Source organism: Triturus cristatus, chromosome 8 (assembly GCF_964204655.1).
Source record: "Triturus cristatus chromosome 8, aTriCri1.1, whole genome shotgun sequence".
Classification (NCBI taxonomy): domain Eukaryota; kingdom Metazoa; phylum Chordata; class Amphibia; order Caudata; family Salamandridae; genus Triturus; species Triturus cristatus.
This window is the reverse complement of record NC_140591.1, coordinates 1596231200-1596375378: the sequence shown is the minus strand read 5'-3', so window position 1 is coordinate 1596375378 and position 144179 is coordinate 1596231200.

The following is a 144179-nucleotide window of genomic DNA, read 5'->3' as shown; positions in this document are numbered from 1 at the left end:
CTAACTCTTCATTACCTGTAGGTAAGTGCCATCAGGCTGATCATCTTGGTGGAAAGCTGGTAGTCCCTTGTAGAGGTAAACAGGAATTAGCTGAGCTGGAATTACTGCATCTAGCAAACTCTCAGTGATATCAAAGTACGCCTCTAACCAAATAAGTCAGTGATACTCTTTATATACTAAACATCCCCAATGCTGCCTTGCCGAAGCCCCAGTCAGGCTGCTATAATTTATGCTATTGTTATAGCTCTGTCACCTAACGGACAATAAAAAAACAACAACATTTGCATAGTGAACTTTATACCTTGAACTTCATGTATAAGTTATTGTGATAGTGTGCCCACAAAGTGGATATGTAAGCAATATAGTTTCATGGAATATTATTGTGCACAAATACGCAAGCAAATGTATGTCAAATTTCATTGCATTCAAGAAAAAAAAGGCAACTTTCAAACGGGATCATGTAAAATGTTCTCTGTTTCTACCTGGCCTATTCTAACCATGTGACACATCCGAGACAGTCCAACTCAGTGCAACTTCACTGGGCTGAAAAGCAGGTTTCTCTGCAGTAGCAAATCCGTTTCAGCGGGTCCTCTATTAAAGGTTATCCAGTCTTGCGAAACTTAACATCAGATACAAACTTTGGCCTTGTCATCTGGAAGATTTTGAGCTCTGAGAAAGGAGATTAAGTCCTAACATATAAATCTTGACCAGGCTGACAAAAGTACTTCCCTGCACACAAAATGTGAACATTTTCCTACCCCTGCCTTTCCCTGCCAGAAACAACAGCTTCATCAGGACCTTGTTCTACAACTCACAGCAAAGTATACTTCATTCTCTGATAACATTTGTTGAAAACACAGCACAGCACTCAGCTCTTTCCAACGCTATGCAACAATCAAAAGATTTGGCTCCAAGTCTAGCATCGCCTGAAAAATGATGTATCTACTTTTCGGATAAGAGTAGGGTAAAAAAAAAGGGATGGCCTGCCTAGCTTCTCTGCAACATAGGTTCTATACAAAAGCCACAGATTTTTCAGTCCATTGGTGTAGCTCAAACAAAGCATTTTTCTTAATGTTCTAGGGGACAGCAGGAATAGCAACAGCCCTACAGCAACATTAAATAAACAACAACAAAAAACATTTTGTCTTTTGGGTGATTACATCCATATCCCCCAGGAAAGCTTGCCATATATTTTAAAGCATTCCTACATGGAGCTGTATGCTTTTCAGCTGGAGTGTAGAGTCCTCTTGTGGTGGGTTATATGGTTGCACTTTGAAGCTTGAAAAATGTTTAAAAAACATTCCTAAGATATATTCATGTTTTTATTTTTAAATAAAAGTTATTACATTCCTGGTAACAATTTCTTTTATTAAACATTTCACCGTGTGAGCTGTTGAAATGTACATTTCATTGTAATTTTTACCAAAGACAATAGATTTGCTTTATAAATGTTGCTATCCTGACCACTTCATAAATACAATAGGTCCACTTTTTATGTTTTGGTGTTCTGATCCTTTGGCAAAGTCAGAGTCAAAATTAAAATAACACTTCTTATATTCAGCTATGCGCGCCTGTGGGAATTTGGGTGATAGGCCTTACATTCAATCCCCCTCTGCCTGCTGCCCATGGCTCAGACACAGAGAGAAGTTTGTGCAGCATTGTAGGTTGAGCACAAGGTCTGGCCCCGCTCCACAAGAGGCAGAGGTCAGTGGATGCCCCCTTATAGGATGGTCGTTCATTTGTTTTCAGGACCAAGTCCTCTAACATTGTAAAGATGGCCCCAACATTTTTGTTCAAGTTTCAGTCAGAAATCAGACTGGTTTGGGTTGGCACACCTGATTTTATGTTTGGAGCACAAAAGCTCCAATATGATATGGGTGTTCCACAAAGCATGGCTAAGAGACCCTTCACAGACAAATGGTTGTGATATATGTATCTTGATTATCAGCTCAGCACACATATGAGGCCTGCAAAAAAACACTTTTCTAACAATACCTCAATGGATTTACACCAATCCAAAGAGAGGCGCATCTGTGAATAAAGTTGTACTATAATGGTATAATTCTGTACAGTTCTTTTTTTCTGTAGCCACCATCATTGGCTTCCTATTGGAATTAAAAGGAGAAATAGAATTTATGTAATCCCCTTTCCAGGCCCCATTATGAAAGATCGGTTTCCCAATTCGGATGAGCTCACTCTGCCATATTGACTACTACCCTCACAAATACCCCCCCAGAAGGCATCCCGCGTTCCGTGGTTCTCTGAGTGGACCTCTATCAGGACTCGGGTGTGGCAACATGTGTTAATTGGGGGAGTCGTACCCATTACTTGCACTAAAAAAACAAGACGGAAAGATGTACAATCCACTTTGTTGTTTTGTGAACATAAGTCTCTCAGCATTTTGAATCTCCACTTACTGCAGTAGTTTTCAGAAAGCAAGCAAGGACTCGGCATATTTGAACAACTGTACATGGCTGTTAGGCATCTGGCGTAAATATTTGAGGGCAGATTTTTCAAGGTTTCAAAAAACAGATTTTTTAGTGCAGAAAGGGATGCCTTCCTGCATCAAAACAAGCATTTTCCTCTTTCTAAGGGGCACATTTACAAGCCCCTATCGCCACAGGAAAGTCACTTTCAGTGATGTTCTTTTGGAGATATGAGCTTCGCCTTATTTACAAGGCAGCGTTAAGCCACTTAATGTGGCTTAACAATACCTTGTAAATAAGGCCCCCTTTCACGCTATACTTAGAGTGAAAGGGGCAGGCAATGGGTGCTGTGGTGGGCGTTCCACTGCAACACCCATTGTTTTTGTTGCAGCCGATATTTACAAGAGCAGCATAAATATGGGGCAGCGCCAAAACTAAGACAAGTGAAAATTGCCATTTTTCCTCGTGTTTGCTGTTTTTATGTGGTGCTGTGTTGTGCAGCACACAGAGAAACAGCAAAAGGCCATTGATTGTTTATGTGCAGGAAGGTGGTCCTTCCTGCACATAAACAATCAATTAAAAAAAAAAACTTTTTGCAATTTGTATGTGTGCTGCATTAAGCAGCACACATAGAAGTTTCAAAATGCCATTTCATATTGTTTATGTGCATGAAGGGACAACTTACTGAACATAAAAAATCTTCCCGGGCAGCTAAAATTAACGCCAGCACAGGGGAAACACAGGACTGCACCGTATCCTTGTAAATACGGTGCAGCCCTGCTTTTTGGAAGTGGCGGAGTGCGGCATTAATCAAAGGTGGCTTACGCCACGCTTCAACACTTCCTAGTAAATATGCCCCTAAGTGTGCTGCAGAGAGGAAGTGAGGATATTTCTTCTTGTTGCACCTTTGATGGGAATGTATCCAATTCTGATGCGTTCCCAGGCCTACCAGCCTTGTATATCTGGGAATATGACAGAATACATGGATTGTTGCGTCGGAACACCCACACTCTCCTATGTACCGCCCCCACCATGCAGTATAATGCAAGGCAGCGACATGCACTGCCATGCTTTACACCAGATTTACCAAGCCACGCAGGGCCACACTGGGTGGAATTGGGGGGCTTGGTAAATCTGAATCTAGGTTTTGCGTCACCCTGTGGTGCCTTGTGTGGCACAACAGTGACGCAAAACGTTGATTAATTCAATCGTTTGATTAATGGCCTCTTGTTCAGACTGCATTCACTGGTCCTATTCAAGCAGATGTGGAACAGAGTTTATTGCTTCCCATTCATTGCTGCTGAAAGGAAGGCACCATAAATCTCCACATTTGCTGAAGTCTTGTTAGAAGACAATCTGTTGCTCACCTGGGAAAGGACAGGCCTTGCTTCTGGGTAATTACAGTAAGGAATTCTCCACCTAGGCAGAAGGCATATCCTTTCTGTTTATCTGAATTTTCAAAGGATGGTACCCATATAAGAAGTATTTTCAACTAAATGACTCCGTGATTGTTAACGACGGTGAATCGGCAGTGCCATCTAGTGGCTCTAAAGAATATTTTCTGTAAATTAGTTCAGTAAATTTAAAAGCTGGTAAAGACTGCTTTATAAACCTCAGCACAGTGGTTCTTTACCAGTGATAGGGAACCCCTGGGCATCTGCGAAGTCTATCCAGGAAGTCCCAGACTAGCTAGAAAATTATATAATATTAACAGATTAAAGAAATGTATATAAATCAAGAATCGAAAAGCAAAATTAACATTTAAAAACGATTCTGTAAATGTGAAAGTATTTGAAATCGGACACAAAGTTGGAGATTTACTAAGATTGTACGCTGTGTTTGCATCACAAAAGTGAAGCAAAGGAGAGTAAAATCTTTTTTTCCAATTTACTTTCTATCACTGAACTTGTTTAGTGCTGCAAATAACGTGAAAGCAATGCAGAGCAGAGCATAGCATTGCATGCCAAAGGAAATACCATGGGTGGTGCATGGGCGTTCCAATGCAACCACCCAAGGTTTCTGAAGCTAAACTCTATTGACTAAGTAAAATAGACAGGGTTTAGCATCAGAAAACTGCGCCCTTTTGAAGTAGGCGCACTGAAGGAGAAATGCTTTTATTTCTCCTTCCTTTTCTGACTTTGTAAGTGTGCTGCACTTTACGGCACACATACAAGAAGGGAAAAGGGTTAAAGTTAGTCTAAGCATGGTATTTTGCGGTGGAAGGCTATCCTTTCAGTACCAAACCTATGCTAGACTCACCGAGACACCCTTTCACTATGACGGAAAGGTGTCTCCGTGACGCACAGCAGCTGATTTCACCGCCGGCCATAAGGGAAAGAGGAGGGGAGTGTCATATTTCTTTAAATGTGGCGCTCTCCTTCTCTCTCCTTTTCACGCATTTACGGCTGCTGCACTGCACTGCATGAATAATTGGTAAATCTTGCCCTAAATATCAAGACCCATATTGCATGCCGTGCTGCACTGCTTGAAAGGGAGGGGGCAGGAATGTGCCATATCTATTATGATATGGTGCAGTTCTGGTCTCTCTTTGCGCGGGTGCACTTTTGTCTGCCTACACCAACACTGGCACCTTTGCACCTTGGTCAAGGGTGCCCGACTTGCAGGTTTTTTTTTATGCAGGAGGGAACACATTACTGCACAAAAACAATCCTTTGAAACGTTTACCTCTTCCTATGTGTGCTGCAGAAAGCATAGGAAATATATATTTCTGTTTGTCACCCTCCCCTGGGAAGGCATTCTGTCACATTCCCAGATCTAGCAGTATTGGCAAATCTGGCAATGCTTCCGAATCCATGGGTGGATGCATGGGACCACTCACACTCCACCCTTGGAACGTCTCCCTGGAGCAAGGTAAAGCCTTGCACTGTCTTGCATTACTCCAGATTTACCAAGCCATGCAGGGCTAAGCCAGGTGGCCTTGCGTGGTTTGGTAAATCTCATTATAGGTTTTGCATCACCCTGCGCCCACTAGCAGTTTGGGAAGGGTGAGCTGATGGCAGACGAAGAGCTAGTGGAATTAGAAGAAAAAGAAGCTGAAACATGAAGGGTGGAGTACTCATTATGCAGTATAAGCCTTTCATGCAAATATTAATGTGCTCCTTTGTATGTGAGAAATTTACCCTAGACTCCATGACATTTGCCTGAATGGTTGTAAATGCTGTATATGACATGTTCATAGATACAGGTGGAGAATACAATTCTTCACCGTGGCTAGTGCAGTTGCTACCCACCTGCCCCTGCGTGGTGTAATTTCTGGTAGTCTGTTCTGTCATGTAGAAGAGCGCTTTGGCTGGTCAGGGGAATAGCGATGTTTAGTGGTCTTGCTATTTTTGACCATACCTCTCACAAGTAGTGTTAAAGGGAGTTACACTCCCACATTATGTGTACAATCTTACATCTATCCGACGGGCATCTCCAATATTTTGCATTAATAGTCAGACCAGTCAAATATAGTCTAGAATGTGCCCAATGCCACCTCTGTAGAATCTTGAAATAGTTACATTTCAATCGGGCTCCTCACAAATACTTGTTGTGTCTTCCTCACTGCATTCTCATACTAGTGTACTGTTCCACTACCTCCAATGGTCAGTGGTGTGGATTAGGAAAACGTGCTCCGCAATGAGTTTGTAAAGGCCAGAGACTGCCCCTTTATATGGGCCTCAGGCAGGTAGGTATGTGAGAATTGGGAATTCTGGAGTATCAGCAGGCCCATACCAAAATATACGACTACGACAGTGTCTGAGTCCTTAGTAGGTCCAGAAACGACTGTGGAGAAGTTGGAAGGCAGTCTGCATATCTGCAAAGGTTTTAGGCCCATCACCAGATAGCAGGTAGTCAATATAGGATATCTCTCTGGTGATAAGGTCAGGCCAGTCCTATTCTGCCCTGACCATGCAAATTGAACCACTGCCCCAGGAGTCTGCTTTTCTATGGATATTGCGATCTGTTTTGAAACTCCTATGGTTTTTTGGCATGCACAGGTTGTTACATAGAGGATGGGATTCATTCATTCTGTATGGTGCATGTCATCAGTATATAACAGGCTAAGCTCTTTACCATTTCCCATGTTTCCATTTTCAATTCGCACATATAATGGGTGTTCAAGAGTAGAGCAGATGCAGTATTGCAGTAGGGGTGGGCGGAATTTGCGAAATCCACTTTCGCAAATTATCGCGAAAATGTTAAAAATTATAGCAAACACGCGGAAATATCGCGAAGATGCGGAAGTTTTTTTCCCGCATGTTCGAGAGATTTTCTGCATGGTTGCGGCTCGCCAATTTACCCATGTGGTTGCTCGCGGGCGCGGCCATCTTGTTTTCAGTTGTCTCGCGGTGCATGATCGTGAGAAGAAAGACGTGATCGCGTGACGCATGACGTCACTGCGGACGCGAACTGTCGCGAGACAGCGCAAATGGCTAAAAACAATACAAAATCTCATGGAGAACGCGACCGGATCAAGAAAACTTGTCGGCGAACGCAGGGATTCAGGTAAGGCGATCGCGCGCACGCGAGAATGTATTATTTTGCAGCGCGAGCAAGAACCAAATTATCGCTAAGCTGCGGAATGCGGAAATTTTGACATTTTCGCGCTTTCCGCGGAACGCGAAAATGTCAAATTATCGCAATTTCCGCGAACGGAACGAAATTTTAGCCCAGGCCTATATTGCAGATGAGATATTTGAAAAGATAACCAATATAATTATATTTGAGACTGACAGAGGCCTCCAGACTTTGGCAATGTATGTAGTTCAGATAGCTTCAGGCCTGATTTCTGTCCCGCTGGAGGAAGGACTTCCACAGCCTGGTTAAAACATGTAGAGGGTGCCCTGGAATACGAAGCAGCAACATGGAGGAAACATAAGTTAATGGAAGCATGACATTCATTTTAAGTATTTGCACTGTACCCCAGAGAGACAGAGTGAGTCAGATCCTTTCGTTAGTATATCGAGACATGTCTGCTATTAGGGGGCTCAGGTTGTCTTGTATCACATCCTGCAGGGCTTTGTTAATACATATCCCTAAGTATTTAAAGTTATAGTCGTAGCAACAGAAAGGGGAATCCCCAAGTGATGACTTATTTGTTGTAGGTGTTAAGAGTATCCCAATTAATCTAGTATCCAGACAATATGGAGGATTTGAGGTTCACTTTCATCAGTGACTCAATGGAGCTCCGTGGCTCTGAGAGTGTCACTAAACATTCAGCATAATGCAAGGTTTTTTTCTCACCTCCTGAAGTTTAGATGCCTTTGATCATGCGGTGGTCTCGAATCACAATGACTAAGGCTTCTAAAGCAATGATGAAGACCAGGGGAAAAAGAGGACACCCCTGTCTGGTTCTTCTGAGAATCTTTGTGGGGGTACAAAGCCATTGCACAACACTGCAGCTGTGAGGTTGGAGTACAACCATTTGACTTTACTAATGAACCCTTCTATAAGATCCACCCACTGCAGCACATGAAACAAGTATTAACATCGAAAAATACAATGTTGATGTACACCATGATATATGTACGTATAATAACAAACTTGCATCACTGTTGTTGAATTCATCCGATATAGCCTCCCTCTCAACCCCGAGTCAGAAGTAGATGGTCAGGCAGGCCTTGCGGGCCTGAAGCAACTTCCCCTTAGACAAATACGCAAACAGGAAAACCCTGATCCATCCCACAGATAGGCAGCAAAACCACACTGGTCTCAGGAGAGTGGCCCCAATAAATCACATTTGGCTGGAGGGGCACACGTTCCCAAAACACCATAATGTCAGGTTGCACACTAAGTTAGGAACACATAGACAATAAGAACACAGCATGCACACTACATGCATTGATCACATGCTCCCCTTAATGGACATCTTTACACATACCAACTGGTCAAACATTGTGTCCACGCAAGGTTGAGACCCACCTGCGCTTCATATCAAACATCCATATTTATGGCACCATGACTAGGACCAGATATCTCCAAAGAATGTACAAATGACTTTATGATGCTTCATGTAACGGAAAAAAGGATGGTGGAATCCAATGTGCTTTGAGACAGTCTTCAGACACCAACTCTGTTGCCTGTTTTCCCAGCCACAGCTTTTAATTAAACAAATTGTTCCTATTTCCCCAAATTCCTCTTGTCTTTCATTTTTTCAAGTTAAATTCACATTTGTGCAACACACGTATCCCCATTCAACCCTGTTGAATGCTTTTTCTGCATTCAGAGCAATAGCCCCTTTTTTGTTTTTATCTTTCCCCATGACATGTGAGAGTAATTCCAGTTGTGATGCGGAAGAGCATGGGGGACAAAACCCATATGGGCAGGTTTATTTATGAGAGTAGGTTTTGGAGCCAGGTTGCTAGCACTTTGGCAAATATTTTGATGTCAATGTTAGCTAGGGAGATTGGCGTAGCTCCAACAATTCAGTGGATCCCTGTTTGGTTTCATTATGAGCGATATACACATAATGTAGGTCTGGAGATGGTGGTGAGTTTGGTTTCATGATTGCAAAGAGCCTGTGCAAGAGGGGCACCATTTTACTTTTGTTAGTTTAATGGAATTCCACAAGGTATCTGTCTGGGCCTAGGGTTTTACATGAAGGCATAGCGTAAATAGTTTGGGCTATTTCCCCTTCCAATAATTCATCATCTAATGTTTGGCCCAAATCTGGGGGTTCCTTTCACAGGGAGAGGTGATTGAAAAAAGTAGTTTTCTGTGTTTGAGAGTTAGTGTTGTCTGATGTATCACGTGACTCTTAGAAGTAGATAAAGGCAGTATGTCAAGTAGGTGTATAACTGCTTCTCCAGATTTATTCTTGATTTATTATAGTTCACAAGTATGGCATATTGTGCTTCCTGCTGTCTGAGCTGATACACAAGAAGTCTTCCAGCCTCCCCCGTTGTTAATAATCAAAATAGCAAAGGAAGAATAAGGCTTTCTCAGGTTGTGCTGAGAGTAAGGAATGGCGATCCTCATTTATGAGGCCCCTTGCACCGCTGGAACGTCACTTTTTGTGATGTTCCGTGGTGCAGGAGCCTGCTCCATATTTACGAGGCAGCACTAAGCCACTTTTTTTGTCTTAATTCTTCCTCATAAATATTGTTCCCTTCAATGCAGTTTTCTGCATGTAAGGGGCGTGCAATGGGTGATGCTGGAGGCGTTCCCAGCAACATCCATGGCTTTTTGACACTGCCCCAGATTTAATTTAAATCGTAAATTGGAGGCAGCGCCATAAACTTACGCCTCCCCAGGGGAGGAGTAAGAGAGGCACAACGAGGAGAAATGTCTTTAATTCTCCTCGTGTTTCCTTTTTCTCTCTGTGCTGCATTCTGCAGCACACATAGAAATAGGAAAAAACCTCTTGTGATGGTTTTTGTGCAGGAATGTTTCCTTCCTGCACAAAAATAATCATCCCCGCAAAGCAGGCAAGCTTGCACCATGGTGCAAAGGTGCCTGCATTGGCGCACAGCAGCCGATTGTGCGCCAGCACAGGGGAATAGGACAGGAATGCGCCATATCTGATATATGCGGCACATTCCTGCTCTTTTCTTTTGCAGCAGAGCAGGGCGGCCTGTGGTGCTGTCCTACGGCAAAACCTCATAATTGAGGCCCTACGTTTGTATTTGACTTTAGATGACTGTAGTGTTAAAATTATAACGTTGACATCAGTTATCTTTTCACTTAACAGTACCTGTTAAACTGTTGCTCTTTTCTTGCATATTGTGATTATCAATCAATTATTTATTTATTTCTAAGAAATAAATCTATATAGAAATATACTCAGAAAATACAATACCGTAAAACCATTCAGAAAATTCATACAGATACATCTCCTATTCATCATACAGCATCATTCAAGACACCTTTATTACCACTTTAAAACCTTCTTTCTATTAACATTTTGCCATTAAGGTACTAGAATTCATTATTTCATAAAATGCTCATTGAAGTAAACTGATACATTTTTCAATCATGCAAAAAAACGACACATTGAGAGGCATCTTTCAAACACCTTCTTTCCAATTATAGACCAATGTTTTCTATTATATTCTATTTTATGCTTAAAAATATGTCACGTTCACTATCACATTATTTCTAAAAGTGCACAACAGAATAAATCCAATACCGTTTTTCTCATGCAGCTTAAAATTATTAATTTTTATAAGAAAGATCAACTTTGCAATGGCCATAACACAATCTAATCTCGTCATTTCCAACAAGGTAGTCTACGCATCCAAACGTGACCTCAGAACATTCCTTAGAAAGAAAGGGGGCATAATTTTTTCCTTACAGCCAAAAATAGTTGACAATCTAACAACATGTGTATTACAGAATATTCCATCTTCAAATTACAAGGACAACAGTCATTGTTATCTAGCACCATCCTTTCAAGATCCCAAATCCTCCAATCTGGGTCTCGCCCGATCCAGAACTGGAATAATTTTTTCAGAATTTGGCCCAGTATGGGAAGGTGCTATCTGTGCCAAGATATTCTATAATATGGCTAACAAAAGCTTTTAAGGTAAGATACAGCTTGTCACAGGTTGAAGAGGGATTTTGATTTTTTTCTCAGAGTGCTCTCTTTAGCTGGTTCCCCATCATTTGATCATCAACATCAGTTACACCAAATGTCATACCATTTTCCATCACTGTAGACATTAGTTCTAAAGGGAGTTTTTTTCAGATCATGTTATATCCTGCAACATAATAATTGATAGTTTGTCCCTGGTAGCATCACACCGGAGGCCATGGACAAAGCGCAGTGCATGGGATTTGAGAATTGCCGTCCAAGATTGAAGATGTAACTCCAGCCTCACTGCCTGAGTCATTGCATTCTTAGGGAGCGATAAAAGTGACTTCAGACAGAGGCCATCCAATAAATCCAAATCAGACCACTACTGAAGATTGAAAACTTCAGCTCTATTGAGGGCTTGCTGGACGAACTTCCCAGTGATAACCTTTATAAGCAGGCCAATGGGAAAACCTCCATACCTCAGAACAAATCTTCTAAGAGCATTTGCTGAGTTTAAAACAGTTGTTATCACCTTTGCAAAATGATTACTCAAAGTCCAACCAAAGGTGATTCCCAAATATTTATATACCTTAACCTGCTGTCAGGTTAAAGAACCACCAAAAACACTTATTTTATTGTCCTCATTCTGCCAAATCTCTTGCTAACGATGTTCTTATAACGGTCACTAATATCTGGAGAAAAGCCATTCCTCACAAGAAAACAGCTGTTTCCTTTTCCATCCTCTTCGTGGGTTTCTCCGAAACAGAGGAAACCAGGACCGACAACTATATTGGCTTAATCATCGGACCCCCTTGATCTCTGACTCCACTCCACCAACAGCATCCATACTTTGCCCTGGCTTTCTGCATCGCATTCTTTATCCAACTGACTTGTAGATATTACGTTTTTTGAATAATCCGTAAAGCATGGTGGACTTCGAGACTTTCATAGCTTACAAATTTTCCGCCTTGCCAAAAGTATTGCATAAAAAATAAACTTGGAAATCACTGTCTTTGTTAATTGCAGCCCTTCTTGATAAAGTTCAAAAAAGATAAGTTTAGAGGTTACCTTAATCTGCTTCTCTGTTACCTACATAATGAACTTACATATCCCAGTCTAGTAACACAGGATCTTCGGACATGCCATGAACATGTGAATATTGTCAGCTGATGGAGAAAAAAATCATCTTGGGCAGACATGTAAGTTTCCGGTAATTCTTGACAACTTGGATGGAGACCAATACACTCTATAAGTAGTAAAAAAGATGATTACACTTAAGCGAGGCTGGTTTCACCACCATACAAGATATGTCAAAAGAAACCTGCCAAACCTTGTTAGGATCTTCTCCCACAAGATCGTCTGCCCATAAATTAGAGATATCTAAAACTAAGTTATCTTCAGTCTCCACCAAAGCCCAGTACCATTGGGAGACTTCCTTTTTAGCTGACCTACTCTCATTGCCTGGTCTATCCATTCATCCTCACCTTCATCTGCCCAGGCCTGTGTATTCCACCAGGAGCTAAGTTAGTAATATTTTAACCTAGTTAGATTTCCTCTAGTTAAATTTCACAGGACCTTCCAACTCACTAGACCCAATGCCGTTTTAAGATCTCCCCAAAGGAGTAAGCCCGCACTTTTAAGAAGAAAACTGAGTTGGTCTCTCCAACATTCAGGGGTTCCCGGTGAATCCCAAATCGGAGTTTGAGACGAATAGTATGGAACACCAAGCTTTTTCCGAAAAAACACCCAAGTTCTCTGGGCTTCCTGCAAGATCTTCAATCTGACTTTTTTTTAAAAAGTTTGGGTCACCATATTCAAAAAGAAAATGGTTCTGCCCTTGCCCCACCACACTTAACATAGCCCCAAAAAGTAGGCCAAGGGGGGACCTATCCACCCTCCTAGTCAACATATGAATATTTTTTAATTGAAATGCGTAACAGTATGCAACCAAATCTGGAAGAGCCAGCCCACCCTGTTCTAACTTCCTTCTCAACTTCTTCCATGATATCCTTGCCCCCTTAGAAGACCAGATAAAACTACCAATCTTCCCCTGAAGCTTTCCTATATCTTCTTTATTAAAGGCAAGGGGTATCGTATTAAAGAAGAAAGTAATTTTAGGAAGGACTACCATTTTAATAAGATTAATCCGACCATAGATGTTTAACTGTAAATTAGACCACTTAACCAATAAACTACCAATCTCTTGACTGAGTTTTTCCAGTTAATCTTATAGATATCTTCCAGCTTCTGTGTTATTGTAATGCCCAAGTAACGCATTTGGGCCTTAGCCCCTATACTTCGCTTTGCCTGATTCCATTCTATAATTTCAGTTTTATCACTATTTACCTTGTAACCCGAGATTAAACCAAAGTTTAGTGCCAAGGCCATTAAATTAGGGATTGCCGCGTCTGGATAAGTGGTGTACAGAACAAGATCATCCGCATACAATGCCACCTTTGCTTCAAACCCAACCGCTTTAACCCCTTCGCTGCCAGGCCTTTTCCCCCTCCTGTGCCAGGCCTTTTTTTGGCTATTTGGGGTAGTGCGCGCTTAGGCCCCTGTAACTTTTTGACCGCATTAGGTAGCCATGCCAAATTTGCGTCCTCTTCTTCCAACATCATGGGGATTCTAAAGGTACTCAGGGTTTGTGGATTCCCCTGGAGGGGTCACAGAAAAGAGCCAAAATACAGCAAAATGTTGGGTTTTTTTGGAAAAATTGGAAAAACGGGCTGCAAATGAAAGCATCTGGGTTTTTCCCTGCAAATGTTATCAAAAAAGGGTTTGTGGGGTAAAAATCACCATTTTTCCCAGTTTTTCGGGGATACTTGACTTTTGTCAGAAACCCAACATTTTTTACGCAGTTTTGGCATTTTTCTGGGACATAGCCTATTTTTGCAATTTTTTGTGCTTTTGACCTCCTTCCAGTTAGTGGCAGAAATGGGTACAAAAGCAAAAGTGGATCCTGGAAAGCTATACATTTTCGAAAAGAAGACAACATTCTGAATTCAGCAAGGGGTCATTTGTGTAGATCCATCAAGGTTTTTTTATAGAAACAAACAGTTAAATGTAGGATAAATTAAAATTTAGTTGAAAAAAACAGCCTTTTGTTTCAACGTTTTCACCTGTAACTTCTTCTAATTATGACAGCTCTTTGAAAGCAATATACCGTTGCATCCGCTGGACATTACTGGTTGTGGGGATATATAGGACTTGTAGGTTCACCAAGAACCCGACGAACCCAGAGCCAAAAACTGAGTAGTAACTTGCAATGGTTTTTTATTATGTACCGGGTATATAGTAATTATTCTGTAAAAAAGTGTACATGGAAAAATCGGTATGAAAGACACCTATGTATTTCTAAAATGGGAACAAAATATAGAGTTTAAAAACAGTAGATTTTTGCACATTTCTGAAATTGGGAATACTCATACTAGCATGAGAATTAACAGTCATTTTTTAGAATGACTTCTTTTTTACACAATATCTTTCATTTGGAAAGCAGAAATGCATGGAAAGTCAATAGATAATACCAGTTCCTTTACAAATCTGAATTACCCTAAGTCTCCCAATAAAAATGGTACCTCACTTGTGTGGGTAGGCATAGTGCCCACGACAGGAAACGGCGCAAAACGCAACGTGGTCACACCACATTTTCACAATGCAAAATTACCCTTTTTTTGCAAAGTGCCTAGCTCTAGTTTTTGAACCCTAGCTCTGCGGGCACCTTGGGAAACCTAGCAAACCTATACATTTTTAAAAACTAGACACCCAGGGGAATCCAGGATGGGGTGACTTGAGTGCCTCCCACCAGGGTCTGTTACCCAGAATCCCTTGCAAACCTAAAAAAATGTCAAAAAAAACAAATTTTCCCCAAATTTCTGTCGTGGAAAGTTCCGGAATCTGCGTGGATCCACAAATTTCCACCCACCCCGCGTTCCCCAAAGTCTTACGAGAAAAATGGTACCTCACTTGTGTGGGTCGGCCTAGTGCCCGCGACAGGAAACGGCACAAAATGCAACCTGGTCACACCTCAATTTCGCAGTGAAAAATGACCCTTTTTTGGAAAAATGACTAGCTGTAGTTTTTGAACCCTAGCTCTGCGGGCACCTTGGGAAACCTAGCAAACCTATACATTTTTGAAAACTAGACACCCAGGGGAATCCAGTATGGGGTGACTTGACTGGCTCCCACCAGGGTCTGTTACCCAGAATCCCTTGCAAACCTAAAAAATTGTCAAAAAAAACACATTTTCCCCACATTTCTGTCGTGGAAAGTTCCGGAATCAGCGTGGATCCACAAATTTCCACCCACCCCGCGTTCCCCAAAGTCTTACAAGAAAAACGGTACCTCACTTGTGTGGGTCGGCCTAGTGCCCGCGACAGGAAACGGCGCAAAACGCAACCTGGTCACACCTCAATTTTGCAGTGAAAAATGACCCTTTTTTGGAAAAATGACTAGCTGTAGTTTTTGAACCCAAGCTCTGCGGGCACCTTGGGAAACCTAGCAAACCTATACATTTTTGAAAACTAGACACCCAGGGGAATCCAGGATGGGGTGACTTGACTGCCTCCCACCAGGGTCTGTTACCCAGAATCCCTTGCAAACCTAAAAAATTGTCAAAAAAAACGCATTTTCCACACATTTCTGTCGTGGAAAGTACCGGAATCTGCGTGGATCCACAAATTTCCACCCACCCCGCGTTCCCCAAAGTCTCATGAGAAAAACGGTACCTCACTTGTGTGGGTCGGCCTAGTGCCCGCGTCAGGAAACGGCGCAAAACGCAACCTGGTCACACCTCAATTTCGCAGTGAAAAATGACCCTTTTTTGGAAAAATGACTAGCTGTAGTTTTTGAACCCTAGCTCTGCGGGCACCTTGGGAAACCTAGCAAACCTATACATTTTTGAAAACTAGACACCCAGGGAAATCCAGGATGGGGTGACTTGACTGGCTCCCACCAGGGTCTGTTACCCAGAATCCCTTGCAAACCTAAAAAATTGTCCAAAAAAACACATTTTCCCCACATTTCTGTCGTGGAAAGTTCCGGAATCTGCGTGGATCCACAAATTTCCACCCACCCCGCGTTCCCCAAAGTCTTACGAGAAAAACGGTACCTCACTTGTGTGGGTCGGCCTAGTGCCCGCGACTGGAAACGGCGCAAAACGCAACCTGGTCACACCTCAATTTCGCAGTGAAAAATGACCCTTTTTTGGAAAAATGACTAGCTGTAGTTTTTGAACCCTAGCTCTGCGGGCACCTTGGGAAACCTAGCAAACCTATACATTTTTGAAAACTAGACACCCAGGGGAATCCAGGATAGGGTGACTTGACTGCCTCCCACCAGGGTCTGTTACCCAGAATCCCTTGCAAACATAAAAAATTGTCCAAAAAACACATTTTCCCCACATGTCTATCGTGGAAAGTTCCGGAATCTGCGTGGATCCACAAATTTCCACCCACCCCGCGTTCCCCAAAGTCTTACGAGAAAAACGGTACCTCACTTGTGTGGGTCGGCCTAGTGCCCGCGACAGGAAACGGCGCAAAACGCAACCTGGTCACACCTCAATTTCGCAGTGAAAAATGACCCTTTTTTGGAAAAATGACTAGCTGTAGTTTTTGAACCCTAGCTCTGCGGGCACCCTGGGAAACCTAGCAAACCTATACATTTTTGAAAACTAGACACCCAAGGGAATCCAGGATGGGGTGACTTGACTGCCTCCCACCAGGGTCTGTTATCCAGAATCCCTTGCAAACCTAAAAAATTGTCCAAAAAAACACATTTTCCCCACATTTCTGTCGTGGAAAGTTCCGGAATCTGCGTGGATCCACAAATTTTAACCCACCCCGCGTTCCCCAAAGTCTTACGAGAAAAACGGTACCTCACTTGTGTGGGTCGGCCTAGTGCCCGCGACAGGAAACGGCGCAAAACGCAACCTGGTCACACCTCAATTTTGCAGTGAAAAATGACCCTTTTTTGGAAAAATGACTAGCTGTAGTTTTTGAACCCTTGCTCTGCGGGCACCTTGGGAAACCTAGCAAACCTATACATTTTTGAAAACTAGACACCCAGGGGAATCCAGGATGGGGTGACTTGACTGCCTCCCACCAGGGTCTGTTACCCAGAATCCCTTGCAAACCTAAACAATTGTCCAAAAAAACACATTTTCCCCACATTTCTGTCGTGGAACGTTCCGGAATCTGCGTGGATCCACAAATTTCCACCCACCCCGCGTTCCCCAAAGTCTTACGAGAAAAACTGTACCTCACATGTGTGGGTCGGCCTAGTGCCCGCGACAGGAAACGGCGCAAAACGCAACCTGGTCACACCTCAATTTTGCAGTGAAAAATGACCCTTTTTTGGAAAAATGACTAGCTGTAGTTTTTGAACCCTAGCTCTGCGGGCACCTTGGGAAACCTAGCAAACCTATACATTTTTAAAAACTAGACACCCAGGGGAATCCAGGATGGGGTGACTTGACTGCCTCCCACCAGGGTCTGTTACCCAGAATCCCTTGCAAACCTAAACAATTGTCCAAAAAAACACATTTTCCCCACATTTCTGTCGTGGAACGTTCCGGAATCTGCGTGGATCCACAAATTTCCACCCACCCCGCGTTCCCCAATGTCTTACGAGAAAAACTGTACCTCACTTGTGTGGGTCGGCCTAGTGCCCGCGACAGGAAACGGCGCAAAACGCAACCTGGTCACACCTCAATTTCGCAGTGAAAAATGACCCTTTTTTGGAAAAATGACTAGCTGTAGTTTTTGAACCCTAGCTCTGCGGGCACCTTGGGAAACCTAGCAAACCTATACATTTTTGAAAACTATACACCCAGGGAAATCCAGGATGGGGTGACTTGACTGGCTCCCACCAGGGTCTGTTACCCAGAATCCCTTGCAAACCTAAAAAATTGTCAAAAAAAACACATTTTCCCCACATTTCTGTCGTGGAAAGTTCCGGAATCTGCGTGGATCCACAAATTTCCACCCACCCCGCGTTCCCTAAAGTCTTACGAGAAAAACGGTACCTCACTTGTGTGGGTCGGCCTAGTGCCCGCGACAGGAAACGGCGCAAAACGCAACCTGGTCACACCTCAATTTTGCAGTGAAAAATGACCCTTTTTTGGAAAAATGACTAGCTGTAGTTTTTGAACCCTAGCTCTGCGGGCACCTTGGGAAACCTAGCAAACCTATACATTTTTGAAAACTAGACACCCAGGGGAATCCAGGATGGGGTGACTTGAGTGCCTCCCACCAGGGTCTGTTACCCAGAATCCCTTGCAAACCTAAAAAATTGTCAAAAAAAACACATTTTCCCCATATTTCTGTCGTGGAAAGTTCCGGAATCTGCGTGGATCCACACATTTTCACCCACCCCGCGTTCCCCGAAAGTCTTACGAGAAAAACGGTACCTCACTTGTGTGGGTCGGCCTAGTGCCCGCGACAGGAAACGGCGCAAAACGCAAACTGGTCACACCTCAATTTCGCGGTGAAAAATGACCCTTTTTTGGAAAAATGACTAGCTGTAGTTTTTGAACCCTAGCTCTGCGGGCACCTTGGGAAACCTAGTAAACCTATACATTTTTGAAAACTAGACACCCAAGGGAATCCAGGATGGGGTAACTTGACTGCCTCCCACCAGGGTCTGTTACCCAGAATCCCTTGCAAACCTAAAAAATTGTCCAAAAAAACACATTTTCCTCACATTTCTGTCGTGGAAAGTTCCGGAATCTGCGTGGATCCACAAATTTCCACCCACCCCGCGTTCCCCAAAGTCTTACGAGAAAAACGGTACCTCACTTGTGTGGGTCGGCCTAGTGTCCGCGACAGGAAACGGCGCAAAACGCAACCTGGTCACACCTCAATTTTGCAGTGAAAAATGACCCTTTTTTGGAAAAATGACTAGCTGTAGTTTTTGAACCCTAGCTCTGCGGGCACCTTGGGAAACCTAGCAAACCTATACATTTTTGAAAACTAGACACCCAGGGGAATCCAGGATGGGGTGACTTGACTGCCTCCCACCAGGGTCTGTTACCCAGAATCCCTTGCAAACCTAAATAATTGTCCAAAAAAACACATTTTCCCCACATTTCTGTCGTGGAAAGTTCCGGAATCTGCGTGGATCCACAAATTTCCACCCACCCCGTGTTCCCCAAAGTCTTACGAGAAAAACGGTACCTCACTTGTGTGGGTCGGCCTAGTGCCCGTGACAGGAAACGGCGCAAAACGCAACCTGGTCACACCTCAATTTCGCAGTGAAAAATGACCCTTTTTTGGAAAAATGACTAGCTGTAGTTTTTTAACCCTAGCTCTGCGGGCACCTTGGGAAACTTAGCAAACCTATACATTTTTGAAAACTATACACCCAGGGGAATCCAGGATGGGTTGACTTGACTGTCTCCCACCAGAGTCTGTTACCCAGAATCCCTTGCAAACCTAAAAAATTGTCCAAAAAAACACATTTTCCCCACATTTCTGTCGTGGAAATTCCGGAATCTGCGTGGATCCACAAATTTCCACCCACCCCGCGTTCCCTAAAGTCTTACGAGAAAAACGGTACCTCACTTGTGTGGGTCGGCCTAGTGCCCGCGACAGGAAACGGCGCAAAACGCAACCTGGTCACACCTCAATTTTGCAGTGAAAAATGACCCTTTTTTGGAAAAATGACTAGCTGTAGTTTTTGAATCCTAGCTCTGCGGGCACCTTGGGAAACCTAGCAAACCTATACATTTTTGAAAACTAGACACCAAGGGGAATCCAGGATGGGGTGACTTGAGTGCCTCCCACCAGGGTCTGTTACCCAGAATCCCTTGCAAACCTAAAAAATTGTCAAAAAAAACACATTTTCCCCACATTTCTGTCGTGGAAAGTTCCGGAATCTGCGTGGATCCACAAATTTCCACCCACCCCGCGTTCCCCAAAGTCTTACGAGAAAAACGGTACCTCACTTGTGTGGGTCGGCCTAGTGCCCGCGACAGGAAACGGCGCAAAACATAGTGAGGTGACATCAAAATTGCCTATCTCAAAACCACCTGGTTTTGAAAGGGGGGTCTCTTGGGTTTTTGGCCCGGTTCACGGCGGCCATCTAGGGAAACCTACCAAACCCATACATTTCTGAAAACTAGACACCCGGGGTCTTCCAGGGAGGTATGGCTTGCGTGGATCCCCCAACGTTTCCTTACCCAGAATCCCCCGCAAACCTCAATTTTAGCTGAAAAAATCACCTTTTTCACACTTTTTTGTGTGGGAAAGTTGTGGCATCACCGGGCTCACTCAAATTTCACACCTCCCAGCGTTCCCCTGGGTCTCCTGGTACAAATGGTGCCTCACTTGTGTGGGAGGCCCAAGTACCCGCGACAGGCAAGGGCCCAAAACTTAGTGATGCGACATCAACATTGCCTATCTCAAAACCACCTGGGTTTGCAAGGGGGGTCTCTTGGGTTTTTGGCCCGGGGCACGGCGGCCATCTAGGGAAACCTACCAAACCCATACATTTCTGAAAACTAGACACCCGGGGGCTTCCAGGGAGGTATGGCTTGCGTGGATCCCCCAACGTTTCCTTACCCAGAATCCCCCGCAAACCTCAATTTTAGCTGAAAAACTCACTTTGTTTTCACTTTTTTGTGTGGGAAAGTTGTGGCATCACCGGGCTCACTCAAATTTCACACCTCCCAGCGTTCCCCTGGGTCTCCCGGTACAAATGGTGCCTCACTTGTGTGGGAGGCCCAAGTACCCGCGACAGGCAAGGGCCCAAAACGTAGTGATGCGACATCAACATTGCCTATCTCAAAACCACCTGGTTTTGCAAGGAGGGTCTCTTGGGTTTTTGGCCCGGGGCATGGCAGCCATCTAGGGAAACCTACCAAACCCATACATTTCTGAAAACTAGACACCCGGGGGCTTCCAGGGAGGTATGGCTTGCGTGGATCCCCCAACGTTTCCTTACCCAGAATCCCCCGCAAACCTCAATTTTAGCTGAAAAAATCACTTTTTTCACACTTTTTTGTGTGGGAAAGTTTTGGCATCACCGGGCTCACTCAAATTTCACACCTCCCAGCGTTCCCCTGGGTCTCCCGGTACAAATGGTGCCTCACTTGTGTGGGAGGCCCAAGTACCCGCGACAGGCAAGGGCCCAAAACGTAGTGATGCGACATCAACATTGCCTATCTCAAAACCACCTGGTTTTGCAAGGAGGGTCTCTTGGGTTTTTGGCCCGGGGCATGGCGGCCATCTAGGGAAACCTACCAAACCCATACATTTCTGAAAACTAGACACCCGGGGGCTTCCAGGGAGGTATGGCTTGCGTGGATCCCCCAACGTTTCCTTACCCAGAATCCCCCGCAAACCTCAATTTTAGCTGAAAAAATCACCTTTTTCACACTTTTTTGTGTGGGAAAGTTGTGGCATCACTGGGCTCACTCAAATTTCACACCTCCCAGCGTTCCCCTGGGTCTCCCGGTAAAAATGGGGCCTCACTTGTGTGGGAGGCCCAAGTACCCGCGACAGGCAAGGGCCCAAAACGTAGTGATGCGACATTTGGGATAGGCAATGTTGATGTCCCATCACTACGTTTTGGGCCCTTGCCTGTCGCGGGTACTTGGGCCTCCCACACAAGTGAGGCACAATTTTTACCGGGAGACCCAGGGGAACGCTGGGAGGTGTGAAATTTGAGTGAGCACGGTGATGCCACAACTTTCCCACACAAAAAAGTTTGAAAAAGGTGATTTTTTCAGCTAAAATTGAGGTTTGCGGGGGATTCTGGGTAAGGAAACGTTGGGGGATCCATGCAAGCCATACCTCCCTGGAAGCCCCCGGGTGTCTAGTTTTCAGAAATGTATGGGTTTGGTAGGTTTCTCTAGATGGCCGCCGTGCCCCGGGCCAAAAACCCAAGAGACTCCCCTTGCAAAACCATGTGGTTTTGAGATATTCAATGTTGATGTCGCATCACTACGTTTTGGGCCCTTGCCTGTCGCGGGTACTTGGACCTCCCACACAAGTGAGGCACCATTTTTACCGGGAGACCCAGGGGAACGCTGGGAGGTGTGAAATTTGAGTGAGCCCGGTGATGCCACAACTTTCCCACACAAAAAAGTGTGAAAAAGGTGAGTTTTTCAGCTAAAATTGAGGTTTGCGGGGGATTCTGGGTAAGGAAACGTTGGGGGATCCAAGCAAGCCATACCTCCCTGGAAGCCCCCGGGTGTCTAGTTTTCAGAAATGTATGGGTTTGGTAGGTTCCCCTAGATGGCCGCCGTGCCCCGGGCCAAAAACCCAAGAGACCCCCCTTGCAAAACCAGGTGGTTTTGAGATAGGCAATGTTGATGTCGCATCACTACGTTTTGGGCCCTTGCCTGTCGCGGGTACTTGGGCCTCCCACACAAGTGAGGCACCATTTTTACCGGGAGACCCAGGGGAACGCTGGGAGGTGTGAAATTTGAGTGAGCCCGGTGATGCCACAACTTTCCCACACAAAAAAGTGTGAAAAAAGTGATTTTTTTCAGCTAAAATTGAGGTTTGCAGGGGATTCTGGGTAAGAAAACGTTGGGGGATCCACGCAAGCCATACTTCCCTGGAAGCCCCCGGGTGTCTAGTTTTCAGAAATGTATGGGTTTGGTAGGTTTGCCTAGATGGCCGCCGAGCACGGGCCAAAAAGACAGTTGACCCCCTTGCAAAACCAGAACGTTTTGACATTGTTTCTACAACGTGAGAATTTCGGCACAATATTGCATGGACAATGTGACAGACATTTTGAGGTTTGCAGGACATTGAGGATAAAAAACCTTTTTGTAATTCACAAGAGAGACATCACCATGAACTCCCATGGGTTTACGACAATATCTACAGTTGGTGGGTTATTTTTACATGGACATGGAACATACACCTTGGCAGAGAAACTAAAAAGACAAAGAATCCTGCACAGCCACCTATTCCTCAAACGCACCCACATACTGGTTGGATTTGGCACGAGGGCGAGTGATGGTTCAGTACATTAAATTTTATTAACAAGAGATTTCACAAAAATGAAATGCACTGTCAATAATTCAATGGAGAAAAAACTGAACCAATGACTCGCAGCTCATGAGCTGTAAAGCCATGACAAGGCACCAACCGCTTTACAGGCCATTCACACATCTTTCATACGTGATACACACAAGACCATTCGCACCATCAGGCACAAAAACAACACATTACAAAATTCACAAAAGGGACAAGGTACACCCTGCTTCAGAAAGGCAAATATTACTGCACAGCCATCTAATCCTCAAGCACACACACATACTGGTTGGATTCGGCACGAGGGTGAGTGATGGTTCAGAATATACAATTGTATTAGCAAGTGATTTCACAAAAATGAAATGCACCGTTAATAATTGAAAGGGCGAGAAACTGAACCATTGACTCACAGCTCGTGAGCTGTAAAGCCACGACAAGGCACCAACCTCTTTACAGGCCATTCATACACCTTTCATACGCGTGAGACATACAAAACCATTCACACCGCCAGCCGCGGGCCCATCACATAACAAAACTCACACCAACACACAGCGCCATTCAAGGGCCCATCACTTTCACACGCCCACATTCCTGACGCAGCAACTACACAAGCAGATGGATTGCGTGGAGTGGCACTCAGCTAGCAGTGTGTGTAGTGACCAGCAGCAAGTCACTACTCACACTCAGCCAGCCGAGCACCAGTCCACACACACCGCTAGCCGAGCACCAGTCCACGCACACCGTTAGCTAAACACCAGTCCACGCACACCGCTAGCCAAGCGCCAGTCCAGGCACACCACCAGCCAATCGCCAATGCACGCACACCGCCAGCCAAGCACCAGTCCACGCACACCGCCAGCCAAGCACCAGTCCACACACACCGCCAGCCAAGCACCAGTCCACGCACACCGCCAGCCAAGCACCAGTCCACGCACACCACCAGCCAAGCACCAGTCCATGCACACCGCCAGCCAAGCACCAGTCCACGCACACTGCCAGCCAAGCACCAGTCCACGCACACCACCAGCCAAGCACCAGTCCATGCACACCGCCAGCCAAGCACCAGTCCACGCACACCGCCAGCCAAGCACCAGTCCACGCACACCACCAGACAAGCACCAGTCCATGCACACCGCCAGCCAAGCACCAGTCCACGTACACCGCCAGCCAAGCACCAGTCCACGCACACCACCAGCCAAGCACCAGTCCATGCACACCGCCAGCCAAGCACCACTCCACGTACACCACCAAAGAAGTGCCAGTCCACACACACTGCCAACACATTTAGGATTTTTTTAGACAAAAATAGAAACACAAACAAATCACAAATAGATAAAAATCTACAAACACAAAATCAGAAACTAAACACATTGCACTAACGGCAACCTTGAAACAGAATCCAATTTTTCAAAGAATACAAACCAATCAGTTAACTTTACCACTCATGAATGCTCCCAAAAATTTTTTTGCGTATGGTACGCTCTAAAACAAGCAGGGACACACAGCCCAGGTTTAGATGGACAGTCGGGGCAATACATACGAATCTCGTTCCGCGTACCTCTTCGCCAACAGACTCTGCATCTCCTAGTGGGAAAATCTTTTGCCGGTGTGGAAGGGATGAAATCAGGAAAGTGGCGATCTTTCAATCGAACCACATCCTCCACTCTCCAAATCTAGGAACACTTGCCTGTTCCACAACAACAAGGCTAGCTATCACAGAGTGCTGAAACTGAAGAAATGTCAACTTTGACGCAGGAGAACACTCCTTGAACACAATAAAAGCATTGAACATTGCTAATTCGAAGAAATGGATGGCCAACTTCTTATACAAAACATAAGCCTTCCGAATAGCAGAGTAAGGTTCCAACCTCTGATCTACTCTGTCGACACCACCCATGTGCTTATTGTAGTCTAGAATGCACACAGGTTTGCACACTTCAGCAACCTGACCCCAAACAGTCACAGGTGAAGTTCTCTCATCATGGATGGTAGTCAGCATGTACACATCCCTCCTGTCCACAAATTTTACAGATAGTAGTTCATCACTACGCAAGGAACTGCACTGCCCCCTCTGAAGTTTTTTGCAAACAAGCTCTTTCGGATAAGCTTTACGGTTAGAGCGGATTGTGCCACATGCAAAAGTGTCCACTTTATACAATTCCTTAAATAATTGCACAGCAGTATAGAAGTTATCAAGGTACAAATGGTGGCCTCTGTTAAACAGTCTCCTAGCAAGATCCCACACAATTTTCTCTGCAACTCCAAAAGTGGACGGACAACCTGGGGGGTCAATAGCAGAATCTCTACCAGTGTACACACGAAAATTAAAAACATATCCTGTCCTACTCTCAGACAACATATACAGCTTAATTCCATAGCGTGCCCTCTTGCTAGGGATGTACTGCCTAAAAACCAAACGGCCCTTGAACAAGACCAAAGACTCATCAATAGATATTTCTTTCCCTGGAGTATAGATCTCAGAAAATCGATCCACAAAGTGATCAAGAACGGGCCGAATCTTAAAAAGACGGTCACAGTCAGGGTGATCTCGTGGCAACGCCATAGAATTATCAACAAAGTGCAGCATACGTAGCAAAAGTAAATACCGATTACGAGTCATAACTGCAGGAAATATGGCAGTTGCCAACAAGGGGCTAGTAGACCAATATGAAGCCAAGGTTGGCTTCCTTACCACACCCATCAATAAAGTCAAACCCAAAAACGTCTTAATCTCTTCCAGATATGTGGGAGTCCACCAGGTAGCTCTAGACTGGGGCCTAAGTTTGTCGCTGTTGTTCCTCAAAAACTGTTCAGCATACAAATTCGTCTGCTCAACAATCTCACCCAAAAATACATCATCCATAAACAACTGAAAAAACTGTATAGGCAAAAAGTTTTCACAATTCACTGTACACCCTGCATCACCGCTAAAGGCAGGCAACACCGGCTGCACCATGTTTGGATCAACCCAAAGTCCAGCACTTCCAGTAGGAAGCCTAGCAGCCTCAGACTGCAATCCAGATGCCTCTTGCACCATCGGCACAGCAGTTTCCTCCTCTAAGACAGGCACTTCATCCGCACTGAGAGTTGCTTCATCCACACCAAGAGTACCTTCATCTGCACTGAGAGTACCTTCATCATCCGATGATTCCATGTTGAGTGAAAACTCACTGCCAGAATCTTCCCCTCCCTTCTCTCCCTCAGACGCACTGTCAGTCTCATAATCATGCTCAGAGGAAGATTCAAGAAGCATACCGACCACCTGTTGAGCAGTCATTCTACGGCTAGCCATATTGCTTACTAATAAAGGTAACTTGTCAAACAAGTCAACAACAACAAACTCTTTGTAAAATAAGTAATAAACAAAAAGCACCTTTATCAAAAACTCAAATATACTCCAAAACAATACCACTCACTTGCCAGAGGCAGCTAAACTACTCACCACCACCAACTCTGTACAGACACAGTATGGATCAACAATATCCCACTAAAAAAGAAAGAGAAAAGCAATTACACATAAGACTATGCAAAACACATCGCAAAGAATTTCATGCTCAAACCACTAACTAAATATGCCGCCATTATGACATCACTTACAAAAAAATTCATTCAGACATTATATTATTACTCATTTGGTGTAAATACAACAACAAAAAATTTCTTACCAACACAATGCAACTACACAAAACTGCAGAACAGCCACCGTCGAAAAGCTTTAGACTAGAATAAAAAGAAGAAAAATAACTTTATTGTAACATATGCATATAATGCTCTAGACCATCACGTACTGCGCAAAATGTATTGCTTGACCCTCCCACTTTCAAAAAGGAAAGATCGATGCCCAATCCTTTACAAGCAACGCGGCGAGAATCTGGAACTGAGCCTCAGCTCCGAACCACCCCCTCCCTCTTCCCAGTCCTTCAAAACTAACCTCAAAGTTCTCCTCCTGCAAAGACACTTCCAAACTTAATTCACACCCTCTCTATTGTGTGAAGGAAGTCTTTACATTATAGGAAATTCTGTTCTCCATGCCCGTAGAAGTGCCTACCCAGTGTGTTCCTGTGTTTTGCGTGTCTGCCATTTATTGCACTTTTATACCTCTACTTGTACTTTGTACTCTTTTGTAAGTTGACACCACTACAGTACACCTGCTTGTGCTAAGACATCAAGCCTTCTAAGGTCCAGTGGGGCCTTCTACGGTGTAGCATGGGAATGTGCTCCCTCAGTACAGTGGTGTGGTGGACTGGTCATGAATGCTGAACCCGGTTCCCCATTTCCAAATTCAACAGCTCCGGTCATAGTGCCACATCCCCACTGAACGCCATACTTGCCCACTGAGAGAAACTCGCACTGCCTTCAGCTATAACCTAATTGTGCCCGCTATAAACACTTGGATGTGGCTCAATTCAAATTATGCACATGATAAGAGTAATACGCTGCCTAAAAATAAAAAAAACACTCCTAGGGAATGCAAAGCATGTGAAATGTAAGCAGAAACAACATGGTTACCTAAACGATCTCTCACTAACTATTCAGAAATCAGCGAGTGGTTTCACCGGAAAAGTTATGGACATGACTAGAGGGCCCTGAAGGGAACCGTTTCACTGTCCATTGCTTACATCCTTACAAAACATAAGCAGTATGGTAGACCACATCCATAAACACAGAACCATGGTGCACATTGTGTTTTCCAATTCACCCATCAACCAGGTACTGCAGTACCTCCAGAAATAGTACACTCTCCCACCCTGGAAACAACAATGCTGTTCAAAGGAAGACGAGAAAACAAAAGTAGCAATACACTGGCAAACTCTGATGCTGGTGTACTTGGATGCAAACGAAATCAATCTGGCCACTTTGCAACCCCTCTGTCTTACTTTATTTCGCATCCCCTGGGAACAACAATGCTGTTCAAAGTTAGATGAGAAAACGAAAGAAGCACTTCACTGGCAAACTCTGATGCTGGTGTACTTGGATGCAAATAAAAACAATCTGGCCACTTGGCAACCCCTCTGTCTTACTTTATTTCGCCCCCCCTGGGAACAACAATACTGTTCAAAGGAAGACGAGAAAACGAAAGTAGCAATACACTGGCAAACTCTGAGGCTGGTGTACTTGGATGCAAATGAAATCAATCTGGCCACTTTGCAACCCCTCTGTCTTACTTTCTTTCGTCCCCCCTTGGTACAACAATGCTGTTAAAAGTTAGACGAGAAAACGAAAGTAGAACTTCACTGGCAAACTCTGATGCTGGTGTACTTGGATGCTAATAAAATCAATCTGGCCACTTTGCAACCCCTCTGTCTTACTTTATTTCGCCCCCCCTGGGAACAACAATACTGTTCAAAGGAAGACAAGAAAACGAAAGAAGCACTTCACTGGCAAACTCTGATGCTGGTGTACTTGGATGCAAATAAAATCAATCTGGCCACTTTGCAACCCCTCTGTCTTACTTTATTTCGCCCCCCCCCCTGGGAACAACAATGCTGCTCAAAGTTAGACGAGAAAACGAAAGTCGCACTGCACTGGCAAACTCTGATGCTGGTGTACTTGGATGCAAATAAAATCAATCTGGCCACTTTGCAACCCCTCTGTCTTACTTTATTTAGCCCCCCCTGGGAACAACAATACTGTTCAAAGGAAGACGAGAAAACGAAAGTAGCACTTCACTGGCAAACTCTGATGCTGGTGTACTTGGAAGCAAATAAAATCAATCTGGCCACTTTGCAACCCCTCTGTCTTACTTTATTTCGCCCCCCCCTGGGAACAACAATGCTGTTCAAAGTTAGACGAGTAAACGAAAGTAGCACTTCACTGGCAAACTCTGATGCTGGTGTACTTGGAAGCAAATAAAATCAATCTGGCCACTTTGCAACCCCTCTGTCTCACTTTATTTCACCCCCCTGGGAACAACAATGCTCTTCAACGTTACACGAGTAAACTAAAGTAGCACTTCACTGGCAAACTCTGTGATGCTGGTGTATTTGCATACTAAAAAAAAAAAACAGGACACTTTGCAACCCCTCTGACTTATTTTGTTTCACCCCCCACCCCCCTGCCAGCACCCACCGATCACAAGATGTAAAATAAATCAATCTGGCCACTTTGCAATCCCTCTGTCTAACTTTATTTTGCCCCCGGGGAACAACAATGCTGTTCAAAGGAAGACCAGAAAACGAAAGTAGCACTACGCTGGAAAACTAAATGATGCTGGTGTATTTGGATGCACATAAAATCAATCTGGCCACTTTGCAACCCCAAAGGCTTACTTTATTTCGCCCGCCACCCCCATCCCACGCTAGCAGCACCCCTAACATAGAAAATGACAAAAAAAACGAAAACAAGCGGTTTTTTTTTTAGCCATTTCACATAAAACCACCTGCGCTTGGACGATCCAAGCGCAGGAACAAAGCGGAGTGTACAAAAAAACATTTCCACCCCCCCAACATTGTGCCCCCACCCTACCTAACCCACCGATGCAATAATACCCCCTCCCCAGCCCCAAAACTGAACTTTACTCTCCGACGCGCAGGAAGCAAATGGCTTCCTGCGCCTCGGAGAGCAAAGGGGAAGCCTCCGGTGACGTCAGCGCGGCTCGCGCGCTGACGTCATTGATGACGCGAGCGGGGGGGGCGGGGGGAGGCAGGGGAAGGTCTTCCCCTGCCTCCCCAGTAAAAAAAAACAAATCGAGGAATCACGGGGGGAGCGCCAGCGCTTCCCCCAAAGGTGGGTCCCATGACGAGATGGTCTCGTCATGGGCACAGCGCGACTGTGCTCCATGACGAGACCATCTCGTCATGGGCACAGAAGGGGTTAAAGGGAAACATAGTGGTATCCATTCTAATCATAGATGCAAGCGGCATAATATATAGATTGAACAAGAGCGGGGAGAGGGGACTCCCCTGTCTAGTACCTCTAGTAATATTAAACCAGTCAGACAACTCACCATTCACCAGCGTCCTAGCTCTGGGTAGATGATAAAGATTTTCCATCTCCTTCACGATTTTCTGTGGAAACCCATTGAATTAAGAACCTCCCAAAGGTACGGCCAATGTACTTGGTCGAACGCCTTTGCAGCTTCCACCGCTATTACTGACAGAGGAAGGTTCTGGACTCAATAGCCCCAAGCATCAAAACAGTAAGCTAATTAAGCTGACTTCCAGGGATGAAACCTCTTTGGTCCTGATGGATAACTCCCTTAATAACCTAGGCGGCCCTCAAGGCTACTATCCCGGAAAAAATCTAATAGTCAGAATTTATAAGTGATATTGACCTATAGGAGTCCACTGATAAAGGATCTTTGTTTGGTTTCAAGATTAGGGATACGGTGGCCTCTGCCCAGGATCGCGGGATAACATCCCCCTCCAAGTATATTTTATTAAATAGGTCTTACAACACTGAAACAATAATATCCAAAAGGTGAGAGTAGACCTCTACTGGGAGGCTATCTGGACCAGCAGCCTTCCCTCTTGCCATCTTCTTAATTTGGGTCCTGACCTCATCCTCCGTAATCTCTGCTTCTAAATGTCTCCTTTGTTCATTAGTTAACAGAGGGAGTTCAATCTTATCCAGCCAGGCTTCTATGCACTCTTTCCTAGGGGAAATATCCTCTCTGTATAGCCTACTCATGTATTTCCGAGCCTCAGAACATATATCTAAATTGTTGCTCAGTAATGCATCAGTCTCCCTATCCCTCAGATTTCGAATTACATTTCTGGCCTTTTGTCTGATTTTACTTTCCAGGCCAGAAGTGAACCACACCTCTCCCCATATGAAAAGTGTTGGAACTTGCTTACTTTCCACCTATCTAATAATCTTATACCCAATTGCCTCTGGTAATACTGCCTTTTACAGAGACACCACCCAAACCCTCCAATGATGCCTTCTTAATGTCCCTTTCCTTAGCCTTAATCTCTTTAATGCGATCCTCATCCCCCTGCTTTAAGACACGCCTCTTAACTACCATTATGGGACTAAATACACCCCTTAAGTAGGCTGTGAAAGTGTCCCAAACTACTTGCATAGCCGCTGTGCCTCCATTAATGTGAAAAAAGACCGCTGTCTTATCTACCATACCTCTAATCTAGTCCTGTCTAAGGTCCACCTTTTCATAGCGGATTTTTGATGGTATCTGAAGGCTAGAAAAACTGCTGAATGGCCTGATAGAATGGCAGGTACATGTTTAACTACTTCAACCCCTTCTGATAACTCTTGATCTACCAGAAAATAATCAATGCCCATGACCATATTTTTTACTATAGAAAGTAAAATCCCTTTCCTCCCCGTCTTACTTTGCCAAATATCAACCAAGTTAAGCACATATATCATATTTTTCAAGATATCAGTTGTTCTGGGAGGACTCACATAAGATACTTTAGAAGTTCTATCTTGAACCATATTTAGAACTATATTGAAGTCCCTCCAAGGATAACTGGGGCAGTGGCCTTCAAAAGGAGCAATGCCAACTTAGACAAAGTTTCTGGGGAATCATTATTAGGACCGTAATAGGTAGTACACATTATCGACATCCCCTGAATCATCAAATTAGCAACCAACCATCTCCCGGAGGAGTCTGATTCATAGATAACCAGCTTAATACCAGTGTTATTCCTAATGATTAATGCAACTCCTCTCGTTCACCCCCTCTGATCCAAACAGATTACTTCATAGACCCAGCGCAACTTATTAAGGAGTGGCCCACACTCCTCCCGCTCCAAATGCATCTCTTGTAACATAATGATCTTCGCGTAGCTATTTTTAAGAAACTCAGTCAACCTAGTCATCTTCTTTCTGGAACTCAGGCCATTAACATTCCATGATAAATATGTGACCAAATCTGAGTTACTCATCTTCAGAGTTCGGACTATCCCTCTCCCACACCACGACCCGCACCGTCACCTCAAGAAAACATTCACTTAATATTACCCGGACGGTAATGTCTTATTGCCAGGTACCAGTAAGGCAGAAATAGGAAATATTTTTCTTTTTTTCCCCATGCTCCCACCACCCAGTGCACCCCCATACCCACCCACCTCAGGCAACCCTAGGCAAAGGCTCCGCCCATTCGTGAGCCCCCAGGTGAAGGAAAAAGATCAAAAACGTAATAGAAAGTATAATACAAAAAGGAAAAGAACCTAAACAGTTACTACAGATTCTAATTAATTTGTTGACTCCATGAATATCTATCAAAATTCAGCATGAAAAAGCTCAGCTACAACTAAACTGCTAAACTGGTCCGTCCATCTGGGCCAAAAAATTGTATACTTTTTCTGGGTTTCTAAAATTATGTATCTTGTTACGCCACATTACTTTCAGCATTGCAGGGAACTTCATCTGAACCAGGGCCCCCTTACTACGTAAGCCATTCATTTTAGAACCATGCTCCCATTGCCTCTGCGCAATTCTTTTACCAATATCTGATCGTACTTGGTAATTAAAATCTTAAAATTTCAAAAGGGGTTCAGAGCACGACCCAGGACTAATTCTTTAAATGAAGATGTGAGGAATTTTACAAAGATTTTTCTAGGAGACTTCCTGGAAGGATTACACTTGAAAGGGTCACTATGAACTCTTTGAACCTCACTCTCCAAGTCAATATCCGGCCTATCCTGTAGCAGTCCCTCCTTCAACATTCTACAGATGAAGCCTTTGATATCACTCTTGTCTAAACCTTCAGGAATGTTAAGGAGTCTCAAGTTATTTTTCCTGGATTATATTCCAGCCTCTCCATATCCTCCTCTAACTGGTTGTTTTTTGCTTTAATATTTGCGATATCCCTTGAATTCTCGGACATGACACCAGCCATGGATTTCACCTCACCTTCCAGCACCAAAGTTCGCTGAGCGGGACCATATCGTTTTCCCTCCAATATTACACACTTCTCCTGAATACCTTTTCGGTTGCCCTCCGAGATCTCAAATTTTACGAGCATGTCCTGCCTAAGGTTGAAATAGTAGATTTTCCACAAAGTTCTCCGAAGACGGGCCCTCTCGGTTCGTGCTCTTAGCCCCAGGCTCGTCAGCATCGCCCTGTAACAAGCCTGTATCCTGTACAATTAGACCATCATCGGGCCCCTGGATATCACCCAACACAAAGTAACAAGTCTCTAACTGTAGAGGCTCCTTTTGGGGGAGAGAGTAGGTTTTCTCACCCCCCCCCCCCCCTGTGCAGCAACATGCTCCATGCTTTTGAAATATGACCTAGGAGTGGGAAGAGGTTTCGAGGGTAGGGGCCCTTCTTTATTTCCACCTCTTAACTTTTACATTCCCTTTAGGCACTTTTTTAATTGGAGATGTTGCCTGGGGCTGTTGTAGAGACAATTATCTTACTTTCCCAGACAACCCCTTTCTTTCTGGTACTGGGCGCAAATGGTATCTATTTCTTCTGTGGGACTAAAGACTCTTCCCCAGAGGAAACATTTCTAATTTTCGCACCCTCCTTGGACGCCTGTGATAAAAAAATCACCTGCAGCCGGCACAGAAGTTTCAGCAGCCACAACTAACTTCGGTGTCTCTTTCGCAGGACTTATAGATTTAAGAAGTACCTGTTTAGTGGGAGCGTTTTCCATCCACCGCTGCTGTGCTGCACACTGAACTGCACACTGCCTAGAAATGTGTCCTTCTCTCCCCACTTTTCTTGTGTCATGCATGTTCAGTTCTGCTTGGGAACAGCATCTCTGGCCGTGTTTAAACTGCGTTTCACTGCCGAGGCTCTCGATCTGCGTGCTCCCCCCTAAATGCAGCCATCCCGTGCTGATTCCACCCGATCCAATGTTGAAACCAGCAGATGCCGTCGCTGCGTGGGACCTCCTCCACCAGGTCGCTGCCCAAAACCAAACCCCTCTGCACTCACCGCAGGATCCTCGAATCGCACCCATGCACCTGTTCAGGTCCTCTCAGTCAGGTAAGCCCATACTCAGGTGGTATTCGGATTTTCATCGTCACCAATTTTACCTTAAAACGCTGTTAAATGTGCACAATTCTTCTCCCTGTTATTTGTTATGTTATGTTATTTGAATTTCTAACGCGCACAGCTACTCCTAGGAGTGTCCCGGCGCGAGCATAGAGAAAACAAAGCATAACCTGACTTTAAACAAAAAGATGAGTCTTTAGCAATTTTTTAAAAACAGCAGGATCTTCCACACAGCGAAGTACCAAGGGAAGCGCATTCCATGCACGGGTCGCATGAACGGCCAAGGAAGCGCCCCCTAATCGACGCCAACCTAAGGGCCGAAGAGCGCAAAATCCTCCCTGGGACATAAAAGGAGAATCGTTTCTGCAAATAGCACGGCCCTAAACCATGCAGTGCCCGATGGGCTATAGTAAGAGATTTAAACACCACTTGCGCCCTTACCGGAAGCCAGTGCAGGGAGCGAAGATAGCCACGCACACTCTCCCTGGGCAGGATCCCACCCAAGAGGCGGGCCGCCGGATTCTGCACCATTTGGAGTTCATTGAGGGAATAAGCTGGAATCCCCACATAGAGTGCATTAGAATAGTTCAAACGGGAGAGAATGAGCCCACGTACCACGGATTCACGTGCGGCCTGAGGAAGAAGCGGAAAAAATTTTCTCAGGACTCTAAGGAGCCCAAAGCAGCAGCCCGCAAGTCTCTTAACTTGACTAGAGAAGGAAAGATTTCCATCAAACCATACTCCAAGATTCTTTGCGATCTGACTGTTGGACAAAGGAGGTGGAAACTCTACTGCCCAGATCATATCTCTAAACCCAGTGGGAAAGTTACCAAACAAAAGAACCTCCAACTTGTCTTCGTTACATTTTAATTGGGCCTTCGCCAGCCACTTGAAGACCGAAGATAGACACGACTGAACGGGGGCCACAGTTGCCACGTTCTTATCCCAGGTGAACAATAGCTGAGTATCGTCAGCATAGGCGATAACCTTAGCCCCCAAACCCTCCGCCAATATAACGAGAGGGGTAAGATAGATATTAAACAAAAGGGGGCTAAGGGATGAACCCTGGGGAACCCCTATGTAGACCCGCTGAGGTGAGGAGGCAGCCGGAGGTAGCCATACTTGCTGAACCCGGCCCTCTAAGAAGGACTTAATCCAACCCCAGGCTGAACCAACAACACCAATCTCCGCCAGTCTGTCTAGCAGTAGAGGATGGGGGACCATATCAAAAGCAGCCGACAGGTCGAGCAGCACTAAGGCTGCTCTCCCGCCGGCATCGAGGCACTCCCGAATCGCTTCTGACACTTCCACCAAAGCTCCTTCCGTACTAAAGGAGGGGCGTAAGCCCGACTGAGCTGGATGTAAAAGCCCCTCCCTCTCCACATACTCCGACAACTGTCTGTTCACTGTCTTCTCACACACCTTAGCAAGGCTAGGGAGGAGAGAGATAGGCCTATAGTTCCCCGGAGTCGAGGGATTAAGGGTGGATTTCTTCAAGAGGGGGAGGATTTTAACCTGCTTCCAAGCACTTGGAACCCTAGCATCACGCAATGAAAGATTAATGATGCAATTGACCTCAGCATTCACCACATCTGCCACTGAAGCCAATAATCTTGCAGAGCAGGGGTCCACCAGAGAGCCAGACTTCAGACCCTTCAGAATTCTCAGCGTACAGGACAGATCAACCGGAGGAAAATTAGCCAAGGAGTGATTAGAAGAAATAACCTCAAAAATGGGAGCACGAGACGCCTCAGATAAAGAAGAACACGCTTGAGCACCAGGTCGTATGAAGCTATCTTGTCTCCTTTGAATTTTATCCAGAAAAAATTTGGATAACATCTCGTACCATGCCGCCGTTGCAGGCAGAGTACTACTCTGAGCTGAAGGGGCCATGAAGCTCTGTACAATGGCAAAAATCTCTTTTGAGTTATTATGGGCCTGGTCGATCTGAGTGGCAAAATACTCCCTTTTAGCAAGGGAGATTGCCTTATAATACATTTTATGGCCCTGCCTGAGCCGACCCTTAGCCACCAGACAGTAATTACTGAGGCGCCAAAAACGCTCCAATATCTTACAGTCCTGCTTCAGACGTGTCAGCTCTGCTGTAAACCAAGGTTTGGAGTGAGACTCCCTAGAACGCCTCCTGGAAGTGGGAATGGTGATGGCAGCCATAGTGCCCAGCAACCAGTTAGAAAAGGCTGCAAGGCTCCCATCCAGGTCCTGCGACAGGGACGGCCTGCTGTCCTCCAATGCCATAGCAAATTTGGCAGGATCAATTTTCTTAAAAGGGGGTTTATGTCAAACTACAGATCTAGAGCTTGGAGAGGCTACTTCCCATGAAAAAAAAGTTATATAATGATCCGACCAAGAGACAGGAAGTGGGTCATTAGCTTTGATATGGAAGTTAGAAAAAATAGGATCAAGAGTATGTCCCCCTTGATGGGTCGCCTGGGTGACCCATTGGGAGAGCTGCGCTAATTGAAAGATATCAAGGAACTCTATTGTGTCCCTAGAATCCTTTTGGTCTAAATGGATATTAAAATCTCCAAGAATCAAATAGTGGGAGAAACGTAGAGCCCGCGCTGATACAGCCTCATCATGGCCTGAAGAAAAGATTTTACCACGCCAGGTGGGCGATAGATCAAAGAACCACCCAATGTAAAGTGAGATGAGAAACAAATACTAAAATCCAGGGCTTCACAGCCACCCCAAATACTATGATCACACTTACAGAGCTCCCACTTCTCTTTAAAAATAACAGCCACCCCACCTCCTCTCCCCTTAGTCCGATCTAATCTACAAATTTTGTACCCCCAGGAATAGCCAATGGAACTATAGGATCAGAGGAGCTATCCAACCAGGTCTCTGTAATAAATAGAAGATCCAGAGAGTTGTCATCCAGTAACTCAAACACATCCAAGTGATGCTTCTTCAAGAAGCGCACGTTTATCAGCGCCGCTGAAATAGTAGGAACCCTCATGGACCTACTTGAGGAGTTTGGCTCAAGACATAAATTAAACCCACAGACCAAGCAAACAAAATCTTGCGTTCCCCCTAGGTTAGGGTAGATCTGGTGGTCACAGCACAATCCCCTTAAGCGTTTAAGCGACTCACTCGGAAAGCACCGGCGAAGAGACCCACTAGGAACCTGCGGAGCAGCATAACTGGCCCCGGCCACCGACGAGACACTGACGAGCGCAGACGGGCTTTCCTTAGGCGCGCCCGCTGCGCTCGTCCACTGCGCGAGCGCGCAGCGTGCATTTAAATAGCTCTGGTGGCCAGAAGACTAGAGAGCGCCCAAGCAAAACAAAATGGCGCCTTTCTCTGGCACACCGGAAGTGAGGAACCCCTGAAAAACGGAGTTATGATAAGACTCGGTCTGTCCCAGATTTTTAATGGCAAACAGAAAATGTGCAAACATGCGTGATTAAAAAGGGATTAAAATAGCATCACACACAGTTAATACAACAATAGCAGCAGAGAAGAGCAGCGTTCAAAGTAAAGTGCAGGTAAAATTTGTCAGACTCTACGCACCAGCGAACGCGCAGCGTGCATTTAAATAGCTCTGGTGGCCAGAAGACTAAAGAGCGCCCGAGCAAAACAAAATGGCGCCTCTCTCTGGCACACTGGAAGTGAGGAACCCCTGAAAAACGAAGTTACGATAAGACTTGGCCTGTCCCAGATATTTAATGGCAAACAGAAAATGTGCAAACATGCACGATTAAAAAGGGATTAAAATAGCATCACACACAGTTAATACAACAATAGCAGCAGAGAAGAGCAGCGTTCAAAGTAAAGTGCAGGTAAATTTTGTCAGACTCTATGCACCTGCGAACGCGCAGCGTGCCTTTAAATAGCTCCGGTGGCCAGATGACTAGAGCGCGCCCAAGCAAAACAAAATGGCGCCTCTCTCTGGCACACCGGAAGTGAGGAACCCCTGATAAAAACGGAGTTACGATAAGACTCGGTCTGTCCCAGATTTTTAATGGCAAACAGAAAATGTGCAAACATGCGTGATTAAAAAGGGATTAAAATAGCATCACACACAGTTAATACAACAATAGCAGCAGAGAAGAGCAGCGTTCAAAGTAAAGTGCAGGTAAAATTTGTCAGACTCTGACAAGCTCTGGGGTTGCTCCCGGGACCCTCGTTAACCTTCCACCATGTTTCCTGGTCACAAGGTCACCAATGTGTGGTTTGGTCTTGGCGCAATGCCCTCCAAAAAAACACTTTTTTTTTTTTGGGAGAAAATCATGTTCTTGGTTTCATCAATGTTGACTACCAAAGAATTTACCACACAATTGTTGTCTAAAGCTTGTAGCTTCCTTTTCAAACCAATAGGTGTCAAATCCATTATGACAAATTCATCAGCATAGGGACATGTTTATAAATAGGTTTGGTTATGGCACCTTGCTGTGTATCAGGGATGCGCCCAGGTCTGGTGACCCACTTAAACGAGGATTTGCAATGCAATAGGTGAGGTTCCGTGAGAATCGTAATGACATTTTGGGTGTGTTCGAATATGGACGAGTTCGGTATCTGCGAACCGCAAATGACGAGTTTAGTGGGTGTACGCGTTTTCGCTACGCTACTATGTATGGTTCGTCTCATTCGTGGGTATGTCCATCTGAACCCTCGGGTTCCATTTTAGATACGGCATCCATTTTGTCTCTTGCCCTCAAGTAGCCAGCGAACGGACACTGTCCGCTTCGTGACCCTGGGATTCCCAAACCTTCGCGGAGAACACGTGTTCCTTTGAGGATGTCTTTATGATGAGGGGGCTGACACTGCAAGGGCAGATGGCTCCGCTCGAGGCTCATCTTGCCGTGCTAGTCTATTGTTTCAGTCGTGCATGCATTAGGCACGGATCCTTTGATCCTGCAATCGTGCTTCCGATATTGATCCCTACACTCTTTTTCAAGCTGTTGTTCATCCTTGTTCTTCCTTTGCATCTGTTTCTGTCCCTTCTCCTAATTCGTTTACAGTCAGAATGGAATGTGCTTAATGTGGGGATAATGTGTTTTTACAGTTGGGAACCGGCAATGTAACTGTAATTATGTTCCGGGTTTCCGAAATATGAATGCGACCCTTTTGAAGTTTACTGTGGGAACTGAGCTGTAACCTTTTGTTCGCCATGTTGTTCAATGACGAAAATGTGTATAAAAGGAGCGATCCACTTTTGCAATTTGAAGCAGTCTCCCAGAACCTACACGTTGTGTACTTCTTGTGATTTCTGCATCCCTGCAGTAAATAAATGCTGATCTTTGACGCCGCCGGAAGTGTCCCGTGTCTCTGTGTTTTGTACGCCAGAACAGGTAACCCACAAAGGTTTCAGGTGTTGTCCCCTGGCACCGCTGGGTCTTAGAATTTCCCAGTCCTTCAGTTGGCGCCCAACGCCGGGCGACATCAGCAGTACCGGTCCAAAGCCCGACGATCGTGAGGAACTTCGTGTGAAAACTCCGAGGGAAGGTGCACCCCGCTTCATCGATCCAGTTGTCGAAATAAGTGGTCCGAAGACTTTTCCCGCGAAGATTCCCGCCTCCTGACGGCTGCGACGGACTGATACCCTGACTGTCGACCTGTTTTGGCGCCTGGCGTAGTCCTTTGTACGGCGAGACGATAGACGGGCCTTCCTGGTGACGCCATTGCTCTTTCAGTTAAGTACTTGTGGGTCGCTCCCAGAGTTCATGGTTTTGTAGTTCCCTTTTGGGATGGTTACTTTGTATTTTTGTAACTTGGTTAAACTTGGTTGTTTGCATGGTTCCATTGCATTTGTGGTTCTTAGTTGTTGGTTCTTAGTTGTTGGGTTTTATTTGACAATTGCAATTGCCAAAAACCGAGGGTCTTGCATTTTTTGCGAGGACATCGTAATTCGATAGCCCTTGAAGTTTGTAAACTCGGTTAGTGTGCACGATGCCTGGCCGTAGTACTTTGTTTAGTCTCCTTAAATGTTGCAGCACGGATTCCCGGCTGGAGGATTCATGTCCGATACCTCCAGTTGGAACTCCAATTTATGAGCTCTATAGTCGCCACGGAGTAGGTCCTATTGTTTATAATGAATATTGGATTCGTTATACTAAAAATGATGGTGTTCTTAGTTGGCCACCACATGGTAGTTTCGAAACTGCAATATTAGATAATCTTGAAGCTAAATTGTTTAAAAAGAAGGCTAGGCCGGCCATGTTTGATTCCTTTCGGTTATGGCGTAAAGAGGCCAAGCAGAAAGAAATCAAACAGATTAAGAAAAATAAAAGAGAAGGTATTATTACGGTAATGCAAAATGCAGCACAGTATCAGCGAGACAAAGACGAGAGGGAACAGGAAGTTTTTGCTAGATTGCAGCATTTGGCGGTGGATAAATGTTATCCGGTTCTACCGTCTAGTTCCGATAAGAAGGGAGAAGAAGCGGTAGAGGATCCATTATTGTCTTATCTATTGAAATCACCACCTCCCTATGCACAGGATACTGTGGTTCCTGTGATTCCTCCTGCTCCTCAACCTGTTGTTCTGGCGGCTGCTGGTCAGCCTGTCGTTCCTCCTGTTTTTCCGAATCCCCTTGTGCCCCAAATTGTCCCTACTCCTTTACCCGCTCTTCTTCCTACTGCTCCTTTGCCTGTATCTCATCAGCCTATTGTTACTACTACTCCTGCTATCTCGACTACAGCTACTGTTTCTACGTTTACTCCTAATGTTGTTGCTCCTGTACTTCTTTCTTCTTCCCCTTCTGTTCGTAGTCGTATACCTAATGCTGTTGCTAATCTTTATTCTCCACTTTCTGGACCAATACTTGGGTCCGATCTTTCTGATATCTCTCAGAGGCGCAGTCAAATTCCTGGTGGTAGAGAATGTGAGACGTTAGTGAAAATGACGCGTAAATGGATTAGGCATCCTGCTAAGTACACTTCGCGCATAGTTTTCGATACGTTTTCTCAGTTTAATGAGCCCACACAAAGATTCGTGTTCGAGGAAATGTGTAAATCCTTGAGAGAAGAGTGGGATAATGATGAGGTAGACAATGTACCGCCCGAGATGACTGAACTTCAGAATCAGTTTTCGAATGGTATGATTGTGGGTGGTAATGTCCGACGCGCTTTAGAGCGTCTGTTATCTTTTCGATCTACAGTACAACCTCGAGCATTGTTTAAGGACGAAACTGAGGAGGGGTTGGCACAACCTGGTCAGTACCCTATGCGAGAAGTTCCCCCAGTGTGGATACCAGGTGATCCTGCTGCTAATCCTGCTGTTCTACCACACTTTCAGAGAGTTTGGATACACCTCCCATGGAAGCGATCGGAAGTTTTGCAGGTGAAGCAAACTTTGCCTGACCCCCGCAAGAATCCGGCAGGTTATTATAAGGAGTTATCCCAATTAGTGGATGCTACTGTTATGAACCTCGCCGATATCGACATGTTGTTCGGTAATGTAGTACCTCAACCGATTTGGGCGAAAATCCGTCAACAGAATCACGTAGCTGAGTTAGGCGGTAAATGGGGTGCTCTTGCGGCGGCTGACGGACGACAAGTTGGTGGGTCTAAACCTGAACAGATCATTGAAGATCTACCCCAGAGGATAATTACACTTATGAAGACGCTTATGCCAGCAGTAAGAGTTAACTGGGATAAACTGTCCGCGTGCAGACAAAAGAAGGGCGAGAGTGTCTCCGATTTCTTTACGAAATTTGAGGAGGCATTCATCGATCATAGTGGTCAAGATATGAGTACTGAGGGAGGTCAGCGACTGTTTGTTGATAAATTTGTATCGAATTTGTTGCCTGAACTAAGCAACAAATTGAAGAATTCTGAAAGTTCGTGGGCCGTTTCTACCACTGCTCAAATATTAGCCACGGCCCAATACTCCGAAAATAGAGAGAAAGAAGAGAGCGAACGAGCAGATAAGAAAACGAAGGATCTCAAAACTAAGGTCCTATTGCAGCAAGCGTATCCTCCGCGCTTGAATCAGAATGATTCGCAACAGCAAAATCGATTGCAATCACAGTCTTCTAGGTCGCAGTCGCGTACTGACTCCTCTACACCACGATCTATGCTGGGGTATAATCAATGCGCATATTGTAGGAATGAGGGCCATCTGAAGTTTAATTGTCCAGTTTTGCGTGACCGGAACAATGGTGTTTCGGCTCGAGGAGGTCGTAGTGGTCCTCAACAAGCATCACGTGGTAGAGGTCGTGGTGTTACTCAGAATCGGAATGAGCGCTTTGCCACTTCATCAGACTCGCAAAATTGCTTTGATCAACGCGATTCATCGTCTGGTAGATCTGCACAGTATCATGTGGACGATTATTATGTCGAGCATGATGTTGATGTTGACGGTAATTACTAGGACAGCCATAGACAAAGAGAGGGAGTAGTATCAGTTCCGGTTGATCAGAGAGGGCCTTACGTCGCAGTTGCCACATTGGGCGTAGTTGAGCCTTTTCTGTTGAACACTGGTGCAGCGAAAAGTTCCATCATGCATTCGAAACTCCCCGGCGCGCCTTTGTCTGGCTTAACGAATGTTTCCGTTGGATTCTCTGGCGCCCCCGTTAGCAATCCAGTTTCTAGCCCTTTGCCCCTTACAATTGGATCTCGTGAGTTAGAAGCTACTTTGATTTTGACTACTGGTTGTGGTGAGAATCTTTTGGGCCTGGATTTGTTAAAACGATTATATGCGACTTTGTACTGTTCTCCTGCGGGAGTGGAGCTTACGTTGGGTCAGAGAGTGGTCTCTCCTATGTATTTGTCAATTGATAAGCTCCCACCGGAATTGAGTTCTCTTCCTGAGTCTTTGTGGGCAACAGGTCCCAATGATGTGGGCCTGCTGGAGATACCACCTTATGTTGTTCAATTGAAATCAAATGTGAAATTACCACGCATTCCCCAGTATCGTATCTCTCTTGATGGAGAACGAGCACTATTAGCGATCATTTACGATTTGATCGATAAAGATGTTATCGAAGAAACTCGGGGTAACGTGTGTAATAGTCCTGTGTTACCTATTTTGAATCGAACTGATCCATCCAAGCCTCCTGTGTATCGTTTTGTTATTGATTTAAGAGAGGTAAATAAAATTGTAATTCCACAGTTTCCCGTGGTGCCTGATATTACAGCTTTGCTGACTCTGATTCCAGCTTCTGCATCATGGTTCTCGGTAATTGATCTGAAGAATGCTTTCTTTAGCATTCCGATTGCTGAGGAAAGCAGAGATCTATTTGGTTTCTCGTTAGGTGGTCGCAGCTTCAGGTTTAAACGCGCACCTCAGGGCTACTGTGAGAGTCCATCGATCTACAGCCAAGCTCTTAAGAGTCAACTTGATGCGTTTGTGTTACCGGATGGTGCGGCCTTGATTCAGTACGTTGATGATCTGTTGGTAGCTGCTGACACTGAACAGATTCGCAAAACTGCTACGGTATCACTGTTACAGCATTTATGCGACTTACATCACAAAGTGTTACCTTCTAAACTACAATATTGTTGTCAAGAAGTAACCTATCTAGGTCACTTATTGTCAAAGGAGGGAAGAAGGTTGACCCCAGAAAGAATTGCAGCGATCGCTCGAATGACTGTGCCAACAACTCAGAGAGATGTGCGTGCCTTTCTAGGTATCACGTCATACTGCAGACAGTGGATTCCGAACTTTTCACTGTTAGCGAAGCCATTGATAGCTCTCACGTGCAAGGATGTTTCGACTCCTTTGCCATGGACGGAAGAATGTCAGAAAAGTTTTTCTGAACTGCGTGATGCGTTGTGTTCGGCTCCTGTGTTAGGTACTCCTGATTACAGTAAACCGTTTACACTATACGTTCACGAGAGAGAAGGTTAAGCGTTGAGTGTTTTGACGCAACAATTTGGTGGTAAGCAGCGTCCATGTGCATATTTTTCCTCGACCTTAGACCCGGTAGCTAGAGCGTTGCTGAGTTGCTTGAGAGCGACAGCGGCAGCTGCGGTGTCTATTCGACAATCCGCAGGTCTGGTCATGGATAATATGCTCACAGTGATGGTTCCGCATGCAGTTGACACTCTCCTGAATCGTACAAAAACTCAACATCTGATGAGTGCAAGGTTGTCCGGTTACGAGTTGACACTTTTGGCAAGTCATATACAGATCAAGCGTTGTAATGTGCTGAATCCGGCGACATTGTTGCCGACTAATATGGAATCAAATGATGTACCACCACATGATTGCTATTTACGAACTGAGGAAGAAACGAAGGGTCGTGTTGACCTGAAAAACACTCCATTGATAGACCCCGATGGCACTTTGTATGTTGATGGTTCATGTTTTAAGTTGCCGAATGGTGATGTGACGACTGCGTATGCTGTAGTGACGTTGAGTACGGTTGTGGAAACTGCGAGATTGAGTCAGAATTCAGCGCAAGCGGCAGAGTTGATTGCGTTGACAAGAGCGTGTGTTTTGTCTAAGGGAAAGCGAGTGAATGTGTTTACCGATAGTCAATATGCGTTTGGCGTTGCACATAGCTTTGGTCGATTATGGAGAGAAAGAGGATTTATGACATCGCATGGTACGAAGATCCAACACGGACAGCTCGTGAACGATCTTTTGGATGCACTTACATTGCCTAAACAGGTGGCAATCATTAAATGTAGTGCGCATCGAAAGGTTACGGATGATGTTGGTCGTGGTAATGCATTTGCGGATGAGGTTGCTAAGGAAACGGCTAAGAATCTTGCGACCCGAATGTATGTTACGAGTTCAGTGAGGTGGCCGACGGAGACTGGTATGTGTGAAGACACTGTTGAGAGCGTGAAAGCAATTCAGAATGAGGCCACTGAAACTGAAAATACCAAGTGGAAAGAAAGCACGGGAAAGTTAGACACGCATGGATGTTGGGTTGACTTGTCGGAATGTCAGAGGTGGATGTTACCGGATGCATATGTGCGAGCCGTTGTGACTATGGCTCACGGTTTGTCACATATTAGCGCGAAAGGTATATGTAAGTTGTTGTCCCCTGTATGGAAGAATGATGGTATTGCTAAATGTGCTGAGAGAGTGGTTAAGAATTGTATGGTATGTTTGATGTATAATCCTGGCAAGGGCACCCCCACTCCACCCGGCCATTTTGCTCCTCCTACATGTCCCTTTGAAGTTATCCAACTGGACTTCATCCATATGGAGAGATGCAATAATTTGAAGTACGTTTTAGTCGTGGTTTGTGCGTTCTCCAGATGGATCGAGGCCTATCCTCTTAAGGATAATACTGCCCTGTCTACAGCGAAAGTCTTACTGAAGGAATACTTTCCTCGGTATGGAATGCCACGGATTGTGTGGTCAGATAACGGAAGTGAGTTTGTGGGAAGTGTGATGCAGAGTGTGTGTAAGGGCCTTGGAATTCGACAAAAATTCCATAGCGCCAATCATCCCCAGGCAGCGGGTTTGGTTGAAGGGTACAATGGTACTCTGAAACTGAAACTTGCGAAGATACAAGCTACGACTGGTCTGTCATGGCCTGATGCCTTGCCTCTGGCTCTCTTATCGACCAGGGCGACTGTGCACTCTCGAGTAGGGCTTAGCCCATATGAGATTGTGTTTGGCCGCCCTGCAAACATTTGGGGAGTCCTGAGGCCTAAGGCCTTTGATAGTCTTGAGTATCCAATGTTAATTGATTATCTTCATGATCTGACTGCTAAACTGAGGTTAATTCATCAACAGGTCTTTGAAGCTTTACCGGCACAGACAGAGGGTCCTGGACATCGGCTCCAACCGGGTGACTGGGTTGTCACACGCAATTTTGGCAGAAAGCGCAACTTGGAGCCGAGATTTGTGGGTCCCTTCCAAGTATTGCTGGCTACAAGGACTGCAGTTCGGTTGGAAGGCAGAAAGAACTGGGTGCATGCCACCCATACCAAAAAGGTTCCGATCCCTTCACCAGCAGATAATTGGGTGAGAACTGGTATTGCGGCAATGGAAACCGAGACCCCTCTATGTTTTGTGCCGTTTAGTGATGCTCAACCTGTAGGAAACAATACATTGCAGCCGGACACATCTGTTGAGTCGTCAGTTTTGGAGAACTCAAGGTCTGAATTGTCATCTGATCGATTGAACACTGTTTCACAATCCGAACGATTATTTGAAGAGCAGACTCGACCTGGAAGAAGTCGATATTTTCTTTGTTCACGTGACAAAGACTAATGACATTTTTTTTGAACTAATATTGTCCTTTATTGTTGCTACGAACATTGAGAACAATTGCATCCTTTACTGACTTTTGAGTTTCCTTCTCATGTGTACCTTTTTACAGCTAAGAGATTTTTATGTTTGTTTAGGAAAACCTATCATCCGGGTTGACCGTAGGGCCGTACGAGTACTTCCTTCTGTTTAGCAGGTTCCTGATACTAGGTCGGTTACTTTTTGTCGATTCCTGGGAACTCCTGGGAATTGATAATCGCTACTCAGAACGGAGTGCGTCAAGAACGTTACTGACGGTTCTTAGAGGATGGCGTTCTCTGAGCTGTTGGAAGTAGAAAGGATGTCGGCGCAAAGATCAAAATTGCATAAGATTGTACGAACAAAATGTTTTCTGTTTCAGGTATTCCTGCTGTTTCTGACTGTTTCTATGTTATTGGTAGGTGGAGTGTATTTTGGAATACAGTCGTTATTGCCTTCCATTTCACCTACTTTTTCTCCTAAACTAAGTTCTATTACCACCGTTTCTCCACATTCCTTTCATCCTCTGCCCCAACATGAACAGGTTAGACGTGCGGAATTCATGAATAACTCCTTCGTTCAACTCCTACATCAGCATCAGTTGGTGATGAACACTACCAACTGTTGGGTGTGTGGGTTAATGCCACATACCATGGATAGGGGTATTCCGTATTTGGTTCTTCCTTACAGCTCCCAGGGGTCAGCTTGAGCATTCCAATCTATGTTCCGTAGTGCACTAGATTCCTACCCCAGTCGAGAGCCACGTTCTGCAAACTTTGGTCCTAGTCCGTACCACAAGCCACAAGCGATAGCGATTGCTGATTTAAATAGAGATATTTTTGATGCCTCGCTTATTCCAGATGAAGAGGTGCAAGCCTATAAAGATCTGAGTGAGGCTGAGTATCGTATGTCAGTGGGTGATAGACAGCTTAAGAGCTCGTCTCCGATATGGATCGTACCCCACCTCGGTAATTTCTGCTTGAACGGTCTTGGTCGAAATCCGAGAGCCCAGCTTGGGAAGAGTGCTTGTACTGAGACGTATGTTCTACCGATGCTCTCTTCCCCTGTTTTCCTGACTGCCAAGGGTACCTATTTCATATGTTATGAACGTGCATATACATGGTTGCCCCGTGACTTCTCGGGTACCTGTTATATTGCGAATCTTTTGCCACCGACTTTTACGGTTGCCTCAGACTATCACAAGACTAGAGTTGTGAGAGGCGTTATTAGCGAAGAGGATACTGCCGGTCAAGAAGCAAGAGATTTCTTTAAGGGTTTCTTGCCGTTTTGGGGACCTATGGTTAATAGTAGGAACCTGAGACAGTTGACCCATGTGGTAGAATCGACTGCTAACATAACTGCAAGTGCTCTTGGTAATTTAACAGCAGAACTTCAGGCGGATAGACTCATGACGTTGCAGAACCGTATGGTTCTAGATGTTGTTCTTGCAGATAGAGGTGGTGTGTGCAAGGTAATCCATTTGAGCTGTTGCATTTTCATTCCTGACAACGCTCCAACTGTTTACCAAGCCATCTCGAAGTTACATAAGATCTCCGAGTCCATACACGTGGACGAAGGTGGTTGGACGCTTCTAGGATGGTTTTGGGGTCTGATATCAACTTGGGGTTGGAAGATTCTGATGATCATAGGGGTTGTTGTAACGTTTCTGTTCACGTGTTGTCTTTGTGTGCAGTGCGGTCCTGCCTTATGTGGCCTCTGTGCTACAACGTGTAAAAGACGGCCATCTGTTACCAAAGAGACATTGATGGATAGAATGATGTTCCAGCAACAACTGAACGATCTGATGAATATCGAAATCGATTCTGATCTCGACTAGTGCTTGCCTACATGAGGGCAAAAGGAGCGTCTGAGGTTCCGTGAGAATCGTAATGACATTTTGGGTGTGTTCGAATATGGACGAGTTCGGTATCTGCGAACCGCAAATGACGAGTTTAGTGGGTGTACGCGTTTTTGCTACGCTACTATGTATGGTTCGTCTCATTCGTGGGTATGTCCATCTGAACCCTCGGGTTCCATTTTAGATACGGCATCCATTTTGTCTCTTGCCCTCAAGTAGCCAGCGAACGGACACTGTCCGCTTCGTGACCCTGGGATTCCCAAACCTTCGCGGAGAACACGTGTTCCTTTGAGGGTGTCTGTATGATGAGGGGGCTGACACTGCAAGGGCAGATGGCTCCGCTCGAGGCTCATCTTGCCGTGCTAGTCTATTGTTTCAGTCGTGCATGCATTAGGCACGGATCCTTTGATCCTGCAATCGTGCTTCCGATATTGATCCCTACACTCTTTTTCAAGCTGTTGTTCATCCTTGTTCTTCCTTTGCATCTGTTTCTGTCCCTTCTCCTAATTCGTTTACAGTCAGAATGGAATGTGCTTAATGTGGGGATAATGTGTTTTTACAGTTGGGAACCGGCAATGTAACTGTAATTATGTTCCAGGTTTCCGAAATATGAATGCGACCCTTTTGAAGTTTACTGTGGGAACTGAGCTGTTACCTTTTGTTCGCCATGTTGTTCAATGACGAAAATGTGTATAAAAGGAGCAATCCACTTTTGCAATTTGAAGCAGTCTCCCAGAACCTACACGTTGTGTACTTCTTGTGATTTCTGTATCCCTGCAGTAAATAAATGCTGATCTTTGACGCCGCCGGAAGTGTCCCGTGTCTCTGTGTTTTGTACGCCAGAACAGGTAACCCACGAAGGTTTCAGGTGTTGTCCCCTGGCACCGCTGGGTCTTAGAATTGCCCAGTCCTTCATAGGTCTCGCATTTGCGAGAGTTTGAGCTATTGGCTTTGTAAATGACATTTTCTTTTGCCCATGTGCTTTTGTTTCAAGTGTTTTGGATTTATGTGGTGTGGAAATATGTGGTTTGGATTTAAATTATCAATTTTAGAATTGTGCTGGGTGGCTTGTTTTGTGTGGCGTGTAGTGTATTTGTGTAGTGGTATTATGCGGCATGGTGAATAGGTAGGCTGAGAGGTGCAGAGAATGGAAAGAACGGAAGACAGAGGGGGATTGGTAGTTTGTACTCAAAGTGGGGTAATGAACTCCAGACAGAGGAGCAAAAAGAGTGTGTGAGAAAGAGAGGGAAAGGGGAGGGCAAATCACTTCATCACAAATGAATATGACCTTACATATTGTAACTGATGCTCACGTAAAGCGTTACAATAGCTTTGGGTGGAGTTTGCTCCACATAAACCTTCATTAGCAATGAGTGGGTTAAAGAGAAGGGGGAGAGACAGTGACGAAAAGTAAAATATAAGGCTAGACAAAAAAAAGGTTTTGATGAAAAACAAGCGTGAAAGCCAAAAGTATTTTCTAGAAGCCCGCCACTGGTGCCGCCTGAAGCCTGGCCTGCCAGATATCAAGGCTGCCTAGTCTTACTCTGACCTGATGTATACCTCTCAGCCTTTTGAAGCAGCTTTGCAAATGAGGCTCTTAAGCCGCATTTAACAAAATAGTGTTTATTTTATGCATGGTCTGTGTCTTGCTTCACACTCTGCAGCCACAAAACTGTGGCCAGGACAAGAAGCAATTTCTAACAGAAATATTACGGTTCATTCACAAAGTGGTGTGGGGGGGGACTTAAGAAAAAAAGGTCTCACCTATACCACAATGACAAGTTCAACTCATGCCCATTCAGGCTTTTGTATTGCCTGAATGGGCATAAGTTGAACTTGTCGTTTAAATGACTCAGTATGATAACTGAGCAAAATATGGACTATGGAATAAACTGGAATCTATAATACATGGATAAGAATAGATTCAGATCTTTAATTGATTTAAATTTACTTAATCACACACATCTCTACAAGATAGAAGCAGTGTGAGAGGGTAGGTTTCACACATTAGAAGGCAATACTCTTATCACTTCTCTTCTAACATATAATATTTCAACCATGTAGAGAATCATCAAAGCTTTTCGGTTAAAAACACAATTTTGCAGTGTTGGCACATAAAGGCTAGGATGTGGATGCAAAAAGCACTTTGGGGCATATTATCAAGCATGGAGTTAAAATTATCGCCGCTTTAGCGGCAGAAAACGGCCACTAAAGCGGCGATAAGGGGCTTGATAATATGCACTTGAGAATTCCAATAGAAGCCCATATTGTCACCAAAACATAGGCTTCTATTGGAACTCTCAAGGGCATATTATCAAGCTTAGTATCGCCGCTTTAGCAGCAGTTTTCTGCTGCTAAAGCGGCGATAATTTTAACTCTGTTTCTTGATAATATGCCCCTTAAGTAGGTAAAGAAGGTGATATCAGTTTTTAGGTTTAAAGAATTAGAGCGAATACAGAATTCCTTAACTACAATGTGCACGATCTACAATGTCGCAGTGAAACCTAGATAAAAAGCATTACTGAGGAATTGTAGCCAGCAGTTTGCATGATCAACTGTACGCCAGTGAAACCCTGAGAGACGACTGTCAATCTTACTTACACGGCTATTTAACAAGCAACACTCATGATGCAGGGGAGGTGCGGGGCAAGCAGCCATGGGTGCACATGAGGGAGCAATCCATTCCCATATGTTACAGATGAACCAGTGAGGGGTGTTAAGAACCAGCGCCAGGACGCTCCTTTCGGAGTGCAAGTCAGCGCTTTATAAATACAACTTTTCATTTCATTTCAAACAAAAGGATCAACAACATAACTTTAAATGTGGTGGGGTTTTGCAATCAAATGCGGAATCTGCCAAGTAAGTGATGAAATGTCCTTTGAGGAGAAAAAGACACCACCTCCATGTATTTCTAGACAACGGGTGTGTAGCTGAACCAGCCTGGAAGCTTGCATGGGATGCTCCATTCATCTGCTGAAAAGGCTGGCGCTGCGGAGCTCGTTATGAGGGAAGGAGGGATGAACTGGGGAAAAAAAATGTTGGTATCAGACTCATTATCTGTGCCGTACTTACTGCTCCCAAAGAGGACTCCAGTGTCTTTTGCATGTGGAAGCCACAGAGGGAGGAGGGTGATTGAGTGGCAGGGAAGCAAGAATTAGGCATGTGGGAGATTGATTTGTGACAGCAAACGCTATGGGCGGAGCAGCAGTGTGTAACAGTTGATGCAGCGGAGTTTACCAGCACGGTTTCACGCACCACAATACTCACCTGGGCCCATACACATTCATACAGTAAGCTAGTAAACCCCCGCTGGGATCAATAAATATACATCTCTCTGCGTGAAAATGTATTTCACTAATTCTTAACAACCCTGTCTCATTTTAGGGGTAATTTCCTCTGGTCAATAGATCTGATAGTAGTTAGAATAGGTCAAGCATAACATTAAACCTTTATTTCAAATGACCACAGACTCAAAAGATTTTTAAAAGTTTATCTGATCAAATATTTGTGAGTCAAATCAAATACATGTTAACACACCATTTCTCGATTAGGAAAGAAATTACAGTTAGCTTAAATCAATTCACAGTTTAGAATTCTTGTGATGACAGCACCTGGAGGGGGAGAAATAGAGAGCAGTAAAAGGACATACTACACAGAATTATATTTACCTAGAATGGTGTGAGGATCTGGACAGCAGAGTCAAAGATTCAGGACAGCTTTAGGACAGGATAGGTGACCTCTTCTCGTGCAACGCCAGCATCGCACCCCTCTCTGGTACTACTCTCTCCGGCTCGGGCTCATCCGGATACCCCTTCCTGGATGTGCCTCCTCGGTTCTGATTCAGTGATTTTCCCTAGTGTTGGTTTCTTCGATCAGCTCACGACATCATGTCATCATAGCATGTGACAGCATCTTGGCATGGCATCTGTGTCTAACTAAATAACCTACCTCTAACTAACTAACCTACCTCTGTTATACTATTTCTTGTGTATGTACCACCCCAAATGTTTCAATCTCGTGAAAACCCATAATTCTGATTGGGCCAGGCAGTGGGGAGAGATCAGCACACAATACTAAACGTAATATTTTTTTTAGTCCTTTGTCTAATTTCCCACCCCTTAACTTTACTTCCCCAAGCTTTATTCCCACCTGCATTTCACATGTGGATCAACACATTTAGGCAACAAATGTTGCTTCTATTTCCTTTTGCAGGTTCAAGAGTTGAGGTTCTCATACACTTCTGGAGTACATGTCCTTGGCCTTTGTCCAATTGTGCCTGGTTGATGCGCACGCACATCAACCAGGCGGGATAGGGATTCAGTCACCCTCCAAGGCCCAAATACGAACTAATGATAAAGTCAAAGAAAAACATGTTAGAATACGAAAATACATGAATTCACTGTATGCCACTTATTCCTACTCTAATCCCATTTACATAGATATATCTTTAGCATTAGCGATTTAGTAGAACTTGCAAGGTTTAATTGTGGCATGGCATGCAAATTAACATGTGAGTTTCAAGCGGGCATATTCTAAGCTATTGCGCAGCTGCAAAGTTTTCCCACCAAGCGACAGAAGATGTCATACTACGTAGATGCAGTAGACGCATGCGCAGAGATTTTCCCGCATTTTGTCAGCTATCTTTAGAGACACTCGGGTTACTGGTTGATAATACACATAGGCAAGCTTCCCTTGTATACGATATACTGAATGTGGTGCAAAATTAATATTCACCGACATATTGATTAGACTACTATTTGTTATTCGAGAGGATTACATACAAGCACGTTTCTTTTATACGAAGCCTTGCTCCATCAATTCCCTCTCTGATGGCATTTTATGCCATCACTAATTTCTATTACTAAATCAGATGCTAACTTTAGCACTCTACCATGTCAATTTCTTCAACTCTTTCATTTCTTCCTTATCCTTTTTGTTTTTCAAACCCCTCATTCTTTTGTAAATATCTCCTTTCATCTCTTCAAGTTGTATTTCATCAAATTTTCTTTTCTTTCCCTTCTCATTCACTTCATACTTCTTTCCTTTCCTGCAACATTTGTGCCAACACATTGCTGTTAATACAAAGTTATACCCATTATTGGCATTATTATTTGACCTAGAATACTTTTACCTATGTTAGAAAACCAACTACTATAGCAGCAAAACTATTGGCTATTTTCTTCCATACACTGTCAAACTCCAGTGGTTTCAATTCTTCTTCCAAATGTGTGATATTGTTAATATATCCTTCAATTTCAATGCTTTTGTCAGGAATATAAGTGCAACAATGTTGCGCTTTCAACATGTTACAAACCCCACCCTCTTTTGCCAATAAGATATTAAGGGCAAGTCAATTTTGCAAAACCATAGATCTGACAGCAACTCATTCTGTATTAATCAACAAGAATCCTCCAGCAGTGTCAGCTGATAACCGATCAACTATTGTAGACAATTGACAGATTTGTCGAGAATTAAGCAGAACTCCCACTGAAGGTATCAATGTACCAAAGATATCACCCACTATTTCCGTAAATCTAGCCCTTTTGTTGCGTGTTAGTCTTCTATCGTCTTCATTGCTTCCAGTCATTCTTTTTTAAGTTCAGAAAGGTTTTATTAGCAAGAATAAAGGTGTCAACATACAGTTCACAATATTAAACTCTTGTCATTACAATTGAAAATGCTAAAATACAGTTATTTGAAATGGACTCATAAATAAAAGATAAAACAAGGGAAACGATATAAATAGGTCATGAGAATTATGAAAATATCAAAACTTAAAAAATAGAGTAAAAAGAAAAACCCTAGAAACATTGAGGGGAGTCAAGGGGGTTTTAGAACTTCTTGTCGAGAAGGTTGCAGCTGGAAAGACCGCTTGGCATTCGTGTCAAGGTATAATGTAAAGGGTGTCCATAAATCCAAGCGTTTCATTGCCATATGTAAGGGATGTACAAAAGCTGTGTCCAACCTGTGATTATGGCAGACAGCATCCCACATGCCTTATAAGACATTTTTGTAAAATCTTTCCAATTTACAGTCATTTGTTGAAATGCAACAGCTAATAACAAATCGATAATCTTAACATCAAGCGTAATATTCTCCCAACACGATGAAAGGCTTCCTAAGAAAACATTAGTAAAAGAAAAAGAAAACTTAGTACCATAAAACGAGTTACCTGCTTCCAAAAATTATGCACAATTGCACAAGAGAAAATCATGTGAAATAAATCAGCATATGGGGAAGTACATGTCCAGCAAACATCAGGTACAGTCTTAATTCGCTTATTGAAAGCATTAGGTGTCAATAAAAGTCTATTATAAACAATAAATAGTGTTTGTGTTATATTGGCTGCTCTAGATGATTTACGAATCTTGGTCCATATCTTATTCCATAAGGACACTGGCCAGGATAACATAACATCTTTTTCCCAAGTCTCTTCTACCTTGGATTTCTGCCTAACAGTATCTTTGCCTTGTAGATAACTGCATATCACGGAAGCTTTAGGTGAAGTTTTTAACAATGTGCAAAGTTGTGAGGTGGAGTTTGAGTTGGTGGAAATAACAGGAGTAGCAGAAACTTGATTGTATGTGTCCGTCACAACTTTTTAAAGTAAATTATATTTATGAAGAGGCAGGCAAGTTGAATAACTGACTGAGTGAAGAAAAGGACAAAAAATATGAGTGTGAATATAGCTGATGGATCCAAATTAATCATTTGTTTCTCCAAGATTTCCAATAAAATGGTTTATTGCGAATAGGTAAGTTCTTATTGTGCCAGATTGTTGAGTTAAGGAAGGAATCTATGGCATTACGAGTAGGGAGAGAAACAGATTCCAGAAGTTTGGAGGTCAATTTAAGTATGGGAGTAGACAAGGTCTGTGGCTTACGTGAAAAGGAGAGGTATTCGTCAAAGGAAAAGGGGGATAAAAAGAGACGCACAATTGTAGTCCAAAGAGGACAATCCTCTATAGACTCCGACAACCTGACGTAAGAGGAATGCTTTCTGATATCTGAAATCGGGAAAGTTAACTCCACCTTCTGTTTTAGGACGAGTTAATTTAAATAAAGACATTCAAGATTTCTTATTATTCCATAGGAAAGAAGAAAGAATAGAATTAATCTTCTTAAAGAATTTAGCAGGAATAGGGACCGGAATATTAGAAATAGTATACAAGAATATAGGTGATAGCATAATCTTTATAGTATCCAAACGACCCCACCAGGATAAGTATGAGGGATGCCATTTAGTGGATAAATCTGAAATTTTTTGGGGCATTTGTTCATGCAAAGTGCTACTGTATCCGAAATTGTAGGGGTAATATATAATCCTAAGTATTTAATGTGGTTAGGTTTCCATTGAAAATTGGAAGCACTAAAATCGGCCTTAAAAGTAAACTTAGTTAAGCGAAGAATCTCGCACTTATCGTTATTCAATTTGTAACCAGAGATGAGAGAAAAGGCTCGCACTTCTGCTAAAAAGGCAGGGACTGAATCATTCGGTTGCGACATAAAAATCAAGATATCATCTGCATAAGCTGCGAGTTTAATGTGGGAGTTGGATGTTTGAAAACCATATAGATTTGGATTTTGGCATAATTTAGAGAGAAAGGGTTCCAAAGCCAAAATGAAGAGGCAAGGGGAGAGAGGACAGCCTTGACGGACTCCTCTGCCCAAATCAAAGAAGGGAGAAAATAAGCCATTGGCGCATACTGCTGCCCATGGATTAGAATAGATAAGGGAAATCAAGGAAATAAGTTTTAGACCAAAACCAAACCACTTGAGGGTATAAAATAGGTAGGCCCACTCAACCCTATCAAATGCTTTTTCGGCATCCAACGCTATCGCCGAAAGTGGTTGTTTTGAATAGGAGGATTTAGAAAAAACATTGATTGTCAGTTATAAATCGACCCTTAACAAATCCAGATTGTTTCTTTCCTAACAGGTCCGGTAAGTAGGAGTTTAGTCGTATAGCTAAAGCGTTAGAGAAAATGTTATAATCAATATTAAACAAGGATATCAGCCTATACTTTTTACAGTGTTTACAGTCCTTGCCTTCCTTGGGGATGAGGCATATGTGTGCTTCGGAGAAGGAACCGGAGGAGTTACCCAATAAGTTAAAAGAATGTATTAAGGAATGGACTTTGGGCATTAAGTGTTTAGAGAAGTGGAGGTAGAATTCGACAGTGAAGCCATCAGGACCAGGCGCTTTATCTTTTTTAAGGTATCGAAGAGCCTTTAATAATTCTTGCTGTGATAAATCTAGCTCAATAGAGGATAAGTCTGAAAGAGTTTGTAGAGTTTGTTGAGGTTTTTGGATGGTAGAGAAAAATTGTGACAAGGAGTGATCAGTGGGTTGTGTTTCAGAAGTGAATAATTATTTATAAAAAAAGGAGAATTCATCTAAAATTTCTACATCTTTGAATTTTAAATTTGATTGTTCATCATATATTGATTCGATGTTTAATTTGTTATGTCTGACTTTTAAATAGTTGGCCAAAATTTTCCCCGCTTTGTTTTTTCCCCCATAAAATTTTGCGCTGGATTTTAATAAGTACAATGAGGCATCTTCAGTGGATGTCTTATTAAATTGCATTTCAGCAATAATGAGAGCTGTCAAACAGTCTTTCGAGTGTGAAGTATAAAAAGAGTGCTCCAGTATCTTAATATCCTGAAGAAGATCCTTAGTAAATTTACGGGTAATCTTTCATTTCTTAGCAACAAACCCAATGATAAAATCTCTTGCAGAAGCTTTAAAAGCATCCCATACAGTTGAGAAAGGCATGGAAGGGGTCTGATTTATCCTAAAAAACTCATCAAAAAAGGCAAAAAAGGAGGCAGTGAAATTTGGATCTAAAAGGAGAGCATTATTAAAACGCCACCTCCTAGGACCTGTAATCTTAGGTAAAATGTCCAAACCAATTGAGACAGGTGCATGGCCTGATGGGGCCAATCTCTGCATGCGTGAGAGTTTGCGAAATGGAATGGGAAACAAAGACAAAATCAAATCTTGATTGGGTATGATCAGAGGGGGAGTAAAAAGTATACTCCCTAGTAGTCGGGTTACAAAGACGCCAGGCATCTAGGAGTTTATACTGAGTAATAGTATGAACAAAGGACTTATGAGGTTTGTTAGGAACAAAGGAGACTTTGGAATTTCTATCAATAAATGGATCAAAAGATTGATTATAGTCCCCAGCTAGAATTAAATTATCTTCCACGCAATGTGAAATTTGTTTAGCTAAGTTAGACCAAAAGAAGGGATCACCACAAGTAGGGGCATAAACATCAAAAAGAGATACTGGAACACCCTTCAATGACAATTTAACATTCAACCATCTACCATCATCATCTGATTTTCGGGATACAAGTGTGAGCAAAAGGGATTTGCGGCATAGTATCATGACACCATTACGTTTACCGTCACCTGGAGAGTAAAAAACTTCACCCACCCAGCCTTTTTTTAATTTCAAGGATTCAACATCTGAGAGATGTGTTTCTTGCAAAAATGCAATATCAGCTCCTAACGTGGCCAAATGTGCCAGAACTCTTTGCCTTTTAATGGGAGAATGTAATCCCCTAACATTCCAGGTAACCAATTTCAATGACATAAGTTGTTAGACACAAAATGAACAAAGAATAAAAAATAAGAGTCCAAGTTATTATGGCAACAGTAAAAAAAGTACGAAAAGATGAAAAGGAAGAGGATAATGGAATCGAAGACAGAATGAAGAAAGGTACATAAGTCTAGAAGCAGAAGCCCAAAATGAAAGTAAGCGATGACTGTATTGTAATAAGAAAAAACAAGTAAGTAGGAAAGAGAAGGACGGAAGGGCACGAAGGGAAAGACGACAAGAGAAGCAGAAAAGAAAGGTGATAACACCCATGAATAGTATCAAAAGAATATCTAGAGAGGGAAAAAGAAGATAAGATGGAAAAAATGAGAGCAAAAAAAGAAATGTATAGGGATAGCACACCTACACATAAAGGAATCAGTGAAACAACATGGAGGGAGGGATGGAGCCACATAGAACAAACGGGACATCCGAGTTCAGTCAACGGAGGACCCGGGCGAAACCACGGCAGAAGGGTGAAGGACCTGTGAAGATGAAGGACAACAAGAATTAAGACAACAAAAAGGAGCGCATTGTGAACACAAGAAGCCGTGAAAACGTATGCAACGTCAAACGCACCACACAATGCAAAAGTTCAAACAACAAGAACAACTAGATTATTAAGCATTATAAGTCACAGAAAGAGAGGAATAAAAACTATAAAGCATGCAAGTGATGCAATTAAAAAATAGAAACATAGTGCATAAAAAGAAAGAGAGAATTTGAGCGAACATGCAACCAAAGAGTAGAGCGATGTGCAACTACAACAAATAAGAAGAGTCAAACTACAAACTGACCCTGCACTCGAGAAATGTAATTCTATTCTCTAACTGGCACAGTACAACTTATTACAATAGAGACATAACAAAGTAACACATTCATTCGGCTTCCCACAGCACATGTATCTAACAATGACGTGAGTCTTGATTGTAGTTTTTTAGTTCGTCCTTTATAGTGAATCAATTATCCTCTTTTTATTAAAATCCTAATACAATTGCTTTGCCAACGCGTTTCATCCCTCTTGGAACTTCTTCAGGGCTAGAAGGCAATTTACAAAACACTATTTACAATATATTACATACAATATATACATACTAAAAACATACAATAAGTAGCTGAACAACACCTAAGTATCATTTTATATAAAACAGTATTCTATTACTGACAATTAAACTTTATACATGATGAGATTCTTAATGCAAGATTAACATAATATTTTACAATTTGAATACATAAAGGGAGGAACACATCTACTCTATACTGAAATATTACATTGATCATATTCAATCTGTAGATAGTATCCTTAATAAATAAAGACAACTAATGTCATTCCACAGTCTCATTATCCATATTGATCTTCACAAGTTCATAAACCATACATCGGATCAGCCATGGATAATCCATAGTTCTAATTCAAGTCACAATATTATCCATATTAGCAAGTCACTTTAATAATTTTATCCATACCTTGTTAACGTGCTGTCTCTGTTGTTGATGATAAGTATGGCTCCAGGCCAATCTTAACAGCAACGCGGGTAAAACACTGTATATCTATAAATAAACACAATTTTTCTTCAACATGGCGCTGTTCTGCATTAGCATATTAATATTAAGATATATATGTTGGAATTTACTATGTACATGCATTGAATCAAAGTTTAATAATTGAAGAAAAATTGTGTTTATTTATAGATATACAGTGTTTTACCCGCGTTGTTGTTAATATTGGCCTGGAGCCGTACTTATCATCAACAACAGAGACAGCAGTTTAATAAGGTATGGATAAAATTATTAAAGTGACTTGCTAATATGGATAATATTGTGACTTGAATTAGAACTATGGACTATCCATAGCTGATCCGATGTATGGTTTATGAACTTGTGAAGATCGATATGGATAATGAGACTGTGGAATGACATTAGTTGTCTTTATTTATTAAGGATACTATCTATAGATAGAATATGATCAATGTAACATTTCTATGCAATATAGAGTAGATGTGTTCCTCCCTTTATGTATTCAAATTGTAAAATATTAGGTACTATACTAAGTGGCTTCCCAGTATGTTAATCTTGCATTAAGAATCCCATCATGTGTAAACATGTATAATGTTTAATTGTCATTAATAGAATACTGTTTTATATAAAATGATACTTAGGTGTTGTTCAGCTACTCATTGTATGTTTTTAGTATGTATATATTGTATATAATATAGTGTAAATAGTGTTTTGTAAATTGCTTTCTAGCCCTGAAGAAGTCCCAAGAGGGATGAAACGTGTTGGCAAAGCAATTGTATGGTGATTTTAATAAAAAGAGGATAATTATTTCACAATAAAGGATGAATTAAAAAACTACAATCAAGACTCACGTCATTGTTAGATACATGTGCTGTGGGAAGCCGAATGAATGTGTATCTTTGTTACGTCTCTATTGTAATAAGTTGTACTATGCCAGTTACAGAATAGAATTACATTTTTCGGGTGCAGGGTCAGTTTGTAGCTTGTTAATGATGGTTTTTAACCACTAAATTGGGATGCATGTGGGTCACATCCCAGACTTGTTGCACCAAGGCTTAATATTAATAGACCAGGCAGACTTGTTAGTGACGTCTGGTGCTAGCCCTTTTAAAAGCTCTGACCCTGATCGTTGGTTAATATAAATTAGAAGAGTCAAGTAATATTCGAAGATGAGGATCCTGCAGAATCCATAGAACTTGGTCCACAGGAGTTAATGAAGCTCTGTAGTCATACAGGATCATCATGTGATGTTGTCCTGTTGTTGTAAGTAACCTTGAAGAGGCAGGTATGAAATAGACCATAGCGAGCTCCCATCGACCTCAAAGCTGGTCTCATATCGAGAAATGCCTTGCGTCTGTTGGCGGTGGCTTTAGCATAGTCCTGTGCAAAAAATAAGGTAGAACCAGACCCAGTAATCCGTTGAGAGGATCTGACGGCTGATAAAACCTTTAACAGATCTGCATACTCCAGAAAGTAAAGAATGACTCCTCTAGGCCGCTGCGTCGATGAAGTGATGGAAGGAGGTCTGCCTAATCTATGAGCTCTTTGTATGTTGAGAGATGTGTTATCTGCCAAATGCAACAATTTGGGAAGGAAAGATTTATAAAAAATTAGAGGATCGGATCCTTCAATTCATTCCGCCAGGTTGTGAATACACAGATTATTTCTCCTATTGCGATTTTCAAGGTCCTCAAGCTGACGCTGAAACACAGAGACATTTGATTGGAGTTGAGAGACATTTGCATCTGTATTTCTGAAAGAAGACACACTCCGTTCGACTGCCGTTACTCTTGTGTCAAGTTGAGACCAGTTATCTGCCAGAGCCTGTAACTTGGTATTGTTTCCTCCATAAAAGGTCGAAAGGCCCTGATTTCTTCCAACAGTAACTCCAGAGAGACAGGTGAGGTCGATTTAGGAGGGGAGGGCGGATTTTGTTTTAGGTGTTTAGTAATAGATTTACCAGGGGGTGCCGTAGAGGGCTCCATATCAGTCCCGGAAGTATGGGACGAAAACAGCAAAGAGTCTTCCAACCTGGAAAATGTAGTGAAAATTCTTGAGTTTTTGACGAAGGTTTGTTTTGGGTTCTGATGTTTAGACAAGCACATTTCAATCTGCCCATCGATCATAGCACTGCCCTAAGTGGCAAACCAAGGGTGGTGAAGACCATAACTGTGAGCGAGATGGAAGAAATCGTAGAAAAAAACGTGATGCCCAAATATTAGTTGAAGTCACAGTAATGAGGAGGGGGATGCATATTATCTCAATGAGGAGTAGTTCTTGAGGAGTCACAAAATGGCCGCTAGAAAAAACTTCCCATCCAATAAAATGCCAGCAAAGAATTGTAAACAGGCAACGCCTCCTTCAATCTTGGGGCACAAAAGAGGAATCTCAGGATGAAACGAGTGTTTGAAAGGGAGCGGAATGAGTTTGAAGCAGAAAACGCCGTGTGCTCATGACGGAGTGGTTCCGTCATGCTGCGGCCGTTGCGGCCGCTCCGTCCATGCGGCGCTGATTCCCCACCTGTGCGGGCGAATAATGCAAGTGGGCGGAGTCGTGACGGAACCACTCCGTCATGAGCACAGCGCGCCCGTGGCTCATGACGGAGTGGTTCCGTCACGAGCATGGCGGCGCCGCGCTCACCCTGAACCCCCCCCAGCGCCGCGGCAAAATTCATGCCGCGGCGAAGGGGTTAACATGATAAACTTTAGGGAATAACATTCCAAAATAGCAACTCCCATACCAATGTTCTGGTAACCTGAAATAGGCTTTGTTTCCTCTTTATAATAAATTCCATAAAATACTGGATCTGTTCCTCCTTTAAGTCGCCATCCCCCGATTACTAAGAAATTATGTTCACATTCACTGGAAGCAATAAATACATTGTTATAGTCTGTTTTTAATCCATGAAGACAGATTTTCCCTTTCTTCTCAAAATCCAGGACCATGGCAGCATGAATCTTGCCAGTGGTCAAAAGCTCAGTCCATTTAGGTATCTGAGGATTCGGTTCAGAGGCCCTTCTTTGGAAATCCTGTCTCCTCTGCTCAACTAAATTCAAAAATATCTTTTTTTCTTCATGTGGTTTCCATGTTAAATTGCACTTGTGTGTATCAGTTATTTCTGTTGTTTTCATTGTTAGTAAATATTCACCTATAACTTGTGACTCTCTAGTGCTAAGAGCGGGGTTCATGCTATTTCGCATAGGAACTTCAGAAAAGATTAAGCTACGTTAAAATAATAATACTGTAATGTTCCGGTTCTATAAAACAAACTAGCTAAAACACTACATGAAATACCATATGTCAAAGGTTAGTGATGATAAGTTACCCCTTCTGCTACTGATGTTGGCAACTTCATGCAAACGTAACAGTCACTAACTTCCATGGTTTCTACATAATGTACTAATAAGTTTGCAAAAACATTTAAATCTGTGTTATTTCTATTCACAGTGTAGTGCAAATCTGACTCATCTGGTTTTTCTAAATCTATTACATCTCCTTTAACGTTAGCCACCTTCTCTTGTGTATTAGTATTATTCTGCTTACTCGTAAACATCAAATAGGGAATGGCCACTGTTAATATCACCCATATAATGAGTACTAAAAATATGCTGCATGTACACATCCTACAACATTTCTTTACACAGCTTCATTTTGGTTTTCCAGCAGCTCTATTATCAGACATTTTGGGACAAGAAGATTTCTCTTCTTAAATTCAAAATTTTGTATGGGGTAACACCTTAAGTGCGCTCTTGCATTCAAGTGTGTCTCACTTCCTCATCAATTTGCTCTGCATTCAATTCTTCATCACTTTCTTCATTTATGTCATGGTTCTCGAAATCTTCGAGAATGACATATGTCCATTCAGGACCCCTGAATTTATTATTCAGTGCTTTCAACCTTGGGCTTCTTCGTTTTGCAGCTTCAGTTGAAGGTCTAGACTGACTGGATATTCCCTTCACTTGGTCAGGTTCTTCACTTATTGTTTTAAGGCAGTATTTCAGTCTTTTAATAATACTAGGCCAATTATCGCCTTTTCTTCTTTCTTAGCGTGCACTGCACTGTCAGCTTCCTCAAGAGATATTTTGTTTTCCTTTATTTGTGGCACAATTTGTTCATCTTCGTCTTCAGATTTCCTCTCTATTTGACCTTGTCCAAGGCTTATCGATTTAGCCTGTTCTACCTGAATGTGTTTGTCAGTCTCAATCTGACCCTGTTCAGGATTTGCTTTGATTTTGTTTTCTTCTTCCTGAACTTATTTTTCTTTGCCTATCTGGTCCTGTTCAGGTCTTTCTGTCTCTTGATTTTCTTATGCCTGAACATTTTGTCTAAAACCTATCTGTCCCTCCTCAGACTCGTGGACGGTGCCTTGATTTTCTTCTGTCTGAGTATATTGCTCTTTCCTTATCTGTTCCTGCTCAGGTTCCCTAATAACTGTATCCCTACTCTCCTGAGCACATTCTTGTACACCTAACTGATCCACACTCTCTTCCTGTCTTTCTAACTTTGTTTGACTTCTGGTTCTTACAATTACTTCAGGTATGTCGACTACTGAGATGCAGTCGTCCTGATAGGTGCTAGGTTGTTCTTGATCAGCTATGTCAGGATCTACTGACGGAGACCCTTCAGCTGCACAACCCTCTGCGGCCCCAACTGCTCGAGTCAGTTGAAGGTCTTCCTCATCAGGAGCTGGCACCCTTTTTGTATGGCTTGCATGAATCCAATTAGGCAAGCCTGCACATTTTACAGCTGTTGAGGTAACCAATATAACCTGATGTGGTTTGTCCCACCTTGGTGCTAGGCACGATTCTCGAGTGTGATTCTTCACAACTACCCAACCACCGGGATTCAGATTATGCGCTTGGCTCAGCTGCCTGTTGACTGCATCTTTTCCAACCTGGTGAGAGATAGAACACACTCAGTCAGCTAACTCTTTGCAATACTCCAAAACCAAAGCATCAGTTATAATCAATAGCTTGTGTCCTAGTATACATGCCTGCCTCATTGCTCTTCCCATGAGTATTTCATGAGGACTTAATAAAGTATTTTTGTCTGGAATACTTCTGAGTCTCATCAGAACAAAAGGTAAAGCATCAGGCCATTCCAGAGGGGTGGATGCACACACTTTCCCAGCCTTGACTTAATTGTGCCATTCAATTGTTCTACCACTCCAGAAGCCTCTGGTCGGTATGCGCAGTGCAGTTTTTGTTCAACTTTGAATGCTTCACAAATTAATCGGTTTATCTCATTATTAAAATGAGACTCTCTATCTGATTCAATCGTTACTGGAAAACCAAATCGCGGGATGAGTTCATGTAATAAAAGTTTGCCCACTGTCAAGCTGTCATTTCTTCGGGCCAGGTATGCCTCTATCCACTTTGAAAACAAGCAAACTATGACAAGTACATATATCAACCCTCGACAGGCAGGTAACTGAATTAAATCTATTTGTAGTCTTACAAAAGGACCTTCTGCTTTTCCAATCCTTCCCATACTGACGACTGTTTTCCTGCCTGGGTTAATTTGTTGACATGTTAAGCATCTTTGCAAAGACTCTCTGCGACATTCCTGAACTTTACGTTAAACCAATCTTGTCTGAAAAGTATAACCATAGCATCTCTGCCTATATGTGTGTCTCCATGATACATCCTAGCCATGGGTGCAAGCACACAGTCTGGCATCACTGGTCTGCCATCATAACAGACCCACACACCATCCTCTGCCCTTCGCTGACATCCTATTTTCACCCACTCTTCTTTTTCTCTCATTTCCACCTCATCTTGTAGATCGTTTACCTCCATCCATGTTCCCAATCCTGCAAGTAGCATAATTTGGCAGCTGATTCCACATGTTTTAACTTTCTGGTTCGATGCAATTTTATGTCTTGCACAGTGCTGTGCAACCTGGTCAGCATATTGGTTAAATGCTGTCACATAGTCATCCCCTGACTGGTGAGCAGCACACTTGACCACTGCCAATTCTTATGGCAATTTTATTGCCTCAATCAAGTATTTCACAACTTATCCATTTTTAATAAGGGTTCCTGAAGAAGTCAACAAATCCCTCTGCATCCCAAGCTGACCAAAGTTGTGCAGAACCCTGTAACCTTACTATCAGTAAAAATGGTTACTTTCCAATTGTTCTCAATTTTGCAAGCTTTAATTAAAGCAATCAATTTAGCTACTTGTGCAGACCTGACTTCTGGAAAATAGGATGCTTCCACTATTCCAGCCAATGTACATACAGAATAAGCAGCACTCAATCCTCCCTCCTCATTACGCATGCATGAGCCATCTACAAATAACTCATGAGCTGCATCCTTCAAGGGTTCTTCCTGTATGTCTGGTCAAGGCTTGGTACTGAGTTCTGTTGCATCTAGACATTCATGTTCGACTTCATCTTTCACCTCTTCTTAGTATGTAGCTAGCAACAAGGCAGCTGGGTTAAGAACAGTACACCTGACTATGGTCACGTTTTCAGCCCCCATGATAATTCTCTCATACTTTGGCAAACGACTAGGAGTAAGATACTGAGTTTGAGATCTTGTCAAAAGAATCACGACTCAATGAGGGACATACACCTTTACAGGGTGTCCCATCACAATTGATTCGCTTTGTTCCAGGCTCACACAGGTTGCGGCTACAGCCTTTATACAACCCGGTAACGCACATGCCACGGGGACTAAAGTAGCAGAAAAATATGCCACAGGTCGTCGCATTAGTCCATGTCTTTGAGTTAGGACTGAGAGTGCACAATTGTCTCTCTCCTAGCAGAACAATGCAAATTCCTTGGAATAATCTGGCATTCCCAGAGCAGGTGCTTCACACAGACAGCTTCGCAATTTCACAAAAGCTCCCTGCCTTCATCATCCCGCTCTAGTGGGTCCTTTGCTCTCTTTTTGGTAATCTGTATCAGGGGTTTAGCCAATTATGAAAACCCTACAATCCACTGCCTAGAATATCCTACGACCCCAAGAAACATTCCTATTTCTTTTTGGGTTCTTGGCAGTTGCATTTGTCGTATTATTTTTATTCTTTCAGAGGTCACCTTACTAACCCCTCTCTCTATTTGATGTCCCAGGTATTTAACCGAATTTTGACAACATTGTTATTTCTCTGGGGAAACTTTATGTCCACCCTTAGCCAGATGATTTAACAAGGCAATTGAACCAGTAACACAGTCGTCTTGAGTTGTCGAGGCAACCAATAGGTCATCAATATACTGCACCAGGACTGACTCTCTGGGCAACACAAGTGATCCAAGACATCTTTTCAGAATTTGGTTAAAGATTGAAGGACTTTCACTGTACTCTTGAGGCACACGTTTCCACACATAAACACGCTTCTCAAATTTGAATGAAAATAAAAACTGTCTATGTGGATGCAATGGAATGGAAAAGAATGCATGACATAAATCAATGACAGTAAACTAGCCTGCCTTCCATGGTATCTGGTATAAAATCACAGCTGGGTTTGGCACTACAGGGCAACATGGCACAACGATTTTATTTATTTTCCATAGGTCTTGAAACACACTATATTTGCCATTAGGTTTCTTGATGCCAATTATGGGTGAATTACATGGACTGCTCACGATTTCTTTTAAAATGCCTTGCTCAACTAATCGCTCAATTTCAGCTATAAAACCTGCTTTAATTTCAGGACTCATTTTGTATTGTCGAGTATTTGGATAAATGGCACCTTCTTTCACTTTCACAAGATCTACATTTGCCATTAGTCCTACCTCCTTTCTGGTAAAATCCCATACTTCAGGATTCACTGCTAATTTTACCTCATCTGGTAGTTCACCTTTTGTCATCATGGAATACATTTTGTTTACTTAAGTTCCCTGTTTGGCTAACATGAATTTGTATACACTGTCTTCATCTGGGGTCTGAATTGCTACACCATACGGTGTGCAAAATATTGTGCAATTCGTTTTGCACAATACATCTCTTCCGAGCAAGTTCACTGGGCTAGAGTCGCACACTACACATTTGTGCATCTCTCTAAAATTACCAATTCTCACCTCCATGGGTTCGGTAATTGGAGTTCTGATCTGTTTGTTAGAAACGCTTGCTAGCTGGATTGCTTCTCCCGAGAGGGGTAGGTTTAGAATGTCTGCTGTTCTCACAGTAGAACGGATAGCACCAGTGTCCAACAAGAAGGTGATGTCATTTCCCTCTACTTTACCTTCAATATATGGACCTGACTGATCTACCGGTAGGTATGCGCCCAGTACGCACTCCCCTTCCTCCCCTCTCAGGCACTGTCATTGTGGGTCAAATTGAAAATATTGGTCCTGCAAAAGAAGCTGTGATGTCACATAATTTTTCTTACCACTTCCTTCTGGAAATCCGGCGTCCACACTGTACCTGGCTTGACTCACAAAATTTGGCTTATGGGCAGGTGGCAATTGAATCTGTAGGTTTATAACCTATTGCGGTTGACTCATTAACACCTCATTCTGCGTCTGTGGATTTAAATTTTGATTTGGTCCATTATTACTTTGTATATTTTTACACTCGTTTTTCCAATGCTCCAGCTTCCCGCACCCGTGACAGGGAAACTTTTTCTTTGCTTCTTCTCTGCTCATCTTCCCTCTTAGCTTACCCCACTATTGTCACTTTGTCCTTGCCCCTTCCCTGAATGTCCTAACTGATTATTTAACTGAAGTCCTTGCTGTTCTGCTAATTTTACTTGAGCCCTCATTATCGGTTTCGATTGCCAGTACAGCATGTGCTGCTTAATCATTTGGGATATATCTAACCTTAACCCTGACACAAACCTGTACATGAAATGGGTCATGTCTTTGTCTCCAATATTCTCAAAACCACTGTACTGTTGAAACACCTGTAAAAGGCGTTCATAGTATGTATGTACAGACTCGTCTTTCCCCTGGTTTGTTCAGTTTATTTCGGGTGAACTTTAACTTTCATGAAAGTGATCACCTGGTGATACGTTTTCATTACATCATCTGACGGGGCTCCTGTTTTTGGATCTCTTGGATACTCATCACTGGGCCAATCTATGGTAATTTTACATTCTGTTCACAAATTAGTAGGTACCACAATGTCAAATAAACCATCCAGATCTTTCAGCAAAACCTTTGAAACCTTCACAAACCTTTCAGATGCCTGTACCATTCTACTGGTTTCTCTCTCAACTTTGGAAAATCATTAGTAAAAGAAAAAATATCCTGTCTAGTCCATGGGACATGTACATATCCTCCTCCTGGTACCTCCCTCATCGGACACAATCTCTCAACTTTTTCTGTTTCTTTCATTGCATATTCAGATGTCGTTCAGTTTGCCTGTGCGTCTTCCTTTTTCTTTGTCCATCTAGTCTTCCACTTGTCTAAATATCCCCATTTTTGCAATAACGACAATAATTCTTTAATCTGTCATTTTCTTCCTGAGACATTCATATTCTCCAAATCTTTACCAGATAATTCTTCTCTATAGGGTTTCTGCAATACTTTGGATCTCCCTATGTCAATTCCCTTTTCAGATGCCAGATTTGTCAATTTTTCATGAAATGTTTTTGTATTTTGGGTAATGCTTCTGCAAATGAACAGTAATTCTTCTTCACTGAAAGTGATTAATCTGTCTAAACCCACATTTCCAGTTATCATCTCTTCCAGTTCTACTCGTAATTTGAAAATATCTAGTACTTTTGGTTGGGGTTTTGGCTTCTCTATTTCTTGTGCTCATCTTTCTATTTCTTCAGGGGTTACTATAGTGGCACTTTTCGTCCCTGCGAATGTCATCATTCGCTCTTCATTTTAGCAGCCTGGGGTGACTCTTCTGGGTGTGTCATTTACCTGCCCTCTTATCGGTAAGTCCATTAGTTAAATTACAGATTCACATTCACTAGCTTGGTCATCAATTATTAGGTATTCTTTTCTGGGTTCAATGATTGGAGTAGGCATAACAGGTGTTTTAGGACAATTTGGCTTTTCCCTGTATAATGGGACTACAGGACCTATGGTCACTGGTATTGTCAGTGCTTCAGGATGTGTACTTAACTGACTTATTTTCTGTATCAATGCGGTTCTATTCTTATTTATCGCTTCTCTTTCTTTCTCATGAAGTGCTCTCTCCATTGTGGTCACATGAATAAGTTGTAGGACAAAGGGTGTATCTAGCAGCGGGGCACTCGGGGAAGTTCTATTTGGTCCTTCTTGATAAGGCGGAGGCTTTTTCATCAACATATCTTCTAAATAATCATCTTCTGAATCTCCACTACCTGTCATCATCAAATGTTTTGTTTTCTCTGAGCATGTTCCACCAGCCTGTTCCTTTTTTTCCCCTTTTTAAAAAAATAAATAAAATGTATTGGGTGTTTTCATACATGATGACAATAGTTATGACAAATTATACAACTAATACTGTTGAATTATCTTGACCAGCGTCTCTGGTCAACAGACGAAAAGGCTAAAACGACAACACTTATATCACTGGTTAGCAAGATCACCATGCAGATATTTAGAAATTAAGAAAGAAACAAACAGCTTATTCTTCAATCCATTTGGTTAATGGTGCCCACAACTTCTTACCCCGTTCCTGTTTCCTACGACCTTTAAGTCTATATACTGCTAAGTCCATACTGTATGTGGCCAATAATCTTGCTCTCCAGTTGATAAACGTCGGAGGGTCGTGACTGATCCATTGAGATGTGATATTGGCTCTTACGATAGCCATTGCCATGAAGATTAAACCTGTATCCAACCTAGTCCATCCTATCAGATTTTGGGTTTGATCAGTCCCCAAGATCACTAAACCAGCTGTAATTGACAAAGACTTGCCGAAGATCTGGGTCAGGAAAGACTCAATATCTCGTAGGTATTTAGCCAACAGCTAAAGAACATGTTTATCGTATCGGCTGCTAAGAGCCCACACCTACTACATGTCTTACCCCGTGGCCCAGACCATTTAGCAATTTTCCCCGGAGTGCAATATAGGTCAAAGATAGACATGCAATGTTGTGCTCTCAGACTGCCAGTTACTAAAAATTGATTCGCTAAATCGATAGAGCCTTTCATATCCATACTACCCTGTACCAACTTACTCTCCCATCTAAGACTCTGAATAGCTAAGTCGTCAGGAAGTGTAGAGAGTAAGGTTTGATAGATTTTGCTAAGTCTGGATTTAGATGCTAAAATGTCCAACAGCAGAATCTTAACGTAGTTGCCCCTCCCCTGTGTCATAGTTTTAGTCAGGAAGCTTCTAATTTGTAAGAACTTAAAAAAATGTCTTGTGGAATGTCTGTATTTTTCTTGCAGTGCGGAAAAAGAAATGATTTGGCCTACGCAAAAAAAGTCCCCCAAAGCCTTAACTCCAAGGGCACCCCACCCCCTAGCTGTTTGGTCCTGACAAATCGGCGGCAGCAGACCATAAGAGAGCAAGGGGGTATATGCATTTAAATTCAACACCCCTAACTGTCGCCTCATTTTTTTTCATATTGAGAATGCTGATTGAATTATTTTAAATTTAGTTTTCTTGTAATAACTCAGTTCAATGATTCTGACTAAGCAATTTGGCGCTTCCTCCCCTAATAAAAGCTCATATATTGTATGTTTGATTAGTTCAAGGACTACCACCTTCCTTCCGGCCAGCAGTGTCCCCATGTGCTGTAACAATGCTGCCCAATGGTAAAGCCGGAGAGACGCAAGTCCCCAGCCCCCCTTTAATCTCGGAAGGATTAGCCATTTAGCTGCCCTTCTAGCTTTATGATAGCTCCATAAAAATCTGAAACAGACTCCTTCAGCCTTCGATATTCAAAAAGCTGGGAATTCAAGAGGAATTGTCTGGAACAGGTATAGGAATTTTGGGAAAATGGACATCTTTATGCCGTTACAGCACCCATGCAGTGAAAAGTAAAGGTGATCTAATCTTGACAATGCCTGATTGGAGCTTTTTATTATAGGTAAAATATTCAGCTCAGGGATCCGCTCAACCACGTTCAAGATCTATAAGTTGCCACTGGTACTGTTGGGATCTCCTGCGGTCTAGCAGTATCAGAATGTATGACCTGAGTTTTGTCGGCATTTAATTTGTAGCCTGATGCAAGACCAAATTGTTTTGCTATATCATAAACCGCAGGCAAAGCAGATATGTTGTAAATATAGCTACATCGTCAGCATACGCTAACGTTTTATATGAGATCCCATTTACCATAACAGCTTTGATCCGTTGATCAGCATCCAACTTGCTGAGCAACGGATCAATGTACAGGGCAAATAATAATGGTGAGCAGGGACACCCCTGGCGAGTTCCTCTGCTGATAGATAATACATTCGATTCCTGCCCAGAAATCCAAACACGGGCTTTAGGTGAAACATATAGAGCCTGTATAGCTGTAACAAATTCCAGTGGGAATCCTTTAGTTCTCAGCATCTGCCAAAGAAATCCCCAGGAGACCCTGTCAAATGCTTTCTCTGCATCCAACAGGATCATCCCCAGGGATATCTTTGAGACCTGGGCCCAGTCGAACAAGGCTATTGCCCGCCTGACATGGTCCGATGTATCACGCCCAGGGATAAAACAGTGTTGCCGGATTAAAGACCAGAGGGGCAATAACCCTTCCCAGCCTCAATGCTACTATTTTAGAATAAATCTTGCTGTCTGCGCATATTAAAGAAATGGGGAGATATGAATAGGGGCTGAGTTCCGGCTTTATTTTTTTTAAAAAACTACAATAGTTGTGTTATGCCAAGAATCAGAAGTCTGGCCACTCTGAGCTTTTAAGAATAACAGCTCAAGTTCCCCGAGAAGGACTTGTCTAAAAGTACGATAAAATTCCAGGGGCAATGCGTCAGGGCCCGACGCCTTACCTGCAGCCAATGATAATATGGCAGATTCAATTTCTTCCCTTGAGATCGGGGCAGGGAGAATATCCCTCTGTTCAGTAGTAAGATGAACAATACCATATTCAGACAGAAAGTCCTCACCTGTAGTTGCTAAGCCTTCCCTTTCTGTGGTTTAAAGTCCCTGATAGAACTCCTGAAAAACCTCCAAGACTTTATCCGAGAGACCCTGAGTCTGTCCCCCTGAGTTTTCTATGCGGCATATTCTATTTGAAACTGCTCTTTGCTGGATCCGTTTAGCTAGTAGTCTGCTGGTGTTCTCTCCATATTCATATATATCAGCCTTATATTGCTTACATTTTATGGCTAGATCTTCCCCAAAATGCTGATGTATTTTAGTTTTTGCTATTGCTATATTTTTTTGACATTCCAATTTTGCTATTGCTATCTTTTTTTGACATTCCACATTCTTCTGTTGCTCCCCAATTACCTGTACAAGCTCTTCCTCAACTTCCCTGAGCGGATCTATCCAGCCATTAACCTTTTCTTTTATTTTCCTCATTTGATGCAGAGAAAAGCTCATAGTCTCACCCCTCACTGCCGCCTTAAAGGTATCCCAGACTATCAGCTCAGAGGCAGTCCCCCTGTTCCTCTCAAAAAATTCAGCAATCCATTTTGATATGTGTAGGCAGTATTCTACGTCAAGCAATAGCTTTCTGTCAAAAGTCCAGGTTGTCGTTACTTGCACAGAGTTTTCGATCAAGAGTTGGATCACTAAAGGGTTGTGATCAGAAATAAGTCTTGGGAAAAGCTCACGAGTGACCCTTCCTTTTATTGTATTAGTAACCAAAAAATAATCTAAGCGTACAATTTTTTTATGGGGGAGCCGAAAAGAACGTATATCCATATTCCATTTGGCGCTGACAATACCAAATATCAGTTAATCCATGCTCCTGACATAACCCTTGTCGTGCCATAAAGGTTTTAACCTTCCGTCCGGAATAGGGGCCATTGCTTTGGAGATTAAAGCAGGCATTCTGATGAATGGTAAAATCCCCACAGAACACTATCAATGGAGACCACAGAGCTAATTTTGTGTTTAAATAGTCAAGACTTGTGGGGTCGTCTAAGTTGGAACCATAGAAGGAGCACATGGTGTACAATGTCCCCCTAATGCCTGCCTCAATAATTACCCAGGCAGTAGGGAGAGATCATCACACCATACTAAATGTAATATTTTCTTTAGTCCTTTGTATAATTTCCCACCCCTTAACTTTACTTCCCCAAGCTTTATTCCCACCCGCATTTCACATGTGGATCAATACATTTAGGCAACAAATGTTGCTTCTATTTCCTTTTTCAGGTTCAAGAGTTGAGGTTCTCATATACTTCTGGAGTACATGTCCTTGGCCTTTGTCCAATTGTGCCATCAGAGTTCAGAACGGGTTTTCAGTGCGCAATTGCATCAACCAGGCGGGATAGTATGTATGTATGTATTTAATGCTTGTTAAGCGCAGCTGTCACCCAAAAGGGTATCCTGGCGCTGAGACCGTGTCTAACCATCAGGAAGGTGTATTACATTGCTCTTGGGAACAGGTAGGTTTGAGATCCCTTCTAAAGGAGAGCAGATCTTGGCTACTCCACAATGTCAGAGGTAGAGTATTCCATAGCGTGGCGGCTGTATAACTAAAAGCGCGGCCGCCCATCCTCACTCTGTTAATCCTGGGGATCCTCACCAGGAACGCCGAGGAGGATCTCAAAGGTCTGGCAGCTTGATACCAAGAAAAAAGATTTTGGAGTAAAATTGGTCCTAGTCCATGCAGAGCCCTGAATACCAGGCATAACGCCTTGAAGGCAATCCTCTGCTGGACCGGCAGCCAGTGCAGATTGACTAGAGCTGCAGATGAAGAAGCAGAACGTGGCCGAGATAGAGCCAGTTTCGCAGCCATGTTCTGAATCCTCTGCAACTTTAAGATCAAGGTCTTAGGAGCTCCCAAAAGTAGTGCATTGCAGTAGTCTAACCTACTGAGAATAGAACTACGCACTATCTCTGCCCTGGCTCTCCGCGGGAATATTGGTAAAAGTTTGCGTAAGACACGAAGCAGACCCATACCGGTCGCCGCAGTCTTATTTACAGACAAGCCCAGCTGTAAACTAGGTTCAAACAAGACTCCTAAATTACGAGCCAATTCTGCGGCTTCCACTGAGCCCGGAATAGAGTTTGGCCAAAAGTTATCCGGTAACGCGCGAGGGACATGGTCTAGGGAACAATGGAGTACCTCCGTTTTCGATCCATTAAATTGAAGAGAGTTAGCTCGTAACCATTCTGCTGTGGCTGACATACAGCGGTGAAAGGTGTCCCTCGAGACTGACTCAGCTCCCTCAAATGAAAAGATCAATTGAGTGTCATCGGCATAGTTGATGACTGATATGCCGAATGACTTGATCAGATCTATCAGGGGTCGGAGGTATAGATTAAAAAGAATCGGACTGATCGCTGACCTTTGGGGGACACCGTGATTCACCTGTCGTGTGGCTGATCGAAATGGTGGTAATGCCACAGCTTGCTGTCTGTTGCAGAGGTAAGATGTTAACCAATTTAGAGCCAGACCGTTTACTCCCGCGTTTTGAAGACGGCCCAAGAGAACCTCATGGTCCACCATGCCGAACCCGGCCGACATGTCAAGCAGTACTAAAAATGCTGACTTGCCCCTGTCGACGCGCGTTCGAAGATCATCCAACACGGTGACCAATGCGGTCTCAGTGCCGTGGGCCGGTCTGAAGCCAAATTGGGCTGCATCCAGACAGAAGTTGGTTTCCAGGAAGTTGGACAAGGCTCTCGTGACCCACCTCTCCAGAATATTTATCGCAAATGGTAAAAGCGAGATGGGTCTATAGTTAGCCGGGCATAGAGGGTCAAGAGAAGCCTTTTTTAGCAATGGTGATACAATTGCCAGCTTCCAGCTGTCTGGAACTTGCGCTGTCGTCAATGACTGGCAGCAGATAGAATAGAGTGGAGGAAACAACTCATCTTGAAATGCCTTCCAGATCTTATGAGGCATTGGATCGAGTGGTGAACCTGAGGATACGCCATTGGCCAAGGCACAGAATTCCTCAAGCGAGAAAATAGGAAAACAAGACATCTGGGAAGAGTCTACCTTATTGTTATCCCATACGGGCGCCAAGTGGCCAGGGGAAGCCAAGGAGGACGATAAAAACGGCACAGCCTGTCCAGATACTGAGAGTCCGTTCAAAATGGTCCTAATTTTCTCCTCAAACGCGAGGGCCAAAGAGTCACAGAGTTCCTGAGAAGCTGGAATGGCTGGTACTGTGCAGGACGGATTATATAGGTTATTGACCAGCTTGAAAAGAGTCTGCGATTTATTAGAAGCCTTCGCCAAAGTGTCTTCTAAGAACTTAGCTTTAGCACTTTTTAGCTGAGACTTATATACCCACAAGGCCACTTTATATGCTGCCCTATCCAACTCCTTATATCCTCTCCTCCAGGTGCGCTCAGCCTGTTTACAGAGGAGCTTGTGCTGTCCAAGATCATCAGTGAACCAAGCATTGGCACCTCTAGGTCTGTCCCTCACCCTTCGCAATGGGGCCAATTCGTCCAGAGATGTCAGAATTTGCTGACAAAGGGCAGCATAGCTCTTATCCACACTATCTTCCACCAGGAAAGCCCTAGGCAGCAAAGTATGTCGAATCAGCTGCCTTAGAAGGCGAGCCCATTGTCGATTAAACTTAGTGCCGCCCAGGTTGCTTAATTTTAGCGGAGCAGGCAAGGCAATGGACATATTGATCAATGAGTGATCTGTCCAGCACTGATCCATGACTTCTTTCACTACAACCAATTCCTTCTCAGCGAATACCAGGTCTAAGGTGTGCCCCTTAACATGCGTGGGTAACAGGACCAACTGTGTAAGTTGAATATTACTACAAGCTTGGCAGAGTTCCCTATAGGCCAGATCTTGAGGGCCAGAGGGCCAAAGATTAAAATCACCCAATACTAAGAGTTTTGCATGGGAGTTTGAAAGGTCATAGATCAAACCAACCAGGGACTGAAGGCCTGTTGTGGTCGAGGAAGGAGGTCTGTAGCATAGAAGACCTGCCATCAAGGTACCGCTCAGGGCCATGATAGAAAAGCCCATGAGCTCAAACCCTGACACCTCTTTTACCGCCAATTCCGAGAGGGAGATTGACTCTCTAAAGATGTAGCCTATTCCACCCCCTCTACCAGAGGCTCGAGGGGTGTGTCTTATGAGGTAGCCCGGTGGGCAAGCCCAACCGAGTTCCATCCCACAGTCCGCCGAAGCCAATGTTTCGGTCACAAATAGTATATCCAAATGTTGGGATTCTATTAAAAGAGCAGTATCAGCATAATGCTTCACGAGAGAGCGGACATTTAATAGGCCTCAGGAAAGAGTCCTGTGAGAAGATGGAGTAAACGAGCATTGAATACCGGCCGCAGTAAGGCATGATAAATCGTGCGAGTCCTCACGAGTATCTGCCAGATAAGAGGTAGCTAGCACGCCGGGAGCACCCGGGACGCGAACGGGTGCAAACGGGCTTACCTCTGGCGCACCTCCGGCGCGTCTACGGCACGTCCGCTGCGTGCATCCGCTGCGCGCCTGCTCACCCATATCTATTTATAGTATAACGCCGCGCGGGCTTCCGGCTGCTAGAGCCTCTAGACCCGACCCAAAATGACGCCTGAGAGTGACCCAAGCGTCAACACCCACCCAAGATGGCGGACGGAGCACCACGACCCCACTATCTAAATCCCGCAAAATGCGAGTGAGGAGACGATTATTGTGCAGGTGAGCCTAACTATGCCCCTAACAACTGTGCCAGCAAGCGCCTAATAATTAGGCAGGGAAACAGCAGCGCAATTACCAAACAGCGCGATTTAAAATAGTATGCCCAGGAATATACCGAGAACAGTTAAAATCTATCCAGCAATGCGCGATGGCAGAAAGATCTGCACACCGTATGAAGAGAGCAGTTTAAATAAGCTCTCCAATGCGCGGGCTTCCGGCTGCTAGAGCCTCTAGACCCGACCCAAAATGGCGCCTGAGAGTGACCCAAGCGTCAACACCCACCCAAGATGGCGGACGGAGCACCACGACCCCACTATCTAAATCCCGCAAAATGCGAGTGAGGACACGATTATTGTGCAGGTGAGCCTAACTATGCCCCTAACAACTGTGCCATCAAGCGCCTAATAATTAGGCAGGGAAACAGCAGCGCAATTACCAAACAGCGCGATTTAAAATAGTATGCCCAGGAATATACCGAGAACAGTTCAAATCTGTCCAGCAATGCGCTATGGCAGAAAGATCTGCACACCGTATGAAGAGAGCAGTTTAAATAAGCTCTCCAATGCGCGGGCTTCCGGCTGCTAGAGCCTCTAGACCCGACCCAAAATGGCGCCTGATAGTGACCCAAGCGTCAACACCCACCCAAGATGGCGGACGGAGCACCGTGACCCCACTATCTAAATCCCGCAAAATGCGAGTGAGAACACGATTATTGTGCAGGTGAGCCTAACTATGCCCCTAACAACTGTGCCAGCAAGCGCCTAATAATTAGGCAGGGAAAACAGCAGCGCAATTACCAAACAGCGCGATTTAAAATAGTATGCCCAGGAATATACCGAGAACAGTTAAAATCTGTCCAGCAATGCGCGATGGCAGAAAGATCTGGGGATAGGGATTCAGTTACCCTCCAAGGCCCAAATACGAACTAATAATACAGTTAAAGAAAAACATGTTAGAATACAAAAATAAATGAAATCACTGTATACCACTTATTCCTACTCTAATCCCATTTATTTTGATATATCTTTAGCATTAGCGATTTAGGAGAACTTGCAAGGTTTAATTGCGGCATAGAATGCAAATTAATATGTGAGTTTCAAGCGGCCATATCTAAGCTATTGCGCAGCTGCAAAGTTTTCCCACCAAGCGACAGAAGACGTCATACTACGTAGATGCAGTAGACGCATGTGCAGAGATTTTCCCGTGTTTTGTCGGCCATCTTTAGTGACACTCGGGTTACTGGTTAATAATACACATAGGCAAGCTTCCCTTGTATACGATCTATTGAATGTTGTGCGAAATTAATCTTCACAGACATGTTGGTTAGACTATTATATGTTATTCGAGAGCATTGCATACAAACAAGTTTCTTTTATACAAAACCTTGCTCCATCACAGTGACGCAGATCAGCAACACCAGCACTTCCGCATACCCAGGTGACTGGTAAGCCACTTCCTTTCCAGCTTGGAAACCAAGGTTTGCTACACCACAACAACATGGCAATCCGCTAAAGACATATAAGGAGTTTTTTTTTAAGATGTAGGCGGGACCTTCAGAGAGGTAGGATGAACATGGCAGAGTCTGTTCCCTCCGTGGAAGTATGTTTTAAAATGATGGAGGAACACTGGGCATGGTTCACTCCGATTTTGCCCTTTTTAAAAGTGTAGAACAGAATAAAAACTGTGAAAAAAGAATAAACTGCTTTTGTGTCATATATTCACATTTGCAAAAGAGGCGATAAACTGCACTAACTGTATTAACTCTGTTTTTGCACTGGACCAAAACTTTACTGAATCTGACCCATGATGTATGCCGCACGTTCACATTTGAAGAGGCAATAAACTATGCTAAACGAATCGACTCCATTTTTGCACTGAAGCAAAACTTTACAGAATTCAACCCCAGATATCCCGAGCAGAAAATGAAAGGAACATATTAACACCTGCAGTGGAAGGAAACTGTAGTTGGCCTGTGCTCCTGAGTGAAAAACAAAAGTGATGTATCAGGAGCACCAACCAATGAGGAGCTAGCAATGAAGAGTGACGCAGGAATCAGCATATGGTAAGCAGCAGGTAGGATTACACACCGTATAGTGACTACAACAGCTCTTGAGGACAGCGCATATGAGCTGATGCTTGACCTAAAAAGGGACTCAATATCCTTGAAAACTATAACAGGCTAGATTTATAGGTTGCAGCTGGGAATCCATCTGTGCCACCAGCTCATAAGGATTTTACATTTGAAAATATCTCCGCTAGTATCCCAGTTTCCTGTATTTGCAGTAGAGTAGAGTTAACTCTGTAGTAATTATGATGATCATGTTTCTCCTCGTTATATGGTTCCATGTTCAACTCAGAAATAAACTTTAACTTGTCTACATCTGAAATCTGTGCCTCTAAATGTACAGGTGCTATTTCATGCACCTGGTTAGCCAGATGCCAAAAATGTATATAATTGCCCATACTGATTGCATCAACCATCTTTCCCCTGTATTGATCATACACTGCCCTCATTTTTGGAGAACAAAGTGCTTGATTTTTCTTTTTTTTTCATTCCTATCAGCCTCTACAACTGTGGTCTCTTGGTTGATGACTGTTCTATGTCTCAGTCAATTAACACCCCCTTTTGAGAGAGTAACATTCAATATCAACCCAGCCTACTTACTGTTTCTCCAATGAACTAGATGGTGGATGATCATGTTTCAAAAGGTCATGGCCAAGCAGCCAACTATACCAGTCAAGCCCCTCACCAATAAAAACTGCTGCCTCACCACTAATATCAACCTCGGATAGCACCCGCAATTTGGCCTTCGTCAAAAAACGTATCTTATGTTGATAAACCACAGGTAAGGACAATACACGCGCCCAATTAACAGGAAGAACGTATATGGATTCCAATTCCATTCCATAATGGTCGCTTTTCCGCAGGTCCTTTACCTGACAATGAGCCACCAAACTAAAGTGTTCTATTGAAAGTGCAATCTACAGGAGTTATGTTCACACAAATATGGTTTCAGCTGCAGGTTAAATCATTCATAAAGTGTCCATTCAAATTGATCAGATCATGCTGAGCTAATTCCTTAATATTAATATAAACTTGAATTCAAAGAAATGATTCCTGTGGTATTTTAAAAGAACTTAAAACTTTGGGCCCAATTCACTGAGGCAAACTTACGCTTTTGTGGAAGTTTACTACTTGTAGGTATTCACAAAGGTAAACTTAGAACAACAGTCTAAGTTTACGACTTTCGGTATTCACAAAAGGTATTTACAAGAAGTATCTTAACGTCTGCAGTCACGAGTGGGGCAATTCCACTCTGGATGCGGAGAGTTCACTCCTCACTTGGAGTGTACTCTCCACATCTGGAGTGGGATCTCCACACCAATAGTGGAGTCTCTGCACTCGGGGCAGAGATTCCACTCCCACTGCGGACGTAAAATTTCTACTCATGCATACCTTTAGTGAGTACCAAAAGTTGTAAACTTGGACTTTTGGTCTAAGTTTACCTGTGTGAATACCTAAAAGTCGTAAACATACACAAACGTGTAAGTTTACCTTTGTGAATCGGGCCCTCTCTGAGCAAAGTCATCGAAAAGAGTTAACGGAATTTTTAAATTAAAGTCTCTTGCTAGGACCACATTGGCCGGAGGATATCAGCTATTGAAGGCTTGCACAACTGATCCCTAAACCTCGTGCATGCCAGCAGAATATTGACGTAAAAACAAAGGATGGAGTCCTCTGTCATATGTAGATTAGATGACTGAATTACACCGGCTAACAACCAGACACAAGAAATGTATCATTTAAATTACTTATAAAGCGCACGGCAACTCCCTGTAGTGTCCCGGTGCTAGGAAAAGAGAAACCAGTGACAGAGTTCTGCAGGCAGCCCCAGGGCCGCTGATCTATTGTGAAAAAAGCCAAGTTTTTAATCCGCGTCTAAAGCTGAGGAGGTCCTGCACCTGACGCAAGGATGGTGGCAGGTTGCTCCAGAGCGGAGAAGCTACCACCTGGAAGGAACGCCCACCCAGACGTGAGCGGGAGAACCTTGGGAACAGTGAGAGCAGCTGATTTGAAGACCTCAGACTTCTGGATGGAACATAGTGCTGGCATCTGTTCCTCAGATAGAAGGCCCCAATATTGTGAAAGGCCTTATAAGCCAGCACCAAGGCTTTGAAATGTGTCCTCCTTCATACTGAAAGCCAGTGCAAGGACTTCAGGTGAGTAGTCCTGTGTGTCCTGAGGTCCACCATAAGTATGGCTCTTGCTGCGGCATTTTGCACCACCTGTAGATGTCTAAGAAGATAGTCAGGAAGGCCGACATAAAGAACATTTACATAATCAAGGCGGCACAGAATCAGTGCTTGTACTACTGTTTTCCTGTGGGAAACCGGGAGTAGTGGGAGGAAGTTTCTCTACATTTTCAGTAGGCCAAAGCATGTGCCTGCCACAGCCTGGACCTGGGATTTCATGGACATGTCCGCGTCCATTTTCACCCCAATATTCCTAACGGTTGTGGCTAAGTTAGCAGGAGTGGACGTATTCTTTGGCCACCATTCACGCCACTCATCCCCCGGATTGTGACCATAAAAGATCATTTCTGATTTTTGAGAATTGCACAGTAGTTGATTCTGTTTAAACCACTCAAATACTGCTGACAGGCAGGTGTTTATCTCATTCCCATTCAGGGCCTCATCCTTACCGCACATGAACAACAATTGAGTGTCATCGGTGTAAGATATGACTTTGGTGCCGTATTGTTCTGCCAACGGCACCAAGGGGGCCATAAACACATTAAACAGAGTGGGGCTTAAGATAGATCCCTGTGGAACACCTACATTAAGTGGCAGTATAGGGGCCGCAAAAGGGGGAGACCAGACTGTTTGCTGACGATTTTCCAGGTAAGGTGTGAGCCACTGCAGAGCCGTGCCCTCTATACCACATCCTTGGAGTCTGCCCAAAAGAAGGGCATGGGGCACGGTATCGAAAGCTGCGGAGAGGAATTAAAACAGTCTTCCCTCCTTTATCAAGTGTGGTTTTAATAGATTCAGAGATTTCCAGAAGGGCTGTTTCAGTAATGAAATTAGCTTGGAACCCTGATTGGCTAGGATGTAAACACAATTGGTCTCGACAAAATCCGTGACAAACTTATTTACGTATTTCTCCAGGACCTTGGAGAAGAAAGGCAGCAACAAAATTGGTCTGTAATTGCTGGCTACAGAAGGGTTGGTGGAAGATTTTTTTTAGAAGCGGGAGGATTTTCCCATGCTTCCAGCTTTCCGGCATCACTCCTGCTGCCAGAGAGAAGTTCAGAACCCTGTTGACAGCCGGGTTTATCACCTCTGCAAAAGATGCCAGTATTTTCACGGGACAGGGGTCCGAGGGGGAGCCTGATTTTAGTGATTTCATTATCTTCAATGAGTCATCCAACGTGATTGGAGGAAAGTGCAATAGGATTCCACCAGCGTTGGGTAAAGCAAGGGGGAGCTTACCAGTAGTGGCTGCCTTCGCAGTGGATGCTTCCCCAAGCGAAGCTTGAATGGTAGTAATTTTTGTATAACAATATTGTGCAATACAAATCGTCCATTCATTTGTGGGGTAAAAAGACTGTAGCGCACGGGGAGGAGAAATCTTTAACAATTTTGAACAGTTCCTTACTTCTGTTACCTGCTTTCTCTATTTTAAAGGACAGGAAGTTCTTTTTTTCCCAAGCGGACTTTAGCTTAGTGGGCTTTTAATGCCACTTTATACGCTAATTTATCCCCGTAGCTAAAATTCTTCCTCCAGACTCTCTCCAGACGTTTGCAGATACTTCTGCTTTTTCTGAGAGTCTCAGTGAACCATGGGGCTGAGGCTCTGCCACCATTAGCTGCACAGGATTTAGGAGGGGCGAGCTCATTCGCACGAGATTCCAGCCAACTTTCTAGTGAATATACATCGTTTATTAAGTTGCCACTAAAACAGATAGGATGAGTTTTAAGTGCACTAACTAGTGCAGCCGCAGTCATCTGATTAAAAGGTCTAAAACTCCTGGTGCGTGGCGTACATTGGGTTTGAGGCTGAGGGGATTTTTTGATGAATCTGAATGTAATAGGCAATGGTCTGACCAAACAATCCGACCAGGCAACAATATCATCTGCCCTCCGGAATTCTGACCTACCCCAGCAGTTGAAATGGCTTCCTTACTTATTACACAATAAACCCTTCTACTGAGGGGCACTCCTGCATGCCAAAGGCTGGATGGATCAATATTGGGATTAGCGACCAGTGCCAGTGTCTGTGGCATAAAAAGGCCCCAGATCTAGATAGTATCCCATGCTGGCGTGTAACGCCTTTCCTCTCCGTACACAGGACGCGGTGCTGTTTCTTAGGCACCACTCTGCTAGACGAAACGTTTTGCAAACAATGCCAACTTAGATGGGCACACATTGTTGCAAAATTGTGGCCAACCAGCTGCATCCAGTTCAAGGGCCAATTTCTGCTCGTGATTCTTGATTTCCTTCCATTCATCACAGAAAATCACGTAGAAGACTGCCATCCCAATGTATACACTTTTGCAATAAATAAGAATTTACGGTTTGCCTGATCAATTTTATTGAATAAGGAAATATTTTTAAAAAGGGAATCTTTGTTTGTCTCCCAATCCTTGCTTTAAGAATGGAAGCCTAACGCACATATCATGACAGGGGTTCTGATGCATTAATAACACAGGCGGGTGAGGATGGGCCGCATTTAAATGATACCCGGAGAAGTGAAAGATGCAGGAGGCACCAGAGAGGCTCATGTCTTCCTCTTTGTGGTATCCGGGTTTGGGTGCTATGTACCTTCCACGCTTACCTGTCTTGCTGCTCAGCCAATGTGGATGAATAATAGAATGTTGGTGTGTGTGATGCAATGTGAGAATGTTGGGGATGCTTGTGGATGGATGTCAGTTGGGAGATTGGGCTGAGCAGCAAGGGAGCTGCTCCTGGTGGGGCTTTCATTATTATTATACTTAAGAGCTGATTCTTCTGTAAACCTGAACAAGAGATCTAATAAACCTACTTTAATCATCATACATCGACTACATCCATACTTATTACATTTGGCGACGATTGGATTGAACCTACATCTGAAGAAACTTAATGAAACTCCAAGATCTACAAGCAAGATAAAAGAATCCTTAAAAAGCAAGTTAAGCTTACTGGCACCCCGACTAAGCCCCACCAGTGACCTTCCACCGGTCGCCCTCAACTCTGGATGTGCCAGTTACTGCCCGCATACAAATTTAGTGTGCCAGTCCCTGACTGTTCTCAGCGTCACGCTTATTCCTGCCTGTCTCTACTTGCCATTGAGACCACTACCTGTTCAGTGTGAAAAAGCGTCAGGGACTACTGAAATTTCCAGCCCACAGATCCTGCTTTGCTGCCTTCTTTCACCTTTAAGAGTGACAGAACTGAGTAAGGAAATCAGAACCGCGACAAGAAATGCCTACCGGGTCAGTGATTCCTGATCGGCATCGGAGTCATGAAATCAGAGAAAGTATTACAGTGCTGCCACCTAATGGAGGAGTTATGTTTAAGGAAATTAACTTTCTCCCCTGCTTTCCCGTGCCTGTCATCAGGGAAAAAGATCTACTATTTCAGCATATGCTGCTGGGGCGTAAGCATTATACGAGTTACCAGAACCCCAGCACTGCGATGGTCTACCAGCAGTTTCAGACGTGAGGATTTGCAAAGTTTTATTTTGTGTTTGGACGCGCTTCGGCAATTTCGTGTGTTTGTGCTGTGGCAGTTAAGCCACAACTGTAATTTGAATTTAATCGCACAGCGCGTGCATCTTACCTGATCCTGCTCCTGCGATGCCTCTTCATTGTCTCCTGTGACGTTTCTTTTCACCGCGCCTACACAGGAATCTTTGGAGCATTTTACCGCAGTGAGCCATCCGGTGCGACGTCACCTCTATGCCCGCCATCTTGTATTTGGCACACCATCTCTTCACGGATGCCATTCAAGTCATCTTTGCCAACCACGTGTTTTTGTTCTTGTGCCTCTTTCAATAAAGTTACTTGATAAGACATCACTCCGCCTTTTCATCGGCACTTCAGTGAATCCTTCGTTACTTGGTGATTTGTGCTAACACGAGGCTTTGGATTACGATGTATTTGAAGGTCTGTTGGTACTTCAGTGAAATGGATTTTAAGAAAAGAATATCGCTCCGTTCTTGTCTCCATGGTCATTTCTTCCTGACAGTTTTATAATAGTTAATTGCATTGTGGGGATAGTCACAGTTTTAGTTACGACCCCAACAGCACTTTCTAATTAATAACGTGTAATATGCATATGTCTCGGCAAAGTAGTTTCTAATTTAATGTAGTGGGAGCCATCTATGTATTTTTACTTTGGTTAAAGCGCCATCTACTGGGCATGTTAATTAATAGCTAAGTGGTATTGCTTTCAAGCATTTAATTTCAAAGGGATAACATTTTATTTATTGGTTTGCCTTTCGAATGTAATTCATTTAATTCATTGTGATAATACATATTTTGTTTACGCTAATGTCCAATTTTTATTTAATTGTTTGCATTCGCACCTTCGTGTGAATATTTGTACGTGGAATTTTATTCACTGTTTCTGTTTAGAGTTACAGGTGTAACATGTATTTGATTGTTTCCACTTGTGCACTTATGCATATTTATAGCGCGTGGATTGGTTAAATGTTTAGATTGTGATAGCTTCACGCTTATGTGACATGCCACTATTACGTGGATTTGTCATCTATTCTACTTTAATGGATTTCCTTACAGCGTTTTGGTTTCGCAAGTTTTAGTAAGGACAGTGTTATGGATTTAGAATACTTTTTAATAGTCTTCTGACTATGTGATCTTTAGCGCATGATATTAAATGTATTTAATGTACAGTGCTATGCGCGTGCATATGAGCATGTGACCGTCCACCTTTCTTTAATTTAGTGCCCGTGGATTCGTCACCCACTTGTTTTATACAAGTGATTATTTTTTTTCTATAAGTACTTTGCATGTGACCTTCCACCTTTCTTTCATTTAGTGCCTGTGGATTTGTCACCCACTTGTGGTCTACAAGTGATTATTATTATTTTTTCTATAAGTACTTTGCATGTGACCTTCCACCTTTCTTTAATTTAGTGCCTGTGGATTCCTCACCCACTTGTTGTCTACAAGTGATTTTTTTATATAGTACTTTGCATGTGACTTTCCACTTTTACTTAAAATTCTGCCCGTGGATTAGTCTCCTACATGTTTCTAACATGTATGTTCACATGTTCCTTCATGGGAATTGTGATTAAGTTTGGTATGTGGTAGTAGCTATTAGCTATAATTTTCTATAGGTGTTTTTTCACTTTCACATGGTACCTGTGAGTGACTTCACACCTATTTATTTACTACCTATGGATTGATTTTAATGTGAGTAATTCCTTGTGCTTTCGAATTTCATTTTTTCGTTTCTCTGTTACCATCAATATACTGGTCTGGCCAACTAGTGTGTTCTGTTGGTGACATGGAAATCAATGATTGTTATTGTTTAAAAATACTGGTGCAAGATTTATTTATTGTCAATATGATACTTAAAGGGGGAAGAGGTGGTCATGTGATGTGACATTCTTTGTTTATTTGAATTGGATTGATTTATGCTTTCACTGTAATTTTCAATTTTACAATGACTATGCTCTATGCTTGTATTTTCATTTGTTGCGTTCCTTTAAGGGGGAAGGTGTGTGGTATCCGGGTTTGGGTGCTATGTACCTTCCACGCTTACCTGTCTTGCTGCTCAGCCAATGTGGATGAATAATAGAATGTTGGTGTGTGTGATGCAATGTGAGAATGTTGGGGATGCTTGTGGATGGATGTCAGTTGGGAGATTGGGCTGAGCAGCAAGGGAGCTGCTCCTGGTGGGGCTTTCATTATTATTATACTTAAGAGCTGATTCTTCTGTAAACCTGAACAAGAGATCTAATAAACCTACTTTAATCATCATACATCGACTACATCCATACTTATTACACTCTTCCTGGGACTAAGGTCCTCAGAGAGCCTTGGATGCTCTCTGCGCCGTCACCTTCTGCCACGCCTCAGGGGACGATACCCAACAGCCAATAAATACTGCAAAAACCGTGGCTGTGCAGACCTAAAGGAAGAAAAGGGAGCCACATCCCTACACGAAAGAAATTGTCACCAGCAGCGGTTGTACCAGGTATTGTTTGAATGCCTTATGTTTTAACTGATTTGTTATATTATGTCCTGTTATGTTTGTTGAATTGTTATTTGTGTTGTTTTATGTTACTTTGTAGTGTTCTCTTGGCTTTGTAATAACTTTGGAAAAGTCAGCCAATGCTGCCACAGTTCCAGTCAAAGACAGCACATTCATGTACAGTTCCAGTGACAAACAAACATTTATCACTCTCCAAGGTGGCAAAATTCAGCTAATCCAGCCTTTCAAATATTGAATACACCAGTCTGCCCAGAGCTGTGGCACAGAACTGTGCTCCCGTGCCCATCTTACAAGACACAGAGATTTGATTAAGGCAAAATCTTAAATTAGCTGACTGTTTGTAGGCCGGGGTAAGGCAAACATGGGAAGCCAGCAGACTATCTGATTATGAATATGGGGAAGAGTGCGGGAACCTCCTGGCTTAGAAGATGAAAGCAAATCAATCTAGGAATCGTATCAAAGACTTAAAATGTCAAGTCTCAGGTAAAATAATCTCAGAGGACGGCGAGACTGAAAATGCATTTGAACAGTTCTTCCAAGCCCTGTACACAGAGGATACAGCCATTAATAAGGAACAGCTAGAGGCTTACTTTCAGCATCTTGAGTTTCCGTCCCGTAACGAGGTTCTAAAGGACAAACGGAATGACCCTATAACTATTGAGGGAGTCTATAATGCGATAAGTAGCTTAAAACAAGCATTTGCAATGCAATCGGTCTCGCCTTTGGGACCTTATAAGTATTTAGCTGTGCAGCACATTATACTGGGCACTGCAACATCTACTGTTCTTTGACATGGACTTCTTCCCAAAGTTGGGGGTTGCCTAAAGCAACATATTTAAAGGGAGAATGAAGAATTGAAAAAGGTATTGATTTCTTTCACCTGTACAAAATGTCGAGGGTCATCGGTGATGGATTGTATCAGATAGGGCAAGCTGAGAGTGTGTGTGAGAGAGCTTTAGCGAGAGTGTGTGTATGTGAGGGTGAAATTATGTGTGTGAGAGAAGGAAGGGGTGTCCGAAAGCATGTGCAAGAGAAGTGTGTGCCTGAGTATAAATTGGGTGCATGCGTTTGAGAGAAAATGTGTGCATGAGAATGTGTTTGATAAACAACTCACGAAGCATCATATTTCAGTCCCTTTAAAAGCCCAGTTTGCACTAACAGAGACCTGATGGTTTCTGGCATGTGGCAGCTATTTTCTCGGTTATTCCACACCCAAGGTTAGCAGCCCCCACTATAAATCTAGGAGACCCCATATAAATCCTCTATGAATTTACCAATATAAAGTTGGCAAGTGATTGGAAGAGATCGATAGCAGCGGCACAAGAGGGGCGAAGGACTCAGTTTGAAAAAAATTGAATACTATGAAGAACAAAGTCAAGAAATCTGGCAAATGGTGTTGCGCAGGATTCGAATTTGCAGAATCTGAGGCCGGATGTCCAGATTTCATCAAATAAAGGGGCCACTGTAAGACAAATGGACCCACCGGACAGCGCGAAAGAATACAGCACACAGATGCGTACAGGACACTAAGGGTACAGGGCAGGCCGAAGATCACCCCTATGGGACGTGCACATTCATAACAATACTGTGACACCCCCGTCCTAATCTGCCTCAAACACCCTGAAGCCGCTGCATTTAACATTAGCTGACCTATATGGAGTGGAGACATAGGGCTCATAGTGTGTGTGTGTATGGAAAATGCACTAAACACACTACTTTTTGGAACGTTATTCCGGATCTAGGCGCTACACGGTTGGCACTACACTCATAAGTAGAGCTTTAAGTGGGATGAAAAAAACGGGGAGGTTCTCTCAAATGGGCGTGGTCGATGTAATTAAGGGCGTGGCTTCAAATCTATATTTTGGGCTTAGCATAGTATGTCGCCCAACTGCTGTTTTGCTGCTTCTGTTATTGCCTCCACATATATAACACAACAAGTACAATTACACCTACAACAGGCAAGGAATATCGGCTTTGTCACTGGCTGTTAGTTGCATAAGATGAATAAACAGCACCTATGGCATCGTTGTATATAATATGAAAATCCTTCAGTTCTGACTTGATGAGACTGAGAAAGAACTACGAGTCTCTTTTGAGTTACATCAAAGGCAGTGAAGGGTGGCATGGCTGCAGAGTTAAGATTTGTTTTTCTCCCTGATTGTGAGGGCAAAAATGGAGAACCCAAGAGAGACCCGTCTCAGCACCTGCTTTTTAGGTCTCGCCTGACCCAGCGCATGCGCTGGTCTGGCGAGACTTATTGAGAGGGCTCCAAAATGTGCTACCAGGCCAGCCTAGAGCTACAGTGCATGTGCGCGGGGGCGCACGCAGTGCTTTACCGCGATTACTTTCACTTTCGAGGCCGCACGGCCGCTTTGATGTTTGATCGTGATCGCGATCACTTTCACTTTCGCGGCCACACGCCCACTTGGCATAGCCAATAGGTCTCGCTTTTGGGACCTTATAAGTATTTAGTTATGCAACTGTTGCACGGCTAAACACTTATAAGGTCCCAAAGGCGAGACCTATTGGCTATGCCAATGCTTGTTAAAAATGTCAGTGCTGAGCACTGGCAGGACTCAGGCCACTTAAAGCCCTGCTCATAAGGATGTCTGGTATAGCCACCTCTGCCCCTAAACCAGCCCCCTTCGAACCCTTTTTACACTTCCCAAGAACTTTCATCTAAACCCAACATTTATGAAAAGACTTAAGTGTCTAAATATATATTGATACAATCAAAACAGGCCAAGCGCATTGAAGCAGCTTTGGAGACATGAGCGCTGTACAATTCACCTACATTGCAGCTATACATATGTTTGCTCAAATATCCCTTCGCTCTGAGAAGAGCACATGGATTCAGCCATGGTAGAGGACAGCGCACATACCCTATGCAGAGAGCCATGGGTGTCCCCTAGAAAGGCGATTGTGTGTTCGCGCTCCACGTGCACTGCTACAGCAGTCAGGCGGGTGTCCGGGCACTCGAAAATGGCGGCTGCCTCCAGAGCCACCATCTGAATGGGAGTGTGTTCGGAACCGCAGGTATACATATCCTGCGTCTCCGAGGGCAGATGTTCATAGCAACATCTGGAAAGTAATAAAAATAATAAAAACAGCAACGGGAGGGAACCATTTATCAAAATTCATTGGACGAAAACCAATTATCAAAAAGCATTGATGGGCTAGAAACAGTTAATGAAAACAGCGGCGGGCAAAAGTAACTAATAGAGGCACAGGTAACACCCTAACCTAAATTAAGGAACAGCATCCCACAAGTTGAGTCGACTTCATCAACCACGACCTATGGTCTTGCACACCTCTGCTTGGGGGGCCATAACCCTAGCACTTAATCTCCCATGTTCTTGTAGCTCCCACTGCCACCCACCGGGCAGCTTGCACTTCCAAGCTCCTGTTCTCTTTTCAAGCGGGCATGTATGCAACTAGTATCAGAATTATTTCCACTCCCTGCAGGCTCCTATGAAGGCGTCATGCCACAGCACTGCCACTGCTTTCAACCACTTATTTCTGCACAGACTACAGAAAGTGCCCAACTAAAAAGGGACCACCCAAACCTTGACGTCTATCCCTGCCTGGGGTTATTTAAACAAACTAAAATAATCGCGCAGCTCTTCAGGCACTTTTAACGCCTTCAGGGGCTTCTAGCTGATTTCCACCTGTGATGTAGAAACATTAGAAAAGGCCCATCCTTGGGCCAACTTTGTGCCTCCGCAACTGCTCCATATCATGTGGCACAGTGTACCACAAAACTGCTGGCCGTCACTAAAAATGTCTGAGTAGAAGGTGGAATTGCCAACCAGTGAAGTCATTTCTCTTGCATAACACAGACAAATAAGAAATCTTGGCCTTTTCTTCAAGCACCATCTACCATCACCCATAGAAAGTTCCAGATCCCTGCAACCTGCCCCAACTACTAACTTATTACACCCCTCACAGTCTAGACAAAGGCATTATACATACGCAGTCACAAACTAATATCACACCGACAATGAGAAGCTAACAAGCCAATGAAGTATTAAGCCACTGACCTCTGCTTAGCGGAACAGCGTGCAGAAGTCAGACCTGGAATGAATGAAAACAATTCACTGAAAGAGCGCAGGGGGCGGGGCAGAGGGACTGAAAGAGATCGCCTTCACTGGATTGGGGGAGGTGTCAAGAATTGTCCAACGCACAGAAAACACAAGTCTTGATTACAGGGGAAAGCAGCGGCGCCAGAAGAGCTGCTTACAGGGAGTGTGCGCAATGCAACTGTTGTTTTGCTGTTTCTGCATCTATATATATGATACAACAAGTACCATTACACCTACAACAAGCCAGGACTATTGGCTTTGCCAATAAATGTTAGTTACATACGCACAATCTTTGGCTTTGTTGTATAGAATATTGCAAATGCTTCAGTTCTGAAATGATGAGGTTGTGAAAGAACTAAAACAAGTCTCTTTGAAGTGCAGTGGTTCTGCTGCAGAGTTGAGATGTTTGTATCACCCTGAGGGTGAGGGCCAACACTGAGAACCCAATAGGGATCCATCTCAGCGCCTACTCATAAGAACTGCCAGTAATGAGCACCGGCAGGACCCGGCCCACTTAAAGCCCTGCTCAAAGGTAACTCCGCGGCAATTTACTTTTTTCAGTGCACAATGGGTAACAGTCAGGCATGAAGTAACCTACCAAAGGTTTTTTCTTGAAAAGAAGAAGGCTGCACGTCCTTGGGTGCTAACCAGGTCTTGTCAGAGGTATGCGGCGCTATACAAAGCGCTATTGGTTCGTCTGTGCTCCAGAGACATTGCTAACTATTCGTGTTTCATTCTTAACCATATTGAAATGTTTTTTTTTTCCACATTTTATTGTTTGGTCAATTAAAACCTTAACAAAGTGAAAGACATTTAAAAAGACATTTAAAATGGTTCGCTTTACATCAATAAGAATCTCATAAAATATCGTACATGGTTAATTAAAATTATTAGTCGAATTTTTGTCCATTTGCGCTACCAGACTTCCAACCCTGTTAACAATCTGGGTTTTTCCCTTTTTTTTTTTTTTCAAACCTTACCACCTTCGGAGTCGTTTTAAAAAAATCAGTTTTAAGGGCCTGGCCAAAGACTTTAAGGAATTTAATCAATTTACAATTCAATTGTGGGTCCGATGGGTTTAGGCCCGCTATCATTGCAGCTCTTCAGAACCTGATGCCTCTGGCGTTAAATGCTTGTCTGAGTAAGGTGGCTCGTGCATTGCGGAGTTTGTTGCATACACAGATTATATGTATAAAATCCTCTTTGTGGTAACCGCAGAGTCAACATGATTTTGGCCCTGTGTGCACCCAGGTAGGCTGATCCGCTGTCGACGGTAACTTTCCGAAACGTATTGCCATTAATTGTTTTTTCAGATAAATTGAGAATGTCGTATTCAAGTAAGTGGCTGGTGCAAGTAACTTATAATTATTAATAACCATCCAAGCGTGCGACCGTAGCCTGCAGATGTTTTCATCGAACTGTAATGAAAGAATTTTTGCAGCTTTGTTTTTTGTTTGTTTGAAGGACTGATATGGCAGGTCTTCGTTCCATAGGTCGTTTGTACAGGTTATTGACAAGGATTTGTAGAGATATTGATTATAAAGTGATTTTCTGTCCTCGTCTACGTCAGACCAAAGGGCTTTGTTTATTGGTGAGGTGGCCGCGTTCAGTTTCAGCCGATACCAAAGCTTTACTGTGGTGTACCTTCTCCCTATAGTTTCGTTTGTGAGACCGAATTCAAGACGAACCTGTGTCGGCGAAGCTGACCGTTGTAGCTGGAAAACTTTTTTGTAAGTAGAGACTATTAGTTGGTTTTAAAACTCTGAGTCTTTGCCATGAAAAGCGGTACTGGCGTATGTTATCATTGGAAGGATTTTCGACGCCATCACCGCTAGCAGTGGTTTATATGACGGACCATTCAGCTTTTTTGCCAGTTGACTGAATGCAAATGAGAGAGCGATGGTTCTTTGTGTCATGTAAGTTTTTTGCTCTAAATGATTTTGTAAATTGTCTATATAAAATCCCAGATATTTATAGCTTTTTACTTCTTCTAACTGGTTACCATTGAGCCAGATGTTCAGCTTGCTTCTCCGATGATTGCCAATCAACATTGTTTTGGTTTTTGATATGTTTAGTTCTAGTTTGTTAGATGAGATATAGTCTGACATTTCATTTAAAACTCTTTGAAGACCGGTCTTAGTAGTCTCATTAACACCACATCATCGGCATACGAGAGATGTGTGAGTACTAGCTTACCAATTTTCGGCGGATGGGAATTAATGCAATCTAGCCTCTGTGCAAGGTCGGACATAAACAAATTGAAAAGGTATAGGGACAAAAAGCAGCCTTGTTTGAGGCCTTTAGTCGTGATCAGCTTTCTTGATAGACTGGTGCCATCTCCTGTCTTAATTCTAATCCATGTGTTAGAGTAGAATTGCAGTATGCCTTGTAGTAACCTTTCCGGGATGTTTCAGGCTCGCAGTTTTTTCCAAAGGAGGTGACGGCCTACACTATCGAATGCTGCGTTTAGGTCTATGAAGCAGAGGTGAAGTTGTTGTTCCCTCCGCTTGCATTTGTTTGCTATTAGTGATAGAGCTAACATGTTTGATATCGTCCCTATTCCTTGCCTGAAACCTGTTTGATTAACTGGAATGGGATTGAGGTTGTCTGACCATTCCTTCAGGTCTTCCAAAATAAGTAAGCCATGATATTTGGCTTCGACATCCAAAAGGGCGATTAGCCTGTAGTTCGATGGATTTGTTCTATTTCCTCCTTTGAAAATAGGTGTCAGTATCGAGCCTTGCCAATTAGGTGGAATGCAATTTAGCAGCTCAATGTCTTTAAATGCTCGCTACAAAAGGATGGATCATTCTTAAAAATGGCTTGTGGGATGCCATTAGGTCCTGGGGCACCGTCTCTTCTACCTTTCTGTATTATGCGTATCACTCCATCAGCTGACATGGAGGACTGGTTTGTCTTTGCATCTGGGGAACTGGTACAATTTGTACCCTGCGATTTGATTTTTACCTCCATTGGCTTAGCGCCGTAATTCTCTTTTTACTGTTGTATGGCACGTACTGACCTCTCCTGAGTTGCTTGTGTCACTGACCCCTTGAGTAATGATTTCTGATATGTTTTTTTCTTCAGCTAGTTCCTGGGTGTTCACTGCTGGCATATCAGGAATTACGTTTTCTGTGAACTTTGTAGTTAGAAATTTAACCCACTCGTGTTCTTGTATGTTTGATGATAGCATGTTCACCGGCCTATGCAATTTATTTATTATTTCCCAGAATGTATTTGAGTTGTTTTTTTGCACTACAAAGTAATTCAGCCCAAAATTTGTCATTGTTGGTTCTCTTTTCTTCCCATAACTTTTTTTTATAAGTTTTCCTGAGCCGACGTGCATTGTCCCAGGCTACTTGGTCGAGGAATGTTGTTTTTAGCCTCCTAATAGCTTTTTTGAGTTTGCATTTCAAGGCTCTCAGCCCAACCGATGATTTTTGTTTAACCCCTTCAGCGCGGCGCGGATTACCGCGCTGTGCTGAAGGTTCCGTGCGCGGGTGGGGCCATGACGGAGCAGTTCCGCCATGCGCACAGCGCAACCGACGCGCATGACGGAACCGCTCCGTCACTCGCATCGAAGGGGTTAATCTGATTTTTAGTCTGATGTTGTTTGCTCGACATTAATGTTGTAAGATCCGTAGTGAATTTTACCCAAGCTTGGATTTTGTTTGGGGCCTCCAATTCGTTGACCGTTATCCTCCTCTTTAATTTAGTCAGTAGTGTTTCTATTGTTTCATTTGTACATTTTAAGCGTTTTAGGTTATTTGTGTAAATGCTTCCTTCTATTTTAAGGTTTGCCTGATGTTTGGCTAGTTTCAGGCTGAAATGTATATGCTGGTAAGAATGATCACTTCTGGTTCTGTACTCTGTGGGAAATATGAGAGAGTAATGGGATCAGAGCTACTGAGATGGCTGTATAATCCAGTCTTGATCGTGTCTTTCCTCCGTGGAATATATGTTTTGGTGGGAAATCATCAGTTGTTCTGCCATTTATTACTCTCAGTCCAAGAAACTCTAGATCATTTACCAGACGTTGGCCTACGGGGTCCAAAGATGATTTCTTTGGCTGGTATTGTTGTGGAACATTCCAGTATATATTGTAAGCTACAAGCTTCTCATCTTCATCCGGGGTGTGTATTAAATTAGAGTTAAAGTCCCCTGTCAGTATCATGTCCCATGAAGGGTGTGTACTCCTTATATCTGTGATTGTGGCAATTAACTGGGCGTTATGGGCTGTTTTTTTCCTTACTGATGGATATGCATATGTATTGATCAACAGGACAGATTTTGTTCTGCCGGCAATCCCAGAGGTGAGTTTTATTAATTATATATTTGGTCCCATAGAGACAATCTGTTCGGTTTTGATGTTTAATGCAGTGGATATGTAGACGACCAGACCCCCTTTGGGCCGTCCATAAATCTTGGTTTTTGATGCAGGTACTGTGTAGTGTATGTAGCCTGCCAGGGGTAAATCATCCAATGCCCATGTCTCCTGAAGCGCTATTATATTGCATGTTTCCCAGTTATTAGGTTGACAGCCATTTTCTAGCCATTTTTTTGCCCCTGCAATGTTCCATGAGAGCAGATGTATGTTTCCTAAGTCTTGCTTAACGGCGATCTTTTCCGATGGTCAGTAGCCCTTATCTGAACTTAACGCTCCTGGCAGCCAGCTCCATCTATCTTGGTCTGGGTCATTTACTGCTGTCTGGTCATTATGCAATTCTCTCCTCAGCGAGGTTGTTAGGCTGCTACCTTTTGCTCCTTTAAGAACTGTATATATGTGCTGGTTGTTTTCTCTTTGACTTGGTCAGTGATTCTTGTTGTAGTTAGAGTTGACAGTCAAAAGGCCAGGATAGCGTGGTATAGTTGGTCTTGACAGTTTGATTCCCCAAGTTTCGAATTGCAGATTAGAGTTCATGATGAGCAGAGCATCTTCTTCTGGCTGCCATGTTGTCAACGTTTGTTCTATATTTTTATGGTTTCCTTTTGCTATAAATTCAACAGCCAATAAGTTTGATGAGTTCAAATATTTTAAGGCTGGAATATTTGCTGTTAATTTAAGTATGTTACCTCAGTTCAGAGTATCTTGTGGCCCTTTTGATTTGTATTCCGGTGTTAAAAGTATTTGCTGTTTCGGAAGTTGATGCCCTTGCTCTGTCTGTAACATTGGGTCTTCGCTCTTCTTGTCTGCTGTGATTTGCTTCTTTTTGTCTTTTATTTGGACTCTTAGGTTTACATATTGGATCGTACTTCCCTTTCTGTTGTTATAAGCTGGGATTTCTAACAATGCCATGTTCTCCTGATTGTTCTCTTCTTTGTTGTTAATTGCTGTTTCCCGCCCTGAGTATCCTTGATCGCCCTCACGTCTATGTTCCGATAAAGGTTTCGGTTGCGAGTTCTTATTTAGGCTTCCTCCTCCTTCACCGAGATCTTGGGCTGTTGTATTTTCCATTGTCGGTCTAACCGAGATGCCTTTTCTATAATTGTAAGCCTCAGGCTTTAAGTTCTCTTTTATTTCTTTTTCCATTTTATGCTCTAGCTGTCCATCCTCGTGGGATTCTGTGGATACGTATTCATTTTTCGGGCCTCTTTGTCTATTTGAGACCTTGTTATCAGCGCCTTTTCGAGCGAGGGCATTGGAGTCCGGTGGTTTCCTCTCTGTGTTCTCTAACTGTTCGTAGTTCTTCCAGTCTTCATCAGTGGCGTCAGTGCCTTCTCTACTTTTCTTCTGTGGCTGTGACCTGCTTGCGTCATTTGTCTGAGTCAGTTGCTTATTTCATGTTTTTTGCCTGGCTACTGTATGTTTTTTCTCAGAACCATGGTTTATCTCCTTTTCTGTTTATAGTCGCCTGGGTTCCCACACGGTCTATACACAATACTGGGTTTGTATCTGCTCCTTTCCCAGTGATCTGATTAACTTCATCTATTTTGTCATTGTCTGCCTTTTCTAACTTATGATTGCTAATCGAGTCTTCGTCTGTACTTTCTATGAGACTTCCCTGGTCCGTAACTGTCTTATTCGTCCTGGTAGAGCAGAATATTGGATATCTTTTGTTTGTATTACCATTTTGTTTCGTGCTTTCCTATCACGTTTTTTGGCGCTGTGCTCGTGATGGAACCACTCCGGCACGAGCCACGGTTGAGCTGTGCTCATGACGGAGTGGTTCCGTCATGGTGCCGCCCACTTACGTTAGGCGCCTGCACAGGCGGGGAAAAGGCGCCGCGTGGGCGGAGCGACAGCCAACGGCCGCGGCATGACGGAACCACTCCGTCATGAGCACAGCGCAACCGTGGCTCATGACGGAGTGGTTCCGTCATGAGCGGGGAAGGGGTTAAGTCTATTTGAATATCCATTTTGTCTGTTTGCATATTGAATGCCTTTGTTGTTGTCTGTAACGTTTGTAGTAAAGATTTGAAGAGCTCTAAAAGGCTACGTTGGTTGCTTAATGTCTCCTCTTGTTGAAACTGTGATTTTAATTCTTGGTTGGGAATTTGATTTTGATTAAATGAATAACTAGTATCATGAGTCAACCAAAAGGAGTTATTGTTTGTTTGAGTGATTTTTGAGCCTTGTCTGTCCATATTGTTTTGTGAATTGTCGTTGTGGGTTTCACCTGTCGGGGTACTTGGTTCGATGACGGACATTTGTGAAGAGTCTTTATTATATAAAGGCATAGGAGCATTCTGCCATTAGTCAATCCGACCTTCGGGGTCATCTTGGTCCTCCTGATGGACCTGTGCTGCTATTTTTAGCCTTGATGTTGTCTTGTTGTTTATTATGAGCTTAGGGGTGGAGGACGTAAGATTTCCTTGAAGTATTTTAAAGTTTGTTGTCGGTGAGTTTAGTTTTTTTTCACGTACAAACTCTTTTAGACCGTAATGTTGTGGGCCAACTAATTTGAACGTATAGTCTGTTCTTTCTTCCTTATTATCTTTTGTATTATCTGAGGTTTTTGTCCTTTCGTCTAAGAACTGTTCCTTGCTTAGGAGCATTTTCTCATTGTTTTTCTTGTCTGTACTGACTTCCTTAGATGCCTCCTCTAGGTCTGCCAAATTTATACCTGGCTTGTCCGTCTCCTGATTCAGTTTTTGTGGGCTCTTAGGGCTGTTTGAATCGATTAAGTCTTGTTTGGTATCGTTTTGTGTATTTTTTTGGGTGATAAATGAGACAGCCTTCTGAGGAGCTAATGGTATCAGGAGGCCTGGTACCTCAGTTGGTGTGGAATAAATGAGTCATACAATATTATTCAGCTCGTTTTAGATACAGTCCATGGTCCACCGCATAGCAGACCGAGGACTGCCGAAGTCTAGCTGACTTCGGTGTTTTTTGTGAACCTCCCACCCCCACTCCGAGTGTGTTTATCAGGAAGCAGGGATGACCTGCCGGGCAGCAGAGGGATGGGCACTGGAGTACAGCTAAGACTATCACCTCCTCACGTGAGGAGGTGGACAACATACATGAAAGAAAATGTTGGATAGTGGCACAGGTATATTACAGAACTTTTGACTGGCGCACAGAAGTACAACTTTCTCCAGACTTAACCAATAAAATGAAGCATGGAGGAATAACTTCTATTTCATTTTGCTTTGCACACCACGACTGTGCAGCACCATGGTCGCCGGATAGTGATTAGTGACAGGGACATCACTGACCCACACAACACGACGGTGGGCGGCTCTGGAGCTGACCCCGGAAAAGATCCATACCGTGTCAGGCTGTGAATAGGCACCCGTTACACAAGAGCCTTGCTCTGTGCAGCCTGTGCAGCCGTGTTCATGCATGGCGCCTGTGCACATAATAATTATGCACATGGCCGCCACAATAGTATTTAAATCAGCGATCGATTATGCTGAAGCCATTAGCTTTACAGAAATTGCAACAGGCTGCTGCCCACTAGCACCGCATCATGCACCCCAATGCAGGCAAATGAAATAGTGCCTCGTCCTCTGGTTTGGTAGCAAACACAGATATAACTGTGGCTTCCAAAACACCCAACCCCCCACACGGAGGCGCGAAAATCACACGGCAAGTGCGCACCCATCTACCCCCACGGAACAGAAAAAAAAACATAGGGAGAGCAGGTGGCGCGATGTGAACAGAAGCGTAGTACAGGAGGAATCAGGAGTGGTCTGAAGAGCTGTTGGCGGGTTTATTCACAGAGCGTGTGAGCCCGCAAGAAGGCAGCGACCCCGTCCCTCAGCCTCAGGGTTTGCTTTACTTACAACAATAACGTTTCTCCATCCAGCCCGCGTGTGTAACCCGCTGCACTGTTGCACGTGAAGCACCTCGGAGGTGGCAGTACTAAAAATAAAGAATATAATACTTACTTTGGTTCTTACACATTAGAGGGGTCACGCTGCGCCGGTTGTGTGCGAAGCACCTCAGAGGCGTCACTACTGAAAATAAAGAATATAATGCTTACTTCGGTTCTTACATGGTAAAGGGGCCAGTGCCATGGCCGTACTAAGGTGGGACTAACAAGCCTATTAAGTAATCAGAGGCCAGCATTTATGAAGGACAAAGACACAAGCCTATGAAAAATGTGGGCGGGGCTTCTCCTCCATACAGTACCTACCTCATATCGCCAGAGCAGCGCTTGCGCCCTGGCTCAGACTAGACCTAAAAAGGGAAAGCTGCAGGCCCGGATGCCATTCCAAATGAAATTTATATCTTATTAAAGGTAGAATTAGCCCAGATTTTGCTAAAACTCTTTATTTAATTTAGCCTCCTTTTCTAATCAAGAACTACCAGCATCTTGGGATTTCGCAACCATAACAACTCTTCTCAAACCCAATAAAAATCCGAGGCTGTGCGAGTCGTATAGACCCATTTCCCTCACTAATAGTGATTATAAGGTTTATACTCAGATTCTTACTAGGCGTTTGAATCAGATAGTAGGGTGCTTGAAACACACCAATCAAAAGGGCTTCATAAAGGGGAGGCAAGTACAGGACTTGACGCACAAGTTACTTGGCGCTGTTGACCTGGCCACAGAGTATGGTAACCCCCTGACGGTTATGACATGCGATTCCGAAAAAGCCTTTGACAGGGTTAGTTGGCCCTTTCTCTAGGAGGTGACCCAACTTTTTAATTTAGAAGAAACCTTTTATGTGCTGTCAAAGCGCTTTATAAAAATTCTTTAGCCAGAGTGTTGGTCAATGGGAATCTGTATAAACCAATAGACAGAGATGCCCTTTACCTCCCCCCCTTCTTTTTAATCTCTACATTGAACCATTGGCCTCAAAACTAGGAGCGTGTAGGAATATTTTTCCTTTTGTGTGTAATGGTTGGGAGAAAAAGATTGGGCTCTATGCTGAAGATCTGATGATTTTTATGGGCCATTTACATTTATCTCTGCCAGCAATCTGGGAAACTTTCGAAAGCTTTGGCAAAATATCCGGCTATGTAGTGAACCAACAGAAAACTGAGATTATGCAATGGAATACCAACGACCCCTGAGACTTAACTAGAGAATGTGTAAGATATTTTGGAATCCAAGTTGTTCAAATTCTGGAGAAAATAGCAAATGTGAACTTCGATATTGTAACATCCAAAGTAAGGAAACAACTTCAGGCCTGGGAATCCATTTCCTTATCCTTCTTAGGAAGGTCTAATCTCCTGAAAATGTCCACCCCCCTAAATATACTTTCCTTTTTAATACAACTCCTTTAGAGTTTAAGGAGGAGTGGATCAAGAAAGTACAAGGGGATTTTTCCAGTTTCATATGGGGAAACAAAAGGCCCAGAATTGTCTGGAAAAAATGCAAGGAGAAAAAGGAAAGTGGTGATATAGCTAGTCCAGTCCTCCTTCTATATCACCGAGCCTTTCATTAAAAAACTTTCAGGCAGTTGCTGAAGGATACCCCTGATTTATCAACATTCTTCCGTGCTCTCAGGTTTGGGCCACCAGATAAATCCATTTTTTTTCTTTTCAAATTTGGGGACCTAAAGTACTTCAAAAAAGGGAAACTTAAGATTCCCCAGGGTGCATGTAAGATCTGGTACCAAATAAGAACTGATCTACAGATACCATACTTTAGTCATTGTGCACCCATTTGGAACTCTCCAGGTATGCCAGCTTGTCTGCAAGACTCACTTTCTATACCATTGAAGGAATGCAGAATGTTTAGATGGGGACAACTCTTAGAAGGTACGGAATTAATCTCTTGGCAAAGCACGCAGGAGATTTCTGAGGGTTCGGTTTCAAAGTTCAAATATTATCAACTATTGAGCTGGGAAAAGGTGGAAAGGGTCATTTGTTTTGGGAAGTAAAGATCTATTCACGTCCCCCATTGTGGAGAGAGGTTTCAGAATGGTACTGGATGATGATACAGGCCATGGAAGACATACAAGCCTTGTTGATAGCGACCTGGAGGAGGAAACTGCCGGCATACGACCTTGATTCATTATGACAAGAATCTCTATTATTCCTATGATCATTTGTGAAATCTGCACCACTAAGGAAAAATCACCTATTTACCGTTCACGAGGCTTACTGGACGCCTTGGAGACTGGCCAAAATGGGGACCCAGGTTGTGAAGAACTGTCCAAAGGGGGGCGAGCCCAACACAGATGAAGCACACATGTTCTGGCAGTGTCCCTCCATCCAGACGTTTTGGCAGAAAGTGGGTAAGACGGTATCAGGAGTTTTGGGTCAAGAAATAAAGGTGATCTTGGCACTGGTCATTAAAGGAGTAATACGGGTTGAGGAAGGTAATAGGACTTTTCCTAAAGCATATAAAATACTCACTTTATTAATCCTTTTGGAACACAGAGAATTATTCTTTAAATGGATTCTACCTAACCCGCGTCTTGAAGAAGAATTTGTAAGCTCAGTACTAAGAATAGCAAATTTAGATCGAGCTACACTGAAAACTAAGAGAACAACATTTTGGAGTCTTTGTGATAACTGGTATAAAAAAGCATACTTTTGATCTGGGATATTTCTAATATTTCTTCCTTTTTTCAATTTGTGCTTCTATCTTTGTACCTCTCATGTTTAAATCTTCTTTACCTTCTTTCATTCCACTTTGCACCTGTTACGTTATGTTTGATACCTGGTCCAATTATTATCAATTGGAAATGCAGGTTTTTTCTCGTTTGAAGGGGATTGCTAAACTATTAGCATCTCGGCCTGTGGGTCAACCCACAAGTACCTGTATAAGTAAGTACCTGTATAATGGAGTTAGAATTTAGGTGGTATCGTGATGGGAACCCTGGATGTCATTCATCCCTCCCCTAGGGGAGTGACCGGGATTCTCCCCTTTCAAAGTTGAAGCAGACAGAATTTGTTTCCATTCTTACTTACAAAAAATTGACAAAGGAGGACTTAAAAAAAAAAAAAGAATATTTGCGGATATCTGTTCTGTTACATTGTGGTGTGAGGCGCTATGTTGCTTTTCTGCTGTGCCTTTTTTGTCCAGGTATTGTTTGAATGCCTTATGTTTTAACTGATTTGTTATATTATGTCCTGTTATGTTTGTTGAATTGTTATTTGTGTTGTTTTATGTTACTTTGTAGTGTTCTCTTGGCTTTGTAATTACTTTGGAAAAGTCAGCCAATGCTGCCACAGTTCCAGTCAAAGACAGCACATTCATGTACAGTTCCAGTGACAAACAAACATTTATCACTCTCCAAGGTGGCAAAATTCAACTAATCCAGCCTTTCAAATATTGAATACACCAGTCTGCCCAAAGCTGTGGCACACAACTGTGATCCAGTGCCCATCTTACAAGCTCAGTGCACAAATCTTAAAATAGTAGCCAGTGATCGTTTATACAATACTGTCCTTATGGTTTCCAGCTGGTGCCAGTGTTTTGAGATGTGCAAAATTACAGTGGACCCAAGGCCCAGATTTGCTATGATTTTGCATGAGGTTTTGACACTTTTCACACAAAGTCAAATTGCATGGCTTTGCGTGGTTTAGTACATAGAAAGTAACTACATACAGCACATAGCGCTGCTATGCGTTACTATGCATTAGGTAGGCATTACATGGGTGGAGCATGGGTGTTTCAGTGTGTCCACCCATATATTTAAACTCAAGAACAGATTTACAAAGATTCCATGTGTGTTGCATTATGTCAATAATGATTGTTTTGTGCAGGAAGATATGCCTTTCTGCACAAAAACAATGATGCCCATATTGAAGGCACCATTTGACCATGTTGCAAGTGTGCCTGTGTTAGCGCTAGGCCAAGCCGTGAAATTCGTCTCTGCTCGCAATTTACAGAGTTTTACCGACCCCCTTGTACTGAGCGCAGTTATGTCTAGTGAGCAGAGTTTTCTCCTCGCACACGCTCACCAATGTTAGTTGGTGAACGCAAGCGAGAAAAATCTTACTCCAGATCACCTCCTCGATAGATTTCTCAAAGCGGCCAGTCACTGATGTTCGCCACTGCTCGCATTGAGAAACCTTCTGTTCACGTTGAGGAAGCTGCCGCTTGAGTAGAATATCCACTCAAGCAGCAGAAAGAAGCAGCATCCTCTTGCACTCCTGAGGTGCCATTTGCAAACTCCACCTAGGCCTGGTTAGTGCAGGGACCTCAGCACACATAAGTGTCTAGTTGGTGGTGAGTGGATTCACCAGTTGATGAATCCAAAGTGGCCTGCTTCATTGACTCTGCTGCATCTCTCTTGTTCGACACACCGACTACATGCTCATTGTGTGCGGTGTCGGATTCACAGGTTGCGATCCTCGGAGGTGGGGGCGTTCCCATTGTAACTCATGAGATATTTCTGAACTTGCGTCTTTGTGCGCGACCGGAATCGTCTGCTACATCCTATATCAACGTGCACTGGACAGAGTGCCTCATTTCCAGAGAGGTACAGAATTTGTGACTCCTAGTCGTGTGACCTGAAGCCTATCTCATTGTGCACCAGATCTTGTGCTCAGAATGCCTGGGTATTACCCTGATCAATGTGTACCAGAAGAGGTGCCTCCTCAGGTCTGGAGGTTAATTCTGTGTTATTCCCCATTCAGGGATTGTTTCCTTTTTTTCCCCATCATAATAGACCAACTGCCCTCTCTTCACCTGGCCCCTCCCAACGACTCATTGGTGCAAGGTAGGAGTGAGAGTTATTGACTAGGCTGGAGGAATATTTCCAATATAGTTCGGGAGCAGGTACAGAGACTGCGAGACTCCCCTCTGCTTCGCAGAACTGGGCTGGTGCCCATAGGCCCTGTTGTAGACACATGTTAGTACTCGGTTATTGCCTCAACCCACATTTGCTTTGTAACCTGTTGATGAACTTCCTGAGTGGCTCCAATGACCTCCTTGTTTACATCTACCTCTTGTTTATTATTGCCATCTATCCCTGCCTGCTTTCCGGGTACTTCAGCTGCATGTGGCCTAGTACCTGGAACGAGGGGCTAGTGATCTTCCTCTGGGGGGGAATAGGACAGTAGTAGTGAGTTGGAGAGTGACTGGAGACTTAGAGCCACAGGGTATAAGTTGCACTAAGTTGCACAGCATTAGGTTGTGGTGTGCATGAGTGTCCTGTACGGACTTGGCTGGTTCCTGTGGCACAGTTTAGTGGTGCAGAGTGAGTGTGTGTGTGTGAGTGACAGTCTGTGGACCGACTATTATTCACGACACTGGTCGGCGGTGTGGTTTATACATTGAACTCTTGTCAAAAGGACTTTACCATTAACATTGGTTTTTACCCAGATGGCCTCAGCAGGTGCTGCTAAAAAGTGTTATAATTCTATGTATGTATGTATATATTGCCGATGTCGTTGTGACTCATGGTGCACCCTGTAACTGTGTCATATTAAATTATTGCAATTGTGTAGGTGGGCCCGGAGCTGACAACGTGTTGCACCGCACAAGGGTGTTGTTGGGAATAGTCCCATGTGTGTATACCAACGATATCTTATGAACACGTTTGGGCCTAGTACTGCTCTGCCAAATGTGATTTATGTCCAGAAATACATGATATTCATTGCATTAATTGATTATTGTGTTGAATATGAACAATATTTTATCTACATTCTGTGTGAAGTCTCTCATTTGTGATGTGCTATGTATTTAGCATGGTTGAGCGCTGTGCCTTTACTTTATACATTGCCTCTGTGACAATCTTGACTGCTCAGTGCCAAGCTACACAAGGTTGAGCACGGGTTGTACTGTGTATGTAATCACCTTCCCTTGATGGGAGCGTTGGATTTTGCCTGGTTGGGGTATTCCTTCTGCCAACCAAAAAGTGCTGGTTCCAACATTTAGCGATCAAAATACTAACTTTACGACTTTCGGTATTCACAAAAGGCTTTTAGGAGTAGTAAAGTTAGGAATCCTAACTTTTCTACTACTAAACTGAAAAAAATACTGACTTTGCGGCTTTCGGTATTCAAAAAATGGCATTTAGGAGTAGTAAAGTCAGGAATCCTAACTTTACTACTACTAAATGCCTTTTGTAAATACTAAAAGTCGTAAAGTTAGGAGTTTTCTCAGTTTAGTAGTAGTAAAGTTAGGAATTCTAACTCTGCTACTACTAAATGCCTTTTGTGAATACCGAAAGTCGTAAAGTTAGGATTTTGTCTCAGATTACTTTTGTGAATCAGGCCCTGAGGCATTACAACATATTACTTTATCAGGCACAACTTGCTTTAGGGGAGTTGGCCTTTAGAAATGGAAGGAGGGAGTCGATGCAGGCCAAAGTCCAGAATATCTTACACCCAGCCTCTGGGTCTAGTGCATTACCAAAGGGGGCACCAGGTGAAGAAGCTGGTCTGTGCTGGGAAGAAATCAGCTGAGGACAGTCACTCGGTAGCAGAGGTATGTGTAGAGGTGACTGAAAATAGTAGCCCCCCTGGTTGGAATCAAGGGGGCAGGGGGAAAAACTTCACCCCTGGCCCCTGTGTGTTCACAGGGTACAGACCCTGGGACCGGAGGACCAAGATCAGGAGGCTATCCCTGGCCTGGTCATAAGGAAAGTGGTCGAACAGTGTGAAACAGCTGGGGCCACTGACCCCCACTTTCCTGAGTTGCCAGAGGACTTCGGTGGCTGAGTACTGGGTTGTGGATGTTGACAGTTGGGGGTGTCATTAGCCTGGTGCTGTTCTTTTGAACTAGAGTGACCCAGTGGTAGGGATAGGAGCACCACCCTTGAATTGGAAGGAGTCACCCCTTAGGTGAGCCTCGAGGGCAAAGGAGATCCTACAGGGGTCATGGGGCCTAGAGCTGGAAGGGGTACCACCGCAGTGGTGGGCCATCATCCATGCTCTGTCGCGCTAACCCGGGAAGTTTATTGAGGAAATGATTCAAACTAACCTGGCTTTTGGGTAGGAAGGGGTGAAGTTGGACATGGCTATAGGAAAGCGCCTCTTTTGACATGGTTAGCCTCCCATTTTTTTCCTTATGTTGATATAATTTTGAACTGTAAGTGCAGTGGGTCCCTGCTAACCAAGCTCCAAGTGCCAGATCTCCTTTCTCTAAAACTGTATCATGATGGGCAAAACTTCAGTTTCCCCTATAAGCCCCAGGTAAATGGTACCTTTGAACCCAGGGCATGGGGATGGAAGAAGGTCCCCTTACTCAGGCCAGGTGACGCTGCTATCACAAGCTGGTTGCAGGTGCAGGATAAACTGAAGAGTCGACATGGCACACAGCCCTGTGTGGCATGTAACCCTCACACTACATAATATATAGGTAAGCCACCCCTATGGCAGGCCTTTAGCCCTAAGGCAGGGTACACTATATCCTATATGAAGACATATCAGCATGAGCGGATGTGCCCCTATAGTATCTAGTCCAGTCTGGGTGTTTTTAGTCAACAGGGAAGCCATAAAGAGTACATGGGTTGGATACACTTCAAAACAAGTTTCCTAGCTCCATTGTGGCTTCACTGATTTGTTAGATGTTTGGTATCAAACATCTTGTCTGAATAAATCCTTGCTGATGGCAGTATTGGATGTATCAATAAGTTCACACTGGATACCATGCTAGAGGGTCCCCTGAAGCATACCAAATATGGGTGTTGTCCCTGTCTAGTTTTAGCTAGACTGCCATCCCAATACATTTTCTTGACCCCTGGGTAGAGAGCCAGAGCTCTCTGGATCCAGAGACAATGCTTTCTCTGGGCAGAGGTGGTCACACCTTCCCCCCTGCAGGATCTGCCTTGGCAGAAGCGTGAACTTCTAAGGACATGCCACTTTGGAACCCTGACCCCAGCCATGTGCTGTTAGAACCAGATGGTGACTCCCCAGTCCTGCTCCACCTTTGATGCAAGGACTGGGGGAAATGTAGGGAACGTAGGAGATGAGTCTACCTTCACCTTGTACTAACCCTCAGGTGGGGCAGGCCAGGTAGATTCCACTATTCACCTTCCGCCATCTTGAGGATGGGTATAGTAGCCTATGAAGAGTTAGTGTATGCCCACTCCCTATGTGGAATGAGACTAATGAGGGTGTAGGCAGACTGCAGGTAGGCAGCCCACCGGCTACTATCTGGCCTTGCCTAAAACACCCCTGCATTCATTATTTACATGGCTCCCTAGGAATCTGACTTCAGATTCAACAGGCACAAGGAGACGATGGAAGAAGAGCACTGTTGTTCAAGAACAGAGACCCAACACAGAAGAAACTGGCACAAAGCCCTGCATCTACTAAGGACTCTACCATTGCAACCTACTGTCTCTCCTGAACCTTTCAAGGCCTCTAAGAAACCCCGGAGCCCTCCAGCCTTCTGCAAATTGCCAAGAATCTCCCTTTGGGCTCGAGGTTCTAGTCCCTGGTGTCTGCCAGTAAAGAAACTGCAGTTGTTAAGGACCGGCACACTCTGTGTCGGCTGGCTCACCACTGAAAGAGACGTTGCAGCATCCCAGGCCTGTTAGTTTACATTTCTGGCGGAGCTAACCCCTTCCTGCCTCCATCAACTCGAGGGATTCTCTCAGCACAACAACCAACACTGGAAACAGCCCCATTCCTGCGAGTCCGTAACCTCTTGTGAGTGGTATCGATGGGGTAAAGCAGCAACATTGGCACAACTGCCCCCTCCATGACGGTCTGCCCTGCATCTCACCTGTTAAGATCATGCAAAGAGGAGGCTAGCGTGAGAAAGCCACGCTTTTCGAACACAAGTTTTCTCTTAAATCGCAAAATGCCTCTCTCCTATAATCGGCATGTTTCGTTTACACCTTTCAGATAAACGTGAAGCGAGCCTCGTCAACCACAATCGAGAAATACCTGAAGTATCTGAAAACAGGTACACAATGCATTTTTTTGTCCGTCTCATTCTTTTAGCCTGGATTGTAATTATTTTTTAAACTAATGGGCAACATTTGGTCTGTGTAGGGGCATCTAGAAATCCCGCCTGACATTTGTTCCATCGTCTTTCTACAATCTGCCAAAAAAGATATCTTATGAATCACGGGCATTTAACTGATGACACCATGAAATGTGGACTTTTGACTGAGGCAGTGTGATTGCTTTTTCAGGAGTGACTAATTGACTGAGATTTTGAGAACACAGCAGAGATCGCCTGATCTCACAGCATATAATAAGGTAAGATCACACTCCGTAGAGAAGGCAAATTGAGACACGGATGTCTATGTAGAATATGGTCAGTAACTAAGACATTGAAATTTCTTTTGTGTCTTCCAGCTTTTAGGTCCTGATGAGAACCCCATATGTGAAGGGGTTTGAAACACGTTGACCTTTTTTGTGTGGCCAATCAAGGATATATACAAATTTCTGTAAAAATTTGAAGTGTGTGATTTAGTTAATAGTTATACGTTTGGCCTTGTTGTTTATTGAACTTCTTTTCGAATCTTCACTTGCAATTGTTTAAATTTGAATCTTTGCAAGATGGGTATGGATTTGCTGGTATGTGAGGGGAGTGTAATGAATGTATGATTGAAATGATGATTTTGACAGAGAAGGTTGTTTACTGAGAGTATGCACAAGAGAAGTTAGTATGGGTGAAAGGATGTGCTAATAGAGAGTCTGTGGGTAAAGGGAGTTTGGATGTTTCTATAAACTTTTAAATTGAATGTACTTTGGTGTTGGTAATTTATACATGTGAATTTGAAAAAACTCTTTAGTAAATCTTACGGAAGAAGAGGTTTACGGTGGCATTGTTTCATTTCGATGCACTATGTGTAAGGTAAGAATTAATTAAGCGTGAAAGGAACTTTTCATGGTTGAAAAATACCTAATTCAACATACAGGAATAGGATAGGAGGAAGCTCATTCTGAGGCCTCCCTGCACATGACTAGATATGTCCAATGACTGTTCGTGATAGACACTTTATGCTATTTAATAGGAAGTTTATGCGGAAAATCCCCATGTGACTCAAAACATCCAATACCAGATTAGGAAAGAAAACACTAATGGACATAAGGTATTTAAATAACCTCATAGGTTCAAACTCGATCTCCTTTAAATATCTCAAAAAAATCGGGTGGGACGCTAAGACGCCGTCGGGACCGACATCATTGGGACATTTTTAAGGTAATTTTCAACCAATAGAAGGACTATTTTAATGAAGAATATGACAGTCTAAAGAACTATGGAAATGTAAGAAGAACAAACGAGTGGGTTACTTAGGTTGATATCAAAAATAGTTTTTTGACGTGATCACTGCCAGATAAATTAAGCTCCAAATATAAAGAACCTTGTCAGCTTTAAAATACTAAATGAACCGGTTATTTATATGTAACGATAAAGTTGCATTAATTTGGTTCAATTGCTAGACATAAGAAGACCAGCCTAGTGTTCGATATTTGACTGAACACTAGACGCCAAACAATTAGAGTGCTTGATTCTGAAATTCTAAGAAGAGACATGAGGAACCCTGATATCTGTAATATTTTCTTGCAGCTATGCCAAGTAGATTATCATCGTTTTAATCCTCCTTTTGCAAACTGGCTGCATTATGAAAGATCTATAAATTAAGGAACAGACAATATACATACAGGTAAAAACTCAATATATGAAATAATAGTTAGCAAAACAATAGACAGTACTCTTGCCTGTAACAGAATCAAACAATGTAATGTTTGTCTTTACATCTTAGTGTAACAGACTCTGATATTACACCACGGAACTTCTCGTCATAAATCATTGTGCGAAGTTAGACCAAACTAATACAACAAGTCATCTTGGACGTTATTGTGAGTAAGAATGTGGGTTCAGCCTCCTTATTACATATACACGATAAATAGTATGAAAGAATGGAATTTATCACGTAAACATTTTTTCTGATATTTTTACAGCATTGGATACTAAAACAGACATGCTGGTGCATACATGAAAGAAAAGCTATATTTATATACTGCTGCTTAAAATATAAAGTAAGCAGAAATACGAAGTAAGCATAAAGGATTTAGTCAATGGAAAATAATTGTATTGCTAAATTGTTTGGATATGCTAAGCAGACTCTTTTTCGTTTACTTCAAAGCAGTTTATGATTTATAGTAAATTGAGTTACAAAATCTGATACCCTCATCGTTTAGTATAAATAACTTTACTCCACTTTTTCAGCCATTTAAGAACTCTGAATCACTGCTATCAACTATTAGCTCACTTGGGTGAAGGTGAAGGTCAATCTATGTAGGATAATATCATAAACTGTTGTGTAACTTTCATATTATATTTTAGGATAACGAGTGGCTGTTTTCCTGACGAAGACGCAGTTTGCATCGAAACGCGCGTCAAAAAGATTTACTTTGCCTACCACTTATGATGTTGTTTTTATATATGTAATTGTTTTAACAAAATTTGTACAGAAATGTTGATATATGTATAACTGTATACAAGAGATAAGGAACAATAGATTAATTTGTGCCATGAATTGTATTTTAATAGTTGAATAAATATATGTTTTTAAAATTTATGCAATCAATTGTTATTTTGATTATTACACTCAGTGTTTTTGAATTATTTTGCACTAGACAGGCATTGATATTTAGAGATGTAACCCCTTCAGTGCCACGCCCTTTCCCCCTCCTGTGCCGGGCGTTTTATTAGTGGGTGGGGTTCATGACGAGATAGTCTCGTCATGGGCACAGCGCGACCGTGCTCCATGACGAGACTATCTCGTCATGGGCACTGAAGAGGTTAAAACGTTTATAAATGTATAGATTGCCTAGGGATATATATTTCACTTTAAGGTAAGAAATGTTCATTAGCATTGGTACTTTGTTGTTATTTAAGTGGGCTCAGCCGTGCTGATTTAGAGCCCAAACCCCCATTTGTTCTCTGCATCTCACCTATGGCCTGACCACTGCCGGTGATCTCCGAAACCAGCATTGATAACCTCTGGTACTCCTGCTATAGGTATAACCTGACTGCCTGCTGTAACAGAGTCCTGGGTTCCCAAAGACGTTACTCCCACTGCTGAAGATGACGTCTGACTTTCAGTAGTACGGTGGACAAACACAACTCCTTGGCAGAGTCCTCTTACCAGTGACCGCTAGGGCAACTGAGTTGGTGGTTGTAGGAAAGTAGGTTCTGCTTACATGGTTAGCCCCACATTTTGCTGGTGGCAATATGTTTGTTTGAGTAGTGTGGCTGGGATCCTGCTAATCAGGACCTCGTCACTTAGCTTCCTGCTAATAGGAACCCAGCCACTCAGCTTCCTCCCTAAATTTGTCATGGTAAGTACTTTCGTACCTCCACAATTGGCTACTGGTGTACCCCTGAAAGTCTCTAGCATATAATACTAAGGTACCCAGGGCATTCTACACCAGGGGTCCCCCATGGGCTGCAGCATGTATTATGCCACCTGTGTGAGACCACTCAAACTGTGGCCACAGGCCTGAAATTGCAGCCATTGTGAGCTGGTGCTAGCACCACTTATGACATATAGACGTTTCATTATATCTGTGGTCACTGTACCTAAAACCTATGAGTCACCTCTAAGAAAGGCCTTTCAATCCTGAAGGTAGGGTGCTAGGTTATAAGTGTGAGGGTGCCCTGTATGAGCAGGACACCCCCTACAAACCCCTGCATCGATTCTCCAGGCTTTGTAAGTGCGGTCAGCCATTTTGATACATATAGAGCCATGCGTCATTACGCTAAGGCTAACTATATATTGGTTGTGCCAAACCTGTGCATGTTTTTAATCAAACATGTTGAAATCATACCCCAACACCGTTACTGGTGTTGGCAGTATGATTCCATGCACTGGGGCCTCCTCTGTGAAGCCCCCAATACTCTTGGTAACAGCCTTCCAGGGTCTGCCAGCAAGGTAGTGCTGCTGCCGAACCCAGACACGATTCTGTCCTCGTGCTGCTGAGCTGAGCTTAAGCAGCGGAAGATAGAATAATAGGTTTCCTGTCACAGGGAGGTGTGACCACCTCCCAGACAGGACTTTGTGTATTGAGCTGTGGTGGGGCACTTGCCAGAGCATGTCCTCCTTGCATACTCTAGTTAGAACCAGTTCTGGGATCCATTAGCTTCTGCTTTTGCACAAAACTGGACAAAGGACATGGAAGTATCCTTCCTTCTGTCCTGCACCTCCTCTAGGAGGGACTCCTGAGTCATCCTAACCTCTTACCTAGGGTATTAATGAGCTTACCTATGGGTGTGTCCTCAGATTCATTTTTAGACAAGACTGAAGCTTAAAACCACATCACTCTTTGACCGTCTGGACACTTGGACTTCACTGGATTTTGCCTGGAACCAAGACTGCATCACTGAAGACTCCTGCTGCTCCGGTCTCACTATTCTGCAAGTTTTCTTTGTTGTCTGTGTCTGTGATTCATGTCGGATCTTCAACAAACTTTTGAGCATCAAGGACACCTGATTTAATCTCCCTTGGAGTGAAGGAGTCACTCCCCTGCATCTGCAGGAACCGCAACAAAGCTGACCGGTCTGCTGCTCCTGATCTCCCACAGACTTCATAAGGCCCAGTAACACAGGTGGTGGTCCTACAACTCCCTCGAGGCCGGACTTGTCCTCTCTGCAAATTTGAGCCTAGCATCCCTCATCAGAACCTTTGGAATCAAACCCCTGTGCACTGAGTTGACTTTCCGTTGCCAAGGCTTGCTGGCTCTGCACTACAGAGATCTTTGGGCTACAAGAAGTTCCCACCTCCTGCATCTATTCCTGCCAAGATCTTTGTCCTCATCGCATCCTCCGCATCGTGGGCCTTTGTCCTTGGTAAGGAGCTGGAGGCACTCTTGCAACTCCTGTGCCTTCGGCATGTGGGTCCTTTCTACGGCCTTCTCTTGCTTCAGAGGGATCTCCTCCATGCTAAGGGCCTGCTCTGACTCTCCTGATCCTGGTGAGTCCTTTGGACCTTGCTGGCCCCAACGTTGCTCCTTTATCATTTTCTCCATCTGTTGCTGCTGCCAATGTTTGTTGGTGCTTCACCATACAGCAACTCCATGGTTCTCAAATTCAGATGTGGGACAGCTCGTGAATGGCATCTGGTATTCCACAGCGTCGCCTGGTTTTCACAACCGCAAAGACAAGGTCACCATCATCTCTCCTGCATCATCCGTCATCGGTTGTCATTGCCCTTCCGTGCCTCCTGGTCACCTCTGAGTGACATAGACTCTATACCCTCTGCTTGCAGGTTCTTCTATTCAAGGATCCATCCTTGGATTCTGCAAGACTCCTGCACAGCCTTCGACAGCATCATCTTTACTGAAGTCTTCTTTGATGGTCTACGGTGGTTTTCGACATCACTTCGCACCTATGCACCTATGCACCTTCACTGGTGTAGGTATCCTGGTTCCCTGGAAATCCACGGGTGGGGTGACTTAACAACCTTCTGTCTTCCACAGGGTTTACTCAGGGTCCACAGGGAAGGGTCTTTCTTCAAAACTGCAACCACGACTTTCCCATTAACTTCAGCTGTGTTTCCACTCTGCATACAGCCTAAGTGGGGTTCCTGGGTACTCACCTTCGGTGGTTTCTTGGGTCCCCAGCTCTTCTGCGTCTCCTGGTCCAAGTCCTGACTTCAGTCGCAGTTCATATTCTACTTTCTTAGTATATGGTTTGATCTACCCCTGGAGACCACTGTGTATTGTGCCTACTTACCTGTTTGCTATTGGAGTATTGTGTGTATTTGTGTTGATATCTCTGGGTAGGTGATATACCAATGTGTTTGTGAGAGTGTGTAACAATACTGTGTGGTTCTTTTTTGTTTAACCAACACTGCATGATTAGATCTGGTAAAACAAGCTTTCTAACACTCCTTCAGGATTAAGTTTGAAGGCTGCTCTCCAGAACACCACTTAGAGAACTTTCTAAGACTACTAGAATCACCATAAGGGTTGTCTGGATCAGTGCAAGGTGCTTCACTTAAATAAGTGTGCACCATATACTAAGCCAGCTTTCTACAGCAGACCTACGCTAGCCGAAACCACAGCATCCTTCAGCAACCACGACTGTTAGGTTGGCAGTGCTTTGAATCCCTTAACTTCCAGAGACCTGTTGCCGGTGACCACACCGGGAATTGCTTTGGTGCTCTACTTGACTCCATCAAAAGCTATACATGTCCATTGCCTTCTCCGCCGACCAGGATAATAAATATTTGACAGTATTTCCCGTTGAGGTCATAGATAATGAAAGTACTGCATACTTTGAACTGTACTGCTTTTAATTTAATAATCCAGAGTATACAAAGTAATTTTTGGAGTATTGAAACTGTGCAATATATATTTCCTATTTGAAGTCTTGCTTCTCAAACATATATAAAAAATCCTGTTATTTGTCTACAAAATTGGTCTCAGAATAATTCTTGAGTGTGTGTCTCATGTATTGTCTCTGTGAGTACAACAAATGCTTAACACTGTCCTCTGATAAGTCTACTGCTCGACTTGTTGCCTCTATATTCCTCTGGGGATTTCTCACACTCTCTACATAGTGTACTTCATTTTAGTACACTGTACCAGTAGGCAATATATTACAATGTCATTCTTAGGGGGATATCCCTAAAATATTTTGTTTTTTTTCCACCTAGTAATTGCCTTCTCTCTGTTCATGACCCTAGGTCTCTGGGCACATTAATATTGTACTGCAGTAGGAAAGTGCATGCACCCTTCCTTCACAGGACAGGAGTGGGGTGCTTATGTGATTAGGGTAAGTGTTGTCCATGTGATTGCCCTGTAAAAAAGGTATGCCACACTGACCGTGCCCCCACTGGACACACCTTCTAATAAAGTGTCCTGCTCAAATCGGCTTCTTCTGCTCGGGAGTCAGCATTGAGGAGTCCTCCCCACATCCGGAGCGACCCTAGGGTATGTCCTGTGGGGTGAAGCTGGAAGTAGGTGAGTGGCCAGGCAAGGACACGGGCGTGTCTTCTGCCCAAGTAGGAAAGGACCCCCACCCAGGTGGGTCTCCCTACCTCAGAGGTTGATTCTTCCCAGTGGAACACCTTCCTGGGTGGCCATAGGACCCATGGCACTTCCCCACTGTCGGTGCAGTGTGGAAGTACATACACCCTTTCTACCCATGGTTGAAACTGGTGCTTACCAGATGGGGGAAAGAGTTCACCTGCCTGTCATTGCAAGCGGTGTGGGCGTGGGCACCAATGATGTGCTGAGCATGTGTCCAGCCTGCTATTGCAGGCCTGTCTGTGAATGTGTGCCGATGGTGTTTCTAGACCCGGACACCAGCCTGCCATGAAAGTCTGGTGTGCGTGCTGGCACCAGTGATGTGCTTAACTTATATCAGGACTGTCACCGCAGGCCGGTTAGCACATTGACACCAATGATGTTTTCAAAATATAGATCACTAGCCACTGCAGACTGGTGTGCACGCACCAACATCAAGGGCGGTTCTACACCGGGGGCAGGTCTGCAATTGCAGGACTACCTGAGCACACGTGCATCAATGATGTTTTCAAACATGTGTTCGGCCTGCCAATATAGGCCGCTATGGGCACTTGCAGTGATTGTGCTTTCAAATATGTGCCCAAATGTGCCATGGCAGGTCTTTGATGGTGCAACTGCGTTTGTACTCAGTCTGGCCTTTGGAATGCACTGGCCATCCTGAGGGGACCCTTGACTTCCACACAGAGTGGAAGGTTAAGGGCTGGGCAGATACACATGCATGTGCCCTGCCCAGGTAGTAGCGACTACCCATGCAGGGTTCCCTACCTATGAGGCTCGCTCTTCCCATAGTTTAGCATGGGTAAGTTGTTTGTTACTTTAACCTGCGATAGTGGATTGCAATGACGCAGCCTCATGATGTTTTCTTTCAATGGATTCATAATGCCAAAACCTTTCCAGTGGTAAAGGTGGCCTTGGCATAACTCGCTTAGAAATGCCACCTATAGAAACATGGACATTTCAATGCTCTAAAACTCTTTGTGTGCCATGGTGCTTGGCATCAGTCAACACCAGAGGTCGTGGGAGCACATCTGAATATTCCGCAGTGACAGCCATATATCATTGGACATGCAACTGGATTGTCCGACCTCTCCCAATTGCGGGCCTGGTGGAATATATAGGAGGAAGAGATTCTGACATTTGGCCTCTGGAGCCAGATCATGGCTCCCATAAAGATATGGATCTGCATTCTGTGGCCTCATGGCAGAAGGGACAGAAGTTTAGGGGACACATCTGTGGTTCTAGTGGATACCCTTTAACCTTCCTAACCTCAAAGGCCCACTACAGTATAGCTACTGCCCGTGGTGACGCAGGACTGGAGAACCCAAACTGATTTGTGCATACTGCCAGAGAATTCTGTTGTGCACAAGGAGGATTACTGCCAATGCAAGGGACTACATGCTCTTCCTGAATCGTTTCCGGCCTGAGCTGACCACCTGCAGAAGTGTGGCACCCTATGTGTGCTCTCCAAGGACCAATCAGCTGGTCCCCTGTTCTCTCGGAGATCTCAAGTGCATCAAAGTTCTTCTGCGAGGGACCCACAACATCTAGCAGTGACATCTGGAGAGCAGTGCCTTCTTAAGTGCCCACATCAATTGCTGGACTCCAATGGACAGCCCTGTGTGAGCTTGGACCTAAGAATCAAGCCTGGAGACCAGGAGCCTAGTGCGGAGTCCCAAAGGTTTTGCCAGTATCTAAGGCAAGTGGCCCCTCTACTGCAGGGACCTTGGCACACAGAAGCATATCGTTGGTGTTGAGCGGATTCACCGTTTGCATGATCCAAAGTGACCTATTTTGTCAACTGTGCCGCATCTCTCTCGTGCGACACGCTGACTGCATGCTTATTGAGTGCCATGTCCAATTCAAAGGTTGTGACCCTTGGAGGTGGGGGCATACCCATTGCAGTGTCTCATTCTACTTCATGAGATTTTGCTGAACTTGTGCCAGTGTGTACGACCAGAATCATTTGGTGCAACCTCCATCAACGTACACTGGACAGAATGCCTCATCTCCAGAGAGGTACGGAATTTGAGACTCCTTGTTGCGTGATCAGAAGTGTCTGGCATGGCCCATCTCATTGTGCACCAGACCTTGTGCCAAGATTTCCTGTGTCTGACCCTGATCAAGGTGTACCAGACACAGGTTCCCCCTGTGTTATTCCCCATTCACTGATTGTTTCATTTCTGGCCCCATCATGGTGGACAACTGCCCTCTCCTCACCTGGCCCCTCCTGATGCCTCATTGGTGCCAGGTAGAAGTGAGAGTGATTGAATAGGTTGGAGTAATGCTTCCGATAAACTTCGGGAGCAAGTCAAGAGAAGGCATGACACACCTGTGCTTCGCACAACTTGGCTGGGGATGGGAGACCCTGAAGGACCCCTGTTTGTACCCAAATATTGCCTTAGCCTGCTTCTGCTTTGCAACCTGTTGGTGAACATCCTGAGTGGTGCCAAAGACTCCCTTGTTTACGTCTGCCTCATGTTTATTCTTGCTACCTATCCCCACCTGCTTTCAAGGACTCAGACTAAGGGGCTCATTCTGATCTCGTTTTGAAAGCAATCTGACTGAATCAGATCTGGAATGCTTTCCGAACGACTCGGATCAAGGGAGTCTGACCGAGTGATTTGGAGGCATCCCGATGCATCCGGATACATTTCAGTTGTACTCACAGTGACTTCAATAGGAGCCTGTGTACCCAACGTGAACACAGGTTCCCATTGAAAAAAGGGGTGGGGGAAAATCATGCACCTGTGCCCACCACACTGTGCATGCATGGAAAGGAGGGACCCATGGGTATCCCCCCCCGGTAACCGATTCGGAAGACCCCCTGGGGAAGGGGGGCCTGTTATGGCCCCCGAAGTCCAATTCCCACAGACCTTTTGTCTCAGCAAAACCGAGTTGGTAGGCTGTCAGAATCAGTCAACGTACTTGCTCGTTCGGAAGTCGTCCTCATTTATTTATTTATTTGAAGAGTTTTATATAGCACTGGCTAGACCCGTAGGTATCAGAGCGCTTTACATGAGAATCGTTGCGTTACAAGTTACAAATTACATCCATTACCAGAGCATAGCAAAATACAGGCAAAAAAATAATGTTACGGTAATTCGTGGGAGGGAGAGGAAGGAAAGAGACACAGCGGGGAGACCAGGAGAACTGTGCCCAATGTCCGGCTGGGTAGGTGACGACTGAGGGGGTGAACCAGGGGCGATCTCCTCTATAGCTGTCTAGCAGCTCCACCGGGCATCAGCCATGTTGCTCCGGTCTCAGCGGTCAGGAATAACAGGAAAAAACAGTTTTTCATGGGTTACATTAGTTACAGTTGCATAGTCAAACACAGAAGAAACAAGTCCCCAGTAGAGGAATAGAGGTAATGGAGGAGGGAAGGGGTGTGGAGTGGAGAACAGGGGGCTGGAAGCAGATCAGAATCAGGCAAACCAGCAGTGGGAGAAAAGTACCACGTGGGGGCCCAAAAAGTTAGAGTAGGCAGGCCCGTAACCCAGATGGGGTCACAAAGTCACTAATTCCAGTGCCAAATTCAATCACCGCGGTTGTCATCTCGGCAATTTGGGGGGACCATGCAGCATCGTGTTCCGAGCCTCCCTCAGAAGTTCCTGTACTCCAGTGCGGTCCATCAAAGCGATGGGGAGATGTTTGGCAGGCTTCTACACCATCGGGTCTGAAGTGCTCGGCTGCGGAGTGTTGTCCAAAAAGGCAGCTTCAATGGCTAATGATCTTCAAGCTAAATTCAGGTATTGAGTTGCACGAATCGTCTCCGAACAACTCGGTCTGCCTGATTCGGGTTTGGAACCAATTCGGTCAGCGTGGACGGCTTCCTCGCATCCTACTTGGCTGTTTTGAAAGGGGGACGATTTGTTTGGAAACATTGGCTCTGAATCAGATTTGTTTTTTCTGAATCCCGTTTGGAGACCTTCCTAATGAGATCGGAATCGGCCGCTAAGTGTGACCACTGCCTCGTGCAGCTTAGTATCCAGAGGGAGGGGCTGGTGATCTTACGTCCAGTGAGGGGGCTTAGGATGGTAGGGTTGAATTAGAGAGTTGTAGGAGAATTGGAGCCATGGGGCCTGCACTGCATTATCCATTGACCTACTGGATATCAATTGTACCACATTAGGGTGTGTTATGCGTATGTGTGTATGAGTGTTCCGTACAGACCATGCTACTACCCATGGTACCATGTAGCAGTGAGGAATGAGTGTATGTGTGGGAGTGACAGTCTATGGACTGCTTATGAGTCAGGACACTGGTCGGCGGTGTGGTTTTATATGTTGATTTCTTGCCAAAAGTAATTTGCCTTTAAAATCTTTTTTTACACCCATGACCCTGGCCCGCGGTGCTGCTAAAAGGTTTTTTTGTTTGAACATTTTGCCAATGTCATTGTGCCCCAGGATGCACTCTATATCTGTGTGATGTTGAATTATGAGAATTGTGTGGGTGGGCCTGGGACAAAAACGTGTTGCACCGCATAAGGGTGTTGTAGGGTTTAGAATAGGAATTGTACCATGCGTTCATACTAACAATATCTTATCAACACGATTAGACCTAGTACTCCTGGTAGGATTGCCAAATGTGATTTATGCACAGAAATATATGATATCCATGTTGCATTGACTAATGTGTGCTTAAAATTTAAACAATATTTTATCTAAATTCTTTGTGAAGTCTCTCATTTGTAATGTGCCGTGTATTTACGGTGGTTGAGCGCTGTGCCTTTGCCTCTGTGGCAAACCTGACTGCTCACTGCCAAGCAACCCAAAGGTAAGCGCAGGTTGTGCAGTGTGTGGGTGGTCAGCCAAAAGATCGAGTTTTTAATATCAACCTACAATAATATCGAGTTTTTAATATCGTAGGGACAGAATATCGAAGTCAAGAATATCAATGGACAGAATATCGACCCCAAGGTAAGTAATATCGAAGTAAATAATATCGAAGTAATTAATATAGATGTAAGTAATATCGTAAGCAAATATATCGACGTCAATAATATCGATATTTTTTTAGTGTTATGTATTTTAATATGTATTTTATTTGTATGTTAAAGATTATTGTAATGTATTTTAATACATTTAAAAATAAATGTTTAGAGATTAATAATTATTTTAAAGTTAATTTAGCGTTTTAGTATCAGAGCGGGTTGTGGGTTAATAGGGGAATAGGGTGGGAAGTAATTTAATTATAATTAATGAATTAATATGTATTGTTTAATTGGTATTTATGATTAATTAATCGTTAATTAATTATTAATTGTAAATTAATTTTATTAATTGGTTAATTATATTAGTTAGAATTAGTTTATTATCAATATGTATTTATTGTCATTGTTAATTAATTAATTGTTAATTAATAATTAATTGGTGATTTAATTTTATTAAGTGATTAATTGATAATTAAATTAATTATGTGAATTTTTATGTGTAGTGGGTTGTGGGTTATAGGGGAATAGGGTGGGATGTAATTAAATTAAAATAATTAATGATATTTTTTTTTATTTGTATTTATTATTAATTAATTGTTAATTAATTATTATTTGGTAATTAATTGTTATTAGTTAGTTAAATATAGTATTATAAAGAATTTATTTTTTCATTTTATTTGTTGTTATTGCTAATTAATGTATTGTTAATTAATAATGAATTGGTGAATAATTGTAATTTGGTAGTTAATATGTATTAACTAGTAAATTAATAACTATATTAATTATAAAGAATGTATTATTAATTGTAAATAATAGATACATTGATAGTTAAATGTATTGTGTTTTTTGTATGTGTAGTGTGTTGTGTGTTAAAGGGGGAATAGTGTGGGATGTAATTTAAAGTTATTTATTTAAATATTTAGTTTAAATTATTGGTATTTAATAATAATTATTTTGTAAATAAATTATTAAAATGCTATTTTTTAATAACAAATTATTTAATTGGTTATTATGTTCATAGAACCCCTATGCTATCCAGTGCTTTCCCAACTGTTTTACTATCTGGAGTGGGAATAGTAAATTTTACCCCTGCGCTATCCAGCGCTTTCCCTACTGTTGCACTCCCTGGAGTTGGAATAGTAATTTTTACCCCTACGCTATCCAGCGCTTTCCCTACTGTTTCACTTACTGGAGTGGGAATAGTAATTTGTACCCCTACGCTATCCAGCGTTTTCCCTACTGTTGCACTCTCTGGAGTGGGAATAGTAATTTTTACTCCTAAACTATCCAGCGTTTTCCCTACTGTTGCACTCACTGGAGTGAGAATAGTAATTTTTACCCCTACGCTATCCAACGCTTTCCCTACTGTTGGATTCACTGGAGTGGGAATAGTAATTTTTACTCCTATGCTATCCAGTGGTTTCCCTACTGTTGCATTCTCTGGAGTTGGAATAGTAATTTTTTCCCCTACGCTATTCAACACTTTCCCTACTGTTGCACTTTCTGGAGTGGGAATAGTAATTTTTACCCTTACGCTATCCAACACTTTCCCTACTATTGCACTCTCTGGAGTTGGAATAGTAATTTTTACCCCTACGCTATCCAACGCTTTCCCTACTGTTGCACTCTTTGGAGTTGGAATAGTAATTTTTACCCCTACGCTATCCAACGCTTTCCCTACTGTTGCACTCTCTGGAGTTGGAATAGTTATTTTTACCCCTACACTATCCAACGCTTTCCCTACTGTTGCACTCTTTGGTGTTGGAATAGTCATTTTTACCCCTACGCTATACAACACTTTCCCTACTGTTACATTCCCTGTAGTGGAAATAGTAATTTTTAGCCCTACGCTATCCAACATTTTCCTTACTGTTGTTTTTGTTGGAGTTGGACTAGTAGTTTTATTGTCTCTGATATTTAATATGTTTAATATATATATTTATATTAATAATAAAAAATATTAAAATTAAAATTATTGATTATTATTTGCTATATGTAATTATTTAATATTTATTAATGTTATTGTTTTATGTGTATAGATGTATTGGTAATTTGTAAAAACATTTAGGTGCCGATTCGGATCCTGGAAAAATTCTCCCCGTACGACTCGTATCCGGTCTTTTTACCGTACGAATCGTACAAGTAGCGTACAAACTGCCAAGTACGATTCGTATGGGAAAAAGTCCATACGAATCGCATTGGGAAAATTTCCCCACACGTCCTCAGGTCGGAAAAAGTGTCCGACACATCCCCGGACGATTTTACGTACAAATGTGAAAAGTGAAGTCCGAGCGCGCAAGTACGATCCGTCCCGTGCGTCCGATGTTACAACCGTATGGAAAAAGCACCGTACGGACCAAACTCCCATAGCAACCATGGAGACATGTGCCCGCATATGCGCCGAACCCCCCCCAGCCCCCGTAAGTACGCGCCGAACCCCCCCAGCCTCCGTAAGTACGCGCCGAACCCCCCCCAGCCCCCGTAAGTACGCGCCGAACCCCCCATACCCCCGTAAGTACGCGCCGAACCCCCCCAGCCCCCGTAAGTACGCGCCGAACCCCCACCCGTGTATGTACACCAGTGTACGTACGCACCGTACCCCCACCTGTGTATGTACACCAGTGTACGTACGCACCGTACCCCCACCCGTGTATGTACACCAGTGTACGTACGCGCCGAACCCCCACCTGTGTATGTACACCAGTGTACGTACGCACCGTACCCCCACCCGTGTATGTACACCAGTGTACGTACGTACCGTACCCCCACCTGTGTATGTACACCAGTGTACGTATGCACCGTACCCCCTCCCGTGTATGTACACCAGTGTACGTACGCGCTGAACCCCCACCTGTGTATGTACACCAGTGTAGGTACGCACCGTACCCCCACCCGTGTATGTACACCAGTGTACGTACGCGCCGAACCCCACCTGTGTATGTACACCAGTGTACGTACGCACCGTACCCCCACCCGTGTATGTACACCAATGGGGGCTGGGGGGGGGTTGGCGCGTACTTACGGGAGCTGGGGGGGTTCGGCACGTACTTATGGGGGCTGGGGGGGGTACGGCGCGTACAGGGCCCCCTAATCTGGTCGTTTCGCGGCGTACTTCGCTTTCCCGGCACTTTTTGGGTGCCGTAAAAATATTGCAGTCCGGACTGTTGTGGGTTTGATTCGTACTTCCTGGTTCGTGAAACGCAGGCTGCATGCGTCCCGACGTCACGTCGGCGCTTTCCCGGATCACATTTGTATGTTTATTTTCGTCGATCGGTGTTTTGTACGATTCGTACGGAAATAGTATTTCCGTGCGAATCGTACTTGCATATTTGTAAAGTGTTACAACCGGGTATGAGTCGGACGGAGAAAACCCTCCGACTGACGGTTTGTACCCGGTTTTTCCAGGATTGGAATCGGCACCTTGATAATTTATACGTTACAAAAATTATTATTAAAACTAATTATTAAGTAAGTATATATATCATATATCATATGTATATGTTTAATTAATGTTTTATTAAATTATATATATTAATTATAAATTTTAAATATTATAAAATACATTTAATTCTGTTTATTTTATTTATAAGTATTATTTGGTTTATTTTACATATATTTTTAAACTAAAAAAAACCGATATTTTTTACTAACGATATTTTTGACATCGATATTTAATTATCGATATTTTTGTACTTACCATGTTGTAGATAGGATGTCGATATTCTTGACATCGATATTTTTGTTGCGATATTTTTGTAGGTCGATTTTCTGACCTTCGAAATTTTTTCAGAGATCCCAGTGTGTGTAGTCACCTGCTCTTGGTGGGAGCTGTTGATTCTGCCTGCCTGGGGCATCCCTTCAGCCAACCAGAAAGTGCTGGTTCCAATAAGCAACAGAAAACATTGTTTGAGGTCTGTTCAAAACATGTTTCTTTGCTTCGACGTCTGTTTGGTCTGCGGCTGTCTGTGCAGTTGGGCAGTGGGGGATTTGGTTTTTATCCCAGCAGATGGCCTTTCATCAGTCTGAAAAGTCTGTGTAATTTATCCCACAGAGAATGCATAATAAGTCCCTAAAGTTCATATTCATTTTCCATATTTCATATAGTATTTCCATCCTTATTTGGGAAAGTCAGTCCTCTTTTCTGAGCTAAGAATCTTACCAGAATATTGAGTCTTGTGCAGGATTTAAGTAACCATTGTCAATAGACAACCCATATCGGTCAATAAGGGAAGATTGCATGTATGCAAGAAATACACTTGTGGCAAAAGAAGGCAAAGCATGCACATTAGAACAACGCCTAGAAGACTGGAACATTAGGATCATTAACTTACTTGAATTCAAAACATTATGGCCCATATTTATTATTATTCCACTCAACGCGGCAAGACACCTTGCGCTGCGTGAAAGGGACCGGGCAGGAATGTGACATGTCTATCAAGAAATGGTGCATTTCTGCGCTCTGCCTGCACTGGTGCACAAACTATTTCCTAGCGCCAATGCAGTCACCCTTGCACCATTGTGCAAGGGTGTATGTGTTACAGGCAGTTTTGTTTTTGTGCAGGAAGAGACACCTTCCTGCACAAAAAAATCCTTTGAAGCATTTTCATTTTTCTATGTTTGCTGCAGAATGCAGGACACATAGACAGAGGAAAAACAAGGGCAAATAAACATATTTCTCATTGTTATCAATCAATCAATCAATCAATCAGAGCATTTGTAAAGCGCACTACTCACCCGTGAGGGTCTCAAGGGACTGGGGTGTGGGGGGTGCTGCTACTGCTCGAATAGCCAGGTCTTGAGTAGCCTCCTGAAGGTTAGTAGGCCCTGGCTCTGCCGTAGGAGGATGGGGAGGGGTTCCAGGTCTAGGCTGCGAGGTGGGAGAATGATCTGTTACCGGTGGTTGCTCTTCAGATGCAGCGGACTGTGGTGAGGGCGAGGCCGGCGGAGCAGAGCTGGCGTTTCAGGGTGTAGAAGGTGAGTCGTCTGTTGAGGTATGCCAGTCCGGTGTTGTGGAGTGCCTTGTGTGCATGGGTGAGGAGCTTGAAGGTGATTCTCTTGTTGACAGGAAGTCAGGGCAGGTCTCTCAGGTGGGGTGTGATGTGGCTGTGGCGAGGGATGTCGAGGATCAAGCGTGCAGAGGCGTTCTGTATGCGTTGAAGTCGTTTCAGGAGTTTAGCCAAGGCTCCTGTGTAGAGGGAGTTTCCGTAGTCCAGCCTGCTGATGATGAGTGCCTGTTTGACCGTTCTTCTTGTTCCGGTGGGTATCAACCTGTAGATCTTGCAGAGCATGCGGAGGGTGTTGAAGCAGGAGGATGAGACGGCGTTGACTTGCTTGGTCATGGAGAGTGTTGAGTTGAGGATGAACCCCAGGTTGCGTGCATGGTCGGTGGGTGTTGGTGCTGCTCACAGTGCGGTCGGCCACCAGGAGTCGTCCCAGGCAGAGGGGGTGGAGCCGAGTATGAGGACCCCCGTCTTGTCCGAGTTCAGCTTCAGACGGCTGTTCTTCATCCACTCGGCGACGGCCTTCATTCCTTTGTGGCGGTTGGTTTTGGCGGTGAGGGGGTCCTTGGTGAGGGAGAGGATCAGGTGGGTGTCATCGGCGTAAGAGATGATGTTGAGGTCGTGCAGTTGGGCGACGTGGGCGAGCGGTGCCATGTAGATGTTGAACAATGTCAGGCTGAGGGAGGATCATTGGGGCACGCAGCAGATGATCTTGGAGGCTACGGACCAGAAAGGGGGAGGTGGACGCTCTGGGTTCTGCTGGAGAGGAAGGAGGTGGTCCATTCCAGAGCCTTGTCTCGGATCCCTGCGTTGTGGAGGCATGTGCATAGGGTGCGGTGACAGACAGTGTCGAAGGCGGCTGATAGGTCCAGGAGGATGAGGGCCACGGTTTCGCCGTTGTCCAGCAGGGTCCTGATGTCATCGGCGGCAGCGATGAGGGCACTTTCGGTACAGTAGGTGCTGCTGAACCCGGACTGGGACGGATCCAGGATGTTGTGCTCCTCGAGGTAGTGGGTCAATTGTCCATTGACGGTCTTCTCAATGACCTTCACCGGGAATGGGAGCAGGGAGATGGGCCGGAAGTTCTTGAGGTCCTTTGGATCTGCCTTGGGTTTCTTGAGTAAGGCGTTGATCTCGGCGTGCTTCCCCTTGGAAGGCTGAACATTCTGACTCATTCCCAGGTTTACAAATCTTGGTACATTTTGGAGTGCTTTAGAATCCATGCATGTGAACACCATGATTCACCCATGAAACGCCTCACTGAGCCAGAGTAACACAAGGCAGTGAATTGCGCTGTTTGTATTACTCCAGATCTACCAAACTTCACAGGGCTATGCAAGGTGGCCTTGCGTGCCTTGGCAAATCTCATCTAGGATTTATGTCACTTTTGTGTTACCTTGGGTGAAGCAAGGGTGTATAAATCTATGAGAAATATGGCCCCTGATTTGTGGAGAATATTGTGCTAGGTGTCCATCTCAACTTAGGCACATATTTTTCATTGTGTTGCATCGCCCTTGAGCCACGCAAAGGTGCACAAGGGTGGCACAACAGTAAAGTCATGCATTGCTTGATAAATCTTGAGTAACTCAAGGTAGCGCACATTGCTGCTTTACATTACTCTGCCCCAGGGAGGTGTTCCATGGGTAGATCATGGGTGTTCCCATGCATCTGCCCATGGATTCTGATGCTTTGAATGATCCGTTACAACGCAAACATTTACAATGCATACAAGTACAACGCAAAAAATTACAACACATAAAAAAAAAAAAGTATAATAAAACCCTGGGATGGGATGCAGGGAAAAAAGGGGTTTTGGGTGGGGTAGTGTATTAAAACAGGGATATTTAAAATTAGTAATAACTATTAAAATTAATTCTCAAGTACTAAAATGAATACTCATGTATTTATTTTATTTAAAACATTGTTATACTAACCACTTGGACGGGATGCAGAGAGAAAAGGGGTTTTGGTTGGGGTAGTATATTAATACATGGTATTTTAAATTAATACTAAGGTGGCGATTACGATCCTGTAAAAACCGGGTACGAACCGTTGGACGGAGCATATTCTCCGTCCGACGCGTACCCGGTCGGAACAAAATACAAACATGGAAGTACGAATCGCACGGACATACCATTTCCGTACGATTCGTACAAAACACCGACCGACGAAAACATACATACAAATGTGATCCGGGAAAGCGCCGACGTGACGTCGGGACGCATGCAGCCTGCGTTTCACGAACCAGGAAGTACGAATCAAACCCACAGCAGTCCGGACGGCAATATTTTTACGGCACCCAAAAAGTGCCGGGAAATCGAAGTACGCCACGAAACGACCAGATTAGGGGGCCCGGTACGCGCCGTACCCCCCCCAGCCCCCGCATGTACGAGTCGTACCCCCCCCAGCCCCCGCATGTACGCGCCGTACCCCCCCAGCCCCCGCATGTACGAATTGTACCCCTCCCAGCCCCCGCATGTATGCGCCGTACCCCCCCAGCCCCCGCATGTACGCGCTGTACCCCCCCAGCCCCCGCATGTACGCGCCGTACCCCCCCAGCCCCCGCATGTACGCGCCGTACCCCCCCCAGCCCCCACATGTACGCGTTGTACCCCCCCAGCCCCCGCATGTACGCGCCGTACCCCCCCCAGCCCCCGCATGTACGCGCTGTACTCCCCCCAGCCCCCGCATGTATGCGCCGTACCCCCCCAGCACCCGCATGTACGAGTCGTACCCCCACCTGTGTATGTACATCAGTGTACGTACGCACCGTACCCCCACCTGTGTATGTACACTGTACCCCCACCTGTGTATGTACATCAGTGTACGTACGCACCGTACCCCCACCTGTGTATGTACACCAGTGTACGTACGCACCGTACCCCCACCCATGTATGTACGGCGCGAACCCCCAGCGCTACGCGCTACACCTCCCTCCTCTCTCCTTACAAGAAACATTACCACTGATCTATGTCTTAATAATTTAATTTTGTCTTAACTTGACGGAGCTCTCCCTTGCATCTGATCCATAGTGCGACGATCCTCATAATGACGAAAGATATGTTTACGCGGCAACGTCATGCCTTTCTGTAAAAATGAAAAAAGGACATTTTCTCCAATTGACTTCAATGGAAAAGCCTGGGAAAACTTTCAAAAAATGTTTTAAAAAATGTTAATGTGCATTAATAATTGCAACTTTATTTTTTCAGATTATTTCAAATAATAAACTATTTTTTGAATATTTTTTATAATTTATTGTCAGAACATAACACAATTAAAAATGTTAATAAAAATGTATTCAATATTTACATCTGGTATTTTTTTCTTCATGTTATATTAAATTAAATTATTATATGCGTTTACAATATTCTTTACATTTTTTTGACAATAATTTCTCTTTTTTTTAAATATCTAAACTTTTTTTATTGTCTCTATAATATTCCAATACCTAATTAACTAATTAGTCATTTTTTTCTCAATTTTAATATTAATTTCTTACATACGTATCATTAATTTTCCTAATTATTGTTTCTTTTTTATACCTTTTGTTAAAAATATAAACTATTAATTCATCAAAATTTAAACTATATTTTTATTTTTTGCTCAATTAGTATAATATATTTTTATAACACTTAGGGACTCATTAGGATGGCGGTTGTAGGCACATCCGCATTGCCGGCAGTGGCAGAAAATGTCCTTTTCCGCACTCCATCGGCAGTCTTTGCGTCCGCCATATTACAATGGGCAGAATAGCCCATTTTCCGTCAGCTGCGGAGTTACGTGATCCGCCAGAATTTTTCGTATACAACGGTGGCTGAAGGAGCCAATAGAGAAACACCGCCGTGCGTAGTAACATCCTGACCGCCGGACAAATCACGATGCCACAAACAGCCCATCACACCGCAGCGGAGAATCCAGCCAACTGGAGACGGCGGAAGCACTACTGCGGAGAGCGAAACTAGAATCCCGGTCACCTCCAAGCGATCCTGACCGCTATGGATCCAGCTCTTCAAGCCATTCCACTGCTGTACCTCATCCACTACCAGTAAATAGGACGTTGCCGCGGTCAACACCAGAGGTACGTAAAAACACAACTCCGCATACAACCACAACACCCAACTCCTGTGCTGAAATACGGTTCCCGTCCACATCAGACATTCTGGTGGGGTCAGGGACATATCCCCCAGTGTACTTATACATGTCCAGCCTGATAGAAACCCACACATCCGCATCCGGGTCACCCATCAACCGCAAAATCACAGCAATGTTCGGGGAAAGTCACCGCAGCAGTGAAGATGCAGGAAAACCTGCGTACAATGTAGTAGGCAGAGCCAGAGCAAGGCATGGGCATTCTGGCCAGTTTCACAGTGTTTCTCCTTCACCCTACACACAGTACACTTCCCACTTCCATTTGGGCATATGCCCGTCCTGTGCCCCCTGCACAATTTATCAGCCAGGTGTGGCTAGACCTCGCACCTCACACATCAAAGGGCAAGGTAGATTGACTCGGCAGCTGGGGATAAGGATGAACACCCTGCACAGAAGGTCAGGGGCTGGACAACCCTCCTCCTCACACCCACATTTCACTCATGTGAATCAAACAGAGTATAATTAGGAAATGAAGACTCACACTGCATATTAACAAACACTTAACTGTTCACACTGCTTGTCAAGTCCCTCAGAAAGATCCAACACTGACACTCTGACACCTACACATACCATAGGTCAGCAGCAATGGAGGGCAATAAATGAGCTAGCCCAAAGTAAAGTGCACAGTGCTGGAAAGACATGGAGGAAGCCACATTGCATGTGTACATCACATGCAACAGGAGGAACATTTCACGCCACCCTTAGGCCCTCAAATCAGACATGGGTGGCACAGTGAGTGAAATTAAACCACAGTGACATCTGTGCAAAAACTCAGAGATACATCAATGCAAGCCATGCATAGACACAGGGATGATAGGAAGTGTCAGAAGTCATACAGTGACCAGCCACACATCTGTGTCAACTACCTTGACATGTGTATGCCATCAGCACAACACACATGGCTCATTGTCACACTCCCTGACTGTCAAACACAATTAGGGCCTTCACACATGCCTCACATCCTCCCATCTCACACCTGCAACACTCAACAGCTGTGAGAAGCACACATAATGGTGCAAATGATGTCCTGTGAGTTCACTGACAACCAATCACACACACTGTGGTGCATCTACAAATGTCAGACTCACACTCAGGGATGTCTGAACCAATGCTGACCAAAAAACAATTGCCAAACACAAATCTTACAAACAACATCCACAGAAGTCCAACAAGCCCAGCCATGTGCAGCCAAACAGAGGATAGGCGATGTGACCCCAGGCAGAACAGGAATACACAACATTGTCACTCTGGACCAATGTACAGACACAAACAATAATTGCATCATCAAATGCCAATCATGAACACTAACTGGGATCAAGGGAACAAACATCTAACACAGACATACACACCATACCAGTCATCAAGTTAACATGGTGGCATACTGTACCACAAGCATTCACATCAACAATCCTGACAACTGACAGGTCAGAAATCGGAGGTCAAACCACTATTGTGCACTCAAAACAAGCTCATGAACAAGAATCCGCATTGCTGCATGTGATATACACACATGAAATGCACACTACACATGCAACACACATCTGAATGTATCACCTTGCACACACTACTCACACACAATGTCATGCAAATAGAACATCACACACACAATGCACCAGTCAGCAGAAAGGGCCATCACAGGCCAAACACTGCATATATCCACAAGGAAAACACAACAGAGGCACATACCAATCCATCACATAGCAAACTCAGCTGGACATCAGGGGGGTGCTCACCAAGCAAGTACAAGGCAACATATACTGACAGCACTGCATGCACACCAAGAAGTGTGTGCACAACTACTAAACCACCAGGGCACATATCTCAGTGCCCCACCATGAACTCCCACAACACAAATCATCAAAGCACACAGATAACATCACACTCAGGAAGGGTAGCAGTACCTCAGCAAACACACATACAGCTTAGCCTTCACTCACAGATGCACAACCCAGGGAAACCCAGATGCAAACAACATGACTAGAGGACAGTGCTGCTCAAACATATGCACTGCACATGAGTAACCATGACTGCAAACTAGGAGAAGAAGATACTATAAAACTAATTGTGAAACTGTCCTGAGTGGCACATTGGTCCTGTACACAGATCATCTTCACACAGTATACTGTCACACTATGAAGTGGTGGGGAGGCTCACACACTGGCAAGGCATGTAGTGGAAGACATGAGACTGAAGTAGTGTGTACATCAGTATTGGACAGGTGAGGAGTGTACAGCCCACAAACACATAGAGGAGTTACCCACAATGTGTAGGCATCAGAAGGACCTACAGGCGATGGTATGACTCCTCATACCACACACCATACTGGAGCCGAAATTGGGTCAAGTGACAACAATGCATTAGAAAACTCACAAATAATGTCAGTGTGGCTGAGCACGTCAGCACAGTGAGCGCAAACAGAAACAAGACACATGGCTGATCAACAAAACACAACACAGACTTTCCAGTCACACACTCTGCATACTCACAACTGGCAGCAACAACATCTATGTATCCCCCAGGAGTGCAAGGACACATCGACACACTGCACAGTGCTCAACCTACAACTCCTACATGTGCCCACAATCTGAAGCACATGGCTGACAATTTAATCAAACAGGCACTCATTACCTGGGTCATACATGTGTGTAGTTGGCATTGCAGGGGCTCACACACATCAACACTACTGACAATGACAGGCCAGTCACACTGTATGACTACTCAAATGCACACATTCAAATGTACACATATGACTATGAACACAGGCACACACAAGATGACTAGTACACAAAGGGAGTCCCTGTTCCTAGTAGAGAAAGAAAGGGAAGGAACTTTGTTGTGTGCTACTCTGTCTGTTGGGGACAGTGTGTCCTCATCATAAGGCCCTCACACACCCCGAAGGATGTCTTGCTTCATCATTTGGGTTGCAATTAACTAACTGATTGATAACACACCTATGCTTCATCATTTAGGTTGCAATTAACTAACTGATTGATAACACACCTCCGCTCTATAAGGGGCAGGGGCGACCTTCCCAGTACCGGCGGAGACAGGGAGAGGCACGCAGGTGCATCGGCCCAGCTACTACGGGAGAACCGTGAGTAAAACAGAAAGGGGAAACCCTTTCAGAATGCAAGGAAACATTTCTCTGATTTCAAAGCACTTAGCCTGTGGAAACAATTGTCTCTTAAAAAACGAAGCTTTACTAATATATGTATTGTTGTGTGTAAAATCTTTCTAACAAGCAAATAGGGTCTTGTTTTATGTACAGTTCACTAATTCACTTAAAACTCCTCTGACATGATAAGCGGGGCACTATAAAGCCTCACACCTCCATGCAGATATCTTTGTCGCTATTCACAGGTCTCCAGCCTCAAAAACCTATACAAAAGTAAAGCATTACGAAGTTTTACAACTCCGTGCACTATCAACACCCGCTAACTATACAGGGTAAATCCCTCCAATATGCGGGGATCACCCCCGGACTCTTCATAACATCTTTTTAATTCCAAAACAATGCGGTTAATTTTCCGTTTTGTTTTTAACATCAAACTTTATTGACTACAACAGCGGAGAACAATGAAGTCTTTCAACACCATCTACTTTGCCTCCTTTCTTTCACAGTTCCCGAATGCCCTCACTGATCTCATGAGGACCTGACTCTAATATTAAGGGGTGAGAAACATGATACAACAGTGTCTCGAGGTTTGCCATCAATGATGAGGCCCACTTTGCGTTATTTTTTACCTAGACAGCTATGGTTTATATAGTTACCTTATGAATGAGCCTTTTCATAGAGTCACATCAACCTGGATACTTTATCTAGGGGTACTGTAAGAACGACAGAGTAAATGCATGAATAAAGAACAACACTGGCACAATCTAATCATTGATCTTATACCTATTTATGTATGTCTGTCACTATGCTGAGAAAAATCGTTTTAATTATTCATGTCACTGTTATTATACATGCACCTATGCCAACCTGTAGCGATAATGTTCTCGCTAAGGATAATGCGCACCAGGCCCTCCAATGGATGTTCCAGACAATATATCCAACCATGACAAGATATTAATGCTATTATACTTTTGTCCTTCACTTTTTCTCTTTTCAGAAACGCTACCCCCTTCTACAAATTTGGTGGCTCTGGTTAGCTCAGGCCGCCACTTATACTATAATTGAACTTCCTTTGGTCCTGAAGAAGCGCTTTGAATCTCCTTCTGAAGCCACATATAGAGCGAAACATGTTAACCATTCTATATGTACATTAAAGACATATACGCAGCTACAGAGGGACATAATATCCCCTAGAAGATCACCACACACTATGTTTTAACAATGACAGAGGGATCACACTAATAAATAGCACCGACTCCCTCCAGTCATTTTTAACACACTACTTCAGACTTCACTGCCACTTACACCCACGCACCCAACGGCTTCTCATCGAAAGATCTCAGATAAAGAGACCCTTCGGGGGACCCGTAGGGCATTGCAGCACTGGCCCGACGAGGAGCAAAGCCCAAATGATGAACCATGACATTCTTCAGTGTGTGTGAGGGCATTATGATGAGGACACACTGTCCCCAACAGACAGAGTAGCACACAACGTAAGTTCCTTCCCCTTCTTTCTCTACAAGGAACAGTGACTCCCTTTGTGTACTAGTTAATTTTCAGGAGTGTCACTGGACCTAATAATAAGCTCCTAGTGTCCCTCCTCTCTATAAATAGGAACACACAAGGTGACTACACACCAACGTTGCTGTGCACACATCAAGAAAGAGCCCGCAGATATCCCGGACCCTTGCCTCCCCGCAAGTAATCCTGTGGATAGAATTCACCTCTGTACTGGTATTGCATCCTGAGCACAGAATGATTAGGAGAATAGTAGACCATCACAAAGAACCACCATTGCACCCTCAAGCCTCAGACTGAAGAAGAACAAAAGTGTCTATTACCTCTGAAAACCTCGGAAAAAGTAAAACAAGCAATTAGCAATGTTAAAGTGGCATACAGACCATGTGTCACATCCATAAAACCTTTTATTTAGCAAGGACATTCACAAAGCACACAACAGGAGTAACTGTGTTTATTACATAATACCCAGATAGGCATCAAAAGTACAAAACAGCAAGGCATTAGCCAATACAAATTCAAAATATGCATATGTGTGTATGAGAAACTGCACAGGAAATGGACATCCAAAGTAACAAACAGCAAGGCCATTGGCCAGTACAAATTCAAAGTATGCACATGTGTGCATGATAAACTGCGCAGGGAATGGGCATCCAAAGTGACAAACAGCAAGGCCATTGGCCAGTACAAATTCAAAGTATGCACATGTGTGCATGAGAAACTGCACAGGGAATGGGCATCCAAAGTGACAAACAGCAAGGCCATTGGCCCGTCCATAGTTCCGGTGTGCACATGTGTTCATGAGTGTTAGATTTGGGGGTCTCTAGTTGGCAGAGGTAGGTACCTTTGTCCAAATAGGGACCCTTGCGTCTGGTAAGGGGGTACACGCCCAAAATAATCCCTGCTCACCCCCTTGGTAGCTTGGCATGAGCAGACAGGCTTATCGCAGAGTCACTGTGTAAAGCATTTGTGAGCACAAACAGTAACCAAGTGACAACACTACAGATGGACATCACGCAGGTCTAATATTAAAAATAGGGATCTTTAATATAGGATTTACCACAAGACCATAAACGAAAAAGGATCTACAGTACTGTGATAAAAATAGAGTTCTCTCAGGAATCTTTGTATCAAGAGTTCTTTACGAGTCGGCAGCCTCTTCTGGCTATGGTGATGTCAGACTCGGTCACAGTACCTTTGGGCAAGCACGGACGTGCAAGCTGGATGTGGCAACTGTCATGGTTGCGTTGCAGAAGTGGAAGCATTGCAGGGCGCGTTGTACCTCGATGCGGTGCAGGCAGTGGCTCGGTGATGTTGTCAGGATGGCGTCGTTGAGACCAAGGCCGTGTGTTGCAGGGCGAGATGGTGCTCGATGCGGTGCTGGCAAGTTGCGTTGCAGCGGCGGTGCCGGTTGGCGGGAGATGACGTTGATCAGACCAGTTTGTTTCAGTGAAGCGAGGCATTGCGCAGTGTGGTGCCTGCAGGTCACGGCGCAAGCAGCAGCTCGTTGGCGGCGGCGTTGGATGTCGTGGTCGGTGGGACCAGGGTTGCATTGCGAGATGTGGACGGTGCCTCTGGGTGGGGTGGTCAGGACACAGAGCCGGTCTTCAGAGTTGCTCACAGCTCCCTTCCCCTGCAGCGACTGAAATAGCATTTCCAGAAGCGGTTCACAGGGGTGGTGAAGTTTACTGGTCCTGAGACTTTGGTCAGGGGGCAAGCTCTCTCTCAAGCCCTTGGAGATCCATCACAAGTTGATCAAAGGACACAGGCAGTTCTCTTCTCCTTTCCTTGGCAGTTAGGCAACCACTGCAGGCCAATCCCTCTCAATCAGGGATAGTCTCTCCTCAGTCTCTCTGGTTCCTCTCCTCGGCAGAGGTTTCTTCTTGTTTCCCAATGGAATCCGATCGTGATCTAAAATTCTGGGGTTTGGGTCCCCCTTTTATACACACATTTTCATTGATCTCTGGCGGCAGAGAGACCTATGCCTAGTCCAAACCACTTCTGGTCAGTTCTGGAGCACTTTGTTGACAACAGTCGGGCTTCTCTTTCGAAGTGTAGGCCAAGGACATCAGACGCACCACAGGAGGTGGAGCCAGCACTGTGGAAGGGTGTTCCGGCCCTATTCAGGTCCCAGGTACAACTCCTCCCACCCATCTACAGGTCGATCTTCCTATTCAGCCCTGGGCTGACTCACCCTGTCTCCGAGAATCCCCCCCAGCCCCTGTCACGCAAACTCCAGACATGAAATACACAACCTAGCAGAAGTAGGCTTGGATGGTTAGACAAGAAAATACCTACTTTCTAAAAGTGGTATTTTCAAACACAGAATGTTAAAACCAACTTCACTAACAGATACATTTTATCATTCTGAGTTCAGGCGTACTAAACTTGACTTTCTACCATGTTCCTTGAGTCAGTTAGGATTACAAGATGTAATAATCAAACTGCCCATTCTGGCCTATGAGAAACAGGTAGCCTTGCGACAGTGAAGAACGGAGAGGCTGTAATTCACTACCCGGACATGCCACACACATCAAGGCATGTCCTACCTTTTACATACAATGCACCCTGCCCGTGGTCCTACCATAGGGGCGACTAATATGCAGAAAAGGGAAGGGTGGGGGACTGGCGAGTGGTTGCACCCGCCATGTCGATATGGCAGTCACAGACCGCACACAGGCTCTGCGATGGCAGACCTGAGACACTTGTTTACGAGGCTGCTTCCGTGGGTGGCACAACCGGTGCAGCAAGCCCACCAGCAGCGTTTGGTTTACAAGCACCGGGCACACTCTGTGCACTTCACGAGGGTCTGACAAGTAAACCAAATCAGTCATTCATGGAGTCACTAATTCGTATATCAATTTTCCATAGGGAGCACTTGCACTGTGGCACTGGACAGCAGTGGCACAGTACCCAAAGCATCTATAACCAGCAAAACAACTGAAGCAATCAGAAAAAAGTATAAGGGAGACCCACGCCATGGGGCCAGGTCTAACAATGAGAAACTAAACAGGAATTGGGCATCCAAAGTAACAAACAGCAAGACCATTGGCCTGTACAAATTCAAAGTATACACATGTGTGCATGAGAAACTGCACAGGAAATGGACATCCAGAGTAACAACCAGCAAAGCCATTGGCCAGTCCATAGTAGCGGTGTGCACATGTCTGCATGAGAAACTGCACAGGGAATGGGCATCCACAGTGACAAACAGCAAGGCCATTGGCCAGTCCATAGTTACAGTGTGCACAGGTGTGCATGAGAAACTGCACAAGGAATGGGCATCCACCGTGACAAACAGCAAGGCCATTGGCCAGTCCATAATTCCAGTGTGCATGTGTGTGCATGAGAAACTGCACAGGGAATGGACATCCACAGTGACAAACAGCAAGGCCGTTGGCCAGTCCATAGTTCCGGTGTGCACGTGTGCATGAGAAACTGCACAGGTAATAGGTAACACCGTCCACTGCCATGGGAATCACCACAGCTCTGAGGAAACAAATGTGCAGTCCAGGCACCGCTGTGGGAGAGATGGTGTTGGGAGAGGGACTTTGCCCCAAATTTGGCTGTCAGTTGAACTGGTAGGTGGCTGAATATCGGGCCTGTTGTAGGACTGGACCTAGGAGAGAGAGGACCAGCTGAGGTAGAGGCATCAGTGGCTGTGGGAGCCTGAGGGCTGCTTGGACCGGGTGCCGTGCTGGCATGGGGAGGCGGAGATATGCTGCTGTAAGACACAGTGTGTGAGGATGAATGTTGAGGCTGGGTCTCACCTTCTTTGGGATTTGATAGCCCACCATTGTCTTGGCTGGAGTGGGCAGTGAGGTGAGCCTCACTCTCTACCAAAGGTGTATCGGGTGCAGGTGGGTCTCTCGGTGGGGATTTGCTGGATCTGGTGGTACACTTGGGGTGGCCTTGCCTTTTCCCCTCCATGCCCTGTTGTCCAGGTGAACCCCCCACTTTGCTCTACTGTCCCAGCTTCATAGGGGTGTGGGTGGGAGTTGAGGTTGTGGGTGACTGTGCATTAGAGAAGTGTTTGTGCCGAGTCGTTGCAGATAACAGGTTCACAGCAGACAGGGCAACTGTTTGCTTGTCTGTGGGAGCAGGTGTGGGGATGGGAGTGCCCTTGGATTGGGGTGTTTTGGATGAATGTGAGGTTGAGACCTGCTTCTTGGCCTGGGACCCCTTAGTGTCACATGATGGGCTTTTGCCTTTGCACCCCTGAGTGCCTGTTGTGTGTTTTGGGGATGGTGTCTGTGGTTTGGGTTGCTTGGAGTGCAGCTGTTTTGTGCTGCATGTGGAGGACCTGGTGTCTGAGGGCTGTGGCCTGTGGGCACACTCGTCAGGTGGTGCCACTGGCAGGGTGGTTGCTGAAGGGACTGGAGCTGGACTGGGAGCCTACGACAGCTGGTTGGCTGCCGTCACTGTGGAGGACAAAGACTGGACAGTTTGGTGTAGCCCACCCACATCAGAATGAATTCCCTCCATGAAGGCAACTATCTGTGCCAACTTCTTGTCAGGATCCTGGAAGGCATTCAGGAGGGCAGCCTGACCCACACACAGCTGGCGCAAAAGGTCCACTGCCTCCACACTGAGGGCAACAGGGGAGACAGGGGCAGGGGCAGTGGTGCCTGGGGGGGAAGGAGACTCTACCATTCATAGGGCTGTGGGCACAGACAGCACTTGTGGGAGCATCCGGGAGGGTGGGCACTGGACGATGTGTGGTGGAAGAAGTGGCAGATTTCAAACTCCCTATGCCTGCCAACATCAAGGAGTCACAACTTGTTAGACCTGGCATCTTTTGGCGTGGTTACCCCTGACTTTTTTGCCTCTACCTCCTGTATTTTTGATGCTATACTGGATGTTGTTTTTACTGGTATAGATGCTTTGGGCACTTTGCCACTGCTGACCAGTGTCAAGGTGCAAGTGCTCCCTAGGGAAATTGTGATGTAATTGGCTATACATGTTTGGCATATTTGTTCTACCTGCAAGGCCCTAGTAAAGTGCACTGAGAGTGCCAGGGCTGGTAGTACAAATGCTACTAGTGGGCTGCAGCACTGATTGTGCCACCCACAGGAGTAGCCCTAAAATGATGTCTTAGGCCTGCTTGCAGTGCCTATGTGCAGTCCAGGACTGCCATGTCGACCTGGCCAGTGCAACCACTGACCAGGCCTTATCCTTCCCTTTCTGTACATGTCAGGCCCTAGGTACCCCCCTGGGCTGGGTGCAGTGTATCTGAAAGGTAGGGCATGCACTGAGGTGTGTCACATGCCCTGGTAGTGAATTACAGCCATTTTCGTTTTTCACTGCTGAGAGGCTATCTTGCCCATAGGACAGAATGGGGGAGGCTGTTTACATGCCTATCTTCCCCTAAAGGCAAGATAGAAAATCCAAGTTTGGTATCTTTGTGTTCAGAATTTAATTATACATCTTTTTAGCAAGATGGTTTTTAAATTCACTGTGTGAGAATAGCACTTTTTAGAAAGTAGCTATTCTCCTGTTTAACCTTCCTGTGTGCCTGTGTGCAGATTGGCTGACTGGTGTCATGTGATGGGCTAGGTGGCTCCACGAGTCTGGATGAGTCAGCAGCAGGGTGAATAGGGAGATCTGCTCTAAATGGGTGGGAGGAGTAGCCCCTGGGTTTGAGTAGGGCTGCCTCTGCCAGCACAATGCCGGCTCCACCCCCTGCTGGCCAGGCTGAGGACTCTGCCTCTGCCAGCACAAAGAAGGCTCCACCTCCTGCTGAGCGTCTAACGACCTTGCCCCTCACTCTGAACGGAACCAGGTGCTCCAGGGCAGAGCACACCCAGGAACCGGTTTCAGCAGGGGAGTCCCCACACTGAAACAAAGAGAGACAAAGACTTGGAGGGGTATAAGAAGGGGACCCCAGACACCTAAACTTTAGATCACTGTGGAACTAAGAAGGAACCTCTGCCAAGGAGAAAGCTGGAAGGAACTGAAGAGGAGAAGACTGCCTGCTTGCTGTTTTGCTTTGCTGCCAAGGAGAGGGGAAGGACTTTGTTGTGTCCCCTTCTTTTGATTCTGATCTCCAAGGGCCTGAGGAGAGCTGGCTCCCTGTTAAGAAGTCCCAGGAACAAAAGGACTTCACCACCAGCTCCCCTGGAACTCTGCTGAGGGAGTTCTGACCTGCCTTGGAGTGCTTGCCTAGTCTTGGGGCCTCAGGAGGTCGTTTTGCTGTGTTTGGGAGATGGAAAGCAGAAGCGTGAACAAGAGTAACTGGTACCCATCGCATCATCCATTTGAGGGACGCATCATCCGGATGCGAGTCGCAAGAGCGAGAGTGCGAGGAGAATTTCATCGCGGCGTCATCGCAGCACCCGGAGTCCCTGCATCGCCGAGTGCGTCGAGCATCGTCCTGGTGCGTGAAGATTCCTGACGCTGCGAGGGTCGTCGCAGAACCAGTTTGCGGGCCGCACCACTGCCGGTGCGTGAAAGTATCCAGTCGCTGCGTGTGTCGACGCAGAGTCCCGTCCCGTGACGCATCGAGGGTTGCGGCGCCAGAAGTCAGCGCTGCGCCGTGCATCGTGCCGCATCGAAGATCATCGCATCGTACCTGTGCGTGAAGCTTCCCCCTAAGAAACCTACGCAACGAAAGCCAAAGTCATCGCATCCTCCCCCTACAGATCGGAGCCGGCGCATCCACCTCTGCTGCTTGAAGCAGGGCTGCTGCAAAGCCTCCCCAAGGTCTCAGGTGTATCGCATCGCCTTTGCCATCTTCATTGTTATAGCTTTTGGGAACCTTAACGCAACTACAGGTACTGTTGGGCACGAGAGTGTCGCATATTGTGCATTGAGAGTCGCATTGTGCAGGACACTGATTTTTACATCCTGGAGTACTTTCTACAAACTCTTGAACTATCTTTAAAGTAACCTTTTTAATTGTATGTTGGTTTTTCTGTAGTATTTGGTCTTGTGAAGTTTTTAGTAAAGATACCTTATTTTTCTAAAACTGGTGTGGAGTAAATCTGTGGTGTTTTCACTGTGTTACTGTGAGTGTTGGTACAAATACTTTACACATTGCCTTTGATAGCCTAGACTGCTCAGGCCAAGCTACCTAGACGGTGAGCAGGGGTTATCTTAACAGTGTATCCCCCTTTCCCTGACTAGAAGCAAGGGTCCCTACTTGGACAGTGGTACCTACCCTGCCAACTAGAGAGCCCCAGATCTAACACCACTGGAGTCAGATGATGTGGAGGTTGGTGTTTCCGGCTTTGATTCATCCAGGGCACTCTTGTCCCCCTCTGAGGCGCTGGTCACATCATTGTCAGCCAGCTCGTGTGTAGCAGTCATGCCAGAAGCTACCCCACTGGTGTCCACCCGCTGTCCTTCTGTGCCCTCTGTAGATGCTGCAATAGACGGAGACATAGGTTCAGTATAGTGCTATACTCACAAACATCATATGCAAGCAAAGCACCAAACTAGAAAATGATCCCTCCATGTTGCCCACCACCATGTGCAGTCTGCATGTGCAACCTTTATGCAATCATCAGAAGAGGCATGGAAACATGCATAGTTGACTTTAATGACTCATGTGATGTTGACACAGCCAAATAGTTGGCCTCTGTTTCCTTGTAACCTAACATACTAATTTCTGTAAGCATACCTACGTGCCTGTAGGTGAGATAGATAAACATCAAAACATGTTGCCTTGTCACATATGGAGTCACTTTACGGGAACACCAAAGATACGGACTCCCAAATGACCTTTGCAATGGCCATAAGCTCCTGCTATCCACCATGTTGTGCTTTTGAAGCACAACTACAGTTGCGCATTCATGTCAGCTGTATAGTAGTCACAAATTTTAAGTTGTGCACAGCACACATCTACAAATGCTCACTAAGATGATGCTCACTGCTGTTCACTGCCAGGTGATGTCTATGACACTCATAATGCAGGACATTTCAGAAGGCCACATCTCATCTTGCAATGTCAAGGGTCCTTGTATTAAACACATGAGAAGCTACATGTTGTGAAAATGCATGACAGCTGCACTCAACTCAGAGGCCACTTAGAAGCCATTCAATCACACTAGAGACATCACAGAGCTCCGCACTGGCTCAGGGTTGGAATTCATTCAGTCACTCACACCCAAATTCACACTATGTAGAATACTCACCCCCAACTTGCTGCTGATGGGCCCTCAAGCATCCATCCAGCTCTGGCTGTGTCACTGCTAAGGTGCAGGCCATTTGTGGTGTCATGCTCCTGCGCGCCAGCCTGGCTCTCTGAGGGAGCACCTATAGCGTCATCTCTGCCACGTTTTTTCTCAGCCGGCAGATGTCATCCCACTTCTTGTGACAGTGTGTGTACCATCAGTTGGAGACACCCAGAGCCCGCACCTTGCGTGCAATGGCCCTCCATATGGCCTTACGCTGGTGGATCTTAAGCTGATGGCATGGGAGACAAGAAGAGGAAGTTTCAGAGACACTGTGTTATGTACCACTGTGTGTCAGTACAGGTGCATGAAAAACATAGCACACCAATACATAAATGTTGAGCAGAGGCCATACAGCATGATACATAGTATACTTGCATCAAATACTCTCATATGAATGTATACATGTATGATGATGGAAACAGTACCTGGTCATTTCATAAACTCCAGAGTGGCAGCACAGTAGCCAATGCGAAGAAGACCCTCATTTGCGATGCAGTATGTGAGTGAGAAATACATACAATACATTTGAAATTATGTGCTGGGGCAGACTCACTGTGTTCAACACTACACACCCCTCAATGTCCTTGGCCAGTGAATGGCTACCTGTGTCATGGAGGTCACATTTCGGGCCATGATCTTACATTCTCACTCTCTTCTCACAAGTTGTAGGCCTGTCTTGTGCAATCCCCAGGCCTAAGATAGCTCATTGAGAAATAGGGTTGTGGACAACACATATGTTTCACTTAGTCCATTTACTGATGGGTCCTTGTAAAATTGGGCAGCTTCTGTGCAGGCCAGGGTGACTCACATTGAGGTTAAACGTGGTCCATCAGAAAATTCACATGCATGTACAATATGAGAGGGCAAACAGTGCCTACACATGCGAGAAAGAACACATAATGAAAACAATGGAAGGATGATATCTCCAAATTACATTTATCTGATGTGTCATAGGTGAATTACACTCAGGCATTTTATTCTAGTGCATAATGCACACATATCCATGGTGGCAATATGAAAAATGCACACACATTCTTCAGTACCCTCTGGAAGAAATACATTTGTAGTGTCACAAATGAGCATGTGAAAAACTCATGGACTATGACATCACATAACACAGGCAATGTTTTTCATGACTTTGACTGTCCAAACCAGCAGTGTTACTGTATGGCTGCAAAAACACTGCATGTCCCTCCCATCCTTAAATGCAGCCATGGATCTGTGGAAATAAGGCTACACACCCCATTGACATGAAGTCAGCATGCTAGGCAGTGTATCACATATTTACATTACCCAGTCTCAGACCAATGTTGTATTTTTATTGTTGACGAAGGGCTGTAGAAATGTCCATGTTGCCATTCTCCCCAAATACTCAAGTGCAATATTTATTAGGCCATATATGGTGCATTGTATATGAAAAATGAGGATGCGTGCACATTAACTTGCAACTCACAGGCACATACTACTGCAGAGCAACATCACGTGAGCACTCTTTGCACTCTCAAACTTTCACTCTGAAACACTTACCAGTACATCTGGAGCACCATATAGCCTCCCATACTGTGAAAGCACCTTGTCCACCAGGACCCCCAGCTCCTCTGTGGTGAAGGGATGGGCCCTGATGTTCTCAGTTCTCACCATCACTGGGTCCAGGAGACAGGAACAGAAGCAGTTGGGGATGAAGAATGGCAGGCAGCAGTGTCTGGATGCAGTGGAAATGTGTGGCTCTCTCACAGACATATATAGTACCCTGGGGTTGTTTCAGTGGTACTCAGCTGCTGCAATAGGTGTTCCAGGTCAGCTTTTTTCAAATGTAACCAATGACCGAGACCGGGGTGGCGGTGCACACCTACTTTGATTTTCACACAGCGGGGACCAGGCGGTCGCTACCGCAATTGTGCATCTTTTGATTGTACCCAATGACCGAGCCCGTGGTAGCGGAGCATACCCACCACGGGTTTCAAATGTGGACTTCATGACCGCAATCGCAGTTCCTATTGGCAGAAAAGGCATGGGCATTGGCAGTGTCACACCGCGGGGGCCAGGCGGTCGCTGCAGCAATTGTGCATCTTTTG